Source organism: Rhinolophus sinicus, chromosome X (genome assembly GCF_036562045.2).
Source record: "Rhinolophus sinicus isolate RSC01 chromosome X, ASM3656204v1, whole genome shotgun sequence".
Taxonomy (NCBI): domain Eukaryota; kingdom Metazoa; phylum Chordata; class Mammalia; order Chiroptera; family Rhinolophidae; genus Rhinolophus; species Rhinolophus sinicus.
In genome coordinates, this window is record NC_133768.1 from 61,396,243 (window position 1) to 61,540,421 (window position 144,179).

The window sequence follows — 144,179 nt, forward strand, 5'->3', positions numbered from 1 at the left end:
GAATTTCTGTGATGACCCCAAAGGCAAGGCCTATATGAAAATGAGAATTCTCATTGACAGAATTCTATCACCAATTACAGTGTAAATGCTTGCCCAATTTCCTCCCTACTGCTCTCCAAGAGGAAGTAAGTGTGCAATTAATAACTTTTCTGGGAAGAAATAGAGATCCTTAAACAAGTCGGATAAAATAAACAAAGCCTACAGAATACTAGAAGATAGAGAAACAAAAGATAGACTAAAACAGGGATCTATACAAAAAAAGGAAAGAAAACAATTTCAAAAAAATGAAAAGTATTGGTAACAGTGCATTATATAATTGAAAGAGAGCAGAACTTAAAATGTTCTCACCAATCAATCAATCAATCAATCAATCAATCAAAAAGTTAGGTAACAGATGTGTCAATTTACTAGAAAGTAGGAATTCTTTCACAATGGGTACATATATCAAATTACTATAATGTACACTTTCTAACAAACTTTGTCAACTATATCTCATCAATGCCAAAAAATAAAACTGAAAGTGGAAAAGGAAGAATTGCTGGCTTTGAAGATGGGCGAAGGGGTTCATGAACCAAGATATGTGAGTGGCCTCTAGAAGCTGGGAACAGCCCTCAGCTGTTCAGCCAGCAAGGAAATGGAGACATCAGTCCGACAACGATGAGGAACTGGATTCTGCCAACAACTTAAATGAAAAGGGAAACAATTCTCCCCTAGAGCCTCCAGAAAAAAAATCAGCCCTGCGACACCTTGATTTTAGCCTAATGAGACCCATTTTGGACTCCTGACCTACAGAACTGTAAGATAATAAATCTGTTATTTTGTGCTGCTAAATTTGCAGTTGTTGGTTAAGGCAGCAAGAAAAAGTACAAATGGTCCCCAACTTACAATGGTTCAACTTCCAATTTTCCAACTTTATGATGGTACAAAAATGATATGCATTCAGTCGAAACTGTACTTTGAATTTTGACTTTCAATCTTTTCCTGGGCTAGTGATATGCAGTACAATGCTCTTCATGATGCTGGGCAGTGGCAGTGAGCCACAGCTCCCAGTCAGCCACACAGTCATGATGGCAAAAAACTGATACCCTACAGTGTACTGTGTTTTTTGGATATTGTTTTGTGATTTTGCATCCCATCTTGACTACAAAATGCCAACCTATGTCTCCTGCTTCTGGTGAGGAGAGAAAGACAATAACTCTTGAGATGAAACTGAAGAAAACTGCCCAACTGTGGGCTAATACAAGTGTTCTGAGCATGTGTAAAGTAGGGTAGGATAAGCTATAATGTTCAGTAGGTTAGGCGTATTAAATGCATTTTTGATGTACAATATTTTCAACTTACGATAGGTTTTTATCGGGACATAAGCCAACTAAGTCCAGGAGCATCTGTAATGCACACTACTGGGGTGTAGAAAGTAGAGAAAGAAAGAGGAGGGACGTGTCACTCAACTCCCTTTTGTCTAAGGAGATTTCCAAGCAGCAGATCCTTCAATTTAAGGGAAACTTGCAAATGGAGTTCAGGAAATGAAAATGAATGTCATTTGCCTTATTCTGAGTGAAGATTCTCAGGACATTAGTGTGTGTCCAACTTTTAATTAGCTATGTAGATAGTACTGAGGCAGTGTTTTTAAAATGGGGATGAATATACAAACCATCTATATTTGGCTTTGGAAGTAATGTTTTTTTATTATCATTAAAAAAGAAACAGATCTACTCTTTCCTGTTTTTCACTTTGAAAAGCTAATCAACAATCAAAAATTAAATGTCTTCTTCTAGATCTGGCTCAACATCATTAGTCATCAAGTAAATTCAAATCAAAACCATATTTCTTTGTAGAAATACCCAGAAGTGGAATTGCTGGGTCATAAGGTAGTTCCATTTTTAATTTTGTGAGGAACATCCATAATGTTTTCCATAGTGGCTGCACCAATTTGCAACCCCACCAACAGTGCATAAGGGTTCCCTTTTCTCCACATCCTCAAAAACACTTGTTATTTGTTGATTTATGGATAATAGCCATGCTGACACGTGTGCAGTGATATCTCATTCTGGTTTTGATTTGCATTTCTTTGATGATTACTGATGTTGAGCATCTTCTCATATATCTATTGGCTGTCTGTACATCCTCTTTTGACTAATGTCTATTCAGGACTCTGCCCAATTTTAAATCAAATTATTTGTGTGTTTTTTTTGGTGTTAAATTGTATGAGTTCTTTATATATTTTTGGATATTAACCTCTTATCAGATGTATCAGGACAAATATTTTCTCCCATTCGTTCAGTAGGTTGTCTTTTCATTTTGTTGATGATTTCCTTTGCTGTGCAATAACTTTTTAGTTTGATATTGTCCCACTTGTTTATTTTTTCTTTTGTTTCCCTTGCCCGAGAAGATATATCCAAAAAATATTACTAAGAACAATGTCAAAGGATTGAAGACCCAGCAATTCCACTTTCAGGTTTTTATTCTAAGAAATCCAAAACACTAATTTGAAAAGATTTATGCAACCCTATGTTCAGTGCAAAATTATTTACAATAGTCAAGATATGGAAGCAACCTAGGTGTCCATCAATAGGTGACTGGATAAAGAAGATGTGGTACATTTATACAATGGAATATTCCTTGGCCATAGAAAACAATGAAATCTTACAACTTGCGACAAGATGGATGGACCTAGAAGGTATTATGCTAAGTGAAATAAGACAGAGAAAGACAAATACCTTATGATTTCATTTATATGTGGAATCTAACAAACAAAACAGAAACAGACTGATAGATACAGAGGACAAACTGATGTTTGCCAGATAGGAGGCGTGTTGGGGAGCTGGGTGAAAAAGGTGGAGGGATTAAGAAGTACAAATTGGCAGTTATAAAATAGTCATGGGAATGTAAAGTAGAGTGTAGGGAATAGAGTCAATACTATAGTAATAACTATGTATGGTGCCAGTTGGGACTTAAACTTATTTGGGGATAACTTTATAAATTATGTAAATGTCTAACCACTCTGTACATCTAAAACTAACACAATATTTATTGTCAACAGAAATAAAAAAACATATTCATACAAAAACCTACAAAAAACATATTGAGATACCACTTCACACCCTCTAGAATGCCTGGAATCAAGAAGAGAGATAATGGCAAGTTTTGGCACAGATATAGAGAACTGGATCCCTAATATATTGCTGGTAGAAACTTAAAATGTTGCAGCCACTTTGGAAAATAGTCTGGCAGTTCCTCAAAATATTAAACATAGAGTTATCACATGATCTAACAATTCTACTCCTAGGTATATATCCAAGAGAATTAAAACATATGTCTACATGAAGGTCCATAGCATTATTCATGATAGCCATAAAGTGGAAACCACCCAAATGTCATCAGTTGTTGAACAAACATATGTGGTATCTTCCTACAATGAAATCTTATTTGGCCATTAAAAGAAGTACTGATATATGCTACAATACGGATGGACCTTGAAAACATGCTAAGTGAAAGAAGTCAGTTGCAAAAGACCACATTTTATGATTCCATTTAGATGAAATATGCAGAATAGGCAAATCTATAGACAGATAGTAGATTAGTGGTTACCGAGGACTGCAGGAAGTGGGAGGTGGGGAAAATAAGAAATAACTGCTAATAGGTACAGGATTTCCTTATGTGGTAATGCAAATGTTGATTGTGGTGATCACTGCACAACTCTAATTTTCTACTACAAACCATTGAATTTTATACATTAATAGTCCTGGTGTATTTTTTGCATTTGTTTTTCAATCCAAGGACTGAAGAACTCTATTAAAAACTGAATTGCACCTAAATAATTATAAGTAATGTATCTTATTCCTATAATCCTTATTATTTATTAGATTTAAAGTGACTTTTCCCTTAAAGAAACAGGCTGGGGTGAGGTAATGCCAATTTCAACAGATCTGACATTGTGACATTTTACCTAAAGTTGTAAATAGTGATAGTTTAAGGAAAATATTAATCAAAAAATTTTTACTTTCCTCAAATTTCATTTCTTATTGGATGTAGTGCAAATGTTTTAAACAGATGACATCCAGATGCCGTTTCTTGCCTATCATATCTTGTGTTGTCTTAAACTTCTGCAAGCGATTCTTAAGAATGAATTTCCTGACCAAAAGAACATTTCTGGAAACCAAGGCAAAAAAATCACTCATCTATCTTTTGTGTCTCTTGTTAATACCCTAGCCAAAACTAAAAGGTGTTGTGAGGAAACCATTCCACACCGGAAATAGTTTATAAATCCCTATCTGACTCAGAAATAGGTGTCTGGGGTCTGAAAATGATCTAGCTGTATTCGATGTTACTAAAGAAAAGAGTTTATGTCAGGCAACAGATTGGGTTACAATACTGGCTCTTTGGAGGAACAGATAAAAATTCAAAATGACCTTGAAAGACTGAAAATACAGGGATGATGCAGGAAGGTAGGTGTTTACCAGGAATCAATTCAAAGCTATCAATTTAGGGAGGAAAAAAATCAAAGAAAGAACACAAAGTGACATGAAATCTATGAAAGAAAGAGGATTTCTTTCCTTGAAGACAGACAGAATTGGATGAGGTAATACTAATTTTAACATCTTTAATATCATGATATTAAAGACCTGGAATTCCAAGTAAAACTAACTTATCCTAATTATAACAATAATAATTATTATTTGAATGGTGACTATATGCCAAACACTATACTAAGTGTTTGATAAACAATAACTAATTTAAGCCGCACAATAATTCTATGAAGTAGTCAGGTAACAGCCCCATTTTATAGCTAAGAAAAATGAGGATTAGAGGGGTTAAGCAACTTGCTTAAGGTCACACAGCCAATAAGTGACAAAAGTGGGAGTCAATACCAACTCTATTACACTTCAAATCCCACCTTTCATCCTCTACAATGCCCAATATCTGGAAATATCCCTTTGGGTTCTGCTTAAGATGCTGAGGACAAAATTGCTTTTTCAGCTGCTTTTTCCTCTTTATTATCTATTGATGTAAAGGCTCTTTATTGCTGCTAACTACAGGAGAACACAGAATGACAAAAGATAATAAGAATTTGTCAAGGTAAAAAAAATCTTTGACAGTAATGGATCACTCTCCATTTAGCTGAAATACAAATTTCATAAGCAAGTTCTCATCATACCCCTGTGTATGATGTGTTGCGTCCTGCACAACACAAGCAGTGGGGAAAGTGAGGGAGGCGGCAAGGGCTAAATTCTATTATAGAAATAAAGAGACAAGAGACACTGAATGCAAAGAAACCACAGAGGACCAAGGGACTCACAGCCTCAAGGGACTGGAGCCCCGAATCGGGTCGTCGTGGGTATTTATTGTTTTTTTACAATAGGCATCACATGATTCTGGGCAGGGTCTGCAAGACTCTCACACCACTGATACAATTAGCATATTTCCAATACCCAATCATATTGTCCCAAAGCAACCTGTGCATGCTGTCCCCACATGATCAAGGTGCGGTGTGTACAACCCCTGGGGGAGTAGGTTTCTCAGAGCAATTACCTCATGAGTTAAGCGGGAAGCGAGATAAGTTCGCTCAGTTAACGTTCCTTAGCACAATAGGGTGCCGGACATCAGAAGCATGCGTCAGCAGCTTCCAGAAAGCATTGGAGGAGGGGCATCCCTCCTAGTTTCACATTAACTCATGGGGGTCCCTGGGGTCCCGTCTGGCTTAAGTTGTTCCTCCCTTGAGGAATCTTACTCGTCTTTGACCGCAGACCCAGCGTACTGGGACCAAGAGAGGAAACCTATAAAACTCAACCCCTAAGAGGGACAACCCCGCAACCCTCTTTCCTTAAGGAAAGGATGGTAGGGACAAACGGTTAGGGTGCTGTGTGACAACAATGATGGATATGACCTGTGGGCTGACCCCTACCCAGTGGTCTCACTAAGCTATGAACCTTCACAAAGTTATGCAGACATGAGCTACAAGTGTATGCAGGGGGCACCACTGCTAGATAAGATGGGATTCTGAGTTTTCCTCTATAGATGGGCATCCCCTTGGCCTCCAGCTTGTGCTTATTTCTTCTCTGCTGTTTCCTTTGGACCCTGTCTAGTTCTGAGTATAGACAAGGAAGATGAGTCTCTAGGTAATATAGCACGGTAGAGATGTGGAATAACAGAACAATTAAGAACATGGACTTGAGTCAGACTGCCTAGCTTTGTGACTTACCAGTTGTATGAGGTTGGACAAGTTGCTTAACCTCTCTGTACCTCAGTTTCCCCATTTGTTAAATAGAGCTAATAACTGTGCCTACTTAATGACTGTAGTAAGGATTACATGAATGATTTGTATATTCCTAGAGCATAGTAAGCATTGCATAAGCATTTTCTATTGATACTAGTAAACTTTCAGATTTTAGGCAGAAGGACGTTGTGATTCCTTCTTTTGTCCCTGTGGGAGGTTCCGGTCACTGGCAGTCTTGTTTCTTTTCTATCTGGTTTTATTCTCCTACAGAAGAGTCACGGATCAGTTTTGAATACACTGAACTACTCAGCAATAAAAAGAACAACTTATTGATACAGGGACAAGTTGGATGGATCTTAAGGTTATTTTGCTGAGTGAAAACAGGGTAATCTAAAAAGGTTATATACTATATAATTTCATATAGATAACCATCCATATAATTTTTCATTTCAAGATTGAGAACAAATTGATGGTTGCCTAAAGTTAGGGACAGGAGGGAGGAGGTTAGTATGAAATAATTTCTTTGTAGTAACGGAACAGTCAAAACTCTTGATCCTAGGGGCAGTTATATAAATTTATACATGTGGTAAAACTGCATTGAACCCCCTCAACCCTCCCCCCTGCCCACACACACACACACACACACACACACACACACACACTGCAAAGGAATGCATGTAACATCTTAATGAGGTCTGTAGAGAGTATCAATGCTAATTTCCTGGTTTGGGTATTGTACTACTGTGTTTCACTGAAAATAAGACCGACTATTATATTAAGGTTTGCTCCAAAAGACACATTAGAACTTATGTTCAGGGGATGTCCTCCTGAAAAATCATGCTAGGACTTATTTTATGGTTAGGACTTATTTTCGGGGAAAAACGGTACAGAGTCACATAAGGTGCTACCATCAGGGGCAGCTGGGTGAAGGGTACACAGGATCTTTCTGTACTATTTTTGCAATTTTCTGTTGAGTCTTTGTCTCAAAATGTTTTTAAAAGTGTTTTTAAAAAATGTTGATTAAGAATGCTTTTACCGATCAAAATGGCAGCATGAGGTAAGCCTCTGGAAATCTCCCATGAAATTTACAACAAATTAAACAGCTATAACTCCACAAAGGAATCCCTGCACAGCAGACAGTCAAGACAAAGAGGCTCACTACTGAATTCACCTAAAGGTGGGCAAATTCGTGACTAGGGGAGGAGGTAAGGGAGAAGTGTGGAGAAGGAGCCGCGCTGGCGCAGGACGCAGACCTAGCTCAGTGCTCCAAACTCGCTGCATTCCGGAACGACCACAGCTGCGGGAGAGGGAAGAACTCGGACTGCTAGGGCTCCGCTTATGGCCCACAGGGCTGAGGGAACAGCATATAACACAGCTGAACCCAACACTCACGGTAGAGACCTCAGAGAAAAGACGGAGGGAAGAAGGCTGAAAATGGTGGTTTAAGCACTCACTGCCGCAGAGAACGGAAGCCTTAGGCATTGAGTTTAGTGCCCCCTCCCAACCCTCCCAGAGCTCGCCCTGCCCTCACCTGCCCAGTGCTAGAAGCAGAACAGTAGCAGTGTCAGATCAAAAGAACAGAATATTTGCTTCTGAGAACTGTGGTTCACAGACACAGATTCACAGCCCAACTAGTTCCGGCAAAGGGGAGGGAGCTGTGGAAGCAGGACCAGATGTGGTGTTGGTCACTGCCATTGCTCTGGGCCACCTCTCACAACTCAGCCCGCCCCTGCCCCCACGTATCTGGGCAGATCCCTGCAGGAGTAAACAGAACTGCTGAAAAACACAGGCTCTCAATCTGGTGCAGGAAGAGCTCTGGAACTTCAAAAGCTCTCCACATCCCCACAGGGAGGCAGCGCACTATGATCCAGGAGAACTGTTAACAGAGGAGAAGCCTGCCTTTCAATGGATACCCCCATTGTGTGAGAAGCTGGAATAGTGCAGAGAAAACATAACACTACAGTGTGAGAGAGAAAAAAAAGGGCTGCAATTGGAGAGAAAATAAAACATTCTACCAACACGTACTGGAAAACAAAAGAAAGACTTCTTCCTATCAACCTGTTGAAGAAGCCACTCCTGTATATGTCTAGGAAGAGAAATAATAAATCAGTAATTGCCATGAATAACCAAGGAAACAAGATAGCTCAGTAAGAAAGTGAAAAGTCTCCACAAAAGGAACTAAATAATATGGAAATATGTGACTTAAATGACAGAGAATTCAAGATGGCAGTTCAGAAAAAACTCAACGAGATGCAAGAAAACACAGAAAGGCAGTTTAATGAACTCAGAAACACAATCAAAGAACAACATGAGCATTTTACCTGTTTAATTTGTTTGTTGAAATTTTAAAAAAGAACCAAATAGAATTTCTGGAGACTAAGAACTCAATAGAAGAAATTAAGAATGAAATAGCCAGCTTAGGAAGTAGAGTTGACCAGATGGAGGAAAGAATCAGTGACATCGAAGATAGAAACCTGGAAATTACACGGATGGAAGAAAAAAGAGACTTGAGACTTAAAAGAAATGAAAGAAATCTATAAGAACCATCTGACTCCATCAAAAAGACCAATACAAGAATAATCGGCATACCAGAAGAGGAAGAAAGGAAGAAGGAACAGAAAGTATATTCAAACAAATAGTCGATGAGAACTTCCCAAACTTGTGGAAAGAACTGCATCCTTGAATCCAAGAAGCAGATAGAACACCTAATTACCTCAACTTCAATAGGCCTTCTTCAAGGCACATTGTATTGAATCAACATAGTTAAAATGGCCATATTACCCAAAGCAATATACAGATTTAATACAATCCCCATCGAAATCCCAATGGCATTATTTAAAGAAAGAGAACAAAAAAATCATCAGATTTGTTTGGAACCACAAAAGACCCTGAATAGCCAAAGCAATCTTAAGGAAAAACAACAATGCTGGAGGTATCACACTCCCTGACTTTAGCTTGTACTACAGGACTACAATAATCAAAACAGCATGGTATTGGATGAAAAACAGACACATTAGACCAATGGAATAGAATTGAGAACCCAGAAATAACCCCCCATAAATTATGGAAAGATAATTTTTGACAAAGAAGCAAAAAACATACAATGGAGAAAAGACAGCCTCTTCAATAAATGGTGCTGGGAGAATTGGAAAGCCATGTGCAAAAGAATAAAACTGCACTGCTATCTGTCACCATGTACCAAAATTAATTCAAAATGTATCAAAGACTTAAGCATAAGTCCTGAAACAATAAATTGCCTAGAAGAAAACATAGGTACTAAACTTATGGACCTTGGGATCAAAGAGCATTTTATGAATTTGCCTCCAAAGGCAATGGAAGTAGAAGCTAAAATAAATGAATGGGACTATATGAAACTTAAAAGTTTCTGCACAGCAAAAGAAACCATCAACAAAATAAAGAGGCAACCAACTGAATGGCAGAAGATTTTTGCAAACAGTGCCTCTGATAAGGAGCTAATATCCAAAATACACAAGGAACTCATGCAACTCAACAACAGAAAAACAACTCAATTGAAAAATGGGCAGACAACCTGAATAGACATTTCTCCAAAGAGGACATACAAATGGCAAATAGACATATGAAAAAATGCTCAACATCACTAATCATCAGTGTAATGCAAATAAAAACTACAATGACATATCACCTCACCCCAGTTAGAATGGCTATCATCAACAAGACAAATAGTAACAAGTGTTGGAGAGGCTGTAGAGAAAAAGGAACCCTCATACACTTGGTGGGAATGCAGACTGGTACAGCCGTTATGGAAGGCAGTGTGGAGGTTCCTCAAAAAATTACGAATAGAATTACCATATGACCCAGCAATCCCTCTCCTGGGTATCTACCAAACAAATCTGAAAACATTTATACATAAAGACATGTATGCTCCAATGTTCACTGCAGCTTTGTTTACGGTGACCAAGACATGGAAACAACCAAAATGTCCTTCAATAGATGAATGGATAAAGAAGTTGTGGTATTTATACAGAATGGAATACTATTAGGCGATAAGAGAAGATGAAATAGGACCATTTGTGACAACATGGATGGATCTTGAGAAAATAATGTTAAGTGAAATAAGTCAGATAGAAAAAGCAGTGAACCATATGATTTCACTGATATGTGGTATATAAACCAAAAACAACAAAAGTACAAGACAAATAGATGAGAAACAAAATCTCATAGACGCAGACAATAGTTTAGTGGTTACCAGAGGGTAAGGGGGGAGAGAGGGGTGGTAGATGAAGGTAAAGGGGATCAAATATGTGGTGATGGAAGGAGAACTGACTCTGGGTGGTGAACACAAAATGGGATTTATAGATGATGTAATACAGAATTGTACACCTGAAATCTATGTAACTTTAGTAACAATTGTCACCTGAATAGACTTTAATTTAAAAAAAAAAAGAAAAAGAAAGAATGCTTTTACCAATAGATGAAGCTGGGTTGATTAACCTAACTGGCCCAAAACCAAATTTGCCAAACTTATATTTCAGGAACACTGTTCAGTTAGGAGAGTTGTTAAATGCTGTGCTGCAGAAAAAGTTTTCTGAAGTTAATACACCAACACTACATACTTCCCTCTTGGAGAATGCCCTTTACATTGCTTTGTGTTTCTCAACCCTGACTATGCATTAGAATCATCTGGATAAAAAACTAAAGGCAGAAATGATGTTCAAATCAAAGAAAGAGTCACAATCCCAAGCCCCACGCAGGAAAGAGTATCTTCTATTTACAATAAAATTTGAATTAAAAACTGCAGGACCTGAATCAATGTTTGTTTTTCACAGGTCTCAGGCAGCACATATGTCCTTAAATGGTCAACTCCTGAACATTTGATTTAGGCCTGTTGCCAGACACTGGAAGCAGCAAGAAATAACCCCTTAGGGAAACAGCTCCATAACACAGAACAAAAAGAGAGCCGAAGAAAAGGAGAAATTATACCAGCATATCATCTTTATTTTCTGAGAGCCTCTAGACACTCTTTTAAGGGGAGGAAGCCGACAAGCAACAAGTAACTCTAACAGAAGCTGGCCAGTTAGTTGAGCAGCAATTAGCTATTAATACAAGATTGCCACAGAATACTTTTCACTCAAGGCATTTCACTGATTCATATGGACCTAGGGCTCATTCTAAAGTTGGCAAAGGCATTGAAGTGAGGGCTGATGGAAGACAGAACACCATAAACTGAGGAGATAAAGAGCCTCCAGCAGAAGCTACAGCAATTTGGAACGAGAATGATTTGAGACAAACCTGAACTGAAGCTTCTGCGATGCTCAAGTCAGTTCCTTCCACCTGTTCACACATCACACTTCAGCAAACAGTTGCCCCCATTCAAAGCTGGAAAAAATTGGGACAATGCCTGAGCACAGACTATTTAAAAATAAGAAGCAAAACAGCATAAGCAAAAGGCAGACAAAGAAAGAAGAAACAGAGGAACAGGCTCTGAAAATTTATTAAAAGCCTATTTAAGAAGAAAAATTCAAAATTCTACTGAAGGATATAAAAAAGACGTAATTAAATGGAGAGACACATCTTGCCTTGGATAAGAAGATTGAATAACATGAAATTCCTCATTCTCTGTAAATAAACCTATAAATTCAAACAAAACTCAGTCAAAATATCCACAGGCTTTGGGAAGGGTAGGGTTTCTAAGTGGAAATTCCTGCCCATTCTCAGGAAATTTTTTCACTTTCCCGTTCCCGAATCCCGAGAAAAGTCAGTCAGAAAATCGGGAAAATCGGCTCCTTGGATGCAGGTGGTTGGTAGTATCAGCCGTTACTTTGTGGAAATGATTCATCATGGAGAATAGTTAACAGTTTGTATCTTGGGATTTGGGAAGAAGAAAGCGAAAAAAATTCCTGAAAACGGAAACCTTAGGGGAGGGAGTCTGAACGAGTGATACTGCAACTCATCTGGAATAATAAATTGATGAAAATAACCAAAAACCTATTAAAAACAAGTTTTAGAATGAACTATTTTTACCAGATAATAAAATGTATATGAGAAATGCATGTTTTAAAAGATTTATACTGACACAAGAGTAACATTTCTGAAACCAACAGTCCAGAAATAGGCCCAACCACATAAGGGAATGTATTATATAATTAAGTCAGCAACTAATTACATTGCATAGTAAATATTTCATGAATGGTGTTGGAACAACCAATTACTTGTGTTGAGAGAAAAAAGTGGTATCTTTATACCAAAAGTGGTATAATTTTTATGCCAAAATTATCCCAGAAAGATTAAAACTTTAAATGAACCCATGAGTACTGTAAGAAAACATAAGCAACTAAACTGATCTTGCTGTGGAAAGGTCTTCCTAAGCTAAATACGCAAACTTCTTGATGAGGGAAAAAAGATAAATGTGACTATTGTACATTAACATTAAAACTTTTCTGGGAGGAAAAAGAAAAAAACTGAAAAAAATCAAAAGGGAAAATATTTCAACATATGCAATATTTTTTCTTAATTCAAAGACTGTGCTTACAATTACTAATCAGTTAGTAAAAGATGCTCCTAATCTAATTGCCCATCATAAAATAAAACAAAAAAACTGATGATATAAATTCTGGTATATCTATTTATGTTAAAAAGAATGGCATTTACATGTACTAATGTAGAAAGGCTTAACAATGTATTAAATAAGAAGTACTAGGGGTAGAATAGTAGCTATCACGTTAACAAAGATAACATTTCTTTTTCACATAAAGTGTGGCTACCTTTAACTGTAGAATTATTTTTTATATTTTTTAGTATATTTTCCAAATTTTATGTAATGAACATATTTTATAATCAGATGTAATAAAATAATAATAAAGTGACAACTTTCAGGGAAGCATAGTGCAAAGAAATATACTTAATCACCTTAGTTTATATAAGTCATGAGTAAAAGATGAGAAAAACACTAACTTGTATTAGCACCACAGTGGAAAATAATAGCTTTATTTATGATTTTCTTTTTAAATCTGTGTCACGCTGTCATGCAGGGTGCCATGGGGGGTCTTTGGTCTCACGCCCCACATAAGAATGCAGGACTTGGTGAGGCCAAAAAGGAACACCCACGGAGCCATAGATAGCGGAGTTGTGGGGACAGAGTCCCAGAGAGTGGTTTCCAGGCTCTCGGCCTCACGTGGAAAGGTGCTGGCTTGGGTAGCAGATGGCCGTCAGCTGTGATTACATGATCATCAGCTGTAACCACTTAGCCAATTAGCCAGTGATATAACTGCTGCAGCTGCGCTGGTTGGGGAATTGGTCAGTTGGCAGGCAGAGAAGTGGACAGCAGACTGCAGGTCGTGTGGATCCAGCCTCCAGTGAGACTGTAGTGGTATGACTCCCCTACCTATGGCTCAGTGGGTGTTCCTTTTTGGCCTCACCATATCCTGCGTTCTTACGTGGGGAGCGAGAGCTGAGACCGCGCAGGCCACCCCGCATGACAAATGGTGCAGCGAGCAGGGTGTGGTGTCCGATGAAACTCTCTGGAAGGTACTCGAGCAATTTATAGGTACGAAAGCTCAGTTTTGTAAGCAGGGTATCGTGCCGGCCAAAACTTACCAAAGGATGGTGGAGCAGTTTGCGCATGTAAAAGCTCAGCTTCGGGAGGCCCATGAAGAGCGACACCGGGAACGGGAGGCACCGTCTGCCTGGGAGAATCAAGCCTCCAGATGGCACACCACCCTCTTGGCCATATAAGGTGCTGCCTTCATTTTGGTGATCTGCTGCTGCCTTAGGCTCCGAGGGTTGTGGACATCTTACACAGAGGCCTCCACCCACTCAGACACCTGGCACGGCAAGCAGGATTCTGACCAGGTAGGAATGGAGTCTGATTCTGGGCAGGAGGACAGGTGGCCCCCACACAGTGTGTGGTGCCTGGTGGCCACTGTTCTCAGGAGTTGGACCCCCGAGGAGGGATGGGAGGACATGGTTGGCTCTCCGACCAGCATGGAGAGGGCCCTGCAGGTTCTAGCTGAACAGTTGCTGGAGGAGGCGAACGCTACAGCCGGCCACGTGGGCTGGATGCTCCTCATGGCCTTGAGTCATAATATGGAAAATGCGCCTATTGAAATAGCTCAGGAGCCGGACCAGATGTCTCGGTTGGAGGCGCTGGAAGCTCGGGTCCGCCTGTTAGAAGAGGGGCCCCACAGTGGAGACTCTGAGGCAGAGGCAGAGGAAGCGAGTGGAGACAATGTAGCTCCCAACCCCCAAGCCTGGCTAATCTTGAAGCAAAGGGTGAAATGAGAGCAACCTTTGGGTCCCAGGGGGCATTGCTGCCGGCAACCCAGCTGTGACTGAGTTCACAACCTACACCCCTTACACTCCCACTGAGGTGCAGGAGCTGGGGAGGTGGTACTGACAGCGCCCTGGAGAGCCAGTCTTGACTTGGCGACTACGTTTATGGGATGAGGGAGCAGATAACATTCTCTGCTCCCCAGGCAAGATGGAAAAGCTAGACTTTGTGACAGTGCATCCGTCCCTGAGACAAAGGTTACAGAACTGCCATAGGTTGGCCCAAAACCAGGGCAACCACTCTCTAATGGAGTGGCTCACTGCTGCAGTATGCACAGTATGGGGACAGGCTGGCAAGCTGCCAGACACTGTGAGTCAATGGCAGTCATATACGGAACTTACTCAAATTATCTGTGAAATGGGTAAGAGACATGCTATTTTCAACCCTAACATGCAGGGGCCAGATGACAAGCTTTTTACAGCCAGCATGAGAGATCTGGTTTTTGGATACTGCACCTGCCAGTGCTTTTGGATCCTTAGTTGCCATTCTTACAACCTATGTGGGGTGGTGGATCCATGAAGTTACAACCTCCATGGCCCCCCTAGGGGATGTTGAAAGCCAGAGGTGAAGGAAGTTGAGACAGGAGGTCTGAACAGTTGAGACCTGGAAGCCCAAATCAAAAGCAAAGGGGCGAGGTCATGGGCCTCAGAGAGTAACACACGCACAGATGTGTTGTGATCTCGTGGCAGCAGGTGTCGATGGGAAGAAAATAGACCGACAACCCAATGCACTGTTGTTGGAACTTTGGAAACAGTTGCGTCCAGAACAGTAATTCCGAAGAAGCCTAAAGGAGAAGTCTGGGAAAGCGTGACCCGTGTCCCTCCAGGACTTCATGTGGCCTCTTGAGGCCGACTCCTTTCAGCTGATTAGGGGTGGGGCCAAGGTACCCGGTCAGATGGGACAAGCAGGGACCGGAGGCCCCACGTGGAACTGTCCATACATTGGTCCCCTTCTAATGTGCAGAGGGTTTTGGCCTTAGTTGACACTGGCGTAGACTGCAGTCTTGTTTATGGGAACCCAGAACTGTTCCCTGACCAGCAATCTGCATTGATGGCTATGGGGGAAAGACTGTGACTGTAAAAGCTGTTTCCTTACCTCTGGGTATAGGAAGGCTTCCCCCTCGTAACTACAAGGTTTATGTCTCCCCCGTTCTGGGGTATATTCTAGGGATGGACGTGCTACATGGCCTCAGCTTACAGACGTCGGTAGGAGAGTTCCATCTCCGGATCTGGGTGGTGAAAGCGGTGACACGCGGGCATGCTCACCACCCTCCTCAAGTGTTGCCACAGCCCTGGCGAGTGGTTACAGTGCGACAGTACCGCCTACCAGAAGGGCAGGAGGAGATTGGTGATACAATATTGGAATTGGAGAAGGCACATACTGTGAGGCCAATGCACAGTCCCTTTAACTCCCCGGTATGGCCTGTCAAGAAGCCAGATGGGACCTGGCGAATGACTGTGGACTACAGGGAGTTAAATAAGGTGATGCCACCTTTACATGCGGCAGTACCTTCAATACACGATTTGATGGATCTGTCCATCAAATCTGTCCACCTGGGAACATATCACTATGTAGTGGACTTGGCCAATGCTTTTTTCTATGCTTGTCACGTAGATTGTGAGGCGAGACCATGGAGGGGTGGAGTGTGGGGACTCAGTCCCAGAGAGTGGTTTCCAGGCTCTCGTCCTTGCATGGGGAGGTGCTGGCTCAGGTGGTGAATGGCCATTGACTGTGATTGGTTGGCCATCAGCTATAACCAGTTAGCCAATTGGCTACTGATGTAACTGCGGGGCTGCGTTGATTGGTTGGTTGGTTGGCAGGCAGAGAAGTGAATGGTGGACTGTGGATCATGTGGCTACTACTGCATGTGTCTCAACCTGTCGCCAGAGATAATATAGTGGTATGACTCCCTTATCTATGGCTCCGTGAGTGTTCCTTCTTGGCCTAGCCATATCCTGTGTTCTTATCAGGGGAGCGGGACCAGAGGCCCCGCAGGCCGCCACGCATGACACTGCCACGGGCTCGTAGCCCAGGATTTGGCACAGTGGAATCACCCGTCCTCTGTGGCCTTGTTTGATTATGTTGATGATATCTTGCTAACATCCGATTCTCTTTCAGATTTAGAGCAAGCAGCTCCCTCTTTTCTCCGCCACCGGCAGTCATGTGGCTGGGTGGAGAATGAGGAAAAAGTCCAAGGCCCTAGCTTATCCATCAAGTTTTTGGGTGTTGTGTGGTCAGGGAAGACAAAGGTCACACCTGAGGCGATTATTGACAAAATACAGCTGTAACCATGAGCCATTGGCCACTAATATAAGTGCCGTGGCTACGCTAGCAGAAAATGGGGCTAGCAAGAAGATGGTGGCTGAACTAGCAAGCACAGATTGCAGCTAGTAAGTGGGGTTGGTTGGTTGGCAGAAAAGCAGACGGCAGGATGCAGATCGTGTAGCTTCTGCTTCCTGTATCTCCAACCCAGCTGCCAGTGAGACTATAGTGGTATGACTCCTGTCACGTGGGGCGGCCTGTGGGGTCTCAGCATTTCCCGGCCGACCAAGGTCTCCCAACTGCAGACGTATTTGGGTCTGCTAGGATATTGGCGGGCATTTGTACCCCATTTACCACAAATGGCAAGGCCCTTGTATAACATGATAAAGATAAACGGGCCTCATGGGATTGGACAGAGGGTATAGAGCAAGGCTTTGTTGCCACAAAACAGGCAGTGCAGCTGGCATAGGCTCTGCAAGTAGTAGACCCTGGCTGCCCATTTGAACTTGATGTTCACGTAACCCAAGAGGGGTATGGATGGGGCCTCTGGCAACGGCAGAAGCGTCTTCAGTTGCCAGTGGGATTTTGGTCCCCATTGTGGAAAGGAGCGAAAGTCCGCTACTCTCTAATAGAGTAACAGCTGGCTGCTGTGTATGCAGCCCTAGTGGCCACAGAAGCCATCACAGGAACATCACGGGTATTGGTTCGAACAACCTATCCTGTCCAGGGGTGGGTCCGTATGTGGACCCAGGGACCCAAAATGGGGGTGGCACAGACCACCACCCTCGCCAAGTGGGGTGCCTACTTGGAGCAACGTAGCACCCTTAGTTCAAGCCCTTTGAGCACGGAGCTACAAAAGGTCCTGGGGCCTGTGGAGCTTGTAGCCCAGGCTGAGCCAAGCGCTCTGCCTAGAGGGGACGACTTGAAGCCCTCGCCCTACAAAGAAGCACAGCCCCCAGTACCTCAGGATGCCTGGTTTACCGATGGTTCTGGCTGAGGAGCTGCAGTTGTTTGGACAGCTATTGGTGTGCAGCCCAAAACAGACAGCATTTGGTTTGATACTGGGACTGGCCACAGTAGCCAGTGAGCTGAGCTACAGGCTGTGTGGATGATAATCAGCCGCGATCCTGGGCCCCTAGTTATTTGTACTGGCAGCTGGGCAGTGTTGGGGGCCTAATGTTGTGGCTCCCTACGTGGAAACACCAAAACTGGTTGGTAGGACACCGTCCACTGTGGGGTCTAGTCATGTGGCAGGACCTCTGGGACCTAGGGCGGAGAAAGGAGGTGATCCTAATGCATGTCATAGGTCACTCCCCCTTAGTGTCCCCAGGTAACGATGAAGCAGATGCCCTAGCACAGGTCCAATGGTTAGAATGGGCTCCTGCCACTGATGTGGCCCATTGCCTGCATAGGAAATTGCAGCATGCTGGAAGCCGAACCATGTGGCAGGTGAGCAGACGCTGGGGTCTGCCTTTGAAATGGCAGAAGATAGCAGATGCCTGCTATGATTGTGCCGTCTGTGCGCAGGACAGCCCCCAAAGGCGGAGGCTTCCTTGGGAGACAGAGCAGATTACGCGAGGGAGGGTGCCCCTCACTTGCTGGCAAGTGGATTACATTGGACCCCTGCCTAAGGCCCGCAATGTTATGTATGCATTCACAGCAGTGGACACTGCTACAGGGTTGATGTTTGCTTGGCCGTGTCTGGCTGCGGATCAGCGGCATACAGTGGTCGCTCTTACACGGCTGTGTGCCCTCTATGGGCGCCCCCAAGTCATTGAAAGTGACAAGGGTACTCATTTTACGGGGAAAGAAGTGCAGTGCTGGGCTGCCAGGATGGACGTGCAATGGTTGTTTCATACCCCGTATAACCCACAAGCAGTTGGCATGATTGGACGCTACAACGGCCTCTTGAAGCAAGGCCTCCGGGTGTCAAAACACCCTCCCACAATGTGTGACTAGGCTTCGTGTCCATGGGACATCCTGAGAATCCTGAATGAGAGACCACGGAAGGGAGGGCCCGCACCAGTAGAAGCTCTGCTACATCGAACGGCTGCTCCCATTCAATTACAAGTTACCACCAGTGAGACTCTGTTAAAGCCAGGCTATGGCAGAAATGGAAACATTTTGCTGCCAGCGCCCACATGCTTGATAGCAGTGGAACGGCAGCAATGGACTTGGCCCTGGCAGGTCAAAAGCCCCCACTGCCGGTGGTTGGGCCTGATAGCCACATGGGGGGCCGGTTTGACTCATAATTTGCAAGTGAAACCAGGAGTGGGGCTGAGTGGCCACCGCAAGTGACTGTAGTATATGGAGATCCCGATACTGGGATGATTTTGTGGGAACCTATGTGCTCTCACTATGGCTTATTATGAGGTCCCCTGTTCTGTTACATATTGAAACTATGCAAGAGACCCCAAGCACTGCCATAAAGGTCTGGTACCACAAACCAGGAAAGGTGCCAGTGGCAGCGACCCTCCTTTCCCAGGACAAAAAGCTGGCATGTATCCTCCCAGATGGAAGGGATTTGCCACTGTTGGTTCCTAAGCCTACTCTTTCTTTCTGTCCGTAGGTGCCTGTAGGCTAATATGACACAGGGACCCTCATGGAAGATGCTTGTCATGTAAATTGTGAGGCGAGATCCTGTAGGGGTGGAGTATGGGGACAGAGTCCCAGAGAATAGTTTCTAGGTTCTCAGCCTCATGTGGAAAGGTGCTGGCTCAAGTAGTAGATGGCCATCAGCTGTGGCTAGTTGCCCGTCAGCTGTAACCAGTTAGCCAATTAGTCACTGATATAACTGCCGCAGCTGCGTTGGTTGAGGAGTTGGTTGGTTGGCAGGCAGAAAAGCGGACAGCAGGTTGAAGGTCGTGTGGCTCCAGTCTCCAGTGAGACTATAGTGGTATGACTCCCCTACCTATGGCTCAGTGGGTGTTCCTTTTTGGCCTAGCCACATCCTGCGTTCTTATGTGGGGAGCGAGAGCTGAGACTCTGCAGGCTGCCCCGTGTGACAGGATTCATACCACTATAGTCTTGCTGGCGGCTGGGTTGGAGACACAGGAAGCAGGAGCCACACGATCTGCATCCTGCCATCCACTTTTCTGCCAACCAACCAACCCCACTTGCTAGCTGCAATCCGTGCTTGCTAGCTCAGCCACCATCTTCTTGCTAGCCCCCATTTTCTGCTAGCATAGTCAAGGCAGTTATATTAGTGGCCAATGGCTCATGGTTACAGCTGACGGCCAACTAGCCACAGCTGATGGCCATCCAATCACAGTTGATGGCCATTTACTACCTGAGTCAGCACCTTTCCACGTGAGGCTGAGAGCCTGGAAACTGCACTCCTGGCTCTGTCCCCACACAGACAAATTCAAAGGCACAAACAGTGTACTTGAAAATTCTTAATCCTATGCTACTTCATTCAAGTGATAACATTTTGTAATGTACTATAGCATAATAAATAAGGCACACCTGCTGCAAGTTGATTTAAACCCTTCCTACTTCTGAGCCAGAAGCAAAAAAACACACTTGGATTGGCTCTTCAAGTATGCTTCCCCCTCCAAGTAAATATTAGCTTCAGTGAAGAGTTCTGATAATTTTCCCAGTTACTCTCTAAAAGCTATATGACAAAAAGACATCATAAGGACTAAACTATATAGCAACGGACAAAGATGCTTTAGAGAATTTGCTGTCCTGCATCTCTTAAAGTGTATTTCTAAATGCCATATGTTTTAATACTTAAATATTTCATTAAGTTTAAAAATATTTGTATTAGTTTCAGGTACACAAAACAACACAGTGATTAGACATATACCTTACAAAGTGATAACTCCAATAAGTCTATTACCCATCTGGCACTGTACACAGAAATTAGAATATTATTGACTATATTTCCTACGGTGTACTATATATCTCCGTGACTATTTTGTTTTTAAATTATAGTTGACAGTTAATATTATTTTATATTAGTTTCAGGTGCACAGCGTAGTGGTTAGACATTTATATAATTTATGAAGTGATCCCCCCATCAGTCTAGCGCCCATCTTGCACTGTACATAGTTGTTACCATATTATTGACTGTATTCCCCATGTTGTACTTTACAAAATGATGCTTTTGTAACTACCAATTTGTACTTCTTAATCTCTTCACCTTTCTCACCCAGCCCCCCAAGTCCCTCCAATCTAGTAACCATCAGTTTGTTCTATACAAAACACACAAAATATAAAATTTGAAGTAATGCATAAGTGTGAAGTTATTATACTGTAGGTTGTCCTATTTCATGGGCTGATGGGTACAAAACACCTTATCAAATGAGGGTTTATACTTTTCCCCAAGAGCCTGAAATTCCTTTTCAAATTAGGCTCCTATCTTATTACATGTCCCCTGAAGCTTTTTGAGGTCAAGGACACACCCATATGGCTAAGACCCCCCACAGAACTGGACGTTTGCATCATTTGACTGTGTTGTCACTTTCTTCATTTAACTCCACACTGTGTACCACTGTCTGTTCAGCAGCCTTTGCTTCTGCTTAGGAAAGTGTCTGGCTATCTAAGCTGGCCACGTTAAAGGAAAAGAACAAACTTTTAGTGACTACCTTGAACACTCATAGCCCAATCCAGAATGGGAAAAGAACTCACAGAAGGGATGGCGATGACAGCAGCCGAGGAGGAGGCAACCTCCTCAGTCGGGTTGGGGGCAGAGAAGGGGGTGACTGGCCTCAGCCTTGAATCACAGCCAAAGAAAACTGCACACAAAAAGAGAATGAGGGAGACCCCAACGAATGTTCTCACTCCAGGGCCCACTGCTCTTAAGCTACGCTCCCAGTAGGCTCCTCCTTCTGAAATCATTCATTGGCTGAGCAAGTGTGATAGACAAACCACATCCCAATGCTTGTGGAAAACCAAAGGGTTTCCCGGCTCTATCTACTTCCACTATCTGAGGTGGTTAAAGCCCCTAACACAGACAGCTTGCGTTTCAGGCATGTAGCTTTACTGACGAAAAAATTCTTGACACCTGTTTCCCTTCCCCCAGGCTAAAACTGAAAAGGTAAAAATACCAATATGCTGTCTTTCCAATTAGCTTCTTACACCCACCCAACTTGAATACATCTTTTGATTTGAGACATGAACTTGTGGTAAAACTTAACCAAGAGAGAGACTGGGAGGAAATACACCAGTCTACCTACAGGGCTTATTTTACTGTAGTGTGCTTCTAAATGATTTTTATTTTCGGCATTTCTGTTTCTATTTTGCAAATATTCTATAATGGCATGAATTCTTTTAATACTGGAAAATAGAGAGCGGGAAGGGGCTGAAATAAATACTCTGGTAAGTGTTCAAAGATGAAATGAGGATGTTGCATTCCATACAGAAGTTTTAATAGCTCTGCTTTCTGTGATGTCTGGCAAGCACAGTATACATCTGATTTGGGAACTTCTATAGCAGTGAGCCAGGTAAACCATATTTATTATAATATTCATTTTGATCCTGGCATGTAAGTAAATCTGTTGCCATACCCATTCTTGATTAACAATTTAGTGGTTTCCAGAGGGTAAGGGGTGGCTGGTAAAAGAGGGCAAAGGAGATAAAATATAGTGATGGAAGGAGAACTGACTTTCTAGGTGGTGAACACATAATGCAATTGTGGGGACAGAGCCAGGAAAGCAGTTTCCAGGCTCTCGTCCTCAAGTGGAAAGGTGCTCACTCAGGTAGTAAATGGCCATCACCTGTGATTGGATGGCCATCAGCTGTGACTAGCTGGCTGTCAGCTGTAACCAGTGAGCCACTGGCCACTAATATAACTGCCGTGGCTAAGCCAGCAGCAAATGGGGGCTAGCAAGATGATGGTGGTTGGTAAGCGCGGATTGCAGTTAGGACGGGGGGTTGCGGACAGTGTGGCTCCTGCTTCCTATGTCTCCAACCCAGCCGCCAGCAAGAATATAGTGGTATGACTCCCCTATCTATGGCTCTGTGAGTGTTGCTTTTTGGCCTCACCTCATCCTGCGTTCTTGTGTGGGGAGCGGGACAGGAGATCCCGCATGACACCCTGTGGGGACAGAGCCCCAGAAAGTAGTTTCCAGGCCCTCGGCCTCACATAGACAGGTGCTGGCTCAGGTAGTAAATGGCCATCAACTATGATTGGATGGCCATCAGCTGTGGCTAGTTGGCCGTCAGCTGTAACCAGTGAGCCATTGGCCACTAATATAACTGCTGTGGCTATGCTAGCAGAAAAAATGGGGGCCAGCAAGAAGATGGTGGCTGAGCTAGCAAGAGCGGATTGCAGAGAGGCGGATGCCGCCAGCGAGAATATAGTGATATGACTCCCCTACTTATGGCTCCGTGGGTGTTCCTTTTTGGCCTCACCATATCCTGCGTTCTCTTCTGGGGAGCGGGATCAGAGACCTGCCTGATGCCCCGCACGACACACCCTGCATGACAGCAATATATAGATGATGTATTATAGAATTGTATACCTGAAGCCTATATTTTACTAATCAATGTCACCCCAATAAATTTAATAAAAAAATAATAAAGTAAAAAAACCCTCAGAAATAAAACAAAAGCACTCTCAAAAATTGCAATGGTATTATTAAAGGCAATCATTTGCTTCCTGATTTTGTATAAATCATAACCTAAATATCCAAACATGTGATTGGTTAAATATAGTATATCATGGCTTATAATATTTTACATGTATAGATATGGGGGGCTGTTAAGCAGGAATAAAAGCAAGATAACTAAACTACATATGGTGGGATTTGGGAAAACTATTATGTAATTTTACTGCCTAGAAACCCAGAACTTCTCAAATCTTGTCTTCCTCCTACCACATCTCTTTTCTGTAAGGTCTTGAAGGAAAATATGTGTGGACAGGGAAATGGCAACTGTGAAATAAAATGCCACATTATTATTTATTTTGTGCCTTTGTGTCCACTGCAAAAGCTCTCTGGTAAACTGAGTTTAAGGGTCCTCCTCCTCACACTAATTTCAAATCAAAATCTTAGGATCCAATTACCTGGTAACCAGCTGCACAATGCAGAAGTGGTGACAGGATGTTACCTATAAGAGAAAGATTAGCCACACTTGGGAGTATGACCGCCTCCCTAGTCCAGGTGAAGCTTGGGCCTGGGTCATTTACCCATCTTGCTCGTAGAAGTGAAAGCAACAGTTTATACAGAAGTCCTTTCTGGGGGAATCACTCCTGCCTTCCACCTCCCCTTTTTCCTCTCCCCCTCCCATCTTTTCCACTCTTCAGCCTGCTCCATTTCCCTTCCTGCCCTCTCCCTTCCTTCCCTGCTCTTTTTCCCTCCTCCTCCCTCCCTTGCTTTTTCTTAAACCCTCCTCCCATTTCCTTTTCCTTCCCCCCTTCTCACCTCCCTCTTCCCTCTCCCTTTTTCCACTTTCCTCCATGTTCCCTCCCCCTCCTATCTGCCTCTCTCTCCCTTTTCTGGTCTCCCACCCTGTCCCTTCTCTCTAATCACTTGAATGTGTATCCTCCAAAGAAGAGCTAAGATTTGGGAAATATAGCAGAATGTTATGAGTTATACTTTTAAAAAAATTCCCTTTCCCTATTTTCTACTTTTTCTACAATAAGCACTACTTTTTATAATTAGGAAAAAATGCTAGATTTTTATAGCATGATACACTTTATTTGACATTTATTTATTTTAGGTTGCAACTGAAGTACATGAAAAAATATCAAATGATGTAGTGATCATTTTCAGTGAAAGGCAAAGTAGAACACAGTACAAAAATTGTGGTTAGTAATTTAGTTTACAGTTACACTCTATATGAGGAAACTTTTTTAAATACTATGTCATATTAACACTTCAGTGGTAAACAATAACTTCAGTATGATTACATTTATAGACCCCACACCATCACATAAACAAGCTCAGTCATATCATATATAGTACTGATAGACAGTCTTAAAAGTACGTTCATCTTTTTTCAAGCAAATTTCACAATGCACTGTTCTAGTTGATATAAGTATAGCAAAGTAATGAAGGCACAGCTAGTGCAAGCAGATTTAAAGCCCTAGTCTTCTGGGCTAGAAAAAAACAAACACTTGTATTGTTACTTTAGTAACTTGTTTTGTTCAAGCAAATATTTGTTTGGGATAACAATTCTAACAGTTTTCACAGTTACATTCTGATAGGAACATGACAAAAGGACTTCACAAAAATCAAAACTCTGTAGCACCAAACTAACATGCTTTAGATAATGGACAGCAGTTTACAGGTTTTAAAGAATATAACTCTACAACAGGCTATATAGAATGAACCGATACTTTGACACTTTAAGAAATATTTTAGACCACCAAGAAAATATAAAAAAACAAGGCTGTAAGGAATACTAGTGTTGAGGTTATAGGACAGGTTTTTTTTTCAAGGCTATATAAACCTGCTTCGTTTCTGTTTGAAGTTTTGAGATCTTGAAAATTATTTTCAGGTAGATGGTTTTTTTATTTTCGATATTTCCTGTTTCCATAATCTTTACCATCATCATAGGTACCTTTGACTTCTCCTGTATAGTAATAGACTGATTTCAGGATGACATTATCATGTAATATTTGACCAATTTCAAAGTCCTCATCAAGGATAGCATCTTCTCGTGGTTCCAGCTTTCCAATCTTAGGAATCTCAGGAGGGTTAAAGAAATTGAAGAATGATGCATTAGGAACCACTCTGGGCCGGATTTCAATTTCTCCAGTAGCAGTTGTGCAACTCTGAGTGGTTGTCAGCGTAACGTCCTTTCCTCGTCTCCAATTTATCTTACAGCCTTTGCAATCTTTAATTTCCCATCCCCAAGCAAAGAAGGGATCATCATGATCTGGTTTTGACTTTATTATATATGTCTTGGTCAGTACCTCATTTTTGAAGTATGGGTTGGGCAGAAAATAAAATTCAAATGTGTAACTTATAGGCTGGCCAGGTTTTGAGAACTTCAGGCTAATATCTGACAGGAACTTCAGAATGGGCTCATCATATTTTTGAATCATGGGCCCCAGCTTGTCAACATTCTTTAAAACAGTTAGCCAATAGTCAGGGATGCCTTTAGGATCTTCTCTTTTAGGCCTTCCCTTACGAGCTCTTTTCAGATTCACTCTTTCTTTAGGCCTGACCTCAGGAACTCTTTTAGGAGCCTCTTTTACTGCAGCACTTGCCTTAGCCTCTGTTGCTTTAGGCTGTTCTTTATCTTCTGCCTTTGCCTGGGGAACTTCTTTAGGCTCTTCTTTTACTTCAGGCTTTGCCTCCAGAAAATCTTTAGACTCTGTTCTTTCTTCAGCCTTTGCCTCCAGAATTTCTGTAGGAACCTCATTTCCTTCAGCCTTTACCTCAGGTTTTTCTTTAGGGTCGTCGTCTTCTTCCTCACCCTCTAAAGCAGGCATTTCACTAGAGCTGTCTTCCTGTACCTCCTCATCACTGCTGAACACCTCATCCTCTGAATTCCATTCACACTCGTCTTCTGTAGGTTCATATTCTGCATTGATGATTTGAAACCGCCGATCATACAGAGGCTTATTGAGTTCGGCATATTTTCTTTCGAGATCGTGAATTGCCTTTAAGAATAGGGCGTCTACCTTGTCACATTCATCTTGAATATTTCTGAGCGCCTGCACACGATTTCGAACTGCCTGAGGCAGTCGATCTACGAAATTTTTACCCGACGGAGCACGCCGCACCCTTCTGGAAGGCCCAGGTACCCTCTTCTTTCTATATACGTGGCTACGGCTGCGGCTACTGCTGCTGCCACTGCTGCTGCTGTGGCTGCCGCTGCTGCTGTTGCTGCTGCTACTAGTGCTGCTGCTAGACCTACTGCTATCAGATTCTTCCCCAGAATCACTAGACGAGCTAGCCATCATCTCTTCAGCAACCCCATGGGCGGCAGGTTCCGAGACCATGTTAAGATCCGCTTCTGCCATAGAGCAAGCCTGCAAACCTCTTAAGGTGGCGACTACCGCTGAGACCGCGCGCCCAGAGATGGGCAGAAAATGACTCACGGATGCTTGGATGGCTCAGGCTCGGGATGAGGAGGTGGCAGCGGCGAAGGCAGCAGTAGCGCAGGGAGGGGCGGGGCTGCGGCGATCGCGCGGAGGTGGCGGTGGAGGCCTGACCCGAGCGGCGGCGGCAAAGCTTCTCCTGGCTACAGCTATGGCGGACAGAGGCGTGCCGCCGCGGAGTGGTGCAGTGTGAGACCCCGAGATCTCTCCGCCGTTTACATCGCAAGCCCCCTCCCCTTCCAGCCCTACCTCCCCTTAATTTAGTTCCCAGTGTGCCTTTAGCTCGCACCTCATTTGTTGGGCAAGCTTGATTGACGATCGCTAAGCCCAACGAATGCCCAAACGCTATGCGCCCCCTAGGCTCCGCCCGCCTTCCCAGATGCTTCTTGGTAGCTGGGGTACACACCCCTGGAAGACGTTTTATCCCTACAAAATTCTATCTTTATAGTTTTATAATTAAAAAAAAAAGCTTAGATATGAGGTAAAAATACTAGCCATAGTTTCTGACAAGGGAAGAGGAGTATCCTTCTCCCGTCCGCTCATCCTGAATTCCCGTTTGATTTGTCAGGGGCCTCTTCACAAAAATCTGTTTTTAAAAACTTGGATGAAAATACTTCAAATGGCATCCTTGGGTAGTGTGATTAGGCTTTCTTTTAAATCTCTGTCTAAATATTCTATGAGCATGTATTTTTACACTGTAAGGGGGAGTCGTTTATTGGCAAAGGGGGGAGGGGCTAGAAAGCAGGCATATTGCATTCCACGTAGCAGTTTTAATAAGTGCTGTCTGTGATGTTTGGCAAGCCTGCTTTAATCCATCTACAAGGTTTGCGAACCCCTGTTGCCGTGAGTCAAATTACACAATTTTTACTATATTTCTGTTTTTAAGCTGGCATATAATATACCCCAGCCTTGCTGCTGACTTGCCACGTAGCCCTTCTCAATGCTTACAACAACCTTGTAGATAAAAGGGCATTCAAATTTTAGATAGTATTATTTAAAAGCAGAGGGTTTGCTCTATACTTTTGTGCAGCAGTTTTCAATTCTAGGAACAGCAGGATGGGAGGGGGGATTTGTGCTAGGGAAAGTGCATCATCTGTCAGAGTATACTTTACAATGTCATCTGCCACCCATTTGCTGCAAACAGTGTGAAATTCTAACAGTACTAAATATGATTTAGAAGTCCATTAATATGCAAAATGAAATTTAAAAACAGGTATCTGTTATTTTTATTTACAGGATTCTTTCCTGCTACAGAGCAACTCCCTTGGTACAACCAAAAAGACCAGTGTTTACTTTTCATTGAAAGGTAAGGAACATATTTAGCCCATTTTTATGAATGACAAGAATTACCTATCTGTATATGAATAAATTCACAGGATGTAGTCTTTTAAAGACTTAATTGGAAGATACCTTGTTATTTCTATGAAAGCAGAAAAATCCACAGAGGTGATTTGACATACTAAGTACATTCACTATCTAAACGTGCTCATAGAATACAAGTAATAAGTCAAAATATAAAATATGATGAATTATTCATTTCAAATAAGTGAAAATATGAAAGTTAGATGAACCTTTATGTTACTTTTTCATTATAGGATTTGTGCTTTGTCATATTTTTTAAAAGTTAGGAAGCACCTTTATTTTCTATTTTGTAAATGAATTTACTTTTATTTCTGATTGTCAAAGGATATAAGCATTGTAAAGAAAAAATACAACTTAGAAAGTTCCAATGATAGTAAAAATACACAATCTTAACAACCGGATAATAACTGTTGTTAGCGTTTTCATGCATTTCCTTCCAGAAATTTATTTATACATACACACGCCTGCCTATCTATATATACTGTTTTATCTATGTGACATGATATTATGTTTTGTAACCTGCTCTTTTATCAATTTATTGTGGCTATATTTTCAAGGTAAATGATCAACGTCTTATTTTAAAATACATGCATATTCAATAGAAATATTTGCCTTAATTCATCTAACCAGATTCCTGTTGCAAGGCAGCTATTTCCCAACTATCTCTCCACTAACATTTTTTTCCAGTTATAAAAAATTAGTTCTGTATACCTACTATATATACTCGTGAAAATTAGTCATAGGATGAATGCCTAGAAGTGGGAGTGCTGAAATAGTACGGTCATTTTGTTCTTTGATACTTATTGACAACTTCTCTCCTGAAAAGTTATCTCAATTTACAGCCCCACCAACAATGCATAAGAGCTCATTATTTAGTCATTCAGCTAATATATTTTTATGCCTGTCTCCTGCCAGGCACGTGTAGTAAAGGATGGCAATATAATGGTGAATAAAATTTACTGGGTGTGTATCCTTTCATTTCATACTTTTAATGAAAACATATAATTTGGAAACAATAATTTAAATCAGTGGGGTTATGCCATAAATATTGTTCTGTAACCTGTTATTTTTATTTAAAATTATGGATATCTTTTTAATGAATGGTCTTATAATTTTATAGTACTTTAATGGCTTAAAATACACATTAAATTTTGTACCATCAGGAATTAGTATTTTGGAGTAAGCAGTGAGTTAGGGATCCAGATTTTTAAAATACATATGTATTTTTTTAATTGGCTAATTTTCTTGGTACTGTTTATTTGATAATCTTTCTGTCTTATACTTATTTGAAATACCACCTTTATCATAATAACTAAATCACTTAATTTTGTTTCTGAATTCTCTTTTCTGATTCATTGGCAATAATTTTTCAGCAAGCAACTAATGAGGCAGTTTTTTTAATAGCTTTATATTTTGTGGAAATGATATACATTGAAAAGAAGACAGATACTACATTGAAATCCAAATAAATTCAAAGTAATTCAAAATACCCTCAGAGGTGATCACTATTCACATTTTTAATGAATATCTCCAAATTAGTTTGTCTTTTCATGTTTATTGTACACTTGAGAATTGCCTATTCATATATTTTGCTTGTTTTTCCACTGAATTAAGAAAGAAATTAATTGGTGGTAAAATCTTAAAGGTAAAATATAATTTTGGCCTTGATTGGAGGCAACTGTGACTTATGATATTGGACAAATATGACTCAATTACAGCTGTTATTCTAAAATGATCTACTTAAAGGGTTGTTAAGATGCTTTTCAAAGATTAGTAATTCATCATTTAAACTGATACAGAAAAGTCTGGAGTGGAACAGGGAGAATAAAAAGAGAACACAGCTTGTAAAAAACTCATACAAAGATAATACGTTAGTAAACTATTCATATTTTCAATTTGGAAGTATTTTTTCCCAAGCCATAAACTATAGGTGACTTCTTATAACCACAATGGTCTACTTTTAATGTGTATGCGTTACCTAAGAACCTAGTAACACACTTATTTTTATAGCTTTTTTCCAGTCTGTTAGTTAACTTAATTTTACAATGACAGGTCCCTAAAAGAAAATAGTCTTTTCTTCATATAATTAATTTAATTTATGCATAGTACCATATATTTTCTACCATGAATATTTTATAAGTATTAATTCCAGCATAGAATATGTTTGTTTTTCTTCATAAGGCTATCTATAAATTACTTGCATAACTCTATGTTCTTTGTTCCATTATTTCATGGTATTTTGGGGGGGATTACATGTTCATACTTCTACATGAGATGACGCTTAACACAGAATCTGTTGGTATATTCAGGCTGAACATGGTTTGTTAATATATATTTGTACTTTCCCTATTATGAGCATATACATAATACCACCCACCACCCCTGCCACACAAACACACATACATAATACACAGTGACAAGTGCTGCAGCATTATCTTTTGTTGTAGATATTTAAGAAGCCAAGCATTGCAAGTTCATTTATATTTGGACTTATTTTTATGCTATTCTTTTTTGTTTGTTTATCTAGACAGGTTTTTATCTGAATATACAAGTTAATTCTTTTTTAAAACAGTTTTATTGAAGTATAGTAGATACAACTGTACATAAAGTGTACAGTCTGATGAGTTTTGATAAATTCGTACACCTGTGAAGTCATCACCACAGTCAAGATAATAGAAATTTTCATCACCCCTGAAAGTTTCTTTGTAATCTCTCCCCTGCCCTAGGCAGCAACTGATCTGACCTCTGTTTCTATTTGATTAGTTTGCATTTTCTAGAATGTTATATAAATGGAATCATGCAATATATTCCTCTTTTGCTTGTCTTTCAATTAGCATAGTTATTTTGAGCTGCATCCGTGTTGTGTGTATGAAGAGTCATTTTCCTATTTTGTTACTAAGGAGTTATCCATTACTTAGACATACCACAATTCGTTGATGAGCATAGTGTTTTGAGTTTCGGGCTACTACAAATAAAGGTGCTATGTTCATTTGTGTGTAAGTCTTTGTATGGACATATATTTTCATTTCTTTTTAGAAAAATACCTAGAGTGGAATGACTGGATGACATAGTATGTGTATATTTAACTTTTCAAGAATTACCTGTTTTCCAAAGTGTTTGTACAATTTTGCGTTCCCACCAGGAGTCCCAACACTTGGTATGGTCAGTTGTTTTTTTTTTTCAATGTAGCCATTCTAATAGGTATGTAGTAGTATCTCATTTACTTTACATTTCCCTAATGAGTAATGATAGTGAACATCTTTTTGTGTGCTGATTTGCCATCCACATATCTTGTTTGGTTAAAAATCTCTTCATATTTTGTTCATTTTTATATTGGGTTGTTGTCTTACTATTGAATTTTGAGAATTTTTTATGTACTCTGAACACAAGTCCTTTATCAGTTATGCACTCTGCAAATATTTTCTCCCAGTCCATGGATTTTCTTTTTATCTTCTTACCAGTGTCCTTCACAGTTTTTCAAAAAGCAGAAGTTTGCAACTGTATTAACTCCAGTTTATCTTTTTTATTTTCTTTTATGGATCATTCTGTTGGTATCAGCTCTAAGAAATCTTTGCCTAGCCCAACGGCACAAAGATATTCTTCTGTTTTTTTAGAGGTTTTATACTTTTAGGTATTACATTTAAATCTGATCTGTTTTTGTATATGGTACCAGGTATGTATTGAAATGATTTTTTTACATGTGGATATCTAATTGTTCCAGCATCAGTATTAAAAAACAAACAAACAACAACAACAAAAAACTATCATTTCTCTACTGAATTACCTTTGTACCTTCATCAAAAATTAATTGTCCATATATGTGTGGATGTATGTTGAACTCTCTGTTTTGTTCCCCTGTGTACTGATTTTAATCACCTAATTGGTAAATATTTGTTAGATATGTTTGGGAGGGGATAAGAACCAAATTGTGGGATAACAGAATTTTATTACAATGGAGACAGTTATTGCAGCTGGATCCTCGGCCTTTCATTTCTGCTTTCAAATATCTGAAAGGGGCAAATGACAGCAGAAATAAACTAGAAAACAAATCAAAACAAGAAACACAAATGCTCTTCTATTTTCTGGAGTTACCAGTGTGTGGCTGTCTATAGCTCAGCCACAGGAATGGTAGCTAGCATTATTCAGGAAAACAAAGAATGCCTTTGTTTTTCTGCCCTCTAATACGATAGACCTGTTTGCTAAAATGTAAATAGAAAGTATTTTAAGCTGTTAATAAATTATATTTATAAAAGGAATAGTAATAAAAAATGGTTATTTCACACTGTGGTTTTCAAAGCAAAATCATCTCATTCCACACTCATTCCTAAAATAAGAATATACACAAACTAATAGAATATGGTATATAACTATAGTATTTTATTTTTAAATGAAACATTTGTTAATTACATTTCTGGCACTATAGTCTTCGCTGCATGGTGTTTAAAAGGGCAGTTGCAATTAATGCAATGGCAGTGATGGAAAATCAGTTACTGATTAGAATACTTGTTTTAACGCTAATTTTCAAATTAAAAATAGCATGCATTTTTTAAAAAAATATAAATCCACATCACAGAGCAACACGTTTATAGAGGTCCTCAAGAACCTTTTGCCCATAGTACTCATTTGAAGAATTCCCACACTAAAATTCAAAGAACTGAGACCTTTTTTATTGCTAATTTGGAAGCATTTTGTTTAATTCTACTAAGAAGGGAGGAAAAAATCAAAGGATTTGAATGGTGAACAATGCCCATGCATGTATGTATGACTACAGTAACTACTTCTAAATTTTGCATTATATTTGGATAACATAGAACAAGCCCAAATTGACACTTTATGTAATTTTCATCCAGAATACCCAAATAAATTAATTTGATTAAATGTGTCCTGAGGAAAAATGATTCTTACAGTACTGCAAATATTCCTGCTGGTGGGAATAAATACATATTCCACAGCTCTTCAGAGGTCATGCTCATTTTTGTATCAAATGACATACACACAATTCACAAAATCCTTACTTAGAGTTTAAAAGAGGAGAATTCCAATAATAATCAAATCTCAGCATTTGATTTCCTTCACGAGACCAATGACCGAAATGATTTTAAGACAAGTTCTGGAGTCAATTCCTGGGTTTGAATCCTGGTTTTCCTCTTACTAGTTTTATTAGATATTGGACAAGTTACCTCACTATTATTACCTCTGTTCTTTCTCTCTGAAATGTGGCTAGTAATAGCACAAAGAACTCAAAATCAATATTGTTTGCTACTTTTCATAGTATTATTTTGTATCAAGTTGATGTATAAAGAAACCTTTCTTGTTATATAGTCTCAAGCCATTCATAGCATTTCTTTGTAACTATGCTGTGATTTGTATTTTGGAAGCAGCATAGGAATCTGCAAATCGTAATTTTCCAATTCTAGTAGCATAAGAGTAGAAATGTTATGGATGTTGGCAACTCCTTGATATTAATAATAATATTAGGTCCTGGTAGTTCTAAGGTCAAATAACCACTCATCCTGCTTGGCATTATCTGCCTACAGAATGTCTTCTGTTATTTTAAAGTTGGGGGCGGGGGAATCAACACAGTTTTAAATAAAATTCCAAACCAAGTGTTATTTTAATATTTTATACAACACAGAGCTCCCTTTCTTTCTTGGGATCTTTCAAACTTCCTGATAGTTCTAAATTATACAATCTTTAGTATCTAAACCTTACATTCATTGTATCTCATGATTACTTTTGATACCATCTATTTTTTATTTGATTATGAAGGTTGAGTACAAAATTTGCATACAATGAACTACTTATATCTTATATAATAAAATAACTCCCAATGTGCTAAGTAATGACTTCTGATATTAATTAACATTTTTTAACATTTTATGTGTTAGTTAAGTTTACACTGCTATGCATTGTGACTTAATTTAACTTTATTTTTTATGTTTTTAAAATTTTCAATTACAGTTGACATCCAACATTAACTTATTTAGTTTCAGGTGTACAGAACAGCCGTCACACATCCAAATAATTTATGAAGTGAACCCCCCCACCCCAGGTCAGTCCAGTACCCACCTGGCACTATACATAGGTACTGAAATATTATTGATTATATTCTCTATGCTGTACTTTACATCCCTGTGACTATTTTGTAACTACCAACTTCTTAATCCCTTCACCTTTTTCACCCAGCCTCCCAACCTCACTCCTATCTGGCAACCATCAGTTTGTTCTCTGTATCTATTTCTCTGTTTCTGTTTTGTTTGTTCATTGATTTTGTTCTTTATATTTCACATATAAGCGAAATGTATATGTCTTTGTCTATCTGACTTTTTCACTTAGCATAATACTCTCTAGTCCATCCATGTTGTAGCAGATGGTGACATTTCATTCTTTTTATGCAAGTAATAGTCCATTGTATATATGAAAAAAAATGTATACAAGTGCACACTTTGGTCACCGTTGCCCAAGCAGTAGTTCATCATAATCAGAAGTGTCTGGACGCTGATGGTAACCACCTTGAACACCTCTTGTAATTGCAGAAGTCAAAGGTGACTTGTATTCATCTTTTGTTTTCAGTATAATTGGGTATTACAATTTTAATAGTTTTCCTTTCTTAAAATGTGTATATATATATTTTTTGTCACCCTCTGTATGTACTTCATCTTCTTTATGCAGTTGTCTATTGATGGACATGGGTTGCTTCCTTATCTTGGCTATTGTAAATAACACTGCAGTGAACATAGGAATGCATATATCTTTTCAAATTAGTGTTGTGGATTTCTTCTGATAAATACCCAGAAGTTGAACTGCTGGGTCATAAGGTAGTTCTATTTTTAGTTTTTTGAAGTCCCTCCATAATATGTTCAATAGTGGCTGTACCAATTTGCAATCCCCCCAATAGTGCACGAGAATTCTCTTTTATCTTTATCCCCACCAACACTTGTTGTTTGTTGATTTATGGATGATAGCCATTCTGACTGGAGTGAGGTGATATCTCATTGTGGTTTTAACTTGCATTTCTCTGATGGTTAGTGATGTTGAGCATCTTTTAATATGTCTATTGGCCATCTGTATGTTCTCTTTGGAGAAATGTCTATGCAGGTCCTCTGTCCCTTTTTAACTTGGATTGTTTATTTTTTTAGTGTTGAGTTATATGAGTTCTTTATACATTGTGAATATTAACCCCTTATCAAATGTATCATTGGTGAATATCTTCTCCCATTGAGTAGGTTGTCTTTTTCTTTTGTTGATGGTTTTCTTTGCTGAGCAAAAACTTTTTAGTTTAATGTAATCCCATTTGTTTGTTTTTTCTTTTGTTTCCCTTGCCCAAGGAGATATATCAGAAAAAATTATTACTAAAAACAATGTCAGAGAGTAGTTTACTGCCCATATTTTCTTCTACGAGTTTTATGGTTTTGGGTCTTATGTTTAAATCTTTAATACATTTTTAAATTGTTCTTGTATATAGTACAAAATGATGGTCTAGTTTCATTTTTTTGCATGTATCTGTCCAGTTTTCCCAACGCTGTTTATTGAATAGACTTTCTTTACTTCATTGTATGTTCTTGCCTCCTTTGTCATAGATAACATGACCTTATAGGCGTGTTTTGTTTTGTTTTCCCGGACAGTCTGATCTCTTCCATTGATCTATGTGTCTGTTTTTGTGCTAGTGCCATGCTGTTTTGATTACTGTGTCTTTTAGTATAATTTCATATCAGGTAGCCTAATACTGCCAGTTTTGTTCTTTTGTTTCTGAAGATTGTTGTGGCTATTGAGGATCTTTTGTGATTCCATATGCATTTTAAGATTATTTATTCTAGTTCTGTGAAAAATGCCATTGGTATTTTGCTAGGTATTGCATCAAATCAGTTGTTTTCGGTAATATGGACACTGTAACAATTTAATTCTTTCTATTCATGAGCACAGTATATGCTTCCATGTATTTGTGTCTTCAATTTCTTTCTTCAATGTCTCATAATTTCCAAGTATAGGTCTTTTACCTCCTTGGTTAAATTTACTCCTAGGTTTTTTTTTGGGGGGTTGTTGTTGTTTTGTTGTTGTTGCAATTGTAAATGAGGTTGTTTCCTTAATTTTTCTTTCTGATAGTTCATTATTAGAATATAAAAATGCAACAGATTTCTAAATATTAATTTTGTATCCTGATACTTTACTGAATTCATTTAACAATTCTAATAGTTTTTTTGGTGAAATCTTCCGGGTGCTCTCTGTATAGTATCACGTAATCTGCAAATAATGACAGTTTTACTTCTTCCTTTCCAATTTGTATCCCTTTTATTTATTTTTCTTGTCTGATTGCTGTGCCTAGGACTTTCAATACTATGTCGAATAAAAGCAGTGTGACTTAAATTTAATACCCACCTAATGTCTTAGATTTTTCTTTTCTATGGTTAGAGTAATAGCCTCAAGCCTCACTACTTAACAACTCTGTGAAAATATCAGCCTTGTTGCAGGTGAAAGGGATTTTAGAGATCATCTAGTCCAATCTCCTTATACAGACTCAGGAAACTGAGGCTTTTCCTATTGATGGACATTCTAGGTAATTCCAAGTATTTGTTACTACAAATAATTCTACAGTTAACATACTTTCACAAATATTATTGCGTATTCAAAAAAGTCATTTTTGTAAATGTTAATGATTTTAGTTTAGGGCAGATTAAGGAGTAAATAAAGATTATTCAGGTCCTCTAATAATGGATAATTATCCTAAGCATTGTGTAATGTGTCCATTGTTGCCACTGAATAATAATAACTAACTTTATCACTTTAAATTTATCAGACACTGGACCAAGTGCTCTAGCTTTACTATTTCTTTTTTTTTTTTAGTTTTTTTTTTTTTTATTATTAGTTTCAGGTGCACAAGACTATGTCTTTTTAATGAACCCATTAAGGAGTTAATTATCATCCTCATGCTATCTTTATAAGACACTATCTTTATATCATCCTTAGTATCCTGTCCTAAGGCTAAGTGAATAACTTGCCCAAGGTCACATAATTTATAATTAGAAGAGCCCAGATGTGGAACCAGATGGTTTGTTTCCAGATGTTGAGTTCTTAACCACTCTAATATACGTACCACATTTAATGAACAAAAGTGAATGAACGCCTGTACAGAGGTGCTGGAACTAGAGATAAGTGACAGCCGTGGCCACTTTTCTATTCCTCTGGTAATAGTTATGTTCTCAGGGTGTCAGCACCTTTAGTCGCACAGTCCTCAGTTTCCTTGGGCTTACACAAGAGTCATAGCTTGAACTGACAAGGTACACTACAACAAGCTAATTTAATGAAAAAGATGGTTTTCATTAATTCTAACAAGCCTAATGACTTTTTTGGTTAACAGCCAAACACTGGGAGGTCAGAGCTTAAAGTAAATGCCAGTGTATCCCATCCACAATTAAAGGAAAAATATTCTAGGAATTTTTCCATTTAAGTATCCCTAGCAGCAAAGAAATCTGTACTTTGAGGAGCCTGAATGTCTGACCTAAAGCTACACACTGAAAGCAGGAAACTGCTTTGTACATTTTAACTACAGATTTATTTTCAATATTTGACTCACTTGCTTTCCAAAATGTATTGACATTAGTTTTTATATAAGATTCCCTGTCCCTGAGTAAAATTGATACCCAGGAGAATTCACTATGATGATCGGATCCGTTCTCCTGTCAGTTTCAAGCAACAGCACAGGCTCTGGGGTCAGACTGCCAGGATTTAAATCCTTCCACTTACTGTCTGTATGACCTTGGGCAAGTCATACATCTGCAACTCTGAGTTTCCTTATCTATTAAAACAGGATAATGACAGGAACTGCTGCCATAGGGCTGTTATATAAGAATTAAGGAGATAATCTATGTAAATTACTTATCAGATACATAAAAGCTCAATAAGTATTTATTATTATTATTCCATTCATAGAACCACGTGGGGTATATGAGATATAAAACTGAAAGCAACCAAGGAACAAAACAAACAAAGAAACAAAAACTCACAGACATAGACAATAGTTTAGTAGTTGCTAGAAGGTAAGGGGGGAAGAGGGTGGTAGATGAGGGTAAAGGGAGTCAAATATATGGTGATGGAAGGAGAACTGACTCTGGGTGGTGAACATACAATGTGATATATAGATGATGTATTACAGAATTGTACACTTGAAACCTATGTAATTGTACTAACCATTATCACCCCCAATAAATTTTAGTAAAAAAAAAAAAAAAACAAAAAAAAAAAACAGGATAATGATAGGAACTGTTTCCATAAGGCAGTTATATAAGAATTAAGGAGATAATCTATGTAAATTATTTATCAGATGCATGAAAGCTCAATAAGTGTTGTCTGTTACTATTATTATACCATTCACAGGGCCACATAGGGATTCCTATCCCATTTAAATATGATCTAGGGCCAAGGCTAATGAGCTTAATTAGCTTCAGTTGTTGCGCTTTATATGCACACCATCCCTTTCAACTTCGAAAAGAAGTTGGATTTGCCTTGTGATCTAAAGTCACATTTTGTTGTTAAGGTGAGTACTAATATCCTTGGTTTAGTTATTCTCCAGTGTGGCAGGCTTTTCAATTAAATTATATGGTTACCATGTAGTAAAGACGAATGCTTCAGCAAATCTAGTATTAATGCTTTTAAGATGAAGATAGCTAACACTTCACTGTTTTCTTAACTCCTCAATGAAAGAGAAGTTGAGAAAGTTGTATCATTACTGACTACAAGTGAGTAAATGGACAGGATGTCAAATGAATTCATTGCTGGTTTTAGTTATCATCAGAAAATCTGCTTAATACAGAGGAGGAACAAGAAGTGGAGCCACAAGTTCTCCAGGTTCATTACTTTGTTTTAGTGACTCTCTTAAAACAGTTGTAACCAAAATTTCAAAATTATAATATTGAGCAGGTTTGTCTGTCTTCTTTTATAACCAGTGCTTGTCTATCTGAAAGATTAATTAAGCATTCTCTGTTTAGAAGTAACCAAGTGTTCTAATTCTCACAATTTCATTACCTGGTATCATGAGAATGTGTCTTGCCTTGTCTAGAAGAAAGATTAAAAATGACAAAGGCAAAATTACATAAATTATTAGACTAAATGTTTAATCTGCTTGCAATAGCCTCCAAATTGTTCCCCAACTTCTAATGTATGTTATACAGAGTTCTTTGAAAAATCTTCCTGGGAGACAAAAAAAGGAAAAGGAAAATCTTCCTGAAAACACTTATAGCCCTGCTCTAATCCCAAGATATTAGTGATACTTCACTGTCTGGAATCAGGCCTGTATATATAAGTATAAGCTGTGTCTTTTACCCTCTAGTGACCTTGGGCAAATTTCTCAACTCTCTGTGTCTCAGTTTTCTCATCTGTAAAATGAGGATAATAATAGTACCTACTTCACAGAGACATGGTGAGCTTTAAATAACATAATACATGCAAAACGCTTAGAACATGGTGAGTGTTCAATCAGTGTGTTGTAACTTCCTTACTAGATTTATTTTATCCAATGGAATACAGTTCTTTAGCTCTTCATTTCCTTTGGGGCTTATTTAGTCAGGCTACATTGCATTTTGTATGCTTTTTTCATAGACATTATAACAGAGCCACACTGGTCATTTCTTACACACACACATTCTTTTCCTAAGTATATTTTAAATTTCCCTAGGACAGGGACCGAGATATTTTCTCATATATAACCCTCTGTCCTTGCACAGATTATTGCTCTGCACAAAACACACTTATTAGTGGTATTAAACTAACTTCTTGAACTAATGAACTGGCTTCCTGTTAGCAGGACTGCTTTTGTTTGCTGCTGAAGTTTTTTTTTTTTTTTTTTTTTTTTTTTTAGCCTTTAATTACATCCCACTTTTATTTAACAATTGTTCCCTTAAATGTGCCAAATTTACTGATGCATAATTGCCATACAGCAAATCACATTAGTTTATACAATTTTCAATATTTAAAGAATTCGTGTTTTAGCAACCAACTTCTAAATAGGAGTACCTCACACACGTTATTAATAGCTAGGAGGCCATGCAGCGTCTTCAGAAGAAAAAATTCTAGAATCTAATGAGGATCCATATTTAATATTAAGTTAAAATGTGTGTTTACTTTCCCCCTCTGTTTAATTAATGCAGTCAGCCCTCGGTATCTGCAGGTTCTGCATCGGCAGATTCAACCCATCTGCAGATTCAACCAACCATGGATCAAAAATATTTCAAAAAACAATCCTGAAAATTCCAAACAGCAAAACGTGAATTTACCATTCGCCAAAGCACTATGCTGAATCCGCGTGAATGAAGTGATGTGTAGGAATAGCCTGCTGTAGCCTATATGCAGACATAAGTTTTATGCAAATACCATGACATTTTATATAAAGGACCTTAGCACCTGGATTTTGGTATCCTGGGGGAAGATGGGGCTGGAACCGATCTCCCGCAGATACTGAAGAACTGTATTTTCTTTCAGAAGACAAAATTTTCAGAAAATTGCCCCGACCAGCGGGGCATTCAACAGGGACCGAAGGGAGACACCCTGAAAAGAGAAAATAGGAGGCGCGAAGAAATGGAGGCAAGACAAAATTCTGATCAAGCCTCAAAATTTTTATTGTAGCTACAAGCTTATATGGGTTAGGGTAAACTGGGCGGGGAGTGAATGAGGAAGGAGAGAGCGGAATGAGGAAGGGGCTTTACTTATCAGAGACGTGACCTTTTAAGGGCAAACTGACGGTTCCAGGAATTAGGTCATGTGCTGCCGGATAGCATAGTTTCTCAGAGTCAGGCTCCTACAGAAAATAATGATGTGAAGATTGCTTTACAAACAATAGGCTTTTAAAGGAAAACATCTCCATTCAATAAATTGTACTCTGGTATATCATAAAAATGGATACTCATAAAGTTTCAGTTAAATAAGATGAGATAATTTTGAAAAGGCTACTAGGAGAACCAGATTATTATTTTGTTGTTATGAGAGTCTTGATGTTTGAATTAAGCACCATCTATATGTCACATTGAATTTTCCTTTCTTTCAAAGTATTAAAAACCAAATTCCCCAATTTCTTTATTATTTTGTCGGCTAGTCAAGGGTTTTTTGTTTTGTTTTTGTTTTTTTAACACAAAAAACAGCTATTTAATCATTTAAGTGTTTGGGAAAATGCTGGAAACCAGAGCTTGAGAACATATCTGCCTTGATAACTGAAAACAAGAGTGGTTCTACACAGTAGAGTGTCAAATCAGAAAGGCAAGTTGCAAAACAGTATCTTTAGTATGATCTCAGCTCTATTAAAAGTACAGTTGTATATATGGGGTGTGCATGTGTGTGTGTTCACATTATCAAAAAGTCTGAAAATATACACACCAAACTAATGTAATTAGATGGAAAGCAAAGCTTGAACATTGTATATTCTATTCGGAAGCATTTTTTGAATTTTTAAACAATGAGTGTGTATTATTTTTATAACTATAAAAGGGACAAATAAGGCAACAATGAAATTGTTTGAACAAAGTTTGGGTTGTTATTTAGTCAAGTAAGATTTATGCAGAGGGTTTGAGTACTGTCCCATTTACTGTCTTTTCAAAGCAGGGACTATCTTTTGCTTGAGCAGCACTCATACAGCCTGGTCTGAGGTATTCTCATACATTGGTACCTTGCAAAATGCACCATTTGTCAGCCAGTTCATGCTTTATTCTGATAGATATTTGAAGCCTTTATGCAAAGTTACTCCCAAACCATGGGACACTAAAACATTATCAGAGGCAGCACTGCCCTCCTCTCCATTATGTTCACAATCTAAGTAAACTTTTCTTTCATTTGAATAGTTTCCTTTCCTCTTATTTTGAAACTTGTATCATTTTTCCTATTAACTTGTACAGCTATCTTTTGTTTTCAGTTTTTTTTAGTTTTCAATTACAGTTGACATACAATATTATATTAGTTTCAGGTGTACAAAATAGTGATTAGGCATTCATATAACTTATGAAGTGATCCCCCCATTAAGTCTGGTACCCATCTGACACCATACATAGTTATTACAATATTACTGACTGTATTCCGTATGCTGTACAGCTACTTCCTAATGAGGAAAATAACTCTTGCTTCTAAAAGCTCATGTTGCCTAGAAAATGGAGATCGTGAGTAGATCAACCATTCTTCTGCAAAGTTTATTTTTACTTTTGTGGGAAAAACTTAAGCCAATTCCTATAAATATCTATTTAGATTTTGTGATATCCTTTCTTCCTGTGGTTTTGTGATAATTTGAAGAAATTTCAGGCCATAAAATGTTGCTTGATTATAAAATCACGAGGCAAATTGCATTTTTCTGCAAATGATGTGTACATAATTTAGCTGCAAATGGACGTTTGCTTCTAAGATTACAATATGCTTACTAAGAGTTTCTGTTTAATCCAGTAAAAGTCATATTCTTACTAGACTGTAATTTGAAATCACTGGACCAAAGTCATTCTAAAATAATTTTTAAAATTAGTGGGATGTCCATTTCAGAGAGACAGTTATGACAACTGACAAAGTAGTCTAGTAACTATTCCCTTCTATACTCTGTTGCATTTCTACTGTCATTTCACTACTTCAGGCAACTGTCATTTCCCATCTGGATCATTTACCTCATTCTCTTCATTTATCTCCTACCTCAAGCTCTCTTGCTCCCCTTCTAGCCTAATATTCTGCTGTGAAATCAACCTTTCTAAAATGCCATTTTCAACATGTCACACCCTTCTTGAAAATCTGCACTGAATCCTCATTGAAAGGCAGAATGGACACCATCTGGAAAAAGAACAGCATCTTTGAAGTCTGACAGACTATAATTGAATCTTGGTCATACCATGCAGTCTTTGGTAAGCACTTTTATAGAACTTAGATTTCAGAGTCAAACATGCCCACATTTGCCACTTGCTAGCTGTATGGCTTTGAAAACTTACTTAATCTCACTAATGTACAGTCTCCTTATTTAGTGACATGTGGAAAATAATATACAACTTTTCCAATTAGGACTTTTTAATTATAAGCAACATACATCAACTCTGGCTATCTTACTCAAAATTTAATTGATTGGAGAAATAACAGGGTCTTACAGAATCTGAGAGGCTAGTGAGTCAGGTCTGGAAACAGGCAGGAACTGAAGTGTCTCTGGATACCTAGGAAGCAGAAAACACAGCTAGGGCCTCATAACCAGAATAGTCTAATCATGATGTTAAGGGTGAGATGAACTGGAACATCAGTCATCTTCAATTTAATTTCTTGCCCCTCACTATGGAAGGGTGAGGGCTCTAGTTGTAGTCCCATTGGTCTCTTCTCAAAAGAAAATCAGAGTGCCATGAGAATGTGGAAATGGATGCCCAATATCCAGCAAATGCCCAATATGCATGTAAACAAGTGCCCACTATGCATGTAAACCACAGGTCACATAGTAGGTGCTCAGGAAATGGCTATTTTAACAAGATAAAGCCTGGGCAGCTTAACCAGGCATTCATGACCACTCGCTTTCTGGCCTCAACCTACCTTTTCAAATTTAATTTTCTTCCAAATTATCTGCACAAACCCTGAATTCTCATCTCTGTCCTTCTCACTTAGTCCGTTTTCCCTGCCTGAAATGCTCTCAGCCTCTTTTACTTCTTAATAGCCAACTTATCTCTACTAAAGCTCAGTTAGCTCTTTTTCTGATCCCTGAATCACTCATTTTCTCTTTTCTCATTTTTTCTTAATCATGGACTGCTTCTTGAAATCCTTTTGAATGGCAGCCTTGTGTTGTCTAACCCTTCATGTGTCTTATTTATTTCTCCCAGCTGGAGAAGAGATACCATGTATCATATATTTCTTTGTTTCCTTGATGACACTTAACCCAGTGTTATGCACCTAGTAGGCGCTCATAAACTTATGATAAATGAATGCAAGAAATGTTATTCATTTAAATCAACATTAATTTAATGATTGCCTACTGTATACTTAGCACTGTGGTAATTCTTTTGAAAGTACAGAAAATAAAACCTTGAAAGTTGCCTTTGATGTAGCTTATAGTATAATTTAGGAGAGAAAAAAATCAAATCATGAAGCACCCCAGGAGCAATTATAGTAATACGCAAAAAATATCATGTGAAAATGTTATATATTGGTGCTAGGGCTTTACAAAGACATAAAAAGCAGGAAATCACTACATATTAATAATATATGTGAGGTACAAACAGATTGCCTTGTCTGGGATGAAAGGTTTACGTTGGAAAAGAATAAGAGATGGTATTGGAGAACATAGAGTTGGAGAAGACTTTGAAAGGGAATTTTGTAATTTTAGATTTAATATAACGAGGAATAGCAATAGTTTGTTTAAATAAAGTCCATCTACACAAAGAAACACTAATCTGCTGTCCACAGTGATGAACATTTTTTTACTTAGAAAGGTGATCAAAATATAGCATCCCGTCATGAAAGCAGGTTATAAAATATTATGTATATAAATTTATTTTTTACATAAAAGGGATAAATGCACATTAAAATATATGAAATTATGACCAACAAGGTATTAACTATGCTTACATGTAGATGGAATATTCCACAGTTGCTTTTTGTTTAAAATTTTTTTCAGCAGGTAATTTTTCTTGCAAGAAAAAAATACATATGTATATGTATAGCTAAAGATACTATAGGTTTTCAAGGACAGTAGTGATGTGAAAAATAGTGATTGAGGTAGATTGCTTTAGCATCTGTATATAAGGACCTAAAATCAGCAAGACATGCTAAGATGCTTGATTAGATAATGGAAAGGGCAAATTTAAGAGATGCTTTGGAGAAAAATTAGTTTGACTAAGTTTCTAATTTAATATGGAGATAAAAGTAGTGAGACTGAAAGCGACACTGAAGTTATGAGAAATACAGAATAGATATAAGTGCCACTGTCAGTTATGGGAAAATTGAGAAGGAAAGCTTATTGAGGTAGGAGGTGGAGATGAGGAGGTGGTTAACTTTTGCAGGGTGTAGTATGACAACTGGATATATGAGATTAGAACTGGAAAAAGGCAGTCAGGGCTAGAGATATAGGCTTGTGATTCATTGGTGTGTAAGGAGTATTAGTGTAGATAAACTATGAAAATTACTACGTATAGTAGTCCTAAAGAAAGCTAAGTAGGGGTCTTAAAAGAAGCCCACCAAATTCTTACATTTATTATATCCCTGTGTGTTTTTAATAGATTTATTGAAATATACATACTACAAAATTCACTTTTATGAGTGTATAATTCAATGATTAATAAATTTATAGAGTTGTGCAACCATCACCCCGCATACAATTCAGTTGTAAAATTTTTTCTATCATTCCAAAAAGTCCTCTGGTGCCCATTAGCAGTTAGTTAATCCTTGCTCCCACGCCTAGGCTTAAACAAATACTCTTCAGTTTTCCATCTCTATAAATTTGCCTTTTCTGTACATTTCGTAAAAGTGCGTAGAATCCTACAGTATGTGGTCCATTGTGTGTAGCTTCTTTCACTGAGCATAATGTGTTTGAGATGTATCCGTGTTGTAGCATGTATCAATAGCTTGTTCCTTTTAATTGATTAACAGCAATCTATTATATAGATATATTATGTTTTGTTCATCTATTTACTACGTGCTAGACATTTGGATTTTTTTTTATGTTTTTTTTTTGTTTTTTTTTTGCTATTATGGGTAATGCTACTATGAATATTTATACACATGTCTCTGTGTGGACATAAATTTTCATTTCTCAGGGTTAGACTCCTAGGAATAAAATTGCTGTTATATGGTACATTTGTTTAACTTGTTAAGAAACAGCCAAAATATTTTCCAAGGTAGCTGTCTCCTGTTACTTCGCCACCAGCAATGCACACAAGTGATCCACTTTTCCATATCCTCCTTAACACTTAGTATCATTTGCCTTTTTGATTATAGCCATTCGAATGGATAAGTAGTAATTTCTTGTTGGGATTTTGATTTACATTTCCCTAATGACCAATGATGTTGTATATCTTTTCATATCCTTTTTAAGCCAGTTATACATTTTCTTTGATGAAATGTCTATTCAAATCATTTGCTCATTTTTAATTGAGTTTTTTCTCTCCCTAGTAATTACTGACTTGTGAGAGTTATTCAACTACTCTGTATACAAGCCATTTATAAGATCTATGATTTGCAAATACTTTCTTCTAGTCTGAGGCATGGAGTTTTATTTTCCTATTGTGATTTTTGAGAAGTAAAAGTTGATCAAGTCCAATATATCATTTTGCTTGGATTATGCTTTCAATATTCTAAGAACTCTCTGCCCTACCTGATGTCATGAAAATGTTCACCTATATTTTCTCCTAGAAGTTTTGTAGTTTCAGCTCCTAAATTTGGGTCTGTGATCCATTGTGAGTTAATTTTTTGTATATGGTGTAAAGTAAGGGTCTAATTTCTTTATTATTATTATTATTATTATTTTAACATGGATATCCACTTGTCCCAGCACCATTTTTTGAAAATACTATCCTTTTCCCCCATTGAATTGTCTTGGTACCTTTGTGGGAAATAAATTGACCATAAATGTAAGGTTCTATTTCTGAGTTCTCAGTTGTGTTCCACATATGTATATGCCTATCTTTGTGCCAATACAACACTGTCTTGATTAACTGTGTGCCTTTCTTAAGTTTTGAAATTGAAGTGTGAGTCTTCCAATTTTGTTCCACTTTTTCAAGTTTGTTTCTGCTATTCCTTTTTTTTTTTTAATTTTATTTTATTAAATTTATTGGGGTGACAATTGTTAGTAAAATTACATAGATTTCAGGTGTACAATTCTGTATTACATCATCTATAAATTCCATTGTGTGTTCATCACCCAGAGTCAGTTCTCCTTCCATCACCATATATTCGATCCCCCTTTGTTTCTGCTATTCTGATCCATATAAATTTTAGGATCACCTTGTCAATGTCAATTTCTGCAAAGAAGCCAGGTGGGATTTTGATAGAGGTTGCATTTAGTCTATCCATTGATTTGGGGAGAATGGCCATCTTGATAATATTGAGCCTTCCAATCTGAGAGCAAGGACTATCTCTCTGTTTATTTAGATATTCTTTAATTTTTCTCAGCAATGTTTTGTGGTTTTCAGTGTATAAATCCTTACAGAACCTCTGAGCTGAATGAACTGGGGCGGGGGGTGGAATGTGAAGCAGTTCCAGAGCCTAATGTCACACATTCCTACTCTTTGTACCCCAAGGTCAGTGATTTTTCAAGAATAAACTCTTAGATGGATGTATGGTTTTGATCAAATTCCAAAGTGTTGAAATGGTTGCTTTTGTTAACTTCGTGCAGGTTTATAGTACTTTGGGGGGAGATTTCCTGATCTCCTCATCCAGCCTTAGCTAGAAGTTCTATTATACCATGAGTGTATTTTTGTGAGAATTTGTGTTCTAGGCACTGCTAACTCCAAAAGCCCAGTAATAGAAGCTATGCCAATTCAATAAAAAAAAAATGCTAAACTACTTGTCTTATAAATACAAAACATATAGATTACTGAATAATTTTTTGCATTGCATTAATTTTGTATTTAGAGTTGTGATGAAACAGTGACTGTGATTGACTACAAATTCAAAGAAACAAACAGATATGTTACGTACCTCTTATGTATTTGATGCCACAGGTAATAACAGATCATTATTGCTGCCCTAAAGAGATTCTCCATGTAATATCAGTCTAAACTAACTGAAATGCAACATTGATAGTCAAGTGTGCATCACTTTTGAACTCAGATTCTGTGTAATCATCGGCCTATTCAGAATCTTTGCTTGGATGTCGAACAGACATCTCGAAATTAACATGTCCAAAAGCAAATTTGCTCACCCACCCTTTACTACTAATCTTTAGGGAGGCCCATCTCAATAAATGATAACCTCTGTCTTCCAGATTCCAGACACTTGGTATTCATCCTCGATTCCTTTTCTCCCTTCCCCATATCCAATCAGTCACTGAATCCGCTTGTTTCTACCTGCGAAATAGTGTCTCATATCTGCCCATTTGTCTCCTACTCTAGTGCCAGTATCCTAGTCCAGACCATCTTCATTTACTGCCACCATCCCATTCCAAGCTATCGTACCTGGACTACTACCTAACCCATCGCCCTGTATTTTTTCATAGCATGCTAACATCATTTCTCCATACAAGGGTCAAGGTGGTCTTTTAACAATGAAAATATTGAAATTTATGGGCAAAAAATTATTTTAAAAAGAGATACTTTAGACATAATAGGGGTACCTTTCTTCTCTCCTCATACCCTAGCCCCATGTTGTAAACAGAATACCAAAGACACAAAAACTGGATTACCAACTTGCAAACTTACTAGACATAATCATTTTAAAGGAAACTTACACCTTCAAAAGAGAGAGAGAGATGGACAATGGGAAATGTTGTGAAATAGTGCACTATTTCCAAGGTTTTTGCAGAAAATAATCACACTTATTTGGGTTTAGTTTGATATTTTCATTACATTTTTTTTGTTAAAAAAATGAAAATATGATCACATCGCTTCCCTGCTTAAAATTTTCAGTGGCTCCACACTTGCTGTACAGTATGATGCTCAGTTAAGGGTGTTGTTCAAGAGCCATGGCATTCTAGCCCCAAGCTAGTCCCAGTAGCTGTCATCTCTCACTTAGATTAGCATTCCTTCTGCATGTGGTCATACTTATTGCTGATTTATTTTCCACACAGTAGAGTGATTTTTCTTTTCTCTCTTTCTCCTTTATTTTTGAGAGTGATTTTTCTAAAATGCAGATGTGAGCATGTCTCTCTCCTCTGTTCAAAACTCTTCCCATGGCTTTTTGGACAAAGTTCAAAATATTTTATATTGCTTACAGTGTCCTTCATGATCATACTCTTGCCCTTTTCTCCAGTATTATCCTGTGCCACCATCACCATTAGTCATTACTCTCCAGTCATGTTGGCCTATCGTTTCTTTTATTTTTTAAACATTGAAGGAATTCTTTTTAACTTTATTGGGGAATATTGGGGAACAGTGTGTCTCTCCAGGGCCCATCAACTCCAAGTAGTTGTCCTTTAGTCTAGTTGTGGAGGGCACAGCTCAGCTCCAAGTCCAGTCGCTGTTTTCAATCTTAGTTGCAGGGGGCGCAGCCCATCATCCCATGCGGGAATTGAACCGGCAACTTTGTGGTTGAGAGCTCACACTCTAACCAGCTGAGCCATCTGGCTGCCCCTCCGGCAGTTCAGTGGCAGCTTGTTGTCTTCAATCTAGTTGTGGAGGGCACAGCGCACTGGCCCATGTGGGAATCAAAACGGCAACCCTGTGGCCTATTGTTTCTTGAAGGAGTCAAGCTCATTACTACCTCAGCACCTTAACATATGCTTTCCTTCTGCCTTGGATAGACTCCCATCCCCTTTACCTGACTAATGACTATTTATCTTTTAAAGAGAGGTCTTCCCTGATTCTGTAGACTAAGTACTGCTTATGTGCTGCCATCAAACCTTATACATTTTTATAGCACTAGTATAATATCAACTATGTACTTATTTGTGAATTGTTTAATATTAGCATTGCTAAAATCTATGTGGTTAGGGACCATGAGTGTATTGTAATGTTACCAACAATTTCTAGCACAGTGCTGGGTACATAGTAAGCACTCAGTAAATATTGGTTGAATGGATGAATGAACATGCCATGGAAATGTAAGGAAGAAATAAATTATTTCCTATTAGGAGGATGTGAAAAGTCAGAGATTAAAGGGAAGTTATCATGGGCAAAGGAAACATGTTTATTTAAAATCAAAGAGTTGGGAACAGTCTTGGAATATTTGAGGAATAGTAAGGTATTTTCTGTGGCTGAAGCACAGGGATCTTAGTGATAGATGGAGGAAGGGCAGAGAATAAGAGGAAGAGAGTTAAGGGAAAGTGAGGTTGGAGAAGCAGGTTGAGGCCAGGGTCTTTCTGCCAAACCAAGGAATTCAAATTTAATTAAATAAAGATTAGGGAATCAGGTTTGTTTTGTTTTTCTAAGGAAAATAACTAGACTTGCCACTGTGGAAGATGGACTGGACAGAGAAAAAAGTTAAGAAAAATATGTATGTATATGTGTACGGCCTACCTGGTGTGCAGCATTTGCATAAAAATCTGTATTATTTATAGGACCCTCCTAAAATCTTGTGTGTGTATGTGTGTGTGTGTGTGTGTGTGTGTAATGTCACTGAGATATACTTTTATTTCAAGGTTTGCTTTGATATTTTTGTTAGACAGGGTCGTAGATTCTCCCTTTATGCCCCATGTCATATATTTAGAATCATTCAGTATATAGTCTCTTCATATTGGCTTTTTCCCCTTAGTAATATCCATTTAAGTTACCTTCATGTCTTTTCAAGGCTGGATAGCTCATTTCTTTTTAGTGCTGCATAGTATTCCAAAGTTTGGATGCACCACAGTTTATTTATTCATTCATATTTTGATGGACATCATGATTGCTTCCAAATTTTGGCAATTATGAATAAAGCTGCTATAAACATCCATGTGCAGGTGTTTGTGTGGACATAGGTTTTCAACGCCTTTGGATATATACCAAGGAACATGATTGCTGGATCGTATGGTGAGAGTATGTTTAGTTTTGTAAGAAACCATCAAAATGTCTTCCAAAGTGGATGTACCCACCACTTTTCACATTCCCACCAACAATGTATGAGAGTTCATGTTGCTCCACATCCTGGCCAACATTTGGTGTTGTCGGTGTTCTGCATTTTGGCCATTCTAATAGGTATATAGTGGTGTCTTGTTGCTGTTTTAATTTGCATTTCCCTAACGAAATTTGATGTTGAGCATCATTTCACATACTTATTTGCCATCTTTATCGAATGTCTTTTAACACAGAAAAATGTTTTGAAAATATTCTCTAATTGCCATAATGTAATTATTGCTTATAGTGTAAAAATTCTGCCATGAAACTTTTACTATTAGAATATAGTACAGTATAGATATCATACTGAATATTCTTAAGAGCTCTTTAAAAATGTATTGCTTATACTTGCAAAATTCCAAGTGCCTTGTACAATTAATACAATGGAGTCAGAAATTCAAACTGAAATTAAGAAAAATTAAAAGCCACAGGGAAGTAAGCCACCTGTAAAATTAACCCGAGAGACTGCTTATATGATTTGATTTGAAAACACCCAAAATTTTGGCTGAGTTGCAGGGAGGTCATGAATAGAATGAGATCATAAATTGGAAAGGTGAAATCTAATCGTTTAACAATAAACTTAATTATCAGAAAGAAAAGTACTATTTTAGGGAAAATCAGAGAGCTAGCTGTAAGTATCCAGCAATGTCTAAGAAAGAGAGTGCCCCAATTAGCAGATTGGAATACACAAGTCCCCAATCCAGTGTTGGAGACGGGTAGTAGATCAAATGAAAATTGAGGCAGTAATCATTAAGAATATCTACTGACTCCATTTTAAAATAATTCTAGCCTCATCATAGTAATTTCTGATTATAATTTGGTTTTATATGTGTGTTATTTAATAGATTCAGTATGCTGGTTATCAAACTGAACATCCCTGTGTTTGCAATATTTTCCATTATAAACAAATAGATGGGCATTCTGATTTATACTTGCTATTTTGTGACTTTAGTTACTTTGAATTATACTCCCTAATCCTAGGCACACTGACAGAATAGTACATACTGAATACATGGAAAAAGTCTCTATGGAAGGGAATGTGGGTGACATTATCCATCCATTTGCAATCAATGAAACAATGAGGGGTTGATACAGCAGAATATGCTTATTTTTCCTATTCTTTGTATTGTTTCTTGTTGAAATTTCCCCTATGGCAATGGTGTTCAGACTTTAATTTATACCATAATAATCTGAGGAAATTGTTAAAATTACAAATTTCTAGGTCTCATTCCCAGATATTCTGATACACTTGGTCTTGGATGGAGCACAGAAATCTGCATTTTTTAAAAAACACCTTATATAGTTCTGATCGTGAGTGATACTGGACTATACCTTGAGCAGCACTGTTCTGTGGAGAACTTCTCTCTCTTTAAATAAGTCTGTGGTTCTTTAAGTGTTCATTCACTACTGAGCAGCATTTCATAAGTTAGTGTTAGGTTTCTGTTAATTGGCTAAATTGATAACACCATAACCAATACCAGGCCTCTAGTTGGTCAGCACTGTGCATGCAAATCACAGAGGGCACTGAGGAAGTAGATGTCTACTTTACAAGGATAATAGATTTGAGGTAGGACTAAGGGAATACAAAATGGCTACAAGCCTCACGGGTTATGCGCTTGGAGGTGAAGGACAGAAAATAAAATCCTCTGAGTAGGCCATCCCTGTTCAGAAGCAGAAGCAAATAGGTAAGTGGTAATGCCAAATAGTGGCCTAGGCGATATTACCTCCCCTCCCCAATCTCCATTGTCTACCATAGCCACCACAAATAAAACTAAGTGAAACTAATGTACTTCCTAGGGAAGTGAAAATGTAAGTCCCTAATGTTCTCTAAGAACCAGATTGCTACCCTTAAACTTCTCTTATGTAGAAATTGTCAATCTTTATCCGGAAATGAGCACCTATTTAATTGAGAGGGTGCAATTGGAAGAGGATTCAGGAGATGGGGGGAGGGGAAAGTAAGAGCCAGGAATCAGTTGAGGGGGGTACAGGTGACCATTAGAACCAAGAAATGGTGGAACTAAGATGTGAATCCATGGGACTCTGATATCTTTATACTTCTTTATTAGATTATTCTAACATTAGTGCGCTTAAGAGTCATCTGAAGGCTGTGGTAAAAATATAAGTTCATGACTGCATAAGTTATGATTTAGTAGGTCTTTTATAGAGTCTGAAAGTCTATATTTTTAACAGGTATCATAGATGGCTTTGATGCATATGGTCGGTGGACACTCTTTGAGAAACATTTTCTCAGAGAACTAGTTCTCAAACTTTTTGGTTTCAGGATTCCTTTATATATTACAAATTACTGAGGACCCCAAAGAGTATTTTTTCATGTGGTGAATAATATCTGAGAAAAGGTTTTAGTATAAAAACTAAAACTGAAAAGTGTTTAAAATATTTGAAAATACCAATAAGACCATTACATTTTAACTAGATAACATTTTATGAAAAGTAACTATATTTTCCAAATTAAAAATATTTATTGAGCAGAGATGTAGTATTTTACATTTTAAAATATCTTTATTGCTGACTTAGTTTAAATTCTCATAGCTGCTTCTACATCCAATCTGTTGTGATCTGATGTTTTGGTTGAAGTATATGAAGAAAATCAGGCCTCACACAAATAACGTAGTTGGAACATGGAGAAGTTTGCAGACTTCCTGAAAGGATCTTGAAGCCCACCATGGGTCCTGGGACCACACTTCGAGTTACTGTCTCAGAGTAATATCTGTTATTGCTATCACAAAGGTCTATGTTGGTCAGTCTAGGTTGGTCATCAAAGTGCAGGTACACCAGGGAAGGCAGAAAATAAACGTATTCCGTGGATTATTTTGGATTGTTAAATTATTTCATACAGTTTACCCCAATATAGCTCTCTTGTTAATTTAATTTGTAGATTTGAAAGCACTATGGAAATATAAAATTGGAATCCTGGTGTTGGGGCAGAATTTTGTTTCAAGAAATTTGGTTTCATGGGGTTTCCAGATGCTCAGACTGTGGAGCGTGGTGACTGGTGCAAGAGAGATGGAGGTGGGTGTGGCAGTGGAAGACAGGTTGGGAGGGTCCCAGGAGCTGCAAGGCTTACGTGAAACTGCAAGGCAGCAGCGCAATCGCAAAGTACAGCTGCACCCCCATTTCGAAAACACTCCTACAGGTTGTACCTCTGACTCTTTATCCTTGTTGACCTGCCGTTGTTTTTCTTCGTGTATTTTTTGCTCTGAATGGTTTGCCTGATACCTAAATTAAAAAGTTGGTTTCTGGAGTGGATTCTGAAAATGACTACAAACTTCTTGAACAAAGAAGACAGATGGGAAGGGAACGGATTTCAAAACGGAAGAATTTCAGACTCTAAGGGACCTTCCTTTTATGTTATACATTACTCATTTGGAGGACTATATTAAATGTGTAATGATCTCACCCATGCATAACTAAGCTAAGTTCTGAAAACGAAACTCTGATTCATGTTTTAAAAACTTTTTAAACATCTGATGGCTTTATAGTGGATGAAATGAAAGTATTGATACAAAAAATAGTGGGTTTCAGAGCAGTGATTCCACTGAGGGTAGAAGGAGTTTCAATAGGCAATGAGGAAGGAATAAAACATTGGGTGACCAATTATAGGTAAGAAAAGTGTGAAAGCAGGGAGCAATCTGTAGTTACTTATAGTAGTTATTTACAATGCCATAAATAACTGTAATGGTAAGAAAGTGCTAACATAACCTTTTAAGTACGGTTATTACTTTGCCTGAATAAAATAACCTTTTTTTCTGGTCAGCATACCTCTTCAAATTTGGTTACATTTTTTTTTGTTTGTTACTTTAAGTTCTAGTTCTATAACCTAAAACTTACTGCCAACTTAATGCAAGGATTTTAACAAATATTATCTGATTTCTCATTTATCTCTGGTCAAGTGAAAGAACCTAAAAAGGAGACTGGAAAGACACAGTTGGGAAAGTGAGAGAAAAACCAAGAGTGTATGTAATCCTGGAAGCCATTTGAGGTAAGTGTTTCAACAAGGAGGGAGTGATCCACCCTGTCAATTGATGCTTATTGATGAAGTAAAGATAATGCAAATGGTCATCAGATTTAGTGACATGGAGGTCATTACTGACCTGGACAACAAAAGTTCCCATGGAGTGGTTGAGGTGAAAGCCCCATTGGTGTGGAATCAAAAGAGAATGGAAGTCTTATATCCCACATTATCAGTGAAATCATATGGTTCTCGACTTATTCTGTCTGATTTATTTCACTTAGCATAATAATCTCAGCATCCATCCATGTTTTCACAATTGGCTATTTCATCTTACAGCAGAATAGTATTCCATTGTGTGTGTATATATATACCACACCTTTATCTTCTTTATATGGTGATGGAAGGAGTACTGACTCTGGGTAGTGAACACACAGTGTGATCTATAGATGATATATTATAAAATTATATACCTAAAACCTATGTAACTTTACTAACCATTGTCACCCCAATAAACTTTAATTAAAAAAGAAAAAGAATGGAAAGAGAGGAGTTGAAAACTCTATAAACAGCTCTTCCCAGGAGTTTTGATTAAAAAGGACAACAGAGAAATGGAGTAGGTAGTAAAGAATATGGGGTTGAAAAGTGGTTTTTGAGAGAAATAGCACGTTTGTATACTGATGTTTTTTTGAGAGATTCAGTGGTGAGCACAATACACATAGATCCTTTCCTTATAGAACCCGTAATATAGTGGAGGGAAATTATATTAAACAAGTGATTATACAAATAATTAGATAATTATAATTGCTATGAGTATTAAAAGAAAAAGTTCAAGGTTCATTCAGAGCGTATTGTCAGACCTGACTTTTTCAAGAACATCGAGAAAGGCTTTTCTTTAGATTCCACATATAAGTGAGATCATATAGTATTTGTCTTTCTCACTCTGACTTAACATATCTAAAGAACAAAATCAAGGAACAAAGAAAACAGAAACAGACTCATAGATACAGAGAACAAACTGAAGGTTCCCAGAGGGGAGAGGAGTTTCAGGGCTGGGTGAAAAAGGTGAAGAGATTAAGAAATACAAATTGGTAGTTACAGAATAGTCACAGGGATGTAAAGTACAGCATAGAGAATATAGTTACAAATGTTGCAACAGCTATGTATAGCGCCAGGTGGGTACTAGAGTAATCAGGGGATTACTGCACAAATCATATAAATGTCTAACCACTGTGCTGTACACCTGAAACTAATATAAAATAATATTGAATGTCCAGTGTAACTGAAAAAAGAAAGAAAGACTCTTCTAAATAAATGATATTCAAGTTCCACTTAGGGAGGGTAATAGTACATGCAAAAGTAGAGGGAACAATGGCATATCTGAGATCCTGAAAAAAAGCCATGGAATTTGAAATTCAGAGAGGGTGGAGGCTGAGTGGGGCAGAAAGTAAAGTTGAAGAGATAAGCAGTGACCAGATTATTTAGGTCAGAGCCCATAGAATTAGTTAAATTCTTTGGTTTTTATGCCAAGAGCATTAGGGGCAAAAGTGAACCAGCTAAAATTGAAAGGTAAAAGAAGGAACAGATAGGAAGCAAATTTGATCTGTAAATTAGAGGAATACCTAAAATGTTTATGGCATGCTAAAATGGAAGAAAACACATTTTTCATCACTCTGAATTACTGGCTTAGAAAATATTAGAAAATAAATCACGGTTCTACAATTTAAAATGAAAAAAGTGTCTTAAACTAAGGTTGAATCTGTATGGCATAAAATATATTATCTGAATGTAGGTGATTCACTTATTCACTCAACAAATGTTTATTGAGATACTACTATGAGCCAGGCACTAGTGTTGAACAATACAGATAAAGTCCATGACTTCATGAGGCTTACATTTTCGAGGAGGGAGATAATTAACAAATGGGCTTTATTTCAAATATGTCAGAATGAACTAACCAAGACTTTGGAAAGGTGAGTTGCATGACTGCTATTTATATTGCTACAGATGGGACATGAGGCCAAGTCTCTTTGTAGCTTCATAATCCGTTATTTCCTAATAAACTTAGTTTATTTAGTTTTCAACAATTGAGTGATTTCTGTCTTGCTGATCAAATCATACAGTAAATAGATCTAATGTGTTTGTTAAGATGGCCTAAAACTAAAGATCAAATCACTCCTTACTAATAGTTTTCAATGGTATTCTTTTTTCTCCCACTCAAAAATTAATATATACTCCAACTTTTTATTAGGACATTTTCAAGCTCATAGAAAACATGAAAAACTTTTGCAGTGAATATCTATATATCCACAATCTAGAGTCAAGAACTTTTATCAATTTGTTGCATTCGCTTTCTCTGTTTTGATGCACAATTTAAAAGTAAATTACACACTTCATGATATTACATATGCACATGTCTCAGCATGCATCTCTTAAAAATAAGGACATTCTCTTCCATAATCCCAATATTATAATATTTAAAGTAGTTAAAATAATTCCTTGATAGTTTCTAATACCCATCAATATTAGATATCCCTAGATGTCACCTCAAAATCTTTTTTAACAGCCTTATTTAGAGAATAATTTTCTTTTAAATTCAAGCTTCAATGATTTACTGCAAATTTACAAAAGTTATGCAACCATAATCTAATTTTAGAACATTTCCATCACTCTAGAAAGAAATGTCATATACCTGTTTTTTATTGAACCAGGATACAAATCAAGGTTCACACTTGGCATTTAATTATGTCTCTTTAAATCTTTCTTCTAGAACAGTTTTCATTTCCCCCCGTGTAATTTTAGAAAAGACCAGCTGTTTGATTTTTAGAATGTCCCACATTCTGGATTTAGCTGCACGTCTTTTCATTATATCATTTAACTTTTTCCTCTAGCTACCCCCCACCCAGTACTTTCTATTAAAGTCTTGGTTAGTTCATTCTGACATATTTGAAATAAAGCCCATTTGTTAATTATCTCCCTCCTCGAAAATGTAAGCCTCATGAAGTCATGGACTTTATCTGTATTGTTCAACACTAGTGCCTGGCTCATAGTAGTATCTCAATAAACATTTGTTGAGTGAATAAGTGAATCACCTACATTCAGATAATATATTTTATGCCATACAGATTCAACCTTAGTTTAAGACACTTTTTTCATTTTAAATTGTAGAACCGTGATTTATTTTCTAATATTTTCTAAGCCAGTAATTCAGAGTGATGAAAAATGTGTTTTCTTCCATTTCAGCATGCCATAAACATTTTAGGTATTCCTCTAATTTACAGATCAAATTTACTTCCATGATTAGGAATTTCATGCCCAAATGTTTTGGAATAGATTAAGCCAAATAGATTACAAAGTTTTGATAAGGCTGCTTACCAGAAAACTTAAGGGATTGCATAAATAAGGTGTATGGTCATATTCAGGGCTGTTGAGGGATTTCGTCTTAGAATTGACTCAATGGAAGCATAGAGAAAAACAGATACCTAAAGTTACTGAGTTTGGAGTAAATCAAACAAATGCACTAGGAGCTTCAGATTCCTGATTCAGGCAATTATATAGGCAGATTATGTCAGTGTCAGTCAGAGTTAAAAAGATCCCGGGGAGTCTAGGTGAAAACAGCTGACTTCCTAATGTGGAACTTTTCCATATTCCTGAGTACTGTATGACAACTGCTGCTGGCAATGTTATAATACATAGGTAAAAATAACTGATATGGCATGTTTATAAGGGTCAGGTTAGCAAATTCTGTGACTCAGAACATATGCCAAAGCAGTGGATATAGCATGAGAGTCTGTGTAATGTTATATAGATATAGCCTTTACCCTTTAGGATCTGCAATCCAGTGAGGGAAAAGGAAATTACAATGACAATTTACAAGTATAAATGGCAGAAACATACAGCCATGTGAAGGAACAGAGATAGGTAGTAAGGAATCTGGAATATGAAAAAAGGAAGAAACTCTTAGCAGAGTTTATAGATTATCCAGGCCCATTTGGACAGTCTCCACATCCTTTTTGCTGATTGTAGTTAACACTGTTCCTTAAGCATCCCCACACTTGGCAGGTGTGAAGAGAGGAGGAAACACCTAAATCACTCCATTTCAACAGCTCTGGTAATCAGGTTGGATAAGGAAAGAAGTTCAAAATAATAACTTAAATGGTGTTTTCAAGTTTTTTGTACATTTAAATTTTCCAAAGCTATCTTCATTATCATAAAATTTACTTGTATCTAGCCAGAATGTAATGCACAAAAATACATTAACTAGTTTAAGCTAGACTTCCATCTCCACTCCTACCCAAAGAGAGATTTATGCTTCATGTATCTGAAAACTTTAGATTAATTGGACAAATTAGTGGAACACCTGCTTCAATTTATGGAAACTCGTGTTATCAACCGATTTAAATTTTATTAACATTAGACTCTCTTCTGCCTTTTCAGGGGAGCATTTGTCCTGTGACCTTCTGAACTTGAAGGATAGATGTACAGTTACAAATAGCCATCTTATTTTCATTAGAACCCTTAGCCAGAATTTGCAGCTACTTTTCGTGCTCCAACATTCTTTAATAATGCAGGCTTTAAATCAGGCTGCTAGGGAGTCAATCTTGGCTCTAGTACCTCCTACCTATGAGACCTTGCACAAATTACTTAACCTTCCTGAGACTGAAGTTCCTCATCTCTCAAATGGGGAAAATAGTAGTACCTACTTCATGGGGTTGTGAGCATTAAATTAGCTAATTTATGTAAACCACTTGGAACAGTATCTGTTCAAGATGAATACTGTGAATAGTTGTAATCATTATTATGTGACTCATGATAATAGTCATAGGAATGTCGTCTTTACATTTATTTTTATAATTGTAAAACCATAGCCAAAGAGTATTTCATTTGAACCTGGGTAGGAGGTGAGATTGTAAAAGAGACTGGTCATACATCAATTCAAGTTTCAGATATGAGAACGGAGACACAGAGAAGTTATACAATTTGTCTGAGAGCACTCAGCAAATAAATGGGGGAAACTGGTCCTTCAACTCTAACGATAATGAACTCTAATAATGATTTGCTGCATCAGTAAAGTTGATATAGCCTGCCTACTGAGTTTTCCTAAGATATTTTATCTGCCTTCATCAAACCAACTCTTCCTCAGTGTTCTTCCTATAATTGAGAATTGTTTTTTCTCCCACTCAGGATGAATTCTGAGTCATTTCTTCCGCATGTTTTTTTCAGCTCAGGCCAGTCATAGAAATGTAGTCGCCTTTGATATCAGCATAATAAAGTAATGGTAATACAGATTTTCAGATAGTGATGCTTCTGAGCACACCTTACTATTATTTCCAATAAGCATCTATAATTATTGTAACAAATAAGTCTATGTATTCTGGCCTTTGAATTTTTAGGAAGTACGAGGTGTGATCAAAAGCTACGGTGAATGTTTAAATAATAAAAAAAAAACCCGTTAGCAGTAAAAGACACATTGCCATTAATCCCAGTCAAAACACTCCCCCCTGACTTCGAACACACTTATCCCATCATTTTTGCCACTTTCTGAAGCATTTCTGGAAGTCCAATTTCGTGAGGGTCTTTAGTTGTGTTGTCATGGCTTCCTCAATGTCCTGAATTGATTCAAAATGTTTACATTTCATGGCCATTTTGACTTTGGGGAAGAGCCAGAAGTCGCACAGTGCCAGATCCAGTGAATAAGGTGGATGAGGACACACCATAATATTTTTATTTGGCAGAAATTGCCATACCAGAAGTGATGTGTGACATGGAGCATTGTCATGATGGAGGACAATTTATGGCACACTTTAAAACACACCTTCTCTCAACCATACCTGACACCCAACTGACTGCACCAAACAAGTTGAAACTTACCACACACTGTTACTAAGGTTCAAGGTGCTACTTCCCATATTGCAGATCCCTGCCTTTCCGTTGGATGGCACTCGGCAGCAGCATTCACCGTATTTTGTGATCACAACAGGAAAGACTCTGTGTCACGCATCGCTTCTGGTACAGCCATTTCTGTCAAATAAAAACATTACAATGTGTCCTTATCGACCTTATTCACTGGATCTGGCACCATGCAACTTCTGGCTCTTCCCCAAAGTCAAAATGACCATGAAAAGTAAACATTTTAAATTGATTCAGGACATCAAGGCAACCGTGACAGTGTGACTAAAGACACTCACGCAAGAAGACTTCCAGAACTGCTTCAGAAAGTGGTAAGAATGATTGATAAGTGTGTTTGAAGTGAGGGGGAACATTTTGAGGGGGATTAATGGCAATGTATCTTTTACTGTAATTTTTTTAATTTAAACATTCACTGTATTGTTTGATCACACCTTGTATGCATATGTGGTCATTTCTAATGTGAGAAGAGATGTGACATGCAAATGTATGGAGCTTCAAGAAATAACTGATACTTTTAGCTATTTCATAGCCAATATATTCATATATATATATATATATATATATATATATATATATTACATCAAATTCTATGTTCTGTTTTTAGAAATACATTAAAAGCTTCATGTGGAGTGGCAGGGTACTGAAGAGGGTGATTGAAGCATTGATACATGTTAAACCAAGTAAGGCTGTTTAAAGCCATTTATAAATAGACGTGTTTTAAACTGTGTTCTCTGGGAAAATAGTAAAGAGCCCCCTTGGTATTTTGCTTCCTATGTTTAGGGCCTTATCTTTTAATAGTTGTTAGAAGAGATGGCACATGTATCCTGGCACTATTAGATCCTAGGGAAAAGTTGTCAGATTTTAGACTACAAATCAATTCAGATACACAGCGAAATGCCTCAAGATGCATCTCATGATCCTCTAATATAAAATATGTCACTTTTAACACTGACATGTAGATAAAATTATAAAGAATTAATGGAAGGTGGAGTTCTAGCTCACTTTGAAAGTCTAATATATGAATTATATTCCATTTATGTCCTGGTCAGATGTGAATGAAATTGATTTTAGATGCTCAGTGCTAAAAAACATTGACTTACCAAGCTTTTTGACTTGAAGAATCTTGTCAAGGGTTTCTACAAAATTCATATTATGAGACATTTGTTAAATAGAAACTGGGACAATTAAAAGAAGACATGTGGCACCTTATTTTTGCAGTGTAGTTTCATAGGAATTATGTCACACAGATGGAAAGAAAGTAGAATTCAGTTAGCTTTGGTTCATGTAAGATGGCCCCTTGTATAGTGGAACAGGAATTTTCAGTGCTCCTAAGACATTTTGTTTACGTCATATATTGCTTCATCTTACCACATCTAAACATTCATTATAGGTTGAAATCTGTTGTCATGCAAAAGTCAAAAATGTCACTAGTGAGAATCCAAAACTTACCAATTGCACTAACAAAATAAGTTCCTTCTTGGCAAACACTTAGTTGAATTTGGTGTGTACAACATCTGTCAATGAAGTTTGTGATCTTGCCACCCTGTGCTCACATGGGCAGCACTGTACAAACAACTCGGTAAGGTTTCATAACCTTGGTATATCAGTGTCTCATAGCTGTGTTCATGTTGATGTGTGGCGGTGTCTTGCTGAATGGCGTTCATTATTGTTGTTGCGTGTTCTTGTGTGCCGTTGCGAGAATGTCTGAGCTTGAATTACAGCAATGAACAAACATTAAATTTCTTGTTAAACTTGGCAAGTGTGGAAGTGAGATCAGGGATATGTTAGTCCAAGTTTATGGGGATAATGCCATGAAGAAAACAACAGTGCACAAATGGATTAAACATTTTTCTGAGGGGAGAGAACGTGTCACCAATGAAGAGAGGTCAGGGCCACCAGTACCGAGCAGAACTGATGAAAATATTGCAAAAATTTGTCAAATTGTGCGTCCAAATCGTTGGCTGACTGTGAGAAGCATAGAAGACCCAAGTAAACATTGGCAGAAAGACAGGAAAATCTTAACTAAAAATCTTGGCCTGAAAAAGTTATGTGTAGAAATGGTCCTGAAGGAGCTCACCGATGAACAAAAGCAAAGGAGAGCTGAAATTTGCCAAGACCTTTTGGCGAGGCAAGATGATGTTTTGGGCCATGGTAATCACTGGTGATGAAATATGGGTGTACCAATATGACCTTGAAATAAAGCATCAAAGAGCACAGTGGAAGTCAATCAATTCTTCACGACCAAAAACGTTCCATCAGTCCAAATCAAGAGTCAAAACAATGTTGCTAACCTTTTTATGATATTAGAGGGATTATTCATTATGAGTTTGTACCAAATGGACAAACAGTTAACCAAGTTGACTATTTGGAAGTGCTGAAAAGACTGCGTGAAAAGGTTAGACAACCTGAACTTTTCTCCAACAATCCGTGGCTCTTGTATCATGACAATGCGCTAGCTCACATGGCACTGTCTGTGAGGGAGTTTTTAGCCAGTAAACAAATAACTGTATTGGAACACCCTCCCTACTCTCCTGATCTGGCCCCCAGTGACTTCTTTCTTTACCTGAAAAATATTGAAAGGAAGACATTTTGATGACATTCAGGACATCGAGAGTAATATGACAGCTCTGATGGTCATTCCAGAAAAAGAGTTCCAAAATTGCTTTGAAGGGTGGACTAGGCGATGGCATCAGTGCATAGGTTCCAAAGGGGAGTACTTCGAAGGTGACCATAGTGATATTCAGCAATGAGGTATGTAGCACTTTTTCTAGGATGAGTTCACGAACTTAATTGTCAGACCTCGTATGTGTATACGGGTAACCCCTGTATAACACAGCACTTCTATAACACGGTTTTGCTCTAACACAGTTCAAGAATTGGGGAAAAACCTCGTACAACACGGCATCCTAGAACAGGGTTTCACTCTAACATGGTCTGAGAATTAGAGAAATTCCGAACAACACGGAGTGTAATAAGAGCTTTTAAGAGCAAAAAATATCTCATTCAAAATTGGGGAAATCCCTGAACAACATGAAACGTAATAAAAGCTTTTAAGAGCAAAAGATTTCTCATTTGAAATTTTTCACTCAAGCGTGGATGTCGTATCAGATTTTACTGCAGAATTTCCTAAATTAAGATCCTTCCACCGAAAGAAGCACAAAGTTTAAGAGAGAGTTTCACGAGTGCTTAGCACCATATAACAAAATTTATAAAGATCTCTCAGCTAAAAGCAAGCAATCTAAAATAACAGATTTTTTTGCAAAAATTACAGAATAGAAGTCAAGATAATGCTAAAGAAAATTCAACAGATGAAGATACTCTGTCAAAAAGAAAACGCCCTTGGGTAATGGTGTTTAGTAGTGATGATAAAGAAAACATTATTTAATACATATTAATATGTTATACTTTTGGTGAAAATTGCCTTAATAAAGATATTTCTCTGAGTTATAAAAATATAATAGTATTTTTAAAAAATTTTTTGGAACCTTATCCTTTTTTTTGTACTAGTTCTTTGTTTCATATAACACGGATTCGCATAACACTGTATTTTTAAGGAACTTAACAACCGTGTTATATGGGGGTTACCTGTAATGGATTTCTACAGACAGTTTCTTAAAACATTGACACTGGCACTATAAACAATAACATTTTGTTTATGGCTTCTTGACTAGGACAAAGTGCTTAAGGGGCAAGGCTAGCTCTTCTGAGGGCCTTTGCTCTTTGATTTAGACTATACTCTTAGACTTTTCACACAGTTTCAGAAATGTATTCAGGAGATATCCTTTCCTATTACTCAAGAAATAACCATAACATGGACTTTGTTGATGATGAGTCAGTCATGTCACCTAGATGTCACATTATAGTCAACACAATGGTCTGCATGCCATCTCTGAATAATGTATATTTGTCATCCAAGTGCCAGCTACTTACTTAAAACTTAATATATGAGTGAGTAAATTAGAATAATTTCATATGTTTCCTAGCCCTGTCTGCTAAGAGGGCCTAGAAACAGTGATTTTCCAGTAGGATTCTAGGGCTAATGAAGGGGATATACAAAATGATCCTGGGGCATCTTGTAGAGTTAGAAAGTAAGTGCTTAAGAAACAAAATGATGGTGGTAAGTCAAAGGGACTTAAAAGTCAACTAAAAGAGCTCCCAAAGTCTAAAACTGGAAAAATTTTAGCAACACAATAAAGTAGTATTAAAATATTACCTAAAGTATAAAATAAATATTCATGATCCATACTGATACCAATAAATGATTGAAATAATAAATTAATGCAGATGAATTGACAAATCTCTGATACACATGAATTCCAAATAATCCATGTAGATATTCCTCCATCAAGGAGGTGGAACATAAGTCCCCACTCCTTAAGTATGGACTGCACATAGTGACTTCCTTCCAAAGAGTACAGTATGGAACGGGAGGGTTATCTTACAGTGGAGAAAGCTGACAAGCATTGCCTAAGTCAAGTGATCGAGGTTAACATCAGTGATAAGTCACCTTAGTTTGTACTCTTAATATGATGTAATGAGAATGGTACTTGACCTGTTTTCTTCCTCCCAAGAACTTACAATGTAACTCTATCCATAAGAAAAACATCAGACAAACCTAAATTGAAGAGCATTCTAAAAAATAAATACCTGATCAGTATTTCTCAAAACAGTAAAATCATCAAAACCAAGGAAATTCTGACAAACTGCAGGTCTAGAGGAGCCTAAGCAACATGGTGACTAAATGTAATGTGGTACCCTTGATAGATTCCTTGGACAGAAAAATGACATTAGCTAAAAGCTAAGGAAATTTGATTATAAAGAATGGACTTAATATTAATGTGTCCATATTGGCTTATTAGTTGTGGCAAATGTTCGACCTTAATGTAAGATATTAGCAGTAGGGGAAACTGTGTGCAGAGGATACAGCTATTCTCTATTATACTTGCAACTTTTCTGTAAATCTAAAACCATTCTAAAATAAGAAGGAAAGGGGGTGGAGGGTGGTAGAATAGAAGAAGGTAAAGGGGATCAAATCTATGGTGATGGAAGGATAACTGACTGGGTGGTGAACACAGTATGCAATATATAGGTGATGTGTTACAGAATGCTACACTTGAAACATGTAATTTTACTAACCAGTGTCACCCCAATAAATTCAATATTTTTTAAAAAAATGTTTGCTTAAAAAAAGCATTTTACTTCATTAGCATAAAAGCTAAACAATTACAACATTTGTTTTTCTGAATATAAATTCCAAAATGCATTAGTATATTAAGAGGGTGAAGTACTTGTTTCTCTAAAACAAATACTTAGCTAAAATTTACACTTAGAGCTTCTACTCTCTTATATTCATTCTTTTCTATTTTATCTTGTGCATCTGCAATATTTTGTTGGTGATACAAGCTTTCTGGTATCATCCTTAAAATGGTACAGACTGATATCTTGTCATTTGACAATTCTGTAGAAGGAAGGAAGAGGAGGCAGCATTTCAAATTTTGCACCTTTTCCCTAGAATGACAAATGCTCCATGACGCAACTGTACTAGAGGGAATTCACATGAAGAGAATGGCTTCAGTACATCACGGTTTTCTATCATGTTGATCCCAGTCAAGATAAGAGCGATAGTTCCTCCTTCAAAACAGTCATGCTAACAACTAGAATAAAATGTGTTCATGCTTGAGTTTTATTGAGAAGGAAGGATATCATATTACATACACTTGCTAGAGCTAGATATTCTCAGGAAAGTGAGAAATATCATTAAATTTCTCTATGAACCCTCTTTGTCTCTTACTTGGCCTGTGAATTAGATTGTGCTACAGCTATTCTCTATATTATCATTCAACGTGAAATGGCGAAACATAGTGTGATAATTAAAAGTATTGTTAGTATTATGCGTAGAATATTATTTTGTAATTTAATAATTAATTGCTATCTTAAATCCTTTAAGTTGCTTTGTAAGAGGCCTTAAGTACCAGTAGCATGGTACTTAAACTTACATTAGCTAGTATGAACGAAAAACACCCAGTTTATTTTTATAAGGGGTCTCATCCAAATGTCCATACCTTCGTCAAAGAGTTGAGTACTCCAGATTAAGTCTTGGAGCAGTTATCAACTATTTTTATTTTTTTACTTATTTTTATATTTTTTATTAGTTTCAGGTGTACAAAGCAACATACTAGTTAGACATTTAAACCATTCACAAAGTGATAACCCCCCCAGTCTACTACCCCTCTGACACCATACATAGCTGTAATAATACCATTGACTATGTTCCCTATGCTGTACTATACACCTAGTGACTACAGAGGATGCCAAAAAAATGTATACACATTTTAAGAAAGGAAAAAAAAAACTATATTAAAATTGTAATACTCAATATATACCAATGATAAAAGATGAATACAAGTCATGCGAATACATTTTTTGGCACCCCTGGTGTGTGTGTGTGTGTGTGTGTGTGTGTGTGTGTGTGTGTGATATATAGATACATATATATATGTATCTATATACACACATATATACATATATACATATACATACATATATGTGTGTGTATGATATATATGTGTATATAGATACATATATATGTATATATATCACACACACATATATATATGTATGTATATGTATATTTAATTATAGTTGACATTCAATATTATTCTACTTCAGCTTCAGGTATACAGTGCAATGATCAGTCATCTACACAGTCTATGATGTGAACCCCCCGATAAGTCCAGTGCCCATCTGGCACCCTACATGATCTTTACAACATTATTGATTATATTCCCCATACTATACTTCACATCCCCATGACTATTTTGTGACTACCAATTTGTACTTTCTAATCCCTTCACCTTTTCCCCCAACCCCATCCCCCTCCAATCTAGCAACCATTAGTTTTTTCTCTATATCTCTGAGTCTGTTTCTGTTTTGTTGGCTCATTTATTCTGTTCTTTAGATTCCACGTGTAAGTGAGATCATATGGTATTTGTCTTTCTCTGTCTGACTTATTTCACTTAGCATAATATTCTCTATGTCCATCCATGTTGTTGCAAATGGTAAGACTTAATTCTTTTTTATGGCCGAGTAATACTCCATTGTATAAATGTACCACAGTTTCTTTATCCAGTCGTCTATTGATGGGAATTTTGGTTTCCATATCTTGGCTATTGTGAATACCATTGCAATAAACATAAGGGTGCATATTTTTTTTCGAATTAATGTTTTGGATTTCTTTGCATAAATACCCAGGAGTGGAATTGCTGGATCATAAAGTAGTTCTATTTTTATTTTTTGAGGAACCTCCATTGTACTTTCCATAGTGGCTGCACCAATCTGCAATCCCACCAGCAGTGCACAAAGGTTCCCTTTTCTCCATATCCTCTCCAACAGTTGTTATTTGTTGATTTATTGGTGATAGCCATTCTGACAGGAGTGAGGTGGTATCTCATTGTGGTTTTTATTTGCATTTGTCTAATGATTAGTGACGTTGAGCATCTTTTCATATGTCTGTTGGCCATCTGTATGTGCTCTTTAGAGAAATGTCTCTTCATGTCCTCTGCCCATTTTTTAATTGGGCTCTTTGGTTTTTTGGTGTTGAGTTGTACGAGTTTTTTTTTTTTTTAATAACTTTTGGATATTAACCCCTTAGTAGATGTATCATTGGCAAATATCTTTTCCCATTCAATAGGATGTCTCTTTGTCTTGTTGATGTTTTCCTTTGCTGTGAAACAACTTCTTAGTTTAATGTAGTCCCACATGTTTATTTTTTCTTTTGCTTTCTTTGCCCAAGGGGATATATCAGTAAAAAATATTACTAAGGATAATGTCTGCAAAATTACTTCCTATGTTTTCTTCTAGGAGTTTTATGGTTTGGGGTCTTACGTCTTTAATCCATTTTGAGTTTATTCTTATATATAGCATAAGAAGGTAGTCCAGTTTCATATTTTTGCATGTATCTGTCCAGTTTTCTCAGCACAATTTATTAAACAGATTGTCTTTACCCCAATATAAATTCTACCTTCCTTTGTCATAGATTAAATGACCACATAGGCATGGATTTACTTCTGATTATCCATTATTTTTAAAAGGATTTTCAACTCAACTGCATTGTCTGTGAGAATCCATCTACAGTTAGACATATAACTGAAAATTCAGTGAAATGATTTGTAAAATACAGTAGGTCTCTAAAATAACAAGACTTAGTGATACTTACAATAGAAATTACACTGTGAAACATTAAAATATGCTTTTAAGTAACTTAGATTCGTACTGATTTTTACCTGAGCATGTCCAATGAAAAATGGTATAGATACAATCACTTTCAAGAAGGAGAAAAATTGATACGACAGCTGGTTTACAACAATATAATAATGTGAATATTTTGCATTGTATTTGGCTTTTCCTTTTCAGTTCAGGGCCATAGCATCTGTTCTTCCTTCTGCCTTGAGCATTCAATCAACTTTGACTCTTTTTATTATTTCCATCTTGTTTAACTCCTTCATCTTGCTAATTCTGATTTATCCATTAGGTCTAAAATTGTATGTTAGTATCTCAGAGTTGACCTTCCGTTCTGAATTAGATCCCTCCTTATACCTCTTATAGCATCCTGTAAGTTTACTTCATTGTCCCAATCACAATTATATACTCATTCACTTAATATTTGTGTAATGACTATTGCCTTTACTAGACTGTAATCTCCATGGCATATAACATGGTATCTGCCTCATAATAGATGATCAAATGTGAGTTTTTGTAAGAATAAATGAACAAATAACTATTGTAACACCCAGATTAATCAACAGGGCTGTCACAAATTATATCTAATCTTTTTACAAAATTAGCATACTTCATATAAATAGAGATACAGAAAATCAATTTAATTTCTATGATAGAAACAGAAAGTAGGCCACAATACTTTTAAACAAAGAGTATTTGAACAAGAGACTTGGTTGGTGTTACTTTTTCTCTTTTCTCTGGTGCTTTATCTTATGAGAAAAGAACACACAGATTCTGCAGTTCTGAAGGCCTCCTACATGTTGTGTTGTGCCAGCACCCTTTCCCAATTCCCCTCTGAAGTTATTCCAAATGTTATTTTTTTACTTTTAATTTTTTGACATTTTTATTACATAATTATGCAACCATTATCACAATAACTCCTTTTTAAATTTTGAAGTTTTAAAGTTCATCCCCCACCTCTTCCCCTTTAGCAACCATCAGCTTTTTATCAATATCTAGGAGTCTGTTTTTGTTTTGTTTTGTTTTATTTTATTTAGATTCCACATATAAGTGAAATCATATGGTATGTGTCTTTCTCCGACTTATTTCACTTAGCATAATACCTTCTGTGTCCATCCACATTGTCATAAATGGGAACATTTCATTCTGTTTTATTGCTGAATAATATTCCTGTGTGCGTGTGTGTGTGTGTGTGTGTGTGTGATCTTCTTTATTCATTTATCTGTTAATAGATATCTAGGTTGCTTCCATATCTGGGCTATTGCTAATAATTCTGCAATGAACATAGGGGAGCATATATCTTTTCAAATTAATGTTTTTGTTTCTTTGGATAAATATCCAGAAGTGGAATTGCTGCATTGTATGACAGCTTTAATTTGAATTTTTTGAGCAATCTCCATTCTGTTTCTAATTTACAATCATACCCAAAAATGTGGGAGGGTTCCATTATCTCCACATCCTCACAAACACTTGTTACTTGCTGATTTATTGATGATAGCCATTCTGACAGGTGTGAGGTGATATCTCACTGTGGTTTTAATTTGTTTCTCTGATGATTTGTGATGTTAAGCATCTTTCCATACATCTGTTGGTCAGCTGTATGTTCTCTTTGGATAAATGGCCCTCTGCCCATTTCAGTTGCTTTGCCCTTGTTTTAATTGGATTGTTTGTCTTTTTGGTGTTAAGTTGTATGCGTTCTTTTATATTTTGAATATAAACCCCTTATCAGGTGTATCACTTGCAAACATCTCCCATTCAGTAGGTTGTCTTTTTGTTTTGTTGATGGTTTCTTCGCTGTGCAAAAACTTAGTTTGATTTATTCCCATTTGTTTATTTTTCCTTTTGTTTCCCTGGCTTGAGGAGATATATCCAAAAATATATTGATAAGAGTGATGTCGACGAGTTTACTGCCTATGTTTTCTTCTAGCAGTTTTATGGTTTCAGGCCTAACATTTACATCTTTAACCCATTTTGAGTATTGTATATAGTGTAAGAAAGTAGTCCAATTTCATTTTTTACATGTATCTGTAATTTTAATTATTGGTCCCATACTCCTGTGCTACCTCAACTGCATTAATCTTAACAGATGACCTTGGCACCTATCTTTGAGTGAAAATGAAGCTATTATGTGAAAAATACTTCAACTTTCTCCCTTTCATAGCTCATCCTCACCCTCATCTCCCCAAAAAACCCCTGAAGCCACACCTTTTTTTTTTCTTTTTTTGCCTCTGCTCTGCCATGAAGAGGTATCTTCTGCCTATGACTTGAATTTGATTCCTCTCTGTTTCCTCTGCGGTTTTGCCATACCTGTTATTTCCTCCCTTTCCTATCTTTTTAAAATTTTCTCTTTATACTTTATCCTTCATGTCACCCTGTCAATGTGTTTGTTCATTCTATGATAAAAACAAACAATAAAAACATAATTTTGTTTAATTCTGCATCCTCATTATAGTTTATGTTCCTGTATCTTTACTTTCAATCTTAAATGAGTCTATCTACCCTATGTCTCTATTTTCTCACCTCCCATTTAGTCTTTAACCTACTGTCATTTGGTTTCTACCCTCACTATTTAGTTAAAATTGCATTAGCAAAGGTTACTAGTGATTTCTTTTAATTAAATTTATTGGGGTGACAATAGTAAAAATACATAGGTTTCAAATGTACAATTCTACAATACATCATCTATATATCACATTGTGTGCTCACCACCCAGAGTCAGTTCTCCTTCCATCACCATATATTTGATCCCTTTACACTCTTCTACCATCCCCCTCCCCCCTTACCCTCTGGTAACCACTAAACTGTTGTCTGTGTCTATGAGGTTTTTTTTCTTTGTTTGTCTTGTTCCTTTGTTGCTTTCAGTTTCATATTCCACATATGAGTGAAGTCATATAGTTCTCGACTTTATCTTTCTGACTTATTTCACTTAGCATGATAATCTCAAGATCCATTCATGTTGTTGTAAATGGCAGTATTTCATCTTTTCTTATAGCAAAGTCGTATTCCATTGTGTATATATACCACATCTTCTTTATCCAGTCATCTATTGAAGGACACTTTGGTTCTTCCCATGTCTTGGCCAGTGTGAATCATGCTGCAATGAACATCGGAGTATATATGTCTTTACATATAAATGTTTTCAGATTTTTTTTGGTGCATACCCAGGAGAGGGATTGCTGGGTCAAAAGGCAAACAGATTTATGAAAAAAAATGCTCAATTTCACTAGCTGTTAGGGAAATGCAAACCAAAACAGCAATGAGATATCACCTCACACCTGTTAGAATAGCTATTATCAACAAGGCAAATAATAACAAGTGTTGGAGAGGCTGTGGAGAAAAAGGAACCCTTATATACTGTTGGTGGGAATGTAAATTGGTACAGCTGCTATGGAATACAGTATGGAGGTTCCTCAAAAAGTTAAGGGTTACCACACTAGTGATTTCTTAGTAACCAAATATAATGGACATTTTCAGATCTTATCTTACTTGACCTATTCTACATTTAGTATTGTTGTTCATGACATCTTTCTTTTTTTTTCTGGATTTTTAGAAAGTAAAGATAATACCCAGTCATTGTAGAAAATGTAGACATTATAGGAAAATGTACAAAAGGAGATAATTCCTCCCCAATGTGCAGAGACAATCAATGTTTACATTTGGTGAACTTTTCTCTCAATATTATGTTGTGCATATAGTAGTCCATTGTATATATACTCGTGTACTAAAATTCATATAACCCATTTGTTATTCATGAACATTGGGGTTTTTTTTTTTTACCAACATTTTGATATTTAAAAATTGCTCAAGTGAAATTCATGAACATATGCCTTTGAGAATTATTGTCCTCATCTTGAAACTTTATTCTCTCCCTTAAGTTTCTGTGACTGTTACTTTTTTTTTTTTTTTTTTTTTGATACTGGTCTAGCTCTTACCACTCTCGCTAATTTTCTGAAGTTTTCTTTGTAGGCTTTACTTTCTTTGCCAAACCCTTGCATGTTGTTATTAAATTGGCTCTAGTGTTCAAACCCCTTCTTACTTGAAATCCTCCCCAAGGTAAATTAATTTTCTCCCATGACTTTAGCCATCACTCCGTGACTGCCAATCCTATATCTCTAACTCAGGTCACATTCCAGATTGCCAATACTCATATATTCAATCTCCTACATGCAGGTTGATTCAGATATCTCACAGGCACGTCAAACTTTATGAGTCCAATGCCAAACCTAGACATTTTTGCAAAGTTTATGCCACTTCCTATATTACTTAGTCTTTGGCATTGCCTTTTATCTAGTCTCTGAAGCCAGAACCTTGACCTAGATTCCTTTCTTACCCTCAGCCTTTGTAAACAGTTGGCCATTAATTTCAGTAGAATTCTCTCAACATGTCTCATATATTTCCCCTCTTTTCATTAGCAATGCCACTGTTTTTAGTCAGACGCTTTCATTTCTTGTTTGCATGAATACTTAAGTGATTTTGTTGCCTTCAATATTCTCTGCCTCCAACTCATCTTTCATACTGTAAAAAAAATCTCTTAAACACTGAAATATGAGCACGTCACTCTCCTGCTTAAAATAGTCAATGTCTCCCCATTAGCTTCACTGTAAGTCCCACAGAATAAAATCCAACCTCCTTAGCATCACATCCAAAGCCTTTGTGAACTGGTCTCTACCTATATTTCTAGCTGATGTCAGGACTAGGTCTCAAGGAACTGAAATTAGAATGGATTGTGCTATTCTAAATGTCCAATATCAAAGAGAACCAGCAAGTTGAATATGTACTAAAATCCTTAAGGGGTTTTGATGACCAAGTCAAGGAAAGAATGATATTTGACATATCTTTAGAGGAGGAGTAACAATGGAAAAGACAGAAGGACCAAATGGGAGATGGACTGAACTGAAGGGGAAAGATAATACGAATAAGAACACAGCAAACGAAATGCAGGAAACTTTCACCAATAGTCTCTGTAAAGTCTGTGGCATTGAGCTTATAATAGATAGATATGTTTGGTTGACTCAAAGGGTCAAACTCCAGATGGAGACTGACAGAAAAATCTATAATATGGCTGACCATCTTTCTCTTCTATTTAAAAGACTTTATTGGCTTCCTAACAACTATAGGACAATATCTAAGATTTTAAAATAACCAAAGAGGGCCTCCATGATCGGGCTATATTCCCGTCTATGCAGCCTCACCTCCTGCCACTGACCTCTTCAATTTAAGCTCTATCAGCACTAAATACATGGTAGTCTTTCAGATTCCTTTTTTTTAACATATTGTTTCCTCTGCCTGGAATGTCCTTCATTTCTCATTTCCTGGGTAAACTATTAATCCTTCAAAATCCTATATAGACATCTCCAACTCCAAGAGGCTTCTCTGAATGCCCCTGTCCTCCAGAGTTCCCCATCCATCTATCCATTCATTTGTTTGTTTATTATTGAGCAAATATTTATTAAGTACTTGATGTGATCCAGATGCCATATTAGGTAATGGGAACTCGATGGTCGATAAGACAGATCAAACATGACCTTTACACTTCCAGGCCTATTTAACAGTAGATACACATATAGGAGGTCTGACAATTACATTCGCGAACTTGTTGCAATGATGCTGCTAATCTTTGGTGTTGGTGCATAACTTCCCAAGGGGAGTACTTCGAAGGTGACCATAGTGATATTCAGCAATAAGGTATGTAGCACTTTTTCTAGGATGAGTTCACAAACTTAATTGTCTGACCTCATACACACACACACACACACACACACACACACACATATTCAAATAATCGGACAAATCAAATAATCACCAATTTACTATGTGCTATGAATAAAAGAAACAAGGAACTCAGATACAGAGTAACAAAGATGAGTGGTAGATATAAAGGCAACCTACTTTAGTATAAGGTTGAGCCATATGAAATTGCTGGTGTTCGACTGTTTTTGTCTTATAAAATTGACAATTTTATGTAGTTCAAACTAATAGTTGCCTTTCTGATGAATTGACATTTAAACTGAGACGTAAAGGATAATGTGGAACTGGCCATGATGGCTTAGCTTGCAGCTTGGTATGTTCCAGAAACAAAGAGAAGACTGAAGAAGATGGAATGGAGAAAAGGGGTAAGTGACTGTAGATGAAAGTAAGAGAGATAAGCAGGACAGATCATATAGGACCTTTATAAGAGTGTGGATGTGATTCTTATTAAAATGTAAAGCCACTGGAGTATTTTAAGAACCTTCTGATTGCTCTGTGGGACTGGAATGGAAAAAAGAGTAAGGGTAGAAATAGGGCAATCAATTAAGAGGTTGATAGAAGGAGATGATATAATGTTGTGTTAGGTGTGAAGGGTTTGGAGTCAAGCTGCCTTGGTTTAAATTCTGGTTCTGCCATTTATTCAGTTACTTTATGTAAGTTAGTCAAATTCTCTAAGCCTCAGTTTCTCTGTCTTTGAATTAGGGGTAACAACAGAATCAACCTCATAATAGTAGTCTAGAGATTGAATGAGATAATCCATTGCAAAATACTAAGAAGTCCCTGGCAGAAAATAAACACTTGTAGATACTAGAAATTAATAGTCCAAATGAGAGATGATGCTGCCTGGACTAACTTGATGCCAGCATATTTGGAAAGAAGTGAATGGATGTGAGATCTGTTGTAGAGGTTTAAACAGCAGGATTTAGTAATGGATTGGATGAGAGAAGGACGGCTTTTTTCAGATGTTTCTGAATTTCTGGATTTCTGTCAAAGAATGGAGTAGATTGTGCTGCACTTTTGTAAGTTGGAAAGGTCTGCCTGGTACAGAATTTAGCAATAAATGTTTCTGTCTTTATACCATATAAAGCAGAATGAAAGAAAGAAAAAAGGAAATATTAAAAATTTTAGGTAACAGTCAGAACCTTCATGAGGTATATAAAACATGTTAAGTTTACGTTATATTTATACCACAGTATCTAAAATATGCAAAAATCTTAAATATGTATCTTTTGTTCCCAAGGTCTGAGAGTTGGAAAATTTCTACTGTACTTTGTGATAGACAGTGAACCATTAAGCTGTGTGTTTATTTTGTCTTACATTAAAGGTGTTTTGTAATCATTCCATCTGCTTCTCTCACAGAATGGCACCCACTTGGCGTACCAGCAGTTGAAGAACTTAAGGAGAGCATCTGACCTTAATCTCCTCAGCCACTGAGAGTCTGCTCTGGGAACCATTAGGCAGCATGGGAAAGCGGGATAATCGGGTAGCCTACATGAATCCTATAGCCATGGCCAGGTGGAGGGGCCCAGCTCAGTCTGCAGGCCCGACAATACAAGATTATCTCAATCGACCAAGGCCCACCTGGGAAGAAGTGAAGAAACAATTAGAAAATAAAAAGAAAGGCTCCAAGGCATTAGCTGAATTTGAAGAGAAAATGAATGAGAATTGGAAGAAAGAACTAGAAAAAAGCAGAGAAAAAGTATTAAGTGGAAATGAGAGTTCATCCAAAAAAAGAGAACGAAAGAAAAAGAAAAAGAAGAAATCTTGTCGGTCTTCATCTTCTTCATCAAGCTCTGATTCTTCAAGCAGTTCTTCAGATTCTGAGGATGAGGAAAAGAAACAAGGAAAAAAGAGAAAGAAAAAGAAGAATCGTTCACACAAATCATCAGAAAGCTCAACATGTGAATCTGAATCAGAGAGCAAAGAATCCGGAAAAAAGAAAAAGAAGTCAAAGGATGAAACAGAGAAAGAAAAGTATATAAATGTCAGCAGAAAAAGAAAGAAGACTTACCCTGAGGATAAGCCTTTATCATCAGAGTCCTCATCAGAATCAGATTATGAAGAGGAGGTACAAGCAAAAAAGAAGAGAAGATATGAAGAGAGAGAAAAACCAGCAGAAAAAGCGAAGAAGAAGAAGAAGAAGAAGCACAAGAAACATGGTAAAAAGAAGAAAAAGAAGTCGAATTAAGTCACAAGTCAGGATGACATCAAGAAAAAACAACAACAAGATTTCCTTATTTTAAAAAAGCAAGGTCTAAAGGAAATTTCAACTGTGAATGTTAGGGCACATTTACCAAAATGCATGTCTCCCTGTGTTAATAGAATTATTATTGGACTTTGAGTTGCCAGTCAAATGCCATTGTGCCAGAAAGGGCCATAATTGTTGTCTGCAGCTTAAATATTGGATTTCGTTTGTGTGTTTTTCCTTACAGTGTTTTAATTACTCTGAGAGCTAAAACCCTGTTGTCATACTAGTGGTTAAAATGTTTGGAATTAAAATAAAATGTTTTAGATAATTTTGACAAAAAAGTATATCTAATGTTAAAACTATCTAATTTGGATACATCTTTAAAATACAGTCTGAAATACAGTCCAGACCTCTATAGTTGACATTTTTGAAGCATAGATTTAACATTGATGTCTCAAAATACTTACTTTTGAAGATAAATTTAGTTTAGTTTACTTTTCTCCTTAATAAATTTTTTGTTTACATGTGGAAAGGGCTTGTGGGGGAAAAAATGTTTGCTATCACTTTGGCTAGCTGAATAGTGTGCCTTTGATCCTTATACATTCTATTTTTGCCAGTGCAGCAGCCATTCTTTTCTTACTTAGTGAAATTCTGGGATGTTGTTGTATGCTGCTTCAAGTGAACAAGAAAGACAGCAACGTAACAGTGTAAGTAAGCCCCCAATTCTATGAAATTTACCTCTACTTCAACAGTACTGAATAGTATTTAGCATTAGAGTGTTACATGATTTGATTTAACTTTGATACCCTTTGGAAGGGAATAATTTTACATAGACCCTGGTATTTTTTGATTAATAAAGATTCTGAAATATTTTGCATGTTTTATACTATTAAGTTTTGATTATCCAGGGATATTCTATATAACCACTAATCCTTTTTTTATATGATTTATGCTTAAGATACAAGTTTCAAGTTTGTAATTCTTAATCTTACTATATTCATTTCATTACTGTGTTTAATTGCACACTTGCCAAAATAGCATATAAAAAGAAGGTTTTTTAAAAATATTTAATGCCTTCATATTGAAGCTGGTTTACTGTAAGCAAGTTGAGTGCCAGACCTCTAGTACGCTGTATGTCTTGTTACTTAAAACTACTGCCACACTCTTAGTAAATGTGCTGTATAAAAGTTTGTTGTCTTAAGCATTAATATTGAATTAAAGAGTTAAATTTAGGATATAATGACATCATTGGTCTTATGTTTTACTAAGATTTGGTGCCTCATTTCTGTTGCTGATTCACATTTACCACTAACGCTGAAATGAGTTGAAAATTATTTTTACTTTACATTTTTATATATCAGAGTAATGTGATTTATAAATTGGTGTCTCAAAAAACACCTGTTGCAGAGGTTATGCTAATTGTAATGTCATATGTACAAAATATTTTGGCATGATGAGACAGTTAATAACTATTTTTTTAAATAGCTGATTTCATGTCAGCTCCTTTGAATCTCAAGCAAAATTATTATAAATATAGAAATCATCTAATAGATAAATAACATACTGGCCCCCAAAATTTTGGGAGTGGAAATACCAAAATCTCTCAATAAGGTTCTTGGAAAATTATAAATGTAATGCCATGTCAGATCACCTTAAAGCTTCATAACATCTGTTTCCTAAAAATATATATCTATATACTGATAAAATTATATTTAAGGGGTATTTTGTATCCATATAGAATTTTTCAAAATTGTTGTTCATTGAAATTTGGAAAAGCTTATATTATTTGTAGAATGTGGCAAAGATATTAACAGCTTATGAAATATCTATGTGCTCCCGTCACTTCCCAGCCCCTTGTAGTTAGGCAACGCCATTTGACTACTTCTAGCAGAGGGATTGCAGAGAGATTGTAAACAGAAGTGATGTGTTGTTTCAATACTAGAACAATAATAAGTCCTGCATGGATCCTCCAGCTCTCTCTTTACCTGCCACAGTGACCTGAAAGCACCGTGCTCCAGACGGCATACCTACAAGATTGATGCAACCTGGATATCTAAGTCACGGTTTGTAAGGGACCTGCCCTGGAGGGTTGATGGACTTGCAGTGAACGGTTTCAGAGTGAAAAATAAATTGTTATATGTTAAGCCACTGAGATTTGGGGTCTTTTTTGTTACCACTGCATCACCTAGCCTAATCTAATAGCATAGAGCTCTAGAATGTTGATTTCATTGTTTATGTTAAAGAACTCACTTATCTTTTATCACATCTTCCTGTAGTCTGCAGATTGATTCAGAGGCGATCATTTATGCATAACAGAAGGAAATGTTACTTCATTTGCATTGGATTTTTGTATTATTAGTTTCAGGTGTACAAAACAATATAATAGTTAGACATTTATACCCCTCACAAAGTGATAACTCCCCTCCCCCAATCTACTACCCCTCTGACATCTCGCACAGCCGTTACATTTCCACTGTCTCTATTCCTTATGACCATATATATGTACTCCACTTCCTTTATATATATATAAAAAATGGTAGTTCACATTCATTATTCTTCAGCTTCAGCTTCAGGTGTACACTGCCATGGTCAAGCACCTACACTGTCCATGAAGTGGTCTCCCTAATAAGACAAGTGTCCATCAGATACCCTACAAAATCTTTACAACATTATTGACTGCATTGGATTTTATGTAATGACTGAGGAAGAGAGTGGTCTAGCATAATATTTCCTACTTATGAGCAATGCTGACAGAATAGGAAGTAAAGTTTCATTATTCCTCTGATTATAGCCAAAGCAATCTTCCAGTAAAGGGTTTGGGAAGGAAATTTTAAAAGCACTTATAGAGTATTGATAAAGAAGAGAAATGCTGTTTTATAGATGTAAGTCTAGACAATATGGTAGAGAAAAGTGATATGGAAATATGTAGAGAACAATAGGCTAAAATAGATTTAGGTGAGCATTTAATGTGTAGCCTCCAGATTGAAAGCAAAATAACTTATCCCTTATGTGAAAAACACTAAAGTTATTATTTAGTAATTTTCTTTATGTAACGCAAAGGAATAATAACTTTAGCCATAACATTCAACTTTGTGGAAAGGGAGGCAGTGGGGAAGTCAATAAGGAAGTAGATAGGAGAGGGGAAAAATCAATACAGTCTAGATTAGAAATGTAATTGCAAGCGCAAAAAGAAGAATTTGAAATATCTCAGGCTGAAGATAAAGGATTAGATTGGATATAAGGAAAATGAATAAAATTTGGGGTTCTGGTTGTATATCTTGTGATAGATAGTTCCTTGTTTATTATAAATGTATCTTGAAAAAGCTGTACCTTTGACATTGTAACTCTAGTCATTTCCTGTTTGACCATATTTATTCTACCAAAAAAAATCAGTATTTAATCTGATACAGGTTTATAGCTACTTCATGACTCGTGGAAATTGTAGCCAAACATTCAAGCATACCTATGTACTTCAGAGCTGAACTGAATTTCCTAGTCCTTCCTGAGCTGCAAACAAGATGTGTTCTTTCTTCAAATTGGTCTTTCACTTTTACTTGACTCTTTCATGACACTTAACCTTAATCTGCCTTGTATTATGTATTTTGTGTACTTATGAACTCCAGTTATTAAGAGTACTGGTTCTTGGCTAACCAGAAGGTTGAAATTCTTGGTGTGCTATTTCTTGATATGTGGCCCTAAGTAAGTTAGTTTACCTCAGTGTGCCTCAATTTCCTCAGATACAAAATAAATAAATAAAAATAATAGTATCTATCTCTAGAATTATTATGAGAAGAAGACAAAATATCATTTAAAGCATATAACACACTTCTTGGCACATAGTAACTGGTCAATAAATGTTGTTTATTCATTTTCCTCCTCCTATCATCATCATTATTATATCATCATTCCCACTACTACATTTTAACTTAAAAGTAGAAGCTGTTTCATCTTTTATCTCTTGCAATGATCGTACACAATGTTTTGCATATGATAGGTGACGCATGACTTTCATTAAATCGAATTGGTCAGAACCTGGAAGAAAGGAGAACCTAATTGAATGCAATGTGTTAGATGCTATGTGTAAACTCCCTACCTCATTTTTAAAAATAAAGTATTGAAATATAATTTGCATGCCATATGATTCACCTTTTGAAGTATACAATTCAATGTTTTTTAGTATACTTATAGATAATATGCAAACAAAACCAAAATCAATGTTAGGACATTTTAGTCGCCTCACAAAGAAACTCCGCACCTACCACCTCCCAGCCTCTCCAGTCCTAAGCTACTACTAACATACTTTCTGTCTCTATAGATTTCCCTGTTCTGGACATTTTATATAAATGGAATTATACAATATTTGATCCTTTGTGGCTGGCTTCTTTCGCTTCTTTCACCTACTATAATATTTTCAAGGTTCATCCACTTTGCATCATGTATCAAGAACTATACCAAGGTATTATGAAAGAAAATCCAATGCATCCTACAAAATTTCTGCTGGAATCAGGAGAAACATCACCTCCATACTTAGATATGTTGGGCATAATTGATCTGACTTGCATTGCTTTAAATATTGCAGGCTTTTTGAGGGGTTATATTTTCTGGAAGTAAAATGTTCAAATAAGGGTTCATGATAAAAACTGAACAATTTTTATGATAGAGGCTGATAATATTAACACAGGATGACAGATTTTGTGCTCAGAAACTTTGCAAGAGTAGAACTTTTTAAAATAGAGTACGGATAGAGTACGGATACGTCTAATATTCCCTCCAATAAGCTACTACATTGAATGGTATAATCAAGAATTCTATACAATGTTTACAGATGTCTTTTCCCAGAAGCTGTTTACTAAAGTCAGATGACTAGTAACAATGTCATTATAAATGGCCTTATTGCTAGTTATTTTAGCATCATGTTGCCCATGTGGGTTAAGTAAATCTTTTTATTTTTTTCTTGAACTTGAGCTCAAAGTTTACAGAATTATTTTATATACTGCAAAATGATTACCCATTCTGCTATCTTACTGGGATTTCAAAATACCACAGCTCTATGGAAACTTATGAAACATAAATAGAAACCAACTTATTAGCCTTTAAAATAACCATTTGTATCACTTAAAGTGGTTGTATTAAGTCATCAAATATTTGCATGGACTTTATTTTTCAAAAAATCTTGATCAACTATTTTTAATAATAATCCTATCATCTAAGAATAGCCAGTAAAAATAAGACCTTGTAAAAGAAAAACAAAAGCCAGGTTATTCTCCACACGGAAAAAAACCTAAAAGTTTGAGAGTCTCTGTATTTGGTTTGTACATTGTCCTGTGTGACAAGCCTGCAGACTATGAGGTTAGTATTCCCACCATTCAGACTATCCCGATTGTTTCAGACTCTCTGGAATTGCATCAAAGAGCTTTAGATAATAATGCTAACAACTAAGGCAGCGTTTATTTATTTTATTTAAGGAGTCTCACTACATAGTAGTTACATGAAAAACCTGTTTCACAGAAATGATTTAAAAGGGTAACTCCAAAAAACTTTTAGTTTATGCTAAAAATGAAAGGTTTTGCACTTGTTGCCCGTCCCCTTTCCTTTGACACCATAGTATCAACCTAGAGGATTCAGATACAAAGTGTGGCCAAAGGACATGCCCCCCTTTCTCTGAAGAACTACTGTAGGCAATCAAGTCTGACACCAAACAAGACTTTGTACTATCTCTTCCCCAACCTCATTGCAGGATTGTTTTTATACACACACACACACACACACGTGTGTGTGTGTGTGTGTGTGTGTAATAATTCTTTGTCTCTGGACTTGGAAATCCCTTTTCATATAAGTATGACTAAGCTTATTTCTGTAGACAGTTGCTGCTGTCCATTGATAGCCATGAGGTTACCTCCCTCCCACCCCAACTCAGAACCTAGGCTAGATAGTATTAGCTTCCAGTCATTTTACCTAAACACAATTATTATATAGTCGACATTAAATGCTATGAAACGCAAACAACCCAATTGAAAAATGGGCAAAGGACCTGAAAAGACATTTCTCCAAAGAGGACATACAAATGGCAAATCGACATATGAAAAAATGCTCAACATCACTAATCATCAGAGAAATGCAAATGAAAGCCACAATGAGATATCACCTCACCCCAGTCAGAATGGCTATCATCAACAAGACAAATAGTAACAAGTGTTGGAGAGGCTGTGGAGAAAAAGGAACCCTCATACACTGTTGGTGGGAATGTAGACTGGTGCAGTCGTTATGGAAGGCAGTGTGGAGGATCCTCAAAAAATTACGAATAGAATTGCCATATGACCCAGCAATCCCTGTCCTGGGTATCTACCCAAAAAATCTGAAAACATTTATACATAAAGACATGTGTGCTCCAATGTCCATTGCAGCTTTGTTTACGGTGGCCAAGACATGGAAACAACCAAAATGTCCTTCCATAGATGAATGGATAAAGAAGTTGTGGTAATATACACAATGGAATACTATTCGGTGGTAAGAAAAGGTGATATAGGAACATTTGTGACAACATGGATGGATCTTCAGAGTGTAATGCTGAGCGAAATAAGTCAGACAGAAAAAGCAGAGAACCATGTGATTTCACTGATATGTGGTATATAAACCGAAAACAACAAAAGAACAAGACAAACAAATGAGAAACAGAAACTCATAGACACAGACAATAGTTCAGTGGTTACCAGAGGGTAAGGGGGGTGGAGGGTGGGGGGTGGGAGATGAGGGTAAGGGGGATCAAATATATGGTGATGGAAGGAGAACTGACTCTGGGTGGTGAACACACAATGTGATTTATAGATGATGTAATACAGAATTATACACCTGAAATCTATGTAACTTTACTAACAATTGTCACCCCAATAAACTTTAGTTTAAAAAAAAATGGTATGACACGGGCTTGGCATAAGTTACTTTGTTTTGATTAGTCCATGTTGCAGCTTTTGCCATAAACTTTGCAAACTGAGGTGCAAAAAGTCAATGCCAAGTTTAAAATCAGCACAGTGTGGAGATTCAATGTGCTGGCATTGGAGACAGACTGCATCACAACAACCCTACAATGAAATGAGATAATGCATGGAAAATATTTCGGTTTTAAAACTCTCCAGCTTTTCAGCCACTCCCACCTATTCCATTTCAAAAGCAACAGATACCTCTTGTGTGCCAATATCCCACCTCACCCCCCAATTCTTAATACTCCCTTGCATTGCATATGTGTGTGTGTATCCATAGCGATCTATTGCCAAAGTGCAAATAGTAAAATAAATTCCCTGTATTTAAGACTTCATTTTCTTCTGTCTTCTCTTCATGATACAGATTGTCTCATTTTACAGAGGTAATTGTAATCCTTTTATTTAGTGACCCCCCCAAAAAACCTTAATTGGTTATCAATATATGTCATTTTTAACCTATCCACTCCACATTCTAATCTTTATTCGATTAGTTTACTTTTTAAGATTTATCACATTTACTCCCTACCTCAACCTTCAAAGGATTAATTTATCTAGATCATCAGATATAATCCACAAGAACATGTTTTCCTTTATTACGGCCTCTTTACTCAGATAAATATTTCACCAGTAGTACAACAGAATAGTAGTTAAAATCCCATTACATCTATCACAAATGAGCAGTAGGGAAACCAGTGAATAAAATCCATGACCTAGTGTGACTCAAAACAATCTCAATGATAGATAATTCAGTACATAAAAACAAAATAAAAATAGAAAAATGATCATCAATGAAAAAATTTGAAACTTAATAAAAGACATCCCGTGGCTGTTAAGCAGTCATTGCTCCTGCATGATGGCCACATTTTTCTAGACCTAACCAAAACTCTCATATGAACAATTTCTATATCGCCAATAGTCCTTTGTAATTTTTCATAAATATTTAACAATCAAATTGTAAATGACAATTGCAATCTAGTAACAGGACAAAATTTGACTACCCCGAATATATATCCATATATGTATATGTACAGAATGACCCTTTAGAAAATTGCGTGTAGCTATCCAGCACATACTCACCCTGGCATAGATAGTAGACTGTTCCAAGGGTACTGCCCCGGGGATTGTATCAATCAGAGACCTGAACATATAACAGATGGCACACACAAATTAGGATCATTTAAAAGGACTTATTTGCAAAAGGGCTATTTACAAAGGTGTTGGCAAGAGGGTAGGAGAACCATGTGATAGGACAGTAACCCAGGGATAGTAACAATGAGCTCTTATTACTTCTAGGCCTGTAGGGACTAGAACTATGAAGGTGAGAGTTGTATATTAAAGGCCACCTTGAACAGAGCCTGGTCATAGTCAGCCTGAGCTGACATTTCAGAGAACAAATAGCCTGACCTCCTCTCCCAGTTCCCATTAGCTGAACCCAATGGAAATTCAGAACTCATGGGGATCTTGTCAATATGGTCCATACATGTCAGCTTCCTGGGGCACAGAACAGGTTGAAGAAGGGTGGAGAGTGGAGCTAGAGGGGAAAATAAAAGATACCTAGCACTGCTCAGCTCTTTTGCACCTCAGTATCCTCTCTTGTCCTTCATCTGAATGAAAATTTCATGTCTCCACTAAAGGGGTTGCACGAAGTCACACAAGTTACCGCGTCATTGCAAGGCGATGTCATTTTGATTATACACCAACTATAATGTCAGCCACTACTGATATTCACTAATATCAGTAAAAGGAACATAAAGCATAGTGCTACATTTTTCTCCTCTGTAACTCTTCATGGGATTAAATTGGTAACCCTAGCTGCCTTTCCTCTCCTATTCCGTGCCCCCTTTACCTTCTGCCAGCACCTGGATGGATGAGGTTCTTTACCTGATTGAGTATAATAAATCTTTATTCCTGAAGGATCTGAGTTCAATCATCTTTCCTCTACTGAGTTGTTGCAATTTACATTGAAGAGGACAGTTGGTCAAGGGATTAACAAGAGGCACCACTTCTTGTTACTCCCTTGCCCAACTGTGAAGCCTCTGGATTCCGAACATAATCCTCTTTGTCTCATTGTGTAGCAACAACCCAATTTCCCCTTAAAATTAGAATCAATTACCTAGTCCAATACATTGACTCCCTTCTTTGTCTATTGGTTTAATGGCATGAGGAGCTTAAAAAAGTTCATGAAATGGTCTCAGCTTCCCATCCATCAGACCCATGACTTTGTTTCCTGGTGGAAGTACCCCTCCCTTGCACACACTACGATCTCCAAACACACCAAACCCAAGACTGAGGGAATGGAAGCAAAATTTTTTCAAGTATATTATGTGATAGTAGGAAGAACCACTTAGTTGCTGGCTATGGGAGAAATTGCACCATTTATTGGCCACGGTTTAAAGTGTATATAACATCCTTAGGACAGCATCCTAAACTTGTCAGTTGTTTTCTCCTATTTGACAATAACAAACGAATCTTCAGCAAACTACATAAGGCACATAATAAAACCACTGAATTCTGTGGGTGTGTACCCATTGCTATAAGATGTATCCCCTGATTAGAGTTAATATTATCTGAGATATCACGTCAATCAATTAAAGCATCCTATAAGTCCATGAACAGTGGTACTGGCACAATCTTTCCAGGCAGAGAAGGGAAATCCATATCCAGAATATGTGTCCATCCCATTAGGACAAATCATTGCCTCCTCCATAAGAAGAGAGATCCAGTATAATCATTCTGACACCATATAGCCTACTGGTTCATTGGAAATTATACCGTAGTAGGGACTCAACATTAGCCTCTGCTGTGAGCAGGTTGGACACTCAGAAGTGGGGGTAGCCAAGTCAGCTCTGGCGATGGAAATACCATACTGTTGAACCCATGCATAACCACTATCCCATCCACCATGTACACTTTGTACATGGACTGGTTTAATAATTATTAGGGTGACTGGAGAAAAAGCTTGACTAAAAGAGCAGGTCATTTTGCCCATCTGATTATTGAGAGTCTTTTCCGAAATGGATGCCCTCTGGTCATCAGTATTTGCATAGCTAAGAATTTCTTCACATGCTTAGCTCATTCAGAGGTCTATCCAAATACTTCCCCCACAACGTGAATTCCTTGTCACTGATTTCCCAAGTTCTGATCTTTCCAAATCCCTTACCTACCTGTTAGAATTTGCTCATGAATTTATGTACATCCATACTTCAGGCCATCTCTCCTTCCACTGTTGTGTAAAGTGAGGTATACTGCAGAATATTCTGCCCACTGGCAGGATTCCCCTTCACTAGTGACTTTTACAAATATTCCAAGTGGTATTCACATACCATGCAGATCCATCAGTAAATTAGGCTCATGTTTTTTGTCCTCATTAGCTACTCATAAGTAACTCCTAATAAGGTAATAGGCACGTTTAAGGGAGAAGTGATAAAGCAATATAACCAGATACGATGAACATCTGAGATATCTGCTCATAATTTTTAATAGACTTTATTTGTAAATCAGTTTTATGTCCACAGCAAAATTGAGGAGAAAGAAGAAAAAATTCACATATACTCCTTTTCCCTACGCACACACACTCTTCCCTACTATCAACATCCAGTACTAGAGGGGTACATTTGTTACAATGATGAACCTACATTGACACATTTTTATCACCCATGGTTTATATTAGAATACACTCCTGGTGGTGTACAGTCTGTGGGTTTGGACAAATGTATCCACCATTCTGTTATACAGACTAGATTCACTGCTCTAAAAATCCTCTGTGCTCTGCCTATTTATTCTTCCCTCCTAATCCCTGGAAACCACTGATATTTCACTGTCTCCATAGTTTTGTATTTTCCAGAATGCCATATAATTGGAATCATATAGTATGTAGATTTTTCAGATTGGCTTCTTTCACTTAGTAATATGCATTTAATGTTCCTCCATGTCTTTTTATGGTTTGAGAGTTCATTTATTTTAGCACCGAATAATATTCAATTGTCTGATGTACCATAGTTTATTTATCCATTCACCTACTAAAGGACATCCTAGTTGATTCCAAGTTTTGGCGATTATGAATAGAGCTGCTATAAACATCCATGTGCAAGGTTTTGTGTGCACATAAGTTTTCAGTTCATTTGGTTAAATATCAAGGAAGTTTATGATTGTGTCATCTGCTCATAATTTTTGCATTTCCTTCCAGATCTCTTTAGACGAGGTATATACCACTTCCATTCGATAATACAATGCTGTTGTGCACATCCAAATTCATGGTTGTGTGAATCAGATAATACTAGTTCATGATGAACCAGAAGTCTCTTCTAGGGCCCATTCTTAAGCCAGGAGCTGCTTTTACAATGGAGAACACAGCAGTTCATGAGCTTTATCCTAGACCAAAGTGTTCTGTGCCACTATCTTCCCACTGGGGTTTGCCAGAGGCTCCATATAACACCTGTTTCTGCCAAAGGAATTTCCCATACCTTTGGCACTTCTGACTCATATAGCCTTTGTAGTGAAGCATATTGCGCTGCAGCCTGGAATTCATGGAGACCCATTCTTTTCTAGAACCCACTTAAAATTAGAAGATTTACAGATTACCAAGGGCTCTGTCAGAGCATCACAAATGTGTTTGATGTTGCCTCCCAAATCCAAAAAGGACCACGAAGCATTATGCCTATTCTTTTGTGTGTGCAATGGATGGTAAAAGGTAAAGCAATATGTCTCTCATTTTGGAAGGAAATATCCCAATATATCCAAGATCACTGGACTCCTAGAAGCTTCACTAATATGAACTATTGCATAGTTTATCTCCTACTCTCTGGCATTCATATGTCTCTACGGCAGTGCTACTCAAAGTATGGTCCATGGACTTGTGTCAGCTCCTAAACTGTTTGCCATTGGTCTGCAATGAAATAAATATGGAAATTGATAGAAATGTTTAAAAAGTTATTTGACATATTTGTAACATCCAATCCCATAAATATTTTCTAGCAATTTGTTTGTTATAATTTACAAAAGTGTCAGTCTTTGATGAAATGAAAATAATTAAATTATTTAAAACTTTATAAAAATCAGAAATTACAAACTAAATGATCCTTCACCAGTGAAGTTTATTTAAAGCTTTATAAACATTGGAAATTTAAAAAGCAAATGATCGTTCACCAGTAAAGGATCTGATCTAGGGTGTTTGCTATTTCCTACACAGTGGGTCAATTAGCATATCATCAATCTAATGGGCCAAAATGATAAACTGTGAGATATCAAGATGATCGAAGTCCAAGAAACATGGTAATATGAGGGATTCCCCATGATCTCTCTCCTTGAAGTTACAACAAGTTGAACAGCTATAATTCAACAAAAAAGTAATCCCTGCACAACATGTGAGAGAACAGCACATTGAAATAACTGAAGGTGGGTGAATCAGGGTGAACAGAGGTGGAGGGAAAGGAGAGAACAGAGATTGGTGCACGGTCGCAGCATGGAGCTCACTGCAGTTCCCAGGAGAGGGAAGAACACAGGCTGCAGGTGCACTCTCAGTGGCCCAACCTTGAGTGATCAGTATGTAATATGGGTGAACGCAGCAATCAGGGCAGAGACCTCGGAGCAAAGACCAGGTATAAAAGTTTGACAGTTGTGACCTAGCAGCCCTCACTGCCAGGCAGAAAAAAAAGTCACGGAGCCAGGCCAACTCCGCCCATCCTCCCAGAGCTTGCCTCCCTGCACCTGTCCTGGGCTAGCCGCAGGACTTAGAAGAAACTGTAGCTGAGTCAGTTGGGTTAAAGAGTAGAATGCCTACCACCCTGAGAACTGAAGAGACAGTTCCTGAGTGACAGATACACAGTGTAGCTAATCTAGTGAGAAGGGAGGAGACATAGGGGTGAGGCCTCTGGTCTGGCAGTCACCATTACTAGAAGGAGGACAGAAACACAAGTACACCAGCTGCCTCTCCCCACCCTACCCCCCCACCTTTCCCCGCTGATCCCAGGGTTACTGAGGCTCACTGCTCTGCATCTGGCTGCAGGGGCAGCACTGGGATTCCAGGGGCTCAGAACCCCATCACACACCACATCTTCCCTTGGGGGTGGTGCCCTGAGACCCAGGCAACCTGGTCACAAAGGAGAAACCCACCTCCCCAGGGAATCTTTCACCGGGAGAAGAAGGAACAGAGCAAGAGAAAATAAAATGCCCCAGGGCTAGTTACTGGAAAACAAAGGAAAGACATCTTCATATCTACGTGCTGCAGAATTCATTCCCATAGATGCCTAGGAAGAGAAATACTCCACCAACTACTATGAAACACCAAGGTAACAAGGCAGCTCAGAAAGAAAATGAAAAAAAAATCTGAAAATAAATGTAAAAACATATAAATATGTGACTTAAATGGCAGAGAATTCAAGATTGTGGTTCTGAAAAAAATTCAATGAGATGCAAGAAAACTCAGATAAGCAGTTAAATGAACTCAGAAATAAAATCAATGAACAAACTGAATATTTTATCAAAGAGATTGAAATTTTTAGAAAACAGCCAAATAGAAATTATGGAGCTGAAGAACTCAATAAAAGAGTTGAAGAATGAATTAGTGTGCTTAGAAAATAGAGCTGACCAGATGGAGGAAAGAATCAGTGATATCAAAGACAGAAATCTGGAAATGACACAGATGGAAGAAGAGAGAGATTTGAGAGTTAAAAGAAATGAAAGAACTCTACAAGAACTTTCTGACTCCATTAGAAAGAGCAACATAGAATAATGGGCATACCAGAAGGAGAAGAAAGGGAGAAGTGCACAGAGAGCCTATTCAAGCAAATAGTCGATGAGAACTTCCCCATCCTATGGAAAGAACTGAATCCTCTAATTCAAGAAGCAAACAGAACACCTAATTATCTCAATCCTAAATGGCCTTCTCCAAGGCACATTATATTGAAACTGTCAGAAGTTAATGACAAATAAAGAATTTTCAGGGCAGCCAAAATAAAATTTTTTTTTTTCATTTATTTTTCTGAAATTTCATTGTTAGTATATAGGAATGCAGTGAATTTTTGTACATTGATTTTGTATCCTGCAACTCTACTTACTGTATTTGTTTGTTTCTAATAGGTGTGTGTGTGTGTGTGTGTGTGTGTGTGTGTGTGTGTGTGTGTGTGGAGTCTTTAGGGTTTCCTATATAAAGAGCCATGTCATCTGCAAAAAGTGGTAATTTGACTTCTTCATTCCCAATTTGGATGCCTCTTATTTCTTTCTCTTGCCTGATTGCTCTGGCAAGGACTTCCAACACTCTATTAAATAACAGTGGCAATAGAGGCGTCAGATTTCAGTTTTTCACCATTAAGTATGATATTAGCTGGCAGTTTGCTTATATGGTCTTTATTGTGTTGAGATACTTTCTGTCTATACCAATTTTATTAAGTGTTTCAATTATAAATGGATGTTGTGTCTTGTCAGTAGCTTTTTCTGCCTCTCTTGATATGATTTTTATCATTTATTTTGTTTATGTGGTATAGCACAGTGATCTATTTGCATATGTTGAACCATTCTTGTGCCCCTGGGACGAACCCCACCTGATCATGATGTATAATCGTTTAATGTATTGTTGTGTTCAATTTGCTAGTGTTTCATTTAGGATTTTTGCATCTGTATTCATCAGAGATATTGGTCTGTAATTTTTTTTTCTGTGTTATCCTTACCAGTTTTTGGTATCAGGGTAATGTTGGCCTCATAAAATCAGTTAGGAAGTATTGCCTGTTCTTCAATTTTTTGGAAAAGTTTGAGAAGGACAGGTCTTGGTATTAAATTTTCTTTGAATGTTTGGCAGAATTCACTAGTGAAGCCATCTGGTCCTGAACTTTTGCTTCCGGGGAGGTTTTGGATAATTGTTTCAATTTTCTTACTGTTGATCAGTCTGTTTATATTTTCCACTTCATGATTGAATCTAGGAAGGTTATATATTTCTAACAACATGAAAATGTGTTACATATACACAACGGAATATTACTCGGCCATAAGAAAAGATGAAATACTGCCATTTGTGAAAACATGGATGAATCTTGAGATTATCATGCTAAGTGAAATAAGTGAGACAGAAAAAGTCAAGAACTATATGATTTCACTTATATGTTGGATATAAAACTGAAAGCAACAAAAGAACAAGACAAACAAATAAACAAAAACTCATAGACACAGACAACAGTTTAGTGGCTACCAGAGTATAAAGGAGGAGGGGGTGGTAGATGAGGGTAAAAGAGATCAAATATATGGTGATGGAAGGAGAACTGACTGGGTGGTGAACACACAATGCAATATATAAATGACGTATTATGGAAATGTACACTGGAAACCTATATCATTTTACTGACCAATGTCACCCCAATAGATTTAGTAATTTTTTAAAAAAGATCACAGTCCCTCTGGGCTATATTATGACTGAAAGCAGTAGCGTTCACAATCCGGGTTATGATACAATAAATAATATGCCATTGTCCATGCCGTGTAAATGTAAACTATTTTTGATATTCCTTACTGATTAGAAGGTAAAGGAAACCATTTTATAGGTTAGTAGCTGCCTACTAGATTCCAGGGTCTGGGTGGATTTGTTCCAGTAAATATACTACATTGGAAACCTCAGCTGCAATTGACATTACCTCCTGAGTATTTGCAATAATGTACTGTCATTTTGCATGATCCATCTGGCTTTTGCACCAGCCAAACAAGCTTGATAAATGGAAGTATTATAGGAGTCATTTTCCCTGCATCTCTAAAGTCTCTGATGGTAGCGCTAATATCTGCAAATTCTCCAAGGGCTTTGGTTTGTTATCTTGGAAGAGGACCCCACTTCACTTTTATACCATAATATCCCTCCATGAGGCTATTTTTCTACCATAATAGCCCTCTCACTTGACATATTATCACTTCACAACTCAATCAATTTTATAAAGCATTTAAATTTAACTCCATGAGACAAGGAGCCATTGTAAAATTCTGCCAGCTACTTAATATATCTATTCCCGTTATATACTCTGCAACCAGGGAAATAACACAACAGGTGTACATGCCAAATGGATGCATTTTGACATGGATGTGGGCCAAGACTCCATCTCTCACCTGATTTCACTAAGTCCCTACTTTGACCAGTAGACTACAGTGGCATTTTTGTCTCTATGCATCAGCCTAAATTCCAGGTAAATAGCTATTAATCCCCAGGTCAAGGTATTTTCCTTTCCCCAGTGCACAGTCACTTGAATTAATGACTGCAGGTCTCACTGGAGATGGATTGAAGAGGGGTCATGGTGTACCCCTGTGGCCACATCACAGGATCCCTCCTCAAAAGTTCACAGTTTGCCCTTCAGATGAAGGGCTTTGATCCAACTGAAGTTGAGGATTTAGAGAAGAGGCCATGGGTCCCCACTACGGTGACTCAAGTGAGACTTCTAACTTGATTTGGCATTGTTCCACCTGTATTATCCACTAACAACTTAATAGTCTGCTAGTTTATTTAATTTCTAGGAACTCTGTGATCAATTGGCCATTGCCACAGTTTGCTTTAGGTCAAAATATTCTAATTATCATTACATTCCTTGGCTTATTAGGAAATTATGCACACTTTGTGTCAGACAGTAAAATACTGCTACTTGACCTCTACCATACCAGGATCTCATTCCCACTGACATCAGGGAATCCAATCTATCACAACAACCTGTTGTTATCTCTGACTTACAGATTTCAGCTTCTACGGAGTTCAGAAGATTACATATAATGAATCCATCCCAATATTCCCATTTCTCTGGGTCTTTGGCCTCTTTCCTCTAAGTGCAGTGGTTCTCAAACATCAATGTTCATCATAATCACCTGGATGTTTTGTTAAAACACATTGGATCCTATGCCAAGAGATTCTGAGTAAGTAATTCTGGGGTTGTGGGGACAGAGTCCCACAGAGCAGTTTCCAGGCTCTCAGCCTCATGTGGAAAGGTGCTGGCTTGGTTATTAGATTACCATCAGCTAGAATCAGATGGTCATCAGCTGTTACCAGTTAGCCATTAGCCACTAATATAACTGCCATGGCTACACTAGTGGGTTGGGGGTTTGGTTGGCAGAGAAGCAAATGGAAGATTGCGCATCGTGTGGCTCCTGCTTCCTGTGTCTCCAACCCAGCCACTAGCGAGCATATAGTGGTATGACTCCCCTATCTATGGCTCCATTGGAGTTCCTTTTCGACTCTAGGGACAGAGCCAGGAGTGCAGTTTACAGGCTCTCGCTCTCACATGGAAAGGTGCTCACTCGGGTAGTAAATGGCCATCAACTGTGATTGGATGGCCATCAGCTGTGGTTAGTTGGCCGTCAGCTGTAACCAGTGAGCCATTGGCCACTAGTATAACTGCCGTGGCTATGCTGGCAGAAAAATGGGGGCTCACAAGAAAATGGTGGCTGAGCTAGAAAGTGCAGATGGTGGAGTGCAGGTTGCGGATTGCACAGAAGTGGACGGCAGGTTTCCGATCATGTGGCTCCTGCTTCCTGTGTCTCCAACTGTCGTGCGGGGAAGCCTGCGGGGTCTCTGCTCCCGCTCCCCACACAAGAACGCTGGATATGGTGAGGCCAAAAAGGAACACCCATGGAGCCATAGATGGGGGAGTCATACCACTATATTCTCGCTGGCGGCACTATACTCTCACTGGAGGCTGGATCCACACTGTCCACAAACCGCCATCCACGCTTGCCAGCCCAGCCGCCATCTTCTTGCTAGCCCCCATTCTTCTCTCTTCTCCTTCTCTCCCTCCGTAGCCGCAGCAGTTATATTAGCGGCTAATTGGCTAACTGGCTACAGCTGACGGCCAATCAGCCACAGCTGACGACCATTTACTACCCGAGCCAGCACTCCTCCACGTGAGGCCGAGAGCCTGTAAACTACTTTCTGGGGCTCTGTCCCCACACTCCACCCCTACAGGCTCTCGCCTCACAATCTACGCGACAAAAGTCTTCCGCGAGGGGACCTGTGTGAGGAGCCTGGGGGTGAATGCAATATCCTGGACACAGCCAGGCTCTCAGGGCACCACCAGTGCTTCTAGGCACAGCCAGATTTCCTGGACTTCTTAGGGTACCACTAGTTTCCCCGGGCACAGCTAGGATTTCTCAGGGCACTGCCACTCTCTGTGGGCACAGCCACACTTCCTGGACACAGCCAGGGCTTTCAGGGCACTGCCACTCTCTGTGGGCACAGCCACACTTCCTGGACTCAGCCAGGGCTTTCAGGGCACTGCCACTCTCTCTGGGCACAGCCACACTTCCTGGACACAGCCAGGGCTCTCAGGGCACTGCCACTCTCTGTGGGCACAGCCACACTTCCTGGACTCAGCCAGGGCTCTCAGGGCACTGCCACTCTCTCTGGGAACAGCCCGACTTCCTGGGCACAGCCAGGGCTCTCAGGGCACTGCCACTCTCTCTGTGCCTCTCAGGGTACCCTGCTGGAACAACAGCGACTCGCAATCAAGGTGCTTATATATTTTCAATGGCGGCCAGTCAAGAGACAAAAGCAAATATCCCCCAGTTCCACTAACAACAGTTCCCAAACAAACAGTCAAGCGGTCCATTAAATTAGGGATGGAAGGCAATTCCCCATAGTCCATAGTCATTCACCAGGGCTGTCCTGGGGGTGAGGGATGACCGTGACCTCACCCTCATCTCCCATGGAGGACTCAGCAAGCGTTACCTCCTGGGACTACAAATCCCGCATCCGGGCTGCCTGAGCAGGAACTTCCCCGGCCCACAGGGCTGCAACGACCTTCGCTTTCTCCGGCCTGTGCTGGTTGGGGAACCGTCCACATCTTTCCACCTCTCCGCGGGGCTCCATCTCTGCAGCAGCTGCATGGCTTTTCCTGTGCTGGTGGGAGAACCGTCCACATCCTCCCACCCCTCCACGGGGGTCCAGCTCTCCGGCAGCTGCTCCTCCTGGTCTTCCTCAGACTGAGTGTTCACACGCACAAACTGCTCCACCGTCTTTTGGAGAGCTTTGGCCGGCACCGTACCCTGCTCGCTGCGCCATTTGTCATGCGGGGAAGCCTGCGGGGTCTCTGCTCCCGCTCCCCACACAAGAACGCAGGATATGGTGAGGCCAAAAAGGAACACCCACGGAGCCATAGGTAGGGGAGTCATACCACTATATTCTCGCTGGCGGCACTATACTCTCACTGGAGGCTGAATCCACACTGTCCGCAAACCGCCATCCACGCTTGCCAGCCCAGCCGCCATCTTCTTGCTAGCCCCCATTCTTTCTCTCTTCTCCTTCTCTCCCTCCGTAGCCGCAGCAGTTATATTAGCGTCTAATTGGCTAACTGGCCACAGCCGACGGCCAATCAGCCACAGCTGACGGCCATCTACTACCCGAGCCAGCACTCCTCCACGTGAGGCCAAGAGCCTGTAAACTACTTTCTGGGGCTCTGTCCCCACACCAACCCAGCCACCAGCGAGACTATAATGGTATGGCTCCGTGGGTGTTCCTTTTTGGCCTCACTGTGTCCTGCATTCTTATGTGGGGAGAGGGACCAGAGACCCCACCTGACAACACCCCGCATGACAAATGGCACTGGGAGCAGGGTACTGTGACAGTCAAAGTTCTCCGAAGGGCAGTGGAGCAGTTTGTGCATATGAACACCCAGTCTCAGAAAGACCAGGAGGAGCAGCTGCTGGAGAGCTGGACCCCCATGGAGGAGTGGAAAGACATAGAGGGTTCCTCAACCAGCATAGGCTGGAGAAAGCGAAGGTCGTTGCGGCCCTGTGGGCTGGGAAGTGCTTGCTGAGACCCTCACCCCCAAGTTGGGGAGGACTTGGAGCCCTCGCACTGCAGAGAGGGCACACATTTGTGAGGCTAACGCACATCCCTGGCAAATGACTTTGGACTATGGGGAATGGATTCCATCCCTGATTTAATGGACCACTTGACTGTTTGCTTGGGAACATACTACCATGTAGTGGAGCTGGCGGATGTTTGCTTTTGTGTCTCAACCGGCTGTCGTGGACAATATGTGAGAACCCTGGCTGTGCCCAGGAAGTCTGGCTGTGCCCAGAAGGGTTGGTGGTGCCCTGAGAAACCCTGGCTGTGCCCAGAAAGACAGGTGGTACCCTGTAGCTGAATGGGAGCAGCCGTCTGATGTACCACAGCTTCTACTGGTGCGGGCCTTCATTTTCTGCTAGTGTAGCCACGGCAGTTATATTAGTGGCCAATTGCTCACTGGTTACAGCTGACGGCCAACTAGCCACAGCTGATGGCCATGCAATCACAGTTGATGGACATTTACTACCTGAGCCAGCACCTGTCTATGTGAGGGCGAGAGCCTGGAAACTGCACTCCTGGCTCTGTCCCCACATCGACCTCACCATATCCTGCGTTCTTGTGCGGGTTGCAGGACCAGAGACCCTGCATGACAGGGGTGGTCCCCCAAAATGTGCAATTCTAACAAATTCCCTGCTGCTGCTGCTGTAGGGACTAGTTTTTGAGAGCCACTGTTCCAGTATATGCCAGGAAAATACAAACATCTTTACCCCATTAAATGTAGCACATCCTTGAGTGCAGAATTCAATTAACCAATCTAGCACTGCTAATGCTACCCTCAGGTTTTTGAGCGAGCATATTATATGCTGAATCCTAAGTGAATACACCCACCTATTGCTTTGAGTCTTAAATTTAATCCACATGGGTTTAACATCCTTATAATTCATTCCCATACATGCCCTCCATACTCTTTTAGGGGCCTGAAAACAGTTATAGGTGGTGACTCACAAGATGAAATAATTCCAGTTTGTGAGGCAACCACTCTTAGTGCTACTACTGGAAGTGTTTTATGCAGAGAGATTGCCTCTGCTGGCAAGAGAGATTAAGGGATGCAATAAGCCTGAACTGACCTCACAGGGAGAGAGCCAGGGGAATCAATAATAGGGACTCACTCAGTTCCTACTCTGTGATCTCCTTCCAGGGCTCCATTTTGGCAAACCCAACTGGAAGCCAAAGAGCATGGGAGCCTATTGATGTAATCCTTATGGTTAAACTCACAGGGCAGAAAGCAAAGTGTGGAGAAGTATGGAGAATGGAGTTGGGGGGACAACTAAATATTGAGTACAGTGATCTATCTGTTGGTGATCGGTCTCCTATAAAAACTTGAGCCCTAATTGGCCTTCTCTCCAGTCTGTTCTCAAATCTTGTCCATCTTGTTGGCTAGGTCCTGAATCCCACTTGACATATCATAACTTCACAACTTGATTGATTATATAAAGTACTTCAACTGCCTAGTTGTCTAATGGATTTTTCTTGGCATGGTAGTCATTAGTGCTATATAATAGATATTTATGGTTCTCCCAAGCACATGATACAATTTCACTTGTCTACCTCCTTGAAATGCAGTCACTATGTCTGCATACTAACACAGATGATCCCTTTAATTCCAGGTGTATTCAAAAAGTTTCCATAAACAAAAATTAAGAATGCTCTTAGTTTTTATGTATAGAAAAATCATTTTAATGTCTACTTTGAATGCTTGATTGTCAAAAAGGCATATGTATAAATTAGGATTTAGAAAGAGCTAAGACAAATTGATGGTGGCAATAAGGAATGGGAAAATTTGAGCCTCTCAAGTTTGCCAAAAGGAAACTGGACAAATTAGGAGCATTTAAAACTTTGGAGCTGGGAGATTGAAACTGGAGAACTGAAAACTCTAAGTTGAAAAAAAAACCTGCAACATTAACAGGAAAAAGTGAAAATATTACGGTCCTGTATATACAATTCAGTGTTTTGTTTATGGATAAATACACTTCTGATAAAAGCAGAAAGTTATGCATGGGAATGATAATCACCAGCTTCAGGATATGACTACTTCTGAGGGTTAGGAGGGAAAATTGGTTGTGGAGTATTAGCCCAGAGTATGAGTGTACTTATAATGGTTTATTTCTTAACCTGGGTGGTGGTACAGGGGTATGTATGTGTTGTTCTCCTTACCTATTTATATATCTAACATATTAATAACAATACAAGGAAACTGAAAGCATGGAAACCCCTTTATTTTATTATCCATTCAAATAATTATAAGTCTTTATGAACCATTGAACAAAATTTCTGATATTTTGCTGATTAGCAAAGTAAACTATTTCCACTATTGATGCTTGGGTAAAGCTGTTGGAGAAATCAAAATCCAGTCATGTTGGACTTTTGTTTTCAATTATAACTACAACTATTTTTCATTTTGTGCATGACACACTGTACTATCAACTAGTCAACTCATATTTATAGATATTTATAAAACATTCATATGAAATTAACTTTGATATGACTGGATCATGGGTAATTGTGACAAAAATCCATATCAGCAATAAAAAATGCTAAAACAGTCATACCAAATATGTCTTCCAGGACAGTCTTTATTCATCATTAACTTAGCCTTATGTCAAACATTTTATTTAAGGAAATGTTTTTTTTCAAAATGTGATACTCAGATTACAAGTATCAGAATCACATAGGTGCTTGTTAAAATAGATTTTGGAGCCTCATGCTAGACTTCCTAAATCAGACTTTCTAGGCGTAGACCTGAGATTCTTTATTTTGAACAAAGTTTTAAGCCAAAATTTGAACAATGACTTCTAACTAAGAAGTAGCTTATGTAATAAAGAGAAACTCAGGGGTAATGTTTGCTATATTTTGGGGTATTTACATGAGGGTCAGTAAAACCTTAATAAAATTGAACTTGACTAGATAGAACATTCATTCAACTCCCATTTATAGAGTGCCTACTATGTGTCAGACACTGGTAGGAACTAGAGATAGAGTGGTTATTATGACATGGTCCTAGTGGAGATAGACATGCAATTTGGTCATTAAAATAAATCATGATTAGTGAATTTATAGTGATAGGCACAAAAGAGGGACACCTAACCCAAACTGGGGAAGTCAACAGGGTCTTTTGCAAGTGGTGACACCTGAGCTGAATCTTCAAGAATAGGTAGAAGGTGACTCTGTGGAGGGAGAGATGTTTGAGCTCTATGCATTCCAAACCAAATTGATGGATGGAACAGAATGGGGAATGTTTGACTTGTAGAAGAGTGACACTGAAAGGCTTACAAATTCTAGACAATTTTCCTCCCACTTTGCTGTCTGACCTTTCCTTCTTTGAAGCTGCTACCTTTTGCTCACACTTTTCCTACTGTCTGATGTTCTAGGATGTAGTGCTCTATATATGTCAATGATGTCCATTTCATCTAATGTGTCATTTAGGGCTGCTATTTCATTATTTTCTATTTGGATGCTCTATCCATAGCTGTCAATGATGTATTTAGGTCCCCTACTAAAATTGTGTTTTGATCAATTTCTCCCTTTAGTTCTGTTAGTAGTTACTTGGTATATTTTGGTGCTCCCTGATTGGGAGCATAAGTATTGATGACTGCTATGTCTTCTTGTTTTATAGTCCCCTTTATCATTATGAAATGTCCATCTTTGTGTCTTGTTGCCTTTTTCATCCTGAAGTCTCTTTCATCTGATATCAGTATGACTATACATATCTGATTGTCTCTAAATACCATTTGCTTGGAGTGTCAATTTCCACCCATTCACTTGGAGTCTATATTTGTCCTCGTAGCTGAGATGTGTTTCTTGGAGGCAGCATATGGTTGGGTTTAGTTTTTTGATGCAATCTGCTACTCTGTGCCTTTTTGTTGGTGAGTTCAGTGCATTCACATTTAGGGTGTTACTGATATATGAGAATATCTTATCATTCTATCTGTGGTTTTCTGATAGGACTATGTCTCCATTGTTTGTTTCCCTTCTTGTTGTTGTCTATTATTTCAGTGTGGTGGTATTCTATGATTTTAACCTCTGTTTCTTCTTTTATTATGTTATGTATTTCAGTTCTGGATTTTTTTGAGTGGTTACCATTAACTTTGTGTAAAAAAAGTTTCATATATAGAGTATTCCATTATCTTCAGCATGCTTACTTTCTCCATTCCCTTATGCCGGTTCAGACCTTTACTCTCCCCTCTTTTATGTTTTGTTGTCATAAATCATCCCTGTTTATGATGTGAGTTGACTTCTGCACTGCAGTAGCAAGTGATCCTTTTCCTATTTTTTTTAAGTATTTATTTTTCTTCTTTACCCTGTACGTTATATTTAAGTATATGGTGTCTTATTTGATGTAGGGGTTGCCATTTCCTGCTTCTGTCTTTCTGTTCATAATATTACTCATGGTTTTGTATTCTTTTGCTTTTTTGTTTCAGGTAGAATAGGCTTCTTCAGTATTTCTTGTAGTGCAGGTCGTGCGTTAGAAAATTCACCCAGCTTCTGTATATCTGGAAAGGTCTTTATTCCTCCTTCATATCTAAAGGATATATTTGCTGGATATATTATTCTTGGCTCATAATTTCTCTCTTTCAATGTTTTGAATATTTGGTTCCACTCCCTCCTGGCTTGTAGAGTTTCTGCTGAACAATCTGATGATAATCTAATGGGCTTTCCTTTGTAGGTTACCGTCATCTTTTCCCTGGCTGCCTTGAGGATTCTTTCTTTGTCATTAATTTTTGACAGCGTCAATACAATGTGCCTTGGAGAAGGCCTGTTGGGATTAAGGTAATTAGGTATTCTATTTGCTTCTTGGATTCAAGGATCCAGATCTTTTCCACAAGTTGGGGAAGTTTTCATCGACTGTTTGTTTGAATATACTCTGTGTTCCCTTCTCCCTTTCTTCTCCTTCTGGTATGCCCATTATTCTTATATTGCTCTTTCTGCTGGAATCAGAAAGTTTGTAGAGATCTTTCATTTCTTTTAACTCTCAAGTCTTTCTCTTCTTCCATCTGTGTCATTTCCAGATTTCTATCTTCGATGTCACTGAGTCTTTCCTCCATCTGGTCAACTCTATTACATAAGCTGGCTATTTCATTCTTCATTTCTTTTATTGAGTTCTTAATCTCCAGAAATTCTATTTGGTTATTTTTCTTAAATTTCAATACCTTTGGTAAAATGTTCATTTTGTTCTTCGATTGTGTTTCTGAGTTCATTAAACTGCCTGTCTGTGTTTTCTTGCATCCTGTTGAGTTTCTTCAGAACTGCAATCTTGAATTCTCTGTCATTTAAGTCACATATTTCCATGTCTCTTAGTTCATTTCCTGGAGACTTTTTCTTTCTCAGCTGTCTTGTTACCTTGGTCATTCTTGGCAATTAATGAATTATTATTTCTCTTCCTAGGCATCTACAGGAGTAGCTACTGCAACAGGTTGATATGAAGAGGTCTTTCTTTTGTTTTCCTGTAGATGTTGATGGAATGTTTTATTTTCTCTCTGACTGCAGCCTTTTATTCTCTCTCACATTGTAGTGTTATATTTTCTCTGCACTGTTCCAGCTTCTCACACAATGGAGGGATTCCCTGGAAGGCAAGCTTCTCCTCTGTGAACAGATCACCTTAGTTAGAGGGCACCACCTCTGTGGGGGGATGTGGAGAGCTTCTGAAGTTCCAAAGCTCTTCCTGCACCAGATTCAGAGCCTGTGTGTTTCAGTGGCTCTCTTTACCCATGCAGGGATCCACCCAGATAGGTGGGGACAGGGGCAGTGTGGGTTGTGAGAAGTGGCCTAGAGCGATGGCGGGGACCACCACCACAGCCAGTCCTGCACCCAAGGCTCCCTCCCTTTCACCGGAACTAGTTGGGCTTCAAGTCCGTGGCTGCGGACCACAGTTCTCAGAACTCTAAATATTCTGTTCTTTTGATCTGACACTGCTACTGTTCAGCTCCTAGCACTGGGAGGGTGGGGGTGGGGTGAGCTCTGGGAGTGTGGGGAGGAGAGCGGCTAGTCTCAGTGCCTATGCCTTCTGTCTCCTGCTGGGCAGTGAGGGCTCAAACCACCGTTTTCACCCTTCTTCCCTCAGTCTTTGCTCCGAGGTCTCTGCTGTGAACGTTGGGCCCTGTCGTGTTATATGCTGATCCCTCAGGTGGGACTGTGGGCCATAAGCGGAGCACTAGCAGTCCAAATTCTTCCCTCTCCCATGGCTGTGGTAGCTCCAGAATGCAGGGAGCTCACAGCTCCAAACTCTGCTCTGTGGCGTCCTGCACCCATGTAGCCCGTGTTTCTGCACTTCCCGCTTCCCTCCTCCCCCGCTTGCCCAATTTGCTCACCTTTACATGATTTCAGTTGCGCATCTCTTAGTCTTGCCTGTCTGCTGTGCAGGGAATCCTTTGTGGAGTTATAGTTGTTTAATTCCTTGTAAATTCCAGGGGAGATTTCAAGAGGCTCACTGCATGCTGCCATTTCTATGACGTCATGTCCTATTTTAGACTTTTAATTTAATCTCCTCTATGCTATTTAATTCTTGTTTTATTTTACGTGTTGTACATTGATGAGTTAAATATATCTCACTATAATTTTGTTTCCCTCAATTTCCTTTTCTGTTTAGTAGTTTCTAACTACTTTTGCTTCATATGTTTTAGCCTTTTAAAAATCTTTTTGTTCAAAGCATGTCTCTTGTAAGCAACATATTTTTATTTTATTTTATTTCTAATTCAGTGTGAGCTGTTATATGATTTGATGGATGAATCTAGGCCACTTACATTTCTTGTGATAATTATTATTTTTTTTGCTGCCAGGTTAGATCAGTGTATGTATGTATGTATGTGTGTATGTATGTATGTATGGACATCTAATTGTGATTGTAGGCCTGGGGTCCCTGTTTCTTTGCTGACTGAGAGCTGGGGCAGTTCTTCGCTCCCAGAGGATACCTGCATTACTTCTCATGCTTACCATATGTTCTTCTTCTACAACAGGGAGTTGAGTCCCTCTCATGCTTTGAATCTTTCTGACATTCCCTTATGCCACATCTCTCTGAGTTCAGATAAAAAAATTCTGTGCATTTAAGGGCTCAAGTAATTACATTGGGTCTACTTGTTTAATTGAGGATAATCTCAGTATCTCAATGTTGGTGACATTAATTATATATGCAAATTCCTTTTTGCCATTTAATGTAATTCACTAATAAATTTCTGGGATTAGGATTGAGGGCAATTTGGGGGATATTCTATCTATTGCAATCTACATCTGGCCTACTAAAACTTATGTCCCTTCCAAACAAAAGATATGTTCATTTCATCCAAAGGTCCTCAATGTTCTCATCCCATTACAACATCAACTCCAAGCCCAAAAGACTCATAAATTTCATCAGCTCAATAATCCCAACTCTCATCATGTAAATCAGGTGTGGATGAGGCTCTGGCTATAATCCATTAAGTTCAACTCTGGGCCCAGTTCCTCTCCATCTGTGGACATATGAAACTAAAGAAACAAATGATTTATTTCCAACATACACTTGTGGCACAGGCATATGATAGCAGATATAGGCATTCCATTTCCAAAAAAGGATATTGACTAGTAAAAAAGAATCACCACTCCAAAACAGTTTTGAAATCCAGCCATTCAAGCTTCCTTATGGTTCAATAACTAGGAATAATTTTCTGTGGCTTTCATCTTTGCCCTGGATGCTTTAAGCTCTTCTCTCTCTTGGCTCTGTCCTCTGAATCATCTTTCCTTTTTCATGAGAAGTAGCACATATTTGCAGCTGAGTAGTTGTAGGGGACAGAGCCCCAGAGAGCAGTTTCCAGGCCCTCGGCCTCACGTGGAAAGGTGCTGTCTCGGGTAGTAGATGGCCGTCAACTGTGGCTAGTTGGCCGTCAGCTGTAACCCTTGAGCCATTGGCCACTAATATAACTGCCTCAGCTGCTCTGGGGAGCGGAGTCGAGGAGTCAGTCGGTTGGCAGAAAAGCGGACAGCAGGTCACACGTCCTGTGAATCCAGCCTCCAGTGAGACTATAGTATAGTATAGCATGACTCCCCTACCTATGGCTCCGTGGGTGTTCCTTTTTGGCCTAGCCACATCCTGCGTTCTTATGTGGGGAGCGGGAGCAGGGACCCCACAGGCCGCCCTGCATGACAGTAGTTTTATCAGCCTGCTTGCTGCCAGTAGCATTTTGGAGGTTCAGCAGCCTTCTTTTATTCTGTACTCTCTCTGTCCTTTACAATCCAAGCTAGCAGTGTGTCAGCTGATATAAAATTCCAAGAACTTTGTGGGTCTCCTGTGGATGTCATAAGGATGCAGCTCATTAGACAGAAGTTACCTCTACATCTTTTTGAGATGACCCCTTCTCTATTTTTGGCTTCTGCTGAGATGTCTAAAAGATAATAGCCTTAAAATTCCTAGAGGTTCCCTGATTTGTTAGAGGGGATCAGTCATACCCTTAATTTCTTCAAAGAGCATTTTGTCTGACTGAATACTCTGATTTTTTGCAGTGATTTGGGAAATTCTAGATAGACTGAGAATTTCCCAAATCATTAAGTCTTGGTTCCTTTTTGTTTCACAGTACTCCCCTTAATTTATTTCTCTTCTTGCATTTTACTATAAACATCAAGAAGAAACCAGAATGCACTTTCATCACTTTGCTTGGAAGTCTCCTCTAAATGACCAGAACTTTAATGTACAGATTCTGTTTTCCGCATAACTTCAGGGCATAATTCCACTAAACTGCCAGTGTACTACAAGGGTCCCCCTTCTTCTGACTTCTAAAAACATGTTCCTCACTTCTTGCTGAGCCTACACCAGTAGTATGTTCCAAGTTCAGATTTCATGGCAATGTAGGCTTCCTTTAATGTGGTTTAGGATTTCTCTCTAATTCTCCTCTCTTCCTTCTGAACCCTCACAAGCAGGATCCATATTTCTACTGAGAGTATGTTCAAGGCAATGTAAGTTTTGTTCTATCATACTGTGGGGGCAGAGCCCCAGAAAGTAGTTTCCAGGCTCTCGGCCTCACGTGGAAAGGTGCTGGCTCAGGTAGTAAATGGCCAACTGTGATTGCATGGCCATCAGCTGTGGCTAGTTGGCCGTCAGCTGTAACCAATGAGCCATTGGCCACTAATATAACTGCTGTGGCTACGCTAGCAAAGAGGAGAAGAGAGAAAGAATGGGGGCTAGCAAGAAGATGGCGGCTGGGCTGGCAAGCGTGGATGGCGGTTTGCGGACAGTGTGGATCCAGCCTCCAGTGAGAGTATAGTGCCGCCAGAGAGAATATAGTGGTATGACTCCCCCATCTATGGCTCCGTGGGTATTCCTTTTTGGCCTCACCATATCCTGCGTTCTTGTGTGGGGAGCGGGAGCAGAGACCCCGCAGGCCTCCCTGCATGACGCCCTGCAGGACAAATGGCGCAGCGAGCAGGGTCTCCCGCATGACACATACTCCTCAAAATTCCTACAACCAGCACCTACGACACAACCTGAAACCCACTCACACCGTTCTGGGTATTTGTTATATAATTACTCCATTCCTGGTACCAAAATATGCATTATTTTTCCACTGCTGTCGCAACAAATTACCACAGACTTAACATCTTAAAAAAAAACACCCACTTATTATCTCATAGTTCTGTGGGTCAGAGGCCCAGGCACAACATGGTTCAGCTGAGTCTCCTGCTCAAGGCCTCACAAAACCTACATCAAGGTGTTGGGCAGAGCTGCATTAGTTACTGAAAGATCTGGAGAGAATGTGCTTCTGAGTTTATTAAGGTGTTGATCAAATACATCTCCTTGTATCTGGAGCACTAAGGTCCCCATTTCCTTTCTGTCTGTCAGCTGGGGCCAGTCTTTCCTTCTAGAAGCTGCTCGTATTCCTTCATGTGCTTTCCATGTGCCTCCCTCCACCAACTGCATGTTGAGAGGTGATGCTTTCAATCTCTCTGACTTCTTCCTCTAACTCTGACTCCAGCCATAACCTTAATTACATCTGCACTGTGCCTTTTCTCATGCAACGTAATATAGTCACAGGTTCCTGGCATTAGTACATGGACATATTTGGGGGCCATTCTACTTACGTCAGTATTTTAAATAAGTTAACAGGAGAAAAAAATGGCTATTTACATCTAGGAGTTAATTTTAATATTTTGCCCAGAGGTTTTGGCTGTAATCAGTGGAAGAGGATAGGCTATAGTTGACTTTATCTTGGCTGGCACCACAAGCCCTAATCTTTGGTTTTTAATTAGTTAATTAATTAAAAAACGAAGTGTTTACTGAGTGCCTTCTATGCACTTGGCACTGTGAGATACTGGGGAAAAACATATAGAACGGTGTTCTTGACCTTAAAGAACTGGTAGTGTTTTCAGTAAAGAATAAAATCTCATTAAATTCTGAGATTCAAGAAACCTGAGCTATATTTTTAAAGAATAGTTTTTCTGTAAGTTATTTGACTCTGTCCTCCCATAACTGCAATTCATTAAGAGAATTTCATCAGAATAAGAATAATGCAGCTCTTGAAACATCAGCATATTCAGGAATAGCTAATTTTGTTTTCTGATTGACCATAAAAGGTTGTTTCAATTAGAAAAATAAATTATTTGAAAACTGCTGCTATAGAAACAGACTTATTTCAGCATTTCCGTAAGGTTATTGTGTGAGTTTGAGGGTGAAGGCTGGGAGAGAGAATGAGAGTTAAAAAGGAAGAGTGTACACATACACTCTATATGTTAGAAAGATGGAAAGAAAAGAATGAGAAATCAAATGAATACATGAGGAATTTTCCCAAGGCTGAGGTAATGGCTTAAGTTGCAGAGTCAATGGTGTAAATGAGATAGTGCTGGTTATTTGGTTAATAGTTTACAAAAGGAATTAGGCATTTTATTTTCCATATTCTATGAAAAAACTGCTACTGTTTATAATGAGTGCTTCAGGAAGATTTCTTTGGTACTGAGCTCTTCAGTAATGAGTTCTTTGACATGACAAGAAAGTACTTGTTCACTGGTTAGGAACCCAATTTCTGGAGATAGATGGTCTTAGATTTGCATCCTGGTTCCAAACCATCTGTGTACATGCAGGAAAGTTACTTAACCTCTCTGTGCCTCAGTGTCCTGATCTATAAAATGGGAAGATTAATGATAGTACCTGCCTCATTAGGCTATTGTGAGGATCACATCAGTTTTTGTGTGTGTTTTTTCTTTCATGTAAAAGCTTAGAATAGTACCTGGCATAAAGTGAGCACTATGATAGTTATTATTATTACTGCAGCCAGCACTAATAACAATCAGGACGTTACGTATGATTACATTTTTTAATGCACAAGCTGTTGTAAAAACAGATTTATCTGGCTCTTAGGAGACAATGTATGGCCAGCAGGACCTATCTTCTACCTCAATCAAGACCTCTCAGAACTTTGAAGGTAATGTGAAGAAAACAAAGACTCTTGGCAAACAGAATGTTAAAATATCTTCTTGATTTCATAGTGTCTTCAATGTCTTAGGCTATGAGGCAAAATCTAGTTCAAGTGTGACTGATAGTGAAAGAGAGGCAAAAAGAAGGAAAGACATTTGTTTTCAACAAGCTCCACTAGAAGGTAAACTTTATGAAGGTACGGATTTTGTTTTGGTTTAGTTTGGTTATTGATGTATCACAAGCTCCTAGAAGAGTGCCTGGTACATAGTAGACAATCATTAAATATCTGTTGAATGAACAAATGTTATAAGCAGTTCCAAGTCCCCTCCTAGTTCCACCCCATCTCCAACATAATGCTAATCATACATATGACGTTGGGGTAGGGAGACAGTAGGAGGAACTCATGTGATCGAACATAATCAATTACTAAATTTCCCTCATCATCCCAAGAGATGTCAAATCCTATCTTATCCAGAGGCTTCCCTTTGTCCTTTGATATCCCAGATGGGCGCTGACCAGATATGTAGGTGTCCCAGGCCAGCTATTGAAAATCCTATATTTATCCACTTTTCGTAATATGTAACCTTTTTTATAGGTGGATGTGAATGGTGTTCTAAATTAAATAATTGTGAATTAAAGGGAAAAAGAAAATTCATCATGCAGATGTCTGTCCACTGAAAGCATCCAGGCCTTAAGTCCATTAATTTCTTTATTTTTCTAACACAGTGGTTTTTGAACTTTAATGTGGATCAGAATCTCCCAGAAAGCATGTTAAAACACTGTTGGTTTCACCCGCAGCATTACTGATTCAGTTGTTCTGAAGTGGGGCCCAACAATCCACATTTTTCACAAGTTCCAGGGTGATGCTGCCGAGGCTCATCTAGTGACCACACTTTGGAAGTCACTGATCTGACAAAAAAGTGAATGCCTACTATATTCCAGGAACTGTTCTGGTGTTGGAGATACAGTGGTAAACAAAAATAAGGTATGTGCCATCATGGAGATTATGGTATAATGTGGGAAGTAGAAACAATATAATAATATCAGGTGTGAAACGTGTAGGAAGAAAATAAAAGCAGGTTAAGGGGACAGAAAGTGAGGGGGTGCTTTTATAGACAGTGTAGTCAGGAAAGCTCTCTCTGCTGAGTGGCATTTAAATAGACTCTGAGTTAATGGGAAAGAATGAAATTTCTTAAATAACTCTAGAAAGAACATTGGTTTTCCTTTTGATTTTTAACATTGTATTTCATAAATGAGTTGCCATTTCAAAAAGAGAATTTTGTGACAACCCTTTAAAGTCTGAGATAATTAGCCGTTGGATAGAATACTTAACATTTTATCTGTTCATAACAAAGAAAAGCACATTCCCCTCTGTTTTGAAGATACAAATTGTTCCCTGCATTTCTAAAAGGCTGTAATAATTGTCCTCACTGTGTACAAAAGAAGGGGCTCTAAAAGGGTCAGACATGACCTTCATTATAAAAGAAAACCAGGTTACTCAGGCACATCTTTAGTATTTTGAAGGCCAGAAAAACAACAGCCTTCCTCACATGGTTCTTCAGCATCCTTGACTAAGACAGACTCCAGGACCTCTCCTGAGGAAAGAATGGATGCTAGTCCAGTATACTACCCTGAAATGCAGTTTTCCTCTTGTCTCAGGATGGATGGCTATCCTTCTGTTTTTCCTTTTTGTGCCTCAGTTTTATCCCTTCTTTGAGTCAACCCTCAGTATGGATTCTCCATTGCATACTGTGCAGTTCACTGCCTCAATTCTTCTTCCTTAAAATAAACATAAGTAAACACATGAAATTTATGAAGTATGCCGTTAAAAAAATATTTCTGTACTTTGTAAGAGGCAATGGTGTAAAGTGAGCCAACTTTATAAACTTTGAGTCAGACCCAGTGGCATCCCACTTACGCCACTCTATTGTCCTTTACAAATTATTTTTTTTTCCATCTGAACTTATTTCTTAATTTCTGAAATGAGGGTGAAGGGCTACAAGACATTCTTTAAAATTATAACTTTCCTTTTGGGTAAGAAGTTCCATGTGTTTACTCATCCTCCAATGTGTTGTGCTTTGCTTCTGGATTTAACCTTCTGTATGTAGGAATAACTCACATCGACACCTGGACAAGGTAAAAGGGTGGCATTCTGAATGATTTTTTTCCTACCACAGACCTTCACTCAATTACTTTTCATTTGGATAACAATAGGGAACTTTGCTGGATTATCTGATATAAGTGCTGTTCCCTGAGTCTCCCCTCCTGACATCCTGAATGCTTCTCCTTCCACCATTTCTTCTTAGCATTGACCTATGGGATCTTCTTTTCTTGCCCTCGGCAACAGTATTTACACACACACACACACACACACACACACACACACACACACACACAGTTTTTGCTCAGTTGGACTCCAGCTTTCTCTAGGTTTGTTTTACGTATCCAGTTATTGAGCTATGTATTCTTTTGCTCATTATGTCTTACAAATATTAAAAAATTGTCATCTTAGTTATTTAAGCTAAGCAGTTTTCTGCTTAACTTACCAACTGGTTCCTTATTTTTCTGACTGATACTTTAGGATACAACCACCTGGAGTATTGAGAGCTATAACAAGCAGTGTTTCTTAACTATGTTCATATCAACAGCAAATCCTGCTTCAAAATGTAATCACGTGCAAGAGGAAATCAGTTCTGCCTCTTACGTACCTATGTTAACATAAAGAAAAATGTGTTTTAAAAGCAACAAGTAATGAATGGTACTTGTTGGAACCAATTACTAGCTGCAATTGACTGAGGTTTAGAATCATAATTTTTCTTTCTGGAAATTTATCATATCAGTTCCCTCGATGAAAAGAAGTGACACTGTTTAACCATTTTTAAAGAAAAAAAAATGCTTTAAAATTTCTCCTTAATTCTCTGAATTTCAGGTTGTTGTTTGCTTTTTTTTGTTGTTGTTGTTGTTTTGGGGGTTTTTTGCCTTGCCTTTGTAATCACACATTTATCTAAATTCTCTCAGCTCCAAGATTCTGTGCAGTTTGACAGTCATTTGGGCAAGTGAGACACTACAGGAAGATTCTGTTGAAATGACAAGAGCGGTTCTCAAGGAGAGTTTGCCTAATTAGACAATAACCTTGTTGTGTACCAAATATGCCGGCATCAGGAAATACAGGAGGAGATTTAAAAATTTGCATTCCTCCATATCTAGCTGTTAACACTATGCTAGGGAGACATACACATAGCTACAATCAATTTAGAGACACAAAATGGGTGGCAAATGCATCTTAAAATAACACCTGGGGAACCAATGAATATAAAGGAAAGAAAGACCTTAGTCACGGAAGGTATTCTGGAGCCTCTGAAGATGCCTGATGCCAGCTTTACAGCATCCTTGGATCAAGCTCCTGTTTCTGAGATTGAGCTAAGGATATTATTGGAGCACTCAATGTATACTTAAAACATGAAAGCAGACATTACAGGGAGTGGGGCAGGGTGTGGAGGCAGGACTACTCTTTTATAAGAAAGTTGCTGACCTCCTACCCAAAGAATATCTCAACATATGGCCTCATTGAAATTTCAGTTTTAGCTACATCTTTTCAAGCCATTGAAGACGACTCCTGTTAAAATGCATGAAACAGATAGGAGTAGAAATAACTAATTAACCCAATATTTATTGAGTACACACTGTGCACTAGGTGCTATGCCTGGTGTGGTTGGTGTGACATGAACAGAACTGGGTCTCTGACTTCATGGAATTTCTTGTCTGGTGGGGAAAATGGACAAGTAAACGTGCCATTACAATACAAGGTGGATAGTGTGGCAAGGGGTGAGGGACTAAGTATAGATTGGCTCTTAGAATTACAGAGAAGGGCCACCTAACTAAAAAATGGGGTTTGGGTCAAGAATGGTTTCTGAGAGGAAGTAATGTCTGAGCTGAGACAAACAGCATAAGTAAGTTTGAAACAGTGAGTAGGGGGTAGCTACATAAAGGAATTAGAGAAAAGGGGAATTTTCAATAGAAAATTTCACTAAATAAATTACATATTACATGGGTAAAAAAAATAACAGAAAAATGGAGAGTAACCGATGAAGTGGTATGCATACACACACGTAAACAAGTAACATTCAATATTTTGGTTCCTTAGCATAGCTTTTAAGATCAAGCACCATTTTAACCCTAACCTTCCTTTCCAATCTCATTTTTGTCATCCCCCCAATCCTAAACTTTCTTAAACAGTATTTTCATCAGAAAAAACAATTATTGGGTACTATTGTTGCTTTTGTATTTTGTTATTGTGGTTTTGCTTTAATATGGGGGGACTAAGATTTGTGATCTATTCCCTCATATGCTTAAACCTGTCAAATATTTAAAAAAAAAAACCTGCACATTCTGAAATAGCATATTGAAGGCTTTAATTGTACAACTATAAAATATTAGGATATAACATTGCAATGCTCCAAAAAAGATGTATTGAAAAACATCTTTTGTGTATATTTGGGGCTTCAAAGTCATTGCATCACATGGAGAGAGATTTGAAAGGATGTTTTTTCAGTAGTGTTCTCTGTCATCTGGCTGGCTCTTGTACTGGAAGGAGTGCCTTCAACGATTTAAATATTAATATGACAATTGTATATGTGCTTAATTATTTTTTCTTTCTCAAATACTATTGTGAAAATAAGACAGCAATCCCAAATGTGGTAGCACTATGCACAACTAGAACAGATAAAATTAAAAAGACTGCAAATGCCAAATTTTTGCAAGAATATAGAGCAAGTAGATACCTCATTTATTGCTAGTGGGCCTGAAAAATTGTCCATCCACTCTGATAAACACCTTGGCATTTTCTTAAATTGTTAAGCATACACCTTTCATATGATCCACCCATTGTACTCCTAGGTAATTACAAAAGAGAAAAAGAAACTCATATGTCCATACTGAGACCTTATGTGAATGTTCATAGCAACATTATTTGTAACAGCCACAAACTGGAAACAGCCCAGATGTCCATCAATAAGAAATAGATAATGGATTTAAAAAAATTGTGTTATATCCATACAAAGTACTGCCTATCAGCAATAACATACAACAACAGAAATGAATCTGAAAAGTATTATGCTAAGTGACAAAAGCCAGACATGAAAGATGGCATACTGTATATGCCATTTATATGAGATTCGAGAAAAGGCAAAACAACGTATAGGGACAAAAAGCAGCTCAGTGGTTTCCAGAGCCTGGGGTTCATAGAGCAAAATTTAATACAAAGGAGCACAGGGAAATTTTTACATGATGGAAATAGTCTGTATCTTGAGTATGATGTTGATTACATGACATAAAAATTTGCCAAAACACTTCGAACTGTGCATTTAAAAAGGACATGTTTTATTTTACATAAATTGTACCTCAAAACTTAAAAATATAGACAACAACTTTGAAGTGTGTATTTTCTTACTATCTAAATTTATGTCAAATATTAGAATCATACCTCCTAATAATGCAACTGAAGATGGGGTGAAGTAAAACTGTGACAATTAACCTTGTAATTAACACTCCTGCCTTTTGTTCTTTGCATTCCCTAGAAGTAAGTCAGGTAGTTAAAAGCACCTCCAGTTCCAGTCAGGTTATTTGACAGACCTTGAGCAGGTCTGCTGCAGGCTTCAGGACTCAGTGAGAAAGAACAAGGAAACTTGTAGCTCTTGTATGGAATGGAATTACCTCATATCAGTAATATCAGTGTTTTTTTTTTTAATAAATGTGGGTTGAGGTTATTAGTAGGTTGTGATGAATTTAGTAGGCTGTGAAACATTCGTTTTTTAAATTTATTTTTAAATAGAATAAAGAGAATTGAATATAAAGGAGTACATCTCAATTAGTAAGTTTAAGTACTGCTTTGTGGAATTTTTGGTTCATATATGCATGTGTGTATACATATACCAGGGGTGCCAAAAAATGTATACAAGTGGACACTTTGGCCAACGTTGCTCAAGCAGTAGTTCGCTGTAATCATAAGTGTCTGGACGCTGATGTTAACCACTTTGAGCACCTCTTGCAATTGCAGAAGTCAGACGTGACTTGTATTCATCTTTTGTTATCGGTATATATTGAGTATTACAATTTTAATACAGTTTTCCTTTCTTAAAATGTGTATACCTTTTTGGCACCCTCTGTGTGTATAACTATGCATGTATAATGGAAATGCATACATATGTGTATGTATTTAATGATTCAAGATACAAAATATATTTATTACGATAGGTATCAATAAAAAAACGCTTGAAAGTTTGAATGTGAGTGCCTTATATGACAACAGATCCTTTTTTTTTTTTTACACCATTTCTTGGTTCTTTTTAGGTGATAGAATTTTGAGTGTTGATATGGCTTATTCCTAAACAATTGTTTGTCAGAACCCAGAGCTAATGAGGTCACAAGGACTAACCTAAGGACAAATGGCCAACTTCATGATGAATGGTATGAAAGGCACAAGGTTGAACTGGTCCCCCCTCAAAAGTTTTTGAAATGCAATTATTTCTAGTAGGGGGCTACTAAGAGTATTTGATATATAGAACTTCTTTATTAGTAATTATTCATATAAATAATGCCTTCTTTTTCTGGAATGGAAGAGCAGTAAGTATAGCAGGAAGGCACTTGATGTCTAAGACATTAAAGGAATAAAAAGTCTGGTAAATATTTTAAAAGATGATAAGAATGGCTGCATAAAGGTCACTGTCACATAATTTATATTTTTATGCATAACCAGCTCTAGAGGCTGTTCAATTTGTTTTCCAGATGACCAAGTGAACTTTACTGTGGCTCACAGTCATACCAAATAGCCATCTTTAAACAAAAATATCTGTATTTTATTACAAGGGGAATTGTGCAACAGTAGAAATCCATGTACCTCTAGCTAACCTCCAACCCACTTATCCACTCTGAACCATCAATAACATATACAGAGGGTGCCAAAAATGTATACAAGTGGACACTTTGGCCAACGTTGCTCAAGCAGTAGTTCGCTGTAATCATAAGTGTCTGGACGCTGATGTTAACCACTTTGAGCACCTCTTGCAATTGCAGAAGTCAGACGTGACTTGTATTCATCTTTTGTTATCGGTATATATTGAGTATTACAATTTTAATACAGTTTTCCTTTCTTAAAATGTGTATACCTTTTTGGCACCCTCTGTGTGTATAACTATGCATGTATAATGGAAATGCATACATATGTGTATGTATTTAATGATTCAAGATACAAAATATATTTATTACGATAGGTATCAATAAAAAAACGCTTGAAAGTTTGAATGTGAGTGCCTTATATGACAACAGATCCTTTTTTTTTTTTTACACCATTTCTTGGTTCTTTTTAGGTGATAGAATTTTGAGTGTTGATATGGCTTATTCCTAAACAATTGTTTGTCAGAACCCAGAGCTAATGAGGTCACAAGGACTAACCTAAGGACAAATGGCCAACTTCATGATGAATGGTATGAAAGGCACAAGGTTGAACTGGTCCCCCCTCAAAAGTTTTTGAAATGCAATTATTTCTAGTAGGGGGCTACTAAGAGTATTTGATATATAGAACTTCTTTATTAGTAATTATTCATATAAATAATGCCTTCTTTTTCTGGAATGGAAGAGCAGTAAGTATAGCAGGAAGGCACTTGATGTCTAAGACATTAAAGGAATAAAAAGTCTGGTAAATATTTTAAAAGATGATAAGAATGGCTGCATAAAGGTCACTGTCACATAATTTATATTTTTATGCATAACCAGCTCTAGAGGCTGTTCAATTTGTTTTCCAGATGACCAAGTGAACTTTACTGTGGCTCACAGTCATACCAAATAGCCATCTTTAAACAAAAATATCTGTATTTTATTACAAGGGGAATTGTGCAACAGTAGAAATCCATGTACCTCTAGCTAACCTCCAACCCACTTATCCACTCTGAACCATCAATAACATATACAGAGGGTGCCAAAAAATGTATAAACAGTTTAAGAAAGGAAAACTATATTAAAATTGTAATACTCAATATATACCGATAACAAAAGATGAATACAAGTCACGTTTGACTTCTGCAGTTAGAAGAAGTGCTCAAAGTGATTATCATCAGCGTTCACACACTTCTGATTATGGCGAACTACTGCTTGAGCAACATTGACCAAAGTGTCCACTTGTATACTTGTTTGGCACCCCTCGTGTATACACACACACACACACACACACACACACATCTATTACCATTACAGGGGAAGAATGAGCTTCCTAATGATTAAACACTAAATTGGGTCAAAATTTTCTAATGGATACCATAATGTTGCAATAAGTGAAAAATAGCGATTATGTGGGCATGGAATAAGAATTGTTTGAAATTTTAGTCAAACAAACAAAAAACTTGACTTTCTGGATTATCTTATTATAATGATAGTGATTTATTTTATAAAAACTTTGTTATTGTTAGGTTGGCTTGATGTTTATCTCCTGATTTAAAAGTAAAGCATTCTTATAATGTGTTCTTCTGAGTGTTCCTATCTCTAAATGACTTCAAGATTACCAATTTCACTGACTCCATGGTATTAAGCTATCTAAGAGATGGCGACCCATTTTCCTGAAGTGTAAGCTCCTCACAACAGGCAGTGGGTCTCATCCCTATGAAAGCTCAGTGCCCAGTGCAGTGTCTGGCACAATGGAAGAGAGCAAGAAATGCTTTAACTGCTTTATATGAGCTAATAGACAGAGAAAGGGATAAAAGGGAATGATGATATCTAAAAAGCGAGTTATGGCCGGGGAAAGTAGTGTTTAGTGAAAAACTGTCAAAGAAAAGAGGACTACTTTAATTCTTAAGCCAAAAACACACACAAAAGGAGGGAGGGAGAGAGGGAGGGAGGGAGGGAAGGAAGAATAGGAGTATGCATGATTAATTTCATCAGTACAAACTGAAGTGCACTGTTTTTCAGGAAGCTCTGGGACAAGATGTTGAAAAGGAAAATGCCCTTATGGTAAAAAGCAACTGTGCTGCCTTCTCAGCAGGTAACAGGCCAAGAGAGCAGGAGTTCTAGGGCTGCTGGCAGTGACAGAAGGGATGCAGGCTATTGCTGTTTCTCTATTGTGCAGGCAGTCATAATGCTGGATGATTTACTCATGCTGTAAGATGAGAGAGTGAGCTAGGAAAAAGAAAGGAGATGTGTGCGTGTGTGTGTGTGTGTGTGTGTGTGTGTGTGTGTGTGTACCATAAAGCCAACACTACCCATACACATTTATTTAATATTGGTGTGTTATACTTTTCTCCAGACACTCATAAAGGCAGTTTGGTTTCTCTTTTACCTTTCCCTGAAAAACAAACAGACAAACAAAAATCGCAACGGTACCCTCCCCCATACCTATGAAATGAGTAACTGTATCTGGACCTGTGCCTTTCAAGTTGTCTCACAAAGTGATTGCTCAAAAAAATGAGTTCTCACTGTGAGGCTGCAGGCCAATGTGGTCTTGAATTCCTAATGAGAAAATGCTGCAGTCCTTTTTTCAGGCAAAACCTGCCTGGTATGCAGAATGAGGATTAGCATGATTTCTTGTTCAAGTTTCTTACAGCAAAGCAATTGTGGGTGACTGGGAGAAGAGCAATCAATGTAGGGGTTTTAAAACCCATTTAACTCTTTCAGGTCCCAGAAAGCCTTAAAGCCTAGTGTGTGTCTAATAATAGTTTTATTAACATTTTTGGCGTACTTACTTTTGTGAGTGTTCAACATAAGTAGTTTCTTTTTATCATCATAACTATTAGTAAATTTCTAAACAGAAAACCAAATGTAGGTAGTCTGACTCCAGAGCTCTGGGACTAAAGCCTTGTGTCTACTGCCAAATACATAAGCTTTGGGTTCAAACAGCTCTGAATTGTTACGTTAGGCAGATAACCTTAATGAGCTGCATTTCCTCATCTGTAAAACAAGGAACAAAATACCTGGATCACAGAATTGCCGTATGGTTTAAGTGAAATCAACCTCATATTTAGTATTTTGCACAGTGTCAAACACCTAGTAGTTCCTCTATACATGGTAATAACTATTATCATCTACCGAGTGCAGTCGATTGTATATTTATTACATAAATCTTTACTGAACCTCTGCATAGAGAATGGTGATGAAGTTATATTGACAGGCAATTGCCAAATCAGAGAAGACTTTGTTCACTTTGCTCCCAAAGAGGAATCTTATGAATATACTTGACTTTTTAAAAGATAATTTCAGCACAGTAAATGGTTGTATAGAGCATTAATTATGAACACACAACAGACTCTAATTATTGGAATTGCTATGTCAATCACAAAGTGACCCTCATGCCAGAGCTTCACGTGAAAGGCGTACCCAGTGACGGCCCTAACCAGGTAACTCCAGACGCAGGGTGGAGTGTGACCATCTGGACGGCTTTATGGGACAGCAGATGGGTGCACTGCACCCAGTCTTGGGCATAAGATCAGAGGTCTCTGGCGGCTTCTCGCTCAGGCCTCAACTGACAAACTGACAGCTGCACCTGCACTCGTCCCAGACGGAGCCCTTGAAGCGTCGCCTCCTGACTGTCTCACCAGCCGGGCCTGATGCCTGACGCTCTGCACCCCAGCGCCGAAGGGACTCTCACTGAGCACCAGGCTCTCTCTCTCATCCTTCTTTCGTAAGACTCTGTTCGCCTCACCTATCCCTATTGCTTGTAAACCTGTGTGACCTTCTTGTGTGAAACCACTCTACCTCGACTATTGGAGACTATCCTCTGGCTGGAGCCTTGGTTAATGTCTGCGGTAAACTGAGTCAGTAGGACTAGATACCTGGCTTTATTCTAATAAAGTCTGACATTGTGGAAAGACACAAACGTGTGTGAGACTGCTCCTTTGATAGTCATATCGCACTCATGACAATGGTGACTGACCTTCAACACCAAGAAAATCCATTAGGATACTGCAGCAATAGTACAGGGGAGAAATGAGGACTTAATGTAAGAGAGTAGCAGTAGGACAGAGATAAGAAAGTAGATATGAAGTATTTTAACTAGGTAGTGTTGAAATGACCTGTGGATTGCTTGGGTATGTGGGGTAAGGGAGATGAAACTGACAGGGATATCACCCAAATTTCTGGCTCGAACAGATAGTGGGATAATTGTTTTCATTGCCAAAAATAGGGAACACAGAAAGAGGAGTTGGTAAAACTATTGTAAAGGAATAGTTTTACTTGAGTAAAAGTGAAAGTTATATTTTGGACATGTTGAAATGGAGTTATCTGTGGGACATCTGGAAAAATATGTCCAGTGGACAACTGAAAATATAGATTGTTGTTCTGGGGGAAAAAAAGCCTGGAGAAATAGATTTGGGACTTTTCAGCACACAGGTTGAAATATTGGATGTGAATGGGATCAAAGTAAGGACCATATTTTGAGACAAGTAGGCTGAGAGCAAAATACTGGGACACACCTATATGTAAGAGAGACAGGGAGAGGAAGATAAGGTGACAAAAAAGTCGAGAAAGAGCAGTAGGGGAGGTCAGAAATATTAAAGGTCAAAGATGCATAAATTATTGGAGGGGAGAATTTTAAGATGGTCGAAGGGATCCACAATGTCAAATGCTGCAGAGATCAAATAAGTTAATAATTGAAAGATGGCCATTGGATCTGGGAACGTGAATGTGCTGACTATCTTTTGTAGGCCTCTATAAGGCCATTCTTCACTCTTATCCATTCCATTCTGATCTGTGTGTGGGCAGCTCATGTGTATGAACTTCATCAATGGGCTTTTATTTAGGTTCAAATGTTGAGGAGCCCTTGCTAGAGATCTGAGGGAAGGAGGAGACTGTGGTTTGGGTATTTATTCACTTTACTTCCTCTCTGTGGTAAGTATATGCTAGATTTTTCCTATGACAGAAGAAAGTCACAGCTTCTGTCCAGTGTCCATCTCTAGACAGTTTTCTCTATTTCCAGGTTCTAGGAACTGTTTCCTTCTTTTGCACCTTCAGGTTGAAGGGTAGTAAAGCGACCCCACTGTTATTAGCCCTAGGATTCTGCAGTTTTTTTCCTACACCCTACCCACATCTTTATAAATAATGCCTTTATTATGTTATCATTAAATTAGCAATGCCATCTCTTGCCTGCTGGGGCCTTGACTGATTGATTGGTTGGTGCAGTTATTCATGTAGAAGTGGGGACAAAAACTAGATGAGATGAAAATGTAAAGCAAACAGAAGGACAGGGAATGGAAACAGTGAGTACAAAAAACTCTTTTAAGGTTAATGGTTAAACAAAGTGAAGAGAGGGGCCACTAGCTAGAAGGGGACATAGAGGGGCTAAGGGCTTAGTGTTTTTAATGTGCAGGAGACTTTAAAATATTTAGAGGCCAAAATGAACCAGCTGGAAAATAGAGAAAAACATAATAGATTGAAGATATAGCAAAGGGGAATACTAGTGGGAGAGCAAGATTTCAGAGGAGACAAGAAAGGATGTAACCCAGAGTATGCACAGAAACATTCATCTTGGAAAGAAAGAGAGTGAACTGAAGAAATATGATTATATATAGCTACAGATAAGTCTGCAGGTTGGGAACAGGAAATTGCAGTCGTTCTTGCCTGAAGACATCTATTCTCCAGGATGAATAGAAAATTATTATTTCTATTTTCCTCTGAGATGAGTGGAGCCTTGTGAAGAGTAGATGATGTGGGAAACAGAAGAGGGATCTTCCAAGGGACACTTGAACACATTATCCTGCTTTGCTGAGAGTGCAGCTGTGGTTGGAATCCATCAATTTATGGTTGTACCAATATTTACATTTATGGGGAGATGGCCAATCTCAGTGACCTAAGATGAGAGTGAAAGAGTTAATAGATTAGATTGACCCAGGTTTTGGAATTTACAGGACAATATCAGTACAAATACACAGAGACAAGAAAGTGGAGGATGCTAACTTTGAGAGCTAGTCTTGGCAGGTTAGTTTTCAGTGAGGCAGCAATGAACAATGACATTGTCCAATGTATGGTAATCAATAGGTAAATAAACTTGATTTACAAAACATACATGTTAGTATTATGTTACCTTACAGTTTCTTGGTTTCTTCACATTGTTTTGAGACTACTATTTACCAATGCATATATTGTTACTATTTTCTAATTGGATAAATGTTAATACAAATGCTAGTAATAAGATTTTTTTCTCAAATACAGAGCTATTTATAAAAACTTAGAAACATGTTGTAGGAATGTCAATTAATGATATCAAATGCCACTTTTAATAGTCTATAAGTGCAAAAGATTTTGCTAATAGATCTTCCTCTCTGAATTTTAAAATTGAGCAAGTGTTTTTTTTATTATATATAACATTAAACAGGTTTCTTAGCATTTGTACCCTGCTCAGGATCAATTATCTCTCTTGATTGTTCGTGATTAAAGGCTGATTAATTGGTAACAGAAAGGTGTGTGGCAAGTCCTATTTGAGATTCTCAAATATTTAATAAGATAGAGGTATAATAAATGTAATTTATGTACATTTTTAGTTAGAGATTATATTTACTATTTAGGCGTGATTTCATATTGTCCAAGCATTTGGGCATCCAAATACTAAACTAGGTATTTATTGTTAAGTGAACGGTACAGAGTCAAAGGATTAGAATTTCTGCACGGCAATTCAACCTCAAATCCCTATAGTTCTTAAGTTTTCTGAACATCTATGAAGTATAATCACAAATCACCGTACTTTGAATATTAATTGTGTATGTTTCGTTAAAACTGTAAGATAAAGTGAATCAGTAATATGCAAACTCTTATTTAAAAACTCTGCCAAATGTTTCAATTATTTATTTTAGATTTTTCAACTAAGAAAATCATTACTGATAGTTGAGTGTCTCTTACTTTTTCTAACAAACAAACAAAAATTCCATAATAACTAGGGGTGCCAAAAAAATGTATAAAAGTGGACGCTTTGGTCAGCATTGCTCAAGCAGTAGTTTGCCATAATCAGTAGTGTTTGAACGCAAATGGTAACCACTTTGAGCACCTCTTGTAATTGGAGAAGTCAAACGTGACTTGTATTCATCTTTTGTTATCGGTATATATCAAGTATTACAATTTTAATAGTTTTTTTCCTTTCTTAAAAAGTATATACATTTTTTTGGCACCCTCTGTAGATGCTGAAATAAAAAAGTAAAGTAGAGATTTTTTAATTATGGGTGGTGCTATGTGCCAGTTATTTTCTACAGTAAAATTATTCCATAGTTTCTCAAAATATTTTTTAAAATCTATGTGAACTCCAAATTACATTAATAGATCTTTGAGGAATTACTTATCAGGAGATTTTTATTCACCACATTAGAAAGATGTAGTAACATTTGCATAATTATTTTCCTGGAAATTAAAGACTGAAAACCAGTATTTTCCGATTCCCATTTTTTTTTTTTTTACTCAAAGACCATTTGATAGTAATGCTCATTGATTTACAAAGAAAGCTTATCAATTTACAAAGTTGTTAAGACAGGATTGTAATGGTGGTGATAGGGGAGAGCCCCATCACTATAGAAATTTTAAGTCTCCTTTTCTCTAGTTTCTTAGCTCCTTAGCCCCAGGCTTTGATTACTCTTCTAATCAGTTTCTGAATCTTAGACTAAAGATTGCCCCTAGCCTGAATCACAGACTGTTTCTCACCCCTGCTTCAGATAACTACTTAAAAGCCTGTGACTTCCCAACATCCCCCAAGCCATTCTGGACACCCCCCCCCCCCCAGGCCGATATAGTTGTTGACTGTAATCATTGAAGCCTAATGTTCTTTCCAACCCATTCTGGGCCCAGCTCCTGGACAATTGAGGCCACCCGAATGACTGGTTGAATGGCCACAGGCTCTATAGAGCTAATGCACTTATTAATTAAAATCTATTTTCCCCATTTGGGGCCTTGGGGATACAGAGGATACCCCAGCAAGATTGTCAGTCCCAACCAAAGAAGCCAACACGGTTCTAGGCGGATCTTGAGACCCCTTCCTCTCATCTAAGATCAGATAGGGGAGAGTTCCATGAATCCCCAATAGTTAGGGACAGCTCTAAACCCCTGCCCAGCAGGAAGCAGATACAGAAAAAAAGACCCCTTGTCCCTCAACTTCCCATAGAGATATTATGGGGATCATGTCTCTCAAGGGGAAAACAAGGCAGGCAGTTAGAGACAGGCATCAGGTCTCCGCATTACCACCAAAAGACCTCCCTCCCCTCTCTGTCCAAAACTTCCCCTTTTCATTGTAATGATCTACCCCTATGAGGAAACAAATGGATACAAAATACCCAACTAGATTAAACCAGCCACTCACACATGCTCAGTAAAGGCCACAACTACCTTCATTTCACGTGGGCCTCATTATACCATCATTATAAAATCATACATATGCCCGGAAGTAACAGACTGAATTCTGGGAAAGAACATGCGCAGTCTAAAAAGATGAGGTAATAGCCTTTCACCAATCACAGGTGTCAATCAAGTGGTCCCACACCTGCAAAGGAACAGCCCATTGTAAGAAAAAAAAAAGGATGAAAACTCCAAGTCCTCGCCAGTCAGCCCCCCTTTTTTGGGGTGTGGGGTGGGCCCTTGGGCCTTTGGGCCTTTGAGCTTTTTGAGCCTCTTCTTTTGCTCAGCCCGCTCCAAACCCTTTGGAGTGTACTATCCCTTTTAATAGTGGCCTTTGAGTCACTGATTTCTGCTCGGCCCGCTTCTATTTCTTTGAAGTGTACCTTTTCCTCTAATAAACTGTTTTTTTCACTACTTTACCTCGGTATCTCATTCAATTCTTTGCTCGAGATGCCAAGGACCTGGACACTTCACCAAGGAGGGCCCACCCACCGGTAATAGTGGCATTAAATCTTCTATTTTGAGGTTTGAATTTCTGGTATAATTTGATTTGACAAGTGTAATTTAGCTTGGGACTTTTTGAAAGCTTTCTTTTCTTTGACTCTCAACGATTCTGCTTCCTATACATTTACTATGCAGTTTCAATGTTTCTATTTACTTAGGCCCGGTGCTGGCCCTATGACATAGGAGAGGTTTTGCATCTGTATGGGATTCACACTCCTGGCTCCAACTTAAATCTACATAACATATGCAAAGATTGTGATAACCAGCTTTACCTCACCTTCCCCCACCCCACCTACAGGAAAACATAAAACTTGAGGCCAAAGACTCAATGCAGTAGTTTCAAGCAGACTCTGCCCAGCGGACCCTCCTTACTTTAATAAATCTTCTATATTTCTGTCTGAGTCGTGAATTCTTTCACGGTCTGCAAGCGAGCAGGCACAACAAAAATGACATTAAAAATGACTGGGAAACACACACAATTTAAACAAAGGGAACTGTCCTAATAGATAAATATGGATTCATTAAACTAAACAAAGTGAGGTTGATTTTTTAATTCAACCTCATGGAATTGTCACCAGGAAAATGACATTGAACACCTCGACTCTTCGTCTTCTTAAAGGAATTAATTCAATCAAGAGACAGAAATTTATGCAGCATGAACAACAGAAGTTTATTAGTAAAAGAAAGTACGCTCCAGACATGGAGCTGGCTGACCCAAGGTGGGGAAGCAGCCCTGCGTCACATTGTGTGAAGGCTTTTATTTCTATGGGTAGAATTGCGTCCCCCTCTCCCTTCTCTTATCTCTCCTTCTGCTGAGGTGCCTGGTCCTCTGGCACTTAGCAATGCATTTCTTTGATTTAGGACATAAGTAAACATATCCCTTTGATTCAGAGGCTTGGTAAACACATTCCTTTAATTTTGAGGCATATGTAAACACATCCCTTAGGGGGGTGTGAAAACCTGGAATCTTGTTAGGCTAGGAAGGTGTTGGTAACAAACAGGATGTGTTGATAAGCAGGATGTCTTCTCTTAACAATGCATTTCTTTGATTTTAGGGACTTGGGTAAACACATTTCCTTGATTTGGGGGAGATATGTAAACAAATCCCTTAGGGGTGTGTGTAAACCTGGAATCCTGTTGGGCTAGTAAGGTATTGGTGGCCCTGACAAACAGGATGTGTTTCCTCCCTCCCCCTTCTCTGGCTTCTAACAACACATCTCTGATTTACAGGTCTGTGTAAGCCTGGAGTCCTGCTGCGCAGCTGCCAGGGCTCTTGACCCAAGTTGGAGCTGCAGGGAGGGGCTTTCTAACTGAGGCTGAATCTCTCCTTCTCCTGCTCATTTCTATCTGTCTAATTCCCCTATCAGAATTTTGCTATTATCTGTTCTATGACCTTTTATATTTTTAAATATTGGGCAAATTGTAACTAAATTGCATGTAATATGGGCATCAAGAAACACTGTAAGTTTAATTTATATTTTTTGTTCAAAACAAAATGGCAATAAATATATTTTCAAATGGATTATATTATCAAATGGATATATTTTATATAGGCTTTGGTAATATTTGCTTTTTGAAATATATTTTCTGATAAACTGCTGTCTCACTATCATACCTTGAAATGCAATATCTATAGTTTATGACAGAGAATATTACCTAAAACTGGTGTTATTTAATTCAGCCTATTATAAATATATTCATATTTACATGTAAGAAATAATGTTGACACACACATTAGTTACGATGTTTTAAAATTTTTATATATTAGAACAAGTAAATGCTATATGTTATAAAACAATTATCTGATTATTTGTGGTTCTTCCAGAGAGTCAGATTAGTATGTACAGTGAGTTTATGTATTCGAAATTAAAATCCCTCCCATCAGGTAGTATAGTCTTTAATATAGGTAAGGGTGATAAGACAGTGACAAGAGCCAAAGAAACATGATATGCAAAGAAACATTAGTAAAAAAATATATAGCATAAATTCACTGCTGAATAGGTATATTCAGATTGTTAAACGTCTTCCATCTATATGGCATGATAATGATTTTGAGACATGTTAGTTAACATGTCGTTAGACAGATAGGAAGGTCCCTGGTGGAATAAACATAAGACAGCCATATCCTGAAACTCCAGATTCTGAGATAGCTCATTCACTCCAGGACAAAATGTAAGGGCGCCTTGAGGCTAATAAATTATCTCATAAATCCTTTCAGGATGCACAAACAGAACAAACCTGGTAGACAAATTCCATTAATAGGCGCCAGCTCCCCTTCCCCAAACAGGCAAGGGAAGGTATAAAAGTAAGAGCTTTTGTCTCAGTCAGGCATCCCATTAGGGAACTAATTCCTGTTGGGGAGCTGCATTTCTTTGCTTTTCAATAACTTATCCTCTTTTACAACTCCTCTCCTCTCCTTGGTCCATGCTTCCACTCTTCGGTTTCCCAGCACTCAAAACAGAAAAATCTCCCACATCAATCTCACAGACATTATCTTGTTATTTCTCTGGCGAGCCAGGTTACCTAGACACATGATATAAATCTCCATTTTGCAGAGGAAGAAGTAGAAGCTCAGAGACGTTAACAGATTTGTCCAGTCATATGGCCAGTAAATGGCAGACTAAAGTCAAATTACGGTTATTGTAAATTCCAATGTAGTACTGCACTGTATTTCTTATCCCCCTCCCCCACCGCCTTCCCACTCAGGTTCACGCTGTTGTCTCTCAGTCTAGTTGTGTAGGACACAGCTCCCTGGCCCATGTTGGTATTATGAGCCTTGCGCTCCACCGGCTGAGGCAGTCGGTCGCCTGCTCACAGCAGCACACAGCTGTTCACCATAGCCCAGCTCCAGGTGGAGCCATTGTTCACAATCTTAGCTGTAGAGGGTGCAGCTCACGGGCCCATGTGGGAATCAAACCCGCAAGCGGCGTCATTAGGAGCACAGTGCTCCAACCACCTGAGCCACCAGGCCACACCATGCATTTCTAAAGGCTATCTGATTGTGAAGATGAGAAAACTGTATCAACACAGCTTTATTTTATTTATTGAGGACCTGAAACAGTATTTTTATGGCTCCAAAGGAGGGAGTAAGGATGTATTTTACCCTCCTCCTCCAAATGTGAATAATAAAAAAGGTTTATTTCTATGGATAATGACATCTTGATGGGTTAAAAGCGGATCACAAACCTTGAGGGGATGTTGCAAATGTCAATTAAATGCTAACATATTTACATTGTTGCACTGAGAACTAACAATATCTTACACAAGAAAGAATGGTGGAAGAAGGATGGAGGAAGAGAATATTAAGTGCCTTTTGTAAGTCAGATACAGTGCTAGTCACATATGGATGCTATTTCGTATTTTCATTGTTTTCCACAAGCATCAGGAGAAGTTGTTAGGAAAGCTTTTGTTCTGCTGGTTTTATAGATGAGCAAACTAAGGCACAGAGGAAAACTGCCTTGCCTAAGGTCACGCAGTGAGTGGAATCAGAACTGAAATTATGATCTGTCATCTCTTAGTCCTATATTCTTTCCGGTACTTATCTTCAAAATGAGTCTTTTACCAGATCTTCCCATACAAAAAGGGCAATGACCAGTCATATGGGAAAATCCAAGGTACCCAAACATTTTGGAACACTATGATATGTAGGCTGATAGTAGACTAATTGAATATTGGCATTTAGTACAAGTGTTGGTGAAATATTGTATTTTAGAAAGTGAAATATTCCTAATATGCTGGCATAGGATTAATTCCTTCAACAAATAGGTATTGAGCTCTTGCTCTTGCTAGGAGCTAATCTAGACTCAGAGGATACAATAGTGAACATAACCAAGCCCCTTCTCTCACAGAAGCTAGTCTGGGACATGGAGAATGTTTGCAGACAGTAACCAAGCAAACAACAACAACAAAACTAAATAATTAGCTTTTTACTCACAGAGGATGATAAAACTATTTAAAACTAGATAACTAAGACACTTCTGAATAGTCAAATCAATTTCATATAGTGTAATTCTCAAATTATAAGATTTTTAAAAGCAGTATCTTTATGGAATTGTAAAGGAACACAGTTGCACTATAAATATTTTGATACTCCTCTAATAGATGTTTCTTAAAAATCAATCAAAAGGGAGCACTGAAATCAGATTCTGGGATAGAAGTTATTCAAATTTGCCTAAGTGCTACTTTTATTACTCACAGTGTGACAGAATTTCTAATTCTGTATATTGAACTCACTCTTATTGCAACTTATTTAGATTTATTTATTGTTTATGAACTGTTGGCGCCAAACCAATTGTGTGACTTCATCCCTTAGCACCTTATTACTAAATGCTTTTAATTCAAATTCAAGTATGTGCCAGGAAATTTCTCATTCATGTAAGATATATTGTCCAAATCCAGTTCATTAAGCAAGTAGAGAAAACACAATGAAGCTACTATAGATTATTTCTTTAATGGGAAAAAATTAATAAGCAATCTCAGTTTTCCATATGAAAAATTTATACACTTGGATGAACACTTCCTTAGGAGATATATTCTGAAATGTTCTAGACAAATGAATAAAATGATTGTTATAAAATGGAAGTAAAAAAATAGGAATTTTGAGTTTATATGCTAATAAGAAAAATGGTCATGTGAACAGGGTGACATTTCTTGTAGCTTCAATAAGTTACTGGAGTATGGTAATCATCAGGTTATATAAATTATTTCTAGCTCCACTTCTTTTGATTTCTATATCTTATCAGTGGCATATTCAAAAATGCCTAGAACAATGTTGGTATAAAAAATTGCTCAGTTAATATTTATTAAACAAAATAGTTACAAACTATTCCACTTCTGTAGCATTGACAAATATCTGAAAAACAAATGGACTTCATTCCCAATATGTTTTTAGTAGTAATAACAACAGCACCACCAATAATAATAATACCAATCGTATATTGAACACTATGTCTCAGGTACTTATTACATGGATCAAATCATCCTATCCTCACAACAACACTATGGATTAGATATAATATGATTTTTATCTCCATTCCAAAGGTAAGCAAACATAGACCAATAAATACTGCATCCAATCCTACAAAGCTAACTTGTGGAAAAGCCATGCCTCAGTAGATAAAACATGGGTCTATTCGAAGATATAGGTTTCTATCTTGCCTTTACCACTTATTAGTGATGAGGCCTTGGGTAACTGTTACTAAATTTCTCTGATCCTTAATTTTCTCATCTTTAAAATGGAGTTGGTATCTATTTTATAGGATTGGTGTCAGAATTAAAATAGGTAAAGTATGTAAATTTCCTAAGAGTGCCTGATATATAGTAGATGTCCAACAAATGTTAGTTTCATTTTCCCTCTCCTCCTCCTACAACACTCTTCTTTCCCCAAGGTTAAAGAAAAAAAGAGATAGAAGAATAAAACAAAAAAAATTAAAAAGTGTAGATGAGGGTAAAAAGGATCAAATATATGGTGATGGAAGGAGAACTGACTGTGGGTGGTGAACACACAATGTGAGATATAGGTGATGTATTACAGAATTGTACATTTGAAATCTATGTAACTTTACTAACAATTGTCACCCCAGTAAATTTAATTAAAAAGAAAAAAAGTGTTGCTGTATTTTTTAGGACCAGAAACCAATAGGTATAAGAGCTAAATTGGTGGGGAGACTCCACAAAGCACAATAGAAATATTTAAGCAAACATATTTTGGGAACAATTGATATTTTTTAAATTTCAAATTTCCACGCAGTAACATGTTATTTTCCCCCATTAATGACTTTCAATTAATTCTGGTGTTCCTTCCTACAAGATCAACATATTTCTTGTTTAAATTCTAATAGTTTGTGAACAGAATCCCATACCCCCATTATAATTTTGAAACGTCTATTTGTGGCAAATAAGAAAGCTATTATTTTGTTTGTTTCTGTGATTATTTTACATTTTGTATGCAGCCACCTTACTAAACTCTATTATTAGCTCTTGATTTTTTTCAATTAATGTTCCTGGATATACGAAGTATACAATATCATCTGCAAAATATTTTGTCTCTTCATTTCCAGTAGCCCTACTTCTCCATTTCAATAGTTATGCAGTCTAATTGTATCTGTCAGAATTTGGCAAGATAGACTTCAGTGTATAAAATGAATGCCATTCTGGGTGCTATGCCATTCTGGGTGCCATGCCATTCTGGGTGCTATGACTGCCTTTGATTTTTATCTTTGTATGCATACTTTTCAATATTTTTTACCATGAGTAAGCATTTCCTTTATAACCAGCACAAACACTGTAGTTTTTTTTTTTTTTTTTAAATTCTGTTTAATTTTTAATCTGTTGATGCCAGTTGCCATTCATAGTCCTTAAACCAAATTGCTGGGGTTTACAAAGATATACTTAACCTGCCTCTGTTCCTGCTGTGTCTGGTTCTCTCTTTAAAGCAGATGTAGGCTTTTTTTATTTTTTCCTTCCTCTGGGAGATTTGAAACAGTGTGTAGTTCTTTCCTTGTCAGAATGAGCACATGGAAAACTACAACTTCCAGAGAGCAAAGCTCCCAAATAGTTTCTACCCCTTCCTGCTATTGAATTAATTACTTCACAGTCCAGAATGCAATGTGAGAAATGTAAACTTCCACCAGGAGCCAGGTTGCATTACTGGGAAGTGTAGTCCCAAAATGAAGGTGTACAGTGAGCTACCGACTGCTAGAGAGGCCCAGGTTAGAGGCGGAGTTAGGGGTAGCTATGGAGTTGGGAGTAAAAGTCCTGTAACAGTGAGCTGCACCTGCGTAGTAGAGGAGGTGGCTAATTCAGGTCAGGAAGGCTAATTCAGTGGTCCTCACACATTTTGCTCACACGCTTCTTAAAAGAACTGTGAAAAACTATGTATGCTTTTGCACGTTTTGAAGATGATCTCTTGATTTTTTTTTCACCATGAGTTTAAATAGTTGAAAAGGGTGTGATTTCCAGGTTTCTATCAATATACTATTGTCTTTTAATTTCTTTCTTGTGCTATAAATACAAAAAAGTCCAGAGATCGTAAATGTACTGCTGGATTGAATATGCATACCACAGTGCAGTCCTGCAGCCACTTAAATCAGGGTATTTCCATACTTTTTGAAGGCTCTCTCATGTGCCTCCCAGTCAAAAGACTCCAGAGATAACCACTATTTTTACTTTTATAACAAAGGAATAGTTTTGCCTATTTTTGAACTACATCTATAACAGTGTATAAACAAACTTACTGTATCAGTATTATAGATGTACCAAATGGAAGCTAAATACTGGACTAAAACCCATTATTATCCATTTAAAATTCCTGAAAGAGTTCTTTTTTAACAGTTGAAAATTCTACATAATTTCTTTTTCTCCTTGAACTTTTACTTCCATACTCTTACCCTCACAGAATTTTATTCAAATGTTATTACATTATACTTTTATGTTGGAAAATATTTTGTTGATTATCCTATCATACCCCTTACAATAAAAATATGTAATTATGTTGACATTTAATTGTTTATATATCCTTTCCTAAGATTCTAGGTTAAAACACTTTTTTCTAGACTGGGTTATTATCATAATTATTGTTCGAAGAACATTAATCAAAAACAACTGAAATATATGATTTTTGATTAATAGTCATTAAACATTAAAACTAAAAATGCCATTTGAAATGCAGTTCTAACATAATAGATTTTTATTAATTTATGTATATGCATTAATATTACTTATTAGTATAACAACATGGTTTATCATCAAACCTATATCTCTTTTGTTGTTGTTATAAATGTAATGAAGAAATTTACTCAGTAGATAAGAATGCAAAGAGATTTGTTATAGCAATGTCATTTAATTTTTTTGTCTTCCCTAAGCATTGTGTGCTAAAAATGTTATTTATCATCAAGAATTATTTGTAAATGACCTATCAGCTTATAATTGGATTGAGTGTGCTTTCAATTTTGTTGAAAGCAAAGAATTAGAAATTACCTGGATTGCAAATGGATTTGTTCCCAAACATTACAGTCCAACTAGACACCAATATTTCTAATTGTCCCTTTTTAGCTCCTTGGAGTTATAGTTTCCCCCCAACAGCTTTACTGAGGCATAATTTTTATATGTAAAATACACCCATTGTCAATGTACTATTTTAGTAAATTTATAGAGTTGTGCAACCATCATCACAATCTAGTTTTAGAACATTTCTATCATTCCCAAAATGTTTGCTCATGCCTGTATGCCATCAATTACTGCTCCTAACCCCAGGCCCAGGCAACCACTATTCTGTTTTCTGCCTATATAGATTTACCTTTTCTGGAAGTTTTTGTAAACGTAATCATACAATAAGTAGCATTTTGTGTCAGGCTTCTTTAACTGAGCACAATGTTTTTGAGATTCCTTCATATTATAGCATTCCTTGAAGGCTGCACACTCTGAAAGAATTGTGATAAATCACGTTCTGGAAGGGTAAGAGATTTGCTCTTCCTCTTTAAAAAGTAAAAGGGGCCTTAGCAAATGATCAATAATACAGAAAAAAAGTACATATGGAAGTTGAGATTTTGGAAAGGATTTCTTTAAACAACCCACACCTGTGGACTCCTTGGAAAGTGTTCATGTATTATCAGGAGTGTACATACTTCACCTTGAAGAAACATTATCTAGGAGTACCCAACAGAATGGATTAAAATTTTCAAAAGGGTTTTGGTCACTTCGTCTCTACGCTTCAATTTCCTGATCTGTAAAATGCGCACAATAATAACTTACACCTCTGTTGTGGGAATTGGAGACCCTGAGGCTTGTGAGGAAAGGAATGAAATTACTCTCAGGATCTGTCCCTTTAGTTACCAGTCAGCAACTGATAACGCAGAACTTCTGGCCAAGAGATTTCATTTAGCTTTAGCCTGATTCTTTCACAGTGGGAAGGTTCTATCTGGGATCTTTCTTGGCATCACTGTTAGGTTCCACAGATATCCTTCTGTAGTAATTGATCTCAGTGTTTACATAAAAGTAGTATAATAAAGATCTAATTGGAACTTGGAGTTCCTATATACTGAGCCCAAATATTAAAACCTGTAGTGCATTGAAGATATAAAGCAATTTCATATTCAAAAGACTGCAAAGTCAATTTCATTAATTTGATTTCAAAAATGAATGCAATTTAATTGAAAGATGTACATGGTATACTTACATTGCTGTAGAAAACCCAAACTCCCCTACCTCCCACCCACCCATTCCTAGGCTCTGAAAGCAGCAGGATGGAAGTAAATTCTGTCACAATTCTGTTGTTCAACCCAATTGATCAGTCAGCTCTTTTAGGCTTTCAGTTTGGGTGTGACCTGATTATTTATCAAGAACAGGGAGTCCAGAGGAGACAGAAGTATTGAGTATCCTTTTTAAAGAATGGTAATATTTACATCTTCTCAATAAGCCTAAGGTATTCAGGAAATGGGAAAGGGATAGAATCTTCTGGTTTTCTGTAGGCAAACTCATTTTAATTGAATTAGTTTTAGAGTTATTTCCGGAAGATGCATTGAAGCTTCAGTAATGATGACAGCATTGTGGCCTAGCAAAAGGGAGACTTAACTTTTTCTGCAGCTGGGTAGAAATTCAGGACACCCAGCGACAGATCATCACAGGAGCTGCTGCTGCGTTTGTCCTGCTGTAGTAGCAGCGGCAGACAGGTAAGACAGATGAATAGTACCGTTTCCCCAAAAGTAAGACCTAACCGGAAAATAAGCCCGGACAGGATTTTTCAGGAGGACATACCCTGAACATAAGCCCTAATGCGTCTTTTGGAGCAAAACTTAATATAAGACCTGGTCTTATTTTCGGGGAAACACGGTAATTATTGTTGAAAACCCCAGAGTAGAATGGAGCTAAATAAGATACCTGCAGCACATTTTCAGACTCCTGTCTGTGAAGTGGTAGATGTACAATATTTATCACTAAAACAAATACTGCTTTGTGATACTGCTAAGTTGATGCCAGCAAAACAGATCCCTTTTGCTATTACTTAACTTGATTTTTCACTCACCATCCCTTAAAGGAACACCAGAAAATCCCTTTCCACATCCTTCATCCATAATGAAGACTATCCAGTTAGGGTTCTTCACTCCCTAATCAAGCATTCTGGCTGTAGACAGTGTCTGAAAGACTGTCTGCTCAGATTACGTGTTTTGTGCATTGAAAAGGCTCTGTACCCAAGTCCAGGATGGCCACATAATTCTCCAGAATTCTATATGAGCACATTCTCCGAGGTCATTTGTAGTTGCCCCTGCTCCCAAACTCTCCATCCCAGCTAACAGGTTACAGTAGGAGTAGAGAGAAATATGGGATTGCTACTGTGTATTTTTTCCTGAATCAATTGTATCTAAATTATAGTTCAGTTATTGGACAGTTTCTATTAGGAAAAAATACCAGGGAACACACATAAGATCTGTGGGGAGAAAATAACCCACCCCACACCTAAACATTTTTTAAACAGTCAACTATGGAATACTTCAAACATATTCAAAACTAGAGGCAATAGTATAATGAACCTCCACGTAAGTATCACTCAGCCTCAACAATTATTATTTAATGGCCATACTATTCTTTGCATACCCCCATCTACTTCCTAGCTCCACTCCCTGAATGATTTGAAGTAAACCCCAGACATCATATAATTTTATCAATTAGTATTTCAGTATTTATCTCTAAAAGGACTCTCTTAACCCAGTGTCATTTTCACACTCCCAAAAAGTTAACAGTAATTCATAATATTATCAAATAATCAGTTCAGATTTCCTTGATTAGCTCATAGATCAGTGCTTCTCAAATGTTAATATACAAAGGAATCATCAGGGGAATCTTCTTATAAGACAGATCTCAGGTGGAGCCTGAGATCCTATATTTACATTTTTTTTTAAATTTAATTTTATTAATTTTATTGGGGTGACAATTGTTAGTAAAATTACATAGATTTCAGGTGTACAATTCTGTATTACATCATCTATAAATCCCATTGTGTTTTTAATTGAAGAATTTTTTAATTTTATGTACAAAGAGCTAGCATTGTTTCTGCAGTAAGGTAGATATCTTGAATGACTCATTCATGGAAGTTCAGTTAGTACAACTTAATGAAGCCTATACCCTTCGCATACTGACAGAAATCCTGGTGACACATACTGAAGCCGTATTTCTGGATCAGACCAAGCCAGTTTGAGCAGACGCGGCAAAAAAAGGAGAACCCGGGCCGAATTTCCTTGGATGGCTCCGATAGAGCTGCTGGTAACAGATCTTGCTCTCTCGTATGCAATGAGGCAAAAGGCCTGGGATCCCGTAGTTCTGACAAGCTCCCAGATGATGACAATGCTGTTGGTTTTCAGATCACAGTTTAATTAGCAAGGTCTTTTTTTTTTTCTTTGCTTTGTTTCTAAACTTTTAATACCATAGGCTAGAGATTTCTTAATTTAGAGATTAATGTGCCCAAAGATGTCAGAGAAATACACAATACTGTTTCTGATCATTCATTTACTTCAAAACAAACTTTGGCGTATAGCTGGCACGATATGAGGCATTGGGAATCAGGGAGGTGGGTGGTCTATAGGACCTCTTCATCTCTGTGGCCAGCTAACAACTCTTCTAAAGGGTAGAAAGGAAAGGTATATACCCATATTGAATTTCTGCCTATCTCTTTCTTGTGCACACATTTATTATGTGGTATATATGTATGTATTTTCCTTTTTATGAGAAAGTTGGTATTTGGGTTTCCTGTGGCTGCTGTAACATATTAGCACAAATTTGGCTGCTTAAAACAGTAGGAATTTATTCTCTCACAGTTTTGGAGTCCACAGGTCCAAATCAATTTCACTAATCTGAAATCAAGGTGTGTGTCAGCAATGCTGCAGTCCTTCCGGAAATTCTAGGGGAGTATCCATTTTTTTGCCAATTCCAACTTCTTGTCTGTGCTGGTATTCCTCCTGTCCCTTGCCTTGTGGACGCATCACTCTGATCTCTGCCTGTCTTCACAGGGCCTTCACTTATTTGTCTCTGTCATTCTCTCACCTCTGTATCACTCTTCTAAAGACACATGTGATTGGATTTTTGCTCCATCTGGATAATCAGAATAATATTGCTATGTCAAGATCCTTAGGTTCCAAGGATTAGGACCTGATATCTTTGGATGAACATTATTCAGTCTATTACATTGGGTTCTTTATTTGATTGAAAATTTATGAACTACAAAAGCTTTTCCAAGAGACTCATCCCCTCAAAGTATAAGAGATCTGACATGATTCTCTCATTTAACCCCTGGAAAATGAGGAGACCCCTGTCCCTACTTGAAATTGTGTAAACCGTGGTTGGGAGTACATAGTGTGGCCTGAGGGGTGGGAGCAAGATGAGAGGTGTGGAATCCAATAGTGGATACTCATATTTCAAAGAACATGAGTTGAGTGTCACAAGAAGGATAATGCCACCAACATTAATGCTTTCCTAAATTAATACAAGTAATAGATGTATAGAATGTAAAATTATATTCATAAAGAAAATGCCCAATCTATATTTATAGCACCTGACATGTCAGCTGCCACCTTGCTCTATTAGTTTCATTATTGCAAATTACACACATGTCCAGGGGTTCCTCAACATTTTATTATGTTTTAATTACGACTCTGGATTTGCAAACATCATCATCCTAGATTCGTAAGGGAGAGGGAAGTGCAAATTCATGCAACTCTTGGAAAGGCTATGATCATCTCTTCGCTTAATTGTGAAAGATCTACAAGAAGAATGTGAATTCTGTTTCTAATTAATAGACATTGTCCATCCACTTTAAAATGGGAAGATTCAAGTATGATTTTTAGATTGCTTTACCATCATGCTCATCAGATGACAAAATATTACAAGCAACCTAGCGGTCACCCTTGCATTCCCTTCAAGTCATTGCCCTCTCCTTCAGAGTAACATTAGCCCTGACTCCTAATAGCATAGAATAATTTTTTCCAGTTTTATATTTTACATAAATGGAATCATATATTTTTGTGTGTGTCTGCATTTTTCCATAAGCATTATGTTTGTGAGAATCCATAATTTGGGGTTTAGTGGTAGATCACTCATCGTCATTGCTGTATAGCATCCCATTGTGTGAACATAGCATGATAGATTTATTTATCTGTTCTACTGCTGATGGATACTCAGATTTTCAGTTTTTGAATTATTACACATAGTGTTGCTAGGAATACTCCAGTAGATGTCTTTTGGTGAACATGTGTTCACATTTCTATTGAGTATATATCTTGGAGTGAATTAGCAGAATCGTAAAATATGCATATGTTCAGCTTTAATAGATACACTAAATGTTCGTACAAATTTACATTCCCACCAGCAGTATATGAAAGTCCAGGGTTCTCCACAAACTTGTGAGCACTTGATTAAAAAAATAATTTAACCATTCTCATGGATGTGTAGTGGTACTGCATTATGGTTTTAACTTTACGTTGTCCCAATGGCAAATGCAGTTGAGCACTTTTTTGTATGTTTATTGGTCATTTGGTTAGCTTTTTTATGAGGTATCTGCTGGTCAAGTCTTTTGCTCATTTTTCTATTGAGTTGTCTACTCTTTATGGATGCTGGATGAGTCCTAAGACAAATATATGTCTACAAGTATCTTCTCCCACTCGGTCACTTACCTTTTAACTCCCTTAATGGTGTTTTGGTTTTTTATTTTTTTGGTTTTAAGGAGGGTGCAGCTCACAGTGGCCTATGCAGGGATTGAACTGGCAGCCTTGGTGTTATTAGCACCACGCTCTAACCAACTGAGCTAACCAGCCACCCCCCAATAGTGCGTTTTGATACAAAGGAAGTTGTGGTACATTTTTAATGTATGGTAATTACTTTATTGATTACATTTACATGAAAATACCATGTCTTAGCCCAGAGGCATCATTGACCCAAGCTGTTGCACATGCTGTTTACTTTACCTGGATCCTATTCCTCCTTAACTAGCTACTCCTTATTTTTCCTTTGTTTCACAGTTTAAGCCTCCCCTACAAGTTACATTAAGTCTTCCCCCACACCCACCTGCAGTTCTTGCTGTGTTTCTCCACAGCTGGTACTTCTGCTATCATAGCTTTATTCATGTTTGTCATTTCTTCCCCTCCTCCTCTTTTCTGGATGCTCCCTAAGAACAAAGACTATTTCATTCTTCTTCTCCATTCTATCCCCAATGCTTAGTTAACAAATAATAATAATAATAATAAATAATAATAGTCATTGAATATTACGCACTGTTCTAAATTCTTTAAATACACTGTTTCCCTTTAATTCTTACAACTCTATGAGGTAGGAGCTATAACAATCCTCACTTTATAGATGAAGATACCAAAGCACAGAGAAGTTCAAGTACCTTGTCCATTGACACACACAGTTAATAAAGAAAGGGTACAGAATTCTAACCTAGGTAGTGTGATTTCAGAAACATGCTCTTAGCTACTATGTTGCACCCTTATAGTAGGCATTTAATAAATTCAGTTAGTTTATTTTAAGAATGTGTTAACTGGGGTCAAGAGGTGAAGTGACTTGCCCAGGATCCTAGAGCTGGTAAGTACCAAAATTAAGGCAAAATTCCAAGTGTCTTGACTGCCATTTCAGTGTTCTTTCTTGCTTTATTTTCAAATAGAGGCCATTTACTTCTTTGTAAAATCCTGCTATGCTTCACTGCTTTCAAAAGATATTCATGGGCACAGAAATTTCTAGTGATAAAAACTGTCACTTAGGTACATGGCATGACAGCTAAACAAATTGCATGAAATCATAGACTCGTGGACTTCTTTATAGAATCATATTGCTATAGCTGAGTAAACCTAATATCTTCCTGCAAAGTGAAAATTGCAAAGACTTTGAAATATCCGAATGTTTTCCGTTGAGAGGCCAAACTGAAATTTTCATTGTTCATGTGTTTATTTGGCCTTGTGGCTAGAATGAAGGCAGCCTGGTATATACTTTCCTCATCTGCTTTGGTGTTCTTCTCTCCTCCTCTTCCCAGGCCAAATACTGCCTGCTGCTACATATTATTCAGACTGGTACGTTCAGGCTGCTAACTAACTCAGATTTAAGATAGCTTAAACACTAACAGCTATTTCCTGTTTGTTATGTTTTTAATTTCAGCAAATACTAACTTGCACCAGAGAGACCAAATGGAAACAGCTTTGGAAAGGATTGATTCGGGTAAGTAGGCTAAAATTTAACTAATATTTCCCCATTGATTTTAGTTTTCTAACACACTGTTTCTTGTGCTATATTGTGAAGCCTACACAATTCTGCATTACATTCCAGATCTATAATGAAATATCAGGAAAAAAGCATTAAATAAGACAGAAGAGGGAAAAAAGCAGCATGATGAGAAGGCATACATTTAATTCAAAACAGTAAAATTTTCACTGATTTCCAATTTATTATAGTGTGGCAAAAGATCAGAAGCTTGCCTTCTGTTTTTATCATAGATGCTAAGATCCCATCATACTATTTGACTATTGCAATTCCTAAATCTTAGAAGTATTCTTCATGACATTTCAGAACTGAATTGGTTAAGGTAGTTATTTACACATAGGTAAACTTGTACGAATCTTCAAAGCCTTGAAGTGTTAAAAAATCATCCTTTATAGACTATGCATCACATAATTGTTCAAAATAAGCTAAGTTAGCTATTAAAGCCATTGTTCTTGAATTTCTTATTTTCTCTTTATTGTTTATAAGGGAAGTAAATTTCGTATTGGAACACTAGTCTTCCTGCTGCTCATTTCCTTATACTCACTGCCCTCTGAAGCCTATGATCTAGTGCTGAAACTAAACAGGGTATTTTTTTTTAATTATGGAAAATTTCAATCATGTACAAAATAAAAAAGTATAGTATAATGAACCCCTATAAACACCTCACCCAGATTCAACCATTATTAAGTAATAGCCAATCCTGTTTCACCTGTAATTTCACCCTTTCCCTCCTTGACTTACTTTGAAGTAAATCCCAGCCATCATATCAATTTACCCCTAAAATTTTCTGTATGTATCTCTAAACAAAGGAACACTTTCTGTAAAAAAAATATCTAATACCACTATTACAACTAAAATAATCAATAAATTACTTGCTACCAAATGTACCATCATTATTCAAATTTCCCCAAATGTTTTAGACTCTTTTTAATAGTTATTTAAATCCAGATCCGAACAAATCCATCGAAGCATTGCATTTGTTTTACATGTCTCTCAAATCTCTTTTAGTCTATAATTTTACCTTCCCACTTTTTTTTCTTGAAGTTTATTTGTTCAAGAAATCAGGTTTTTTTTGTCTTGTTCCTTACATCCTGGATTTTACTAGTTGCAGCCCTACTAGTAATCCTTACATCCTGGATTTTACTGGTTCCTTACATCCTGGATTTTACTAGTTGCAGCCCTGTGGTATTAAAAAAACAAACGTCCCCCTATCTCCTATATTGCTTGTAAACTGAGGGTTTAATACAGAAGCTTCATCAGATTCAGGCTTGTTTTGCTTTGTTTGTTTGTTAATATCTAATAGGTGGTACTTCAACCTTTTTATTGTATCACGTTAGAAAACATATAATGTCTAGTTTTCTCTCTTTTAGTCATGTTAGGATTGATCATTGAAATCAGGTGTTGTTAGCTGATCCCTGCATTATAAAAATTTCTATCAGCTTTTCATTATTTTATTAGGAGATTCAAATTGATGATATTGTGAGTCTATTATTACTTCATTTATTAATTGGCATCATTCTAAATTTTTTAAGAAGTTATTTTAAGGAAAACTTTTCCTGTCAATTATTTGGTTACCTGATGTACAGTTCATAAAAAAAAAAAAAAAAAAAAAAAAAAAAAGTCAGGATAAATGCTTGATTCTTCTTTTTTCAACATTCTTTAGAATGATTAATTTAATTTTCTTCCATCATTCAAATATGATCAATATGTTTTTAAAAGGAGATTTAAATATTTAAAAATCTCATATATTTACCCACATAGTTACCATTTCCAGTTCTTTTCACTCCTTTGTAGATGCAGTTTCTCTCTGGTAATCATTTGTCTTCTACCTGAAAGACTACCTTTATAATTTCTTTTTTTAAATCTTATTTTAAAGATTTTTATTAAAAATATAGTTAGCACACAATATTATATTAGTTTCAGGTGTACACCACAGTTATTCAACATTTATGTACCTAAAGAAGTGATCACCATGATAAGTCCAGCAACCATCTAACACCGTAATATGCTAACACAAAATTATTGACTATATTCCTTATGCTGCACATTACATCCCCATGACTTATTTGTTTTATACCTAGAAATTTGGACCACTTATTGCCCTTCACCTTTCCCCCCCTTTTTAATTTTTCAGTTATAGTGGACCTTCAGTATTATTTTATATTAATTTCAGGTGTACAGCATAATGGTTAGACATTTATATAATTTAAGAAGTACCTCCAGGCACTATACATAGTTGTTACCATATAATTGACTATATTCCCTATATTTCACTTTACATCCCCATGACTATTTTGTAACTACCAATTTGTACTTCTTAATCCCTTCCACCTTTTCACCCACCCCCTAAAGCCCCCTCCCATCTGGCAACCATTAAAATGTTCTCTGTATCTATGAGTCTGTTTCTGTTTTGTTTGTTTATTTTGTTCTTTATATATAAGCGAAATCACACTGCATTTGTCTTTCATAGTCTGATATATTCCATTCAGCACAGTACCCTCCAGGTCCACCCATGCCACTGCAGATGGCAAGATCCCGTTCTCTTCCCTGGCCAAGCAATATTCCATTGTATATATGTACCCTTTCCTCTTCATCCATTTTTCTATCGATGGACACCCAGGCTGCCTCCACCTCTTGGCCATTGTAAACAATACTGCAATGAACATATGGATGCACATGTCCCGTTAAAGTAGTATTTTGGGCATCTTCAGATAGATAAATATCAGAAAGTGGGATTACTGGGTCCTTTTTTGTCTCTTGTTATAGACTTTGTTTTAAAGTCTATTTTGTGTAGCATAAGTATTGCTACCCCAGCCTTTTTTTTTTTAATTTCCATTTTCATGAAACATCTTTTTCCATCCTTTTACTTTCAGACTGTGTGTGTCTTTCAATCTGAACTGAGTCTCTTGTAGGCAGCATATGTAAGGGTTTTGTTTTCTTATCCATTCAGCCCACCCTATGTTTTTGATCAGAACATTTAATTCACTTACATTGAAATTAATTGGTGATAGATATGTAGTTATTGCCATTTTATTAATCATATTTTTGATCTTTTTATTTTTCTTTTCATCTTAAAGTCTTCAAGAAGTTCTTCTAACGTTCCTTGTAGTACTAGGTTGGTGGTGATGAACTCCTTTTGTTTTTTCTTGTCTGGGAAGCTCTTCATCTGTCCTTCGATTTTAAATGGTAGCTGTACTGGGCAGAATGCCCTTGATTGTAGGTCCTGCTTTCTCCCCACTTTGAATATTTTGTGCCCATGGAGCAGGATTCCCCCCAGCAGGCTCTGGTGCCTGTTGAAACTTCCCTTTGTGTTTGTCAATTGTGGGGCTAATTGGGTGATGCTGTGATGTGGTCTGAAGCCAATCTCCAAGTATATTGGTTCTGGGGCCTCTTGGGAGGGGCTCCAGTGCTGACCCAGGTCAGCCACTGCCTATGACTGGCCAGGGATTACCTGGTAGGAAATAGAAAGCAAGCCACATTTGGTCACTGCCTGTACTATACCTGGATGCACATGGCAGAGGCTACATTGTGAACCAAGGACGGCTGCCACCAGTATTGGGCCTGGGGTAGGTGCACAAAAGTCAGCCTCCTGCGGTAAGCAAGTTGGGTGAGGCAGAGTCTCAGTGAGTCAGAAGGGTGGAGTAGCCGAACTCAGCAGGCCAATCAGATTCAGATTTGGCCAGAGGGGGCGGGCTCAACACAGGAAAGATGGTGCCCGCCTGCCGGCTGCACAAGAGAAAGGTCTCACACAGGGAAAATGGGACTGTTCTCCAGTCCTCACCCCGAAGTTACACAACTGAATCTCTTCCAATATATCTCTGATGACCCCAGAGTCACCATCCCTCTGCTGAAGCCCAAGGTGAGTGCCTGCGAATGAGTGAATCTATGCACAGGCCCTTTAAGAGGATTTCTAGGTTTCCCACAGCCTTCCATCCCACCTGGATTGTCAGAATCCTCACCTTTTCACAGCCAAAAGTTGTGGGGGCTCCTCTTCCTGGCACCATTGCTCCTGCTTGGGGAGCCAGGTATACGGGGCTGGGGTCCCTCTCTCCTTCGTGGGGAACCTCTGTGGCTGAGATACTCGTCCTGATTTTCAACCACCACATGTGGGTGTGAGACCAGCCCATTTCGCGTCTCCAACCCTCCTACCAGTCTCAATGTGGCTTGTTCTTTATATCCTTAGTTATACAACGTCTCTTCAGCTAGACTTCAGACAGTTCTCTGTGTTGATTGTTCTGTAAATTAGTTGTAATTTTGATATGTTCACGGGATGAGGCAAGCACAGCATTTACCTACTCCACCATCTTGATTCTCCTCTCTCTTTATCATTTCTTGTAATGCAGATTTGCTGGTGATGAATTCTTTCAGCTTTTCTGTGTCTGAAAAGGTCTCTATTTTTCCCTTACTTTTGGAAGTTATTTTCGCTGCGTACAGTTTCTCCAGTGTCTTCTCACTTGTGTGCAATGAAAAATCTGCTATTGACCTCATCTTTGTTTCTGTGTACATGTGTCTCTTTCCTCTAGCTGTTTGAAAAGGACTTTTCCCTTTATCACTGAGTTGAAACATGTGGTTATGATGTAGTTTTCTTCCTGTTTCTTGTGTTTGTATTTCATTGAGATTCTGAATCTACTGATTTATAATTTTTATCAAATTTGGAAAATCTCCAGCCATTATTTCCTTAGATATTTTTCTGTCTCTCTATCCCTTTCCTTCAGAGACTCCAAATATCTGAAGTTGTTCCACAGCTCACTGATTCTTTACTCATTTTTTTTTTGTCTGTCTATTTTATTTTGTATGGTTTCTATCTCTATACCTTCAGGTTCATTAATATTTTCTTTTGCAATATGCAATCTACCATTAATCCCATCCAGTATACTTTTCATCTGACATTGTAATATTTGTCTTTAGAAGTTTGACTTGGGTCTCCTTTTTATATCTGCTTTTTATTTACTACCATAATTATATGGAATAAAGTATAATAACTTGTTTTAATATCCTTGTCTGCTAATGCTAAGATCAGGGTCAGTTCTCAGTTTCAATTGATTTATTTTTCCACTCATTACAGGTCATATTTTCATGCATGTTTGC

General features: G+C 37.9%; 2 protein-coding genes and 1 pseudogene across 5 annotated transcripts; 1 reads left to right on the forward strand and 2 right to left on the reverse strand.

The window, feature by feature from the left end:
- Positions 1-24,405: 24,405 nt before the first annotated feature.
- Positions 24,406-27,036, reverse strand: NAP1L3 (nucleosome assembly protein 1 like 3). Its single transcript, XM_019717921.2, has one exon. It carries the CDS (start codon positions 26,701-26,703, stop codon positions 25,243-25,245), a length of 1,461 nt encoding a protein of 486 aa, XP_019573480.2. The 5' UTR covers positions 26,704-27,036; the 3' UTR covers positions 24,406-25,242.
- Positions 26,343-79,005, forward strand: FAM133A (family with sequence similarity 133 member A). Of its 4 annotated transcripts, none has more exons than XM_074323560.1 (4): positions 26,343-26,480; positions 28,018-28,087; positions 54,719-54,807; positions 76,033-79,005. In XM_074323560.1, the coding sequence occupies exon 4, from the start codon at positions 76,136-76,138 to the stop codon at positions 76,859-76,861; it is 726 nt and encodes a 241-aa protein (XP_074179661.1). In that variant the 5' UTR covers positions 26,343-26,480; positions 28,018-28,087; positions 54,719-54,807; positions 76,033-76,135; the 3' UTR covers positions 76,862-79,005. The 4 variants fall into 4 exon arrangements, with proteins under 4 accessions (XP_074179661.1, XP_019573476.1, XP_019573475.1 ...); XM_019717917.2 differs by lacking the exon at positions 26,343-26,480 and adding an exon at positions 27,175-27,262; XM_019717916.2 differs by lacking the exon at positions 26,343-26,480 and adding an exon at positions 27,277-27,413.
- A 55,941-nt stretch (positions 79,006-134,946) lies between these two features.
- On the reverse strand, positions 134,947-143,095 carry LOC141569580 (small ribosomal subunit protein uS14-like; annotated as a pseudogene).
- Positions 143,096-144,179: the final 1,084 nt, after the last annotated feature.

What these genes read in the sequence shown, in the direction of transcription:
- NAP1L3 (XM_019717921.2), bottom strand. Translation starts at nt 26,703, where the DNA reads ATGGCAGAAGCGGATCTTAACATGGTCTCGGAACCTGCCGCCCATGGG.
- FAM133A (XM_074323560.1), top strand. Translation starts at nt 76,136, where the DNA reads ATGGGAAAGCGGGATAATCGGGTAGCCTACATGAATCCTATAGCCATG.